This window comes from Jatropha curcas, chromosome 4 (genome assembly GCF_041381405.1).
Source record: "Jatropha curcas cultivar XTBG-Jc1 chromosome 4, XTBG_Jcur_1.0, whole genome shotgun sequence".
Lineage (NCBI taxonomy): Eukaryota > Viridiplantae > Streptophyta > Magnoliopsida > Malpighiales > Euphorbiaceae > Jatropha > Jatropha curcas.
This window is the reverse complement of record NC_143154.1, coordinates 1,717,521-1,853,186: the sequence shown is the minus strand read 5'-3', so window position 1 is coordinate 1,853,186 and position 135,666 is coordinate 1,717,521. Positions and strand designations below refer to the sequence as shown.

General features: G+C 29.7%; 9 protein-coding genes and 3 long non-coding RNA genes across 20 annotated transcripts; 5 read left to right on the top strand and 7 right to left on the bottom strand.

Annotated features, from left to right (window-relative positions):
- Positions 1-13,719: 13,719 nt before the first annotated feature.
- Positions 13,720-21,687, bottom strand: HK1 (histidine kinase 1). The gene is made up of 14 exons (XM_012210684.4): positions 21,565-21,687; positions 20,988-21,258; positions 20,356-20,598; positions 19,250-20,047; positions 18,875-19,122; positions 17,934-18,093; positions 17,414-17,540; positions 17,231-17,320; positions 16,706-16,900; positions 16,535-16,604; positions 16,323-16,365; positions 15,954-16,094; positions 14,479-15,606; positions 13,720-14,119 (listed from the first exon to the last, which is right to left on the bottom strand). Exons 1-14 carry the CDS (start codon positions 21,573-21,575, stop codon positions 13,904-13,906), a joined length of 3,741 nt encoding a protein of 1,246 aa, XP_012066074.2. The 5' UTR covers positions 21,576-21,687; the 3' UTR covers positions 13,720-13,903.
- Positions 21,688-30,222: 8,535 nt separating this feature from the next.
- Positions 30,223-35,241, bottom strand: LOC105629165 (protein EARLY-RESPONSIVE TO DEHYDRATION 7, chloroplastic). Its single transcript, XM_012210703.4, has 4 exons — positions 34,142-35,241; positions 33,686-33,852; positions 32,115-32,199; positions 30,223-30,554 (listed from the first exon to the last, which is right to left on the bottom strand). Exons 1-4 carry the CDS (start codon positions 35,098-35,100, stop codon positions 30,365-30,367), a joined length of 1,401 nt encoding a protein of 466 aa, XP_012066093.1. The 5' UTR covers positions 35,101-35,241; the 3' UTR covers positions 30,223-30,364.
- A 1,095-nt stretch (positions 35,242-36,336) lies between these two features.
- LOC105629427 (NAC domain-containing protein 37) lies at positions 36,337-37,390 on the bottom strand. Its single transcript, XM_012211020.3, has 2 exons — positions 36,915-37,390; positions 36,337-36,782 (listed from the first exon to the last, which is right to left on the bottom strand). The coding sequence occupies exons 1-2, from the start codon at positions 37,350-37,352 to the stop codon at positions 36,648-36,650; spliced, it is 573 nt and encodes a 190-aa protein (XP_012066410.1). The 5' UTR covers positions 37,353-37,390; the 3' UTR covers positions 36,337-36,647.
- Positions 37,391-39,370: 1,980 nt separating this feature from the next.
- On the bottom strand, positions 39,371-40,101 carry LOC149496641 (uncharacterized). The gene has a single exon (XM_089719894.1). The coding sequence runs from the start codon at positions 40,099-40,101 to the stop codon at positions 39,400-39,402; it is 702 nt and encodes a 233-aa protein (XP_089576020.1). The 3' UTR covers positions 39,371-39,399.
- Positions 40,102-42,968: 2,867 nt separating this feature from the next.
- On the top strand, positions 42,969-49,960 carry ATNUG2 (GTP-binding family protein). The gene is made up of 11 exons (XM_012210715.4): positions 42,969-43,128; positions 44,642-44,928; positions 45,103-45,236; positions 45,691-45,820; positions 45,959-46,119; positions 46,490-46,591; positions 46,695-46,799; positions 47,124-47,252; positions 47,348-47,589; positions 48,490-48,547; positions 49,218-49,960. The coding sequence occupies exons 2-11, from the start codon at positions 44,694-44,696 to the stop codon at positions 49,620-49,622; spliced, it is 1,701 nt and encodes a 566-aa protein (XP_012066105.1). The 5' UTR covers positions 42,969-43,128; positions 44,642-44,693; the 3' UTR covers positions 49,623-49,960.
- Positions 49,961-52,023: 2,063 nt separating this feature from the next.
- Positions 52,024-58,123, bottom strand: LOC105629188 (MLO-like protein 4). 5 transcript variants are annotated; one of them, XM_012210736.4, is made up of 15 exons: positions 57,648-58,117; positions 57,492-57,549; positions 57,166-57,395; positions 56,288-56,404; positions 56,132-56,192; positions 55,945-56,051; positions 55,088-55,162; positions 54,633-54,718; positions 54,178-54,227; positions 53,549-53,589; positions 53,272-53,457; positions 53,149-53,184; positions 52,722-52,789; positions 52,575-52,635; positions 52,024-52,493 (listed from the first exon to the last, which is right to left on the bottom strand). In XM_012210736.4, the coding sequence occupies exons 1-15, from the start codon at positions 57,762-57,764 to the stop codon at positions 52,194-52,196; spliced, it is 1,593 nt and encodes a 530-aa protein (XP_012066126.1). In that variant the 5' UTR covers positions 57,765-58,117; the 3' UTR covers positions 52,024-52,193. The 5 variants fall into 5 exon arrangements, 4 of the variants coding, with proteins under 4 accessions (XP_012066126.1, XP_089576385.1, XP_020532911.1 ...); XM_089720259.1 differs by having other exon boundaries at positions 57,166-57,333; positions 57,648-57,715; XR_002283719.3 differs by having other exon boundaries at positions 52,474-52,493; positions 52,722-52,840; positions 57,648-58,123.
- A 6,230-nt stretch (positions 58,124-64,353) lies between these two features.
- Positions 64,354-65,839, bottom strand: STR18 (sulfurtransferase 18). Of its 2 annotated transcripts, XM_037637760.2 has the most exons (6): positions 65,670-65,839; positions 65,463-65,543; positions 65,248-65,327; positions 65,076-65,146; positions 64,936-64,989; positions 64,354-64,600 (listed from the first exon to the last, which is right to left on the bottom strand). In XM_037637760.2, exons 1-6 carry the CDS (start codon positions 65,687-65,689, stop codon positions 64,502-64,504), a joined length of 405 nt encoding a protein of 134 aa, XP_037493688.1. In that variant the 5' UTR covers positions 65,690-65,839; the 3' UTR covers positions 64,354-64,501. The 2 variants fall into 2 exon arrangements, with proteins under 2 accessions (XP_037493688.1, XP_037493687.1); XM_037637759.2 differs by lacking the exon at positions 65,670-65,839 and having other exon boundaries at positions 65,463-65,663.
- Positions 65,840-67,319: 1,480 nt separating this feature from the next.
- RMR1 (receptor homology region transmembrane domain ring H2 motif protein 1) lies at positions 67,320-71,529 on the bottom strand. Its single transcript, XM_089720129.1, has 6 exons — positions 71,395-71,529; positions 71,027-71,257; positions 70,324-70,719; positions 70,090-70,187; positions 68,013-68,079; positions 67,320-67,686 (listed from the first exon to the last, which is right to left on the bottom strand). Exons 1-5 carry the CDS (start codon positions 71,513-71,515, stop codon positions 68,047-68,049), a joined length of 879 nt encoding a protein of 292 aa, XP_089576255.1. The 5' UTR covers positions 71,516-71,529; the 3' UTR covers positions 67,320-67,686; positions 68,013-68,046.
- Positions 71,530-71,651: 122 nt separating this feature from the next.
- Positions 71,652-81,477, top strand: LOC149496640 (S-adenosyl-L-methionine-dependent methyltransferases superfamily protein). 4 transcript variants are annotated; one of them, XM_089720128.1, is made up of 10 exons: positions 71,716-71,956; positions 72,166-72,310; positions 72,464-72,554; positions 77,848-78,045; positions 78,153-78,361; positions 78,500-78,631; positions 80,249-80,316; positions 80,401-80,462; positions 80,772-80,910; positions 81,314-81,477. In XM_089720128.1, exons 1-9 carry the CDS (start codon positions 71,844-71,846, stop codon positions 80,903-80,905), a joined length of 1,152 nt encoding a protein of 383 aa, XP_089576254.1. In that variant the 5' UTR covers positions 71,716-71,843; the 3' UTR covers positions 80,906-80,910; positions 81,314-81,477. The 4 variants fall into 4 exon arrangements, with proteins under 4 accessions (XP_089576252.1, XP_089576251.1, XP_089576254.1 ...); XM_089720127.1 differs by having other exon boundaries at positions 81,198-81,477; XM_089720126.1 differs by lacking the exons at positions 78,153-78,361; positions 78,500-78,631; positions 80,249-80,316; ... (1 more) ...; positions 80,772-80,910; positions 81,314-81,477 and adding an exon at positions 73,552-74,594 and having other exon boundaries at positions 71,652-71,956; positions 77,848-77,985.
- Positions 81,478-89,941: 8,464 nt separating this feature from the next.
- Positions 89,942-90,733, top strand: LOC149496639 (uncharacterized). Its single transcript, XR_016320602.1, has 2 exons — positions 89,942-90,099; positions 90,387-90,733. It is a non-coding gene; the product is annotated as an uncharacterized LOC149496639 (long non-coding RNA).
- A 7,869-nt stretch (positions 90,734-98,602) lies between these two features.
- Positions 98,603-99,568, top strand: LOC149496638 (uncharacterized). The gene is made up of 2 exons (XR_016320560.1): positions 98,603-99,000; positions 99,289-99,568. It is a non-coding gene; the product is annotated as an uncharacterized LOC149496638 (long non-coding RNA).
- Positions 99,569-107,500: 7,932 nt separating this feature from the next.
- Positions 107,501-108,466, top strand: LOC149496637 (uncharacterized). Its single transcript, XR_016320559.1, has 2 exons — positions 107,501-107,898; positions 108,187-108,466. It is a non-coding gene; the product is annotated as an uncharacterized LOC149496637 (long non-coding RNA).
- Positions 108,467-135,666: the final 27,200 nt, after the last annotated feature.

The window sequence follows — 135,666 nt, the reverse complement described above, 5'->3', positions numbered from 1 at the left end:
TGTACAGGGCACACAGTTGGGCCCATTTCATTTTGACACTAGTATCATGTCTTGTAAATATTAAGTACATTATTAATGTAAACAGCATCAGCATGATATTATATTCAATATACATTATGACATCAGCATGACAAGACATAAAGTCAACCAGTTTGTAGCGTCTCGGTTCGGTTCATTCGGGTTACGGGTGGACCGGGAAGGGATGTTACATAAATATTTCTAATACTCAAATTAATTGGTTCAACAAAATCTTCCTTGGAAGGTGTATGCCATTATTTTGGTAGAAGACGATGATCTAATCAAATAGCTTTTAGAAAAAATTGCAGTTCACAGGAAAAAAAAAAATTATTTCAGCCTGAAAGGCACCAAGAATAAAAGGAATTTTGAAGAGAGAACAAAGCTTGCATTCACATTTGACTGAAGAAACAAAAAAAGGTGAATTTTAAATTATATGAAATATGGATAAAAAAAATATGGAATTGCTATATATATATATATAAAAATATTTATGAATATAGATTTTATAGTAGCTGAATGACCATTTGGTTGATAAATGAGAAGACAACTCTCACACTTATAATTGATTGGATGTTGGCTTCACGGATATTTTATTTTTAAACTACTTAGTTCTGTGATTAATTAAAATCACAGATTTTGTATTGCTATTACTTTGTTGCATATTCATGTTATATTTAACCTACCTAGTTATATATTAGAAATAACCTAGTAGCTTATATAATATATGGTTGCTTGAAAATATTACTAGATGGACATGAGTTGAGATATTTGAGTAAATTAAAATTTATTATAATTATGAAAACTAAAAATTTGATGATTTTTGAGCAAACTTATTCACATCTAACAGCTCATAATGATGATTTTTCATTTGTAGATGGTATTAGTCCTCTGAAAAATCTGATAATAGAGCAAGGCTAACTTATCCTTAATCATAATTTAATGTCGTTATTGACCAAAAGAATGTGAGCACAATTCGAAGAAGGACAACCTTGCCGATGGAGAGAATTCTGGAAACCCATTGGAGGCGAGTTGTTTCTTCTTCGGTGGGTGGTCATGAGCAATTACTCAAATATATGGTAGAGTGTGAATATAAAACTGCGGACATTTAGAGTCCATAGAATTTCAAAGAGCTTCTTCGGTAACTTAATATTTTTCACAGCTTTTGGAGTTTAGGATGTGTTTCATCAAACATTAAATCTCCTAATATTTTAGATTTTGTATTTTGACACTCTTATCTTTTTTTTTTTCCAGCTTAAAATTTAGGTATTTACTTGCTATAATACTTCTTTATATTTGGTATTCTTATTATTTATTTAATTTTTCTTTCTCAATTTTCAAAACAATATATCATTTTAATTATTTTATTTCTATTATCTTAAAACAAGGATAAGAATATGTTGTCAAAGTTAAATAAAAATTAGAAAAAATAAATTTTTTGTCGTCTTCTCATTTTAATTTTATAAGAAATAATCTTTGTTATAGAAAAAAATTGAAATAAAAAATAAAAAATATGATAATAATTTAGAAAAGAAAAAAAAAAACACTTGTCACTATACATATATCATCTCCTTTTTTTATTAATTAGTCTCTTTCAGATCTATTGCCATAATTTAAAATTTTACGTTAATATTGTAATGTCTTTTTTGTCATTTTAATTTTAACAGTTAATCAAATATTTATTTTTATGAAACACATTTACTTTAAACCACTGCATAAATAGCTAACAATTAACAGCTAAGAGATATTAGAAGAGCTAACGACTATTAAAACAGCTAGAATTATCCGATCCGACCCTTATACTATTAGTGACTACGTTTGTGGTAGAATTAATGGTTATTCGTTTTTGTTGAATTTTGTTATTACCTTTTAACCGAATAATAGAATTTCATTTTATTAAATTTGCTTTTTATTCAATAGATTTTCCTTTTGTTTATTCCTAATATATTTAGAGGCTAAGTTTCTCCACCTGATCTCATCCAAAACAATCTACGTTCAATATGCAAATTATTCACGATAAAGACCATAACTTAATTTCGGCGCGAGATTAGTCCAGTCAGTGAACTTCAGACACCGAATGGTTAAAAAAAAAAAAACGATAACTTTATCCTTCCAACGCGAAACAAAATTTGAAAACCATTCGCAACTTCCCAATAAGTTAAAAAAAAAAAAAAAAAAAAAAAACTCTGCTATTGTAAAACTATATGTATACACCATCTAATAAAATGTGATTTCTTAAAAAAAATAATATAATTAACAACTGAAAAGAATAATGTCTTTTCATGTTTGTTTGCTTTATGTTTATAATTTTTTTTCGACGGAAAAAACTTGCATTTCATCTCATCAATAATTAAGAATTTTCCATCTCGATGTTGTTATTTTATATTTTAAATGCATAAATTCACCCCTTATATTTTACTAAAATTTTTTTGTCAAACTTCAAACTTTGTAGGTGACCTATTATACCCATAAGGTTACAAATTTGGTAATATTAAACATGTCTCTACACTAGTAATGACCATTATTTGGTATCTTTGGCTTTTATAGATAATATATTAATTGATATATGGTTAGGATAACTTTTCGAACAATAAAATTTACATTTTTCAATTATCCAAAAGTATTTAATTCATCTAATTTTACAAACTGAAGCGTTCAATAGAATAATTTTTCAAGTTAAAGTTGAACTATTCAATATAGGGATGATTTTATGCATTTGGCCCATGTGATATTAGATTGACCGTAGCACGCAGTCTAATTAACATATTAGCAAAAATTGACCAAACAAATTGATTTAATTCAATTTGATTTTGTTTAAACGTTGTTCGGCAAAATTATTTGTCTATTAGTTGTCCTAGTAGTTATCGGCTATTTTATTAGCGTTTCATCAAAATTTTTAATAATCCGCTTTATCAAACTCTAAATACTAGTATAAACATTACGCAAATAAACAATATAAATGACAGGCTTTTTCGCAAATGCACGAAATTGCAAACAAGTAATAAAGAGTGACTAGAGTATCGTTCCCACGAGAATTGTATACCAAGTATCAAAATTGTGTTAACCTACTATTATTTAAATGACAATAAGAAGAATAATTCTAAAATAAAAGAAATAAAATAAAGTGATTAAAAAGAACTCAAGCAAGTAATTGTTGAAAAGAAATCAAGGATTAAAAGCTACTAAGGATTTTTACTTCAAATAATTGTATCTGATTTATTTTATTAATTTGATAATCAATTTTAATTATTCAAGTAGGGGAAACAATCCTAAAATCATTAACAAGTTTTCCCGATGTATTGCTAGCTATTTTAACCGATCTAATTATCTATCTTCCAATAGCACAATCAAAATGAATTAAATCATTAAGTTTTATGGTTTGTTTATGAATTCATAACCTAAGGTCGTTAACTTATAAAAACCCTCCATGAGTCAAACCATATAGTTTCCGCATCAAGTTATTATTCTCATGTAATTTATTACATTTTTCATATCAAAAACATTTCTCCTGATAGTGAGACAGGGAAGAAACTCTTCCTTAAGTTCAATAATAAATTATATCATGAACAAGAAAAAGCAATATAATATTATAAATTGGCATCGAAATTAAGCGACATCAAATCCTCAGTCTATGAATTTAGTTCGACATAGTAAATAATTGAACCCAAATAAACTTGTAAATATTCTCATAATCAACATGAATATTGAAAATAAAAAAGGAAGAAAGTTTAGAAATAAAACTAGTCGACAATTGGCTTGTAACGCTTCCTTAAATCTTGATCTCCAACTTGATTGCTTGAAGTCTTGTAAATAGAAACGATTTGGAGAAAAGAATATGAAATTATGGATGTGATGTGAATCTCTTCTTTTAGTGTAGATATTTCTCTTCTTTTCGTAGGGTGTCTTTGAATCCGAGTAGTAAACTAGCTGGTCTAATTAGAAAGAAATATTATTAGAGTAGGAAACTGATTTTGTATTGTATTTCTTTCTAATTAGGAGTTTTCTTTGATCAAATAAGATTGGAACTCAAACAAGGTAAGTTTTATATTATTCTCATACAGTTCCATGCATAAGACATTACTTGAAGGAGCCTCATTTGCTGGTAATTATTGAGGCTTTAGGCTAACTAAAGTTGTTACTTAATGCAGAATTCTACTAGTTGATGTTCATCTTCTAGGAAGGTATGATTTTCTTTCAAAACCCTGTTTGGATAGCATTTGGTACATCTATTAATGATGCATTGCTTAATGCTCCCTAATTCAGGTATGAGGAAACCTTCAAGGCGTCATTCTTTTGAGAACATACTCGGGGTTAACTTGTACTGCAATTAAGAGCAACAAAGAAGGGTCTAGTTTGTCTATTCTTTGCTATGCAGGTTGAGCGATTTAGTTTAATTATAATAGAACAATATGATTAATAATCACATGTTATGTGCAATTTCGTTTTTAAAATTTTATTCTCATTTATAAAATATTGTTAAGAACGAATCTCCAAAATATATATATATATGAAATTGGTAGATATCCTATATAGACTAGAAATATGTATTATTAATTGAATGAATACATATCCCTAAACTTTGGCTAAAAAATCTTCTGGTCGTCCCTTCTTTCAAAGTGACATTATGGTCCTTCAAGTTGTAAATTTGGCATTAGTGCATACCCCTCCAGGGAGATGAGAACAGACGAATTTAAGATGTGTTGATGTGTCAAATAAAGTGCTGACGTGTCAAAAAAAGTACTGATGTTAAAATTATAATAAATTTTAGTTTACTCAAATATCTTAACTTAAACGAATGTTGTTGTCAATCTAGTAAGTTTTCAAGCAATCATAAATTATATAAGCTAGTAGGTTATCTCTAATATATAATATAACTAGGTAGGTTAAAAATCATATGAATATGCAATAGTAATAGCAATACAAAATATGTGATTTTAATTAATCACAGAATTAAGTAATTTAAAAATACAAAATCTGTAATTTTAATTAATCACATAATTAAAAATAATTATCCGTAAAGCCAACACCCAATCAACTGTAAGTGAGAGTTATCATTTCATCTATCAACCAAATGGTCATTCAGCTACTATAAAATCTAAGTTTTTAAATATTTTTTTTATATATAGCAATTCCATATGATTTAAAATTCACCTTTTTTTGTTTATTCAGTAAAATGTGAATGCAAGCTTTGTTCTCTCTTGTCTTTGGGTTCAAACAATATATATATATATATATATATATATATATATATATATATATATATATATATATATATATATTTTTTTTTTTTTTTTTTTTTTTTTTTTGTGGTCTGCAATTTTTTTTAAAAGGTGTTTGATTAGATCGTCATCCTCCACCAAAATAATATGCCGTGCACCTTCCAAGGAAGATTTTGTTGAACCAATTAATTGGAGAAGACCTGGTTCAACCTTCCATACTTTTTTCCCCTCGAATCCACGTATATATGTATTTTTGTTTAATAACAATTTAAGAAGATTACTAAAAAAATAAAAATCTAAAATGAGTTATCTTTTTTTATATATTTTCTAACTTTATTTTTGTTTTATCCATATCTCTATCTTCTATCCTATAATGTAATATGTAAAATATTATCTAATGATAAATGTAAAATTATCTAGAAAAAAATTAGAATTCAAATTCATGTACATAAAATATTTTTCTTCTAGTATTATTAATTTTTTTAAAAAATAAAATTACTGCTTACCATTTGAATTGTGTATATAAAATATCATACAAGAACAGTTTTACAAGTATAAAAAATAAATAAATTATTACAGACATAAATTTCTTTTTAATTAAGAAACTTGTAAAAATATATTAATTGCAAATTCTATATTCCAATTTACAAATTGAAGGTTATAAATTCATGATACATGGACCTTTACATTATATAAATTCTAAACCAAACAAATTTTATTCAAAAGCTAGATGAGTACATAGAAATTTGTTTTTAAAACTTGTAAAACATAATTTACGGCAAAATTAAGATTGATCAAGTTGAAATTTAAAGATTAATAAATTTTAAAATAATTATTTTATATATATAGACGTATAATTTGATATTTTTAAAAATTAAATAATATTTTTATGACTAAATAGACAATAAGGATTATTCTTAAAAAGTGTAAATGAATTTAAGATAACAATTAATTAGTTAAACTATAAAGTAGAAGTAATAAGGTACAATTTATATAGTTTAATTTATAATTTAATATTATATAAGGGTAGAGATTTATAGTCAAACATTGGAAATATATAATTTAATTTTTCAATTAAAAAATATTATATTAAAATTTTTATATATATGGAAAATAGATCTAGGTTTAAATACTAATTACAGTTTACCGTAAGTTTGACGCAAGGGACGAATTGCTATATAATGAGTTTCGAGTAAGTGAGTGAGTCTAATAGAACTAATTAGTAAGCTTTTACTACAAAAGAACTTTAACATTTTCAGAAATCTATTCCAAGCCAATAGGCCTATCCAATACACCAAGCTAGCTTGAAAATGTTAAACAAAAACCTGGTGATGACTAACACCATCGTTCTAGCAGTTCATCCAATAAATGATCATAAACTCCAATATCTGCATCAACCAAGATTGGAGATTTCTCTACAAGATTTGTTGGAGGAGAAACTGCATCTAAAAACACAATATCTGTATCGGTCAATGCAACTTCTCCCTCTGTAATTTGATTGGAATAAATGCTCTTGTAATCAGCCAAAACAAGATCTGAAGAATGGCAGCTAGAGTTAGGGTTTACAGAACTCAGATTGTTATGTCGCATCTTCTTTGAGTTGTCGTTCTCTTCTTCTTTCTCAGCAGGAGATTTTCTCTTCTTCCCATCAAGAAAAGGAACAGTTGCCGCCGTTCCTTGTTCAGAATTTTCTGCACGTTTGATTTTACAAATGACATAATCTCCCTTAAACTGCAAAAATCCATATGAACTATATTAGCATAAACATCAAACCCACTTACGAGATTTTAAAAATTAGGACAAAACTACGATCAGAAAACATTATAAACCAAAAGAAAATAAAAACCCTAAATTTACGATCAGAAATGAAAAAGATTACTTACCCGTTCATCTTTTAATGAGAACTCCAACATAGTCCAGTGGCCATTCGAGGAAGAAGCTTCTTTACCCTTTGCTTTAAAGACAAAATCTTTCTTCACATACGTAATATTACGGCAAGGGATGTCCTTAGAACTCCGGGCTGTCCAGGTTCCGGAAGGAGTTGTTCTCATACTTCTCTTTGCGCTCCTTGACTTCAACTTGGTGAAAACATAGAAGTAACCATTTACCGGCGTCTCGTTGCAGAAAATATTCCAAGGCTCATCGCTATAAAGGTCATCAAGGGTTTTTATAAATGCGTCTACAATAACGGGCAGCGTTTTGTGAAGCTTCTCTTGAAGATAAAAGCAAACAAGTTCTTCCTCTGTGGGACAGAAGCGATACCCAACCGGCAGCATAAATGGATTTCCCGCCATGGTTTTGCTCTCTCTCTTTCTTTCTTTCTCACAGCACCGACTTTCTTTCTTTCTCACAGCACCGACTGCAAACTATAATTCTTATTTTGAACCTTCAAAAATCTACTTTCCATATATATATATATATATATATACAATTAAAATAAAATAATAACTTTAGTATACAAAATTGTTTATAATTTTTAACGTCTTCTAAGTTCCAGATTATTTTTGTTAGAAAAAGGAAAAATTTGTTTTTCTATAAATAATACTTTTTTTTAGATTTCTTTTTATAAAAGAGGAAATTTTGTTTTCAACTATTAAATTTTTCAAAAGCAATTTAATCATTTTCGTTACTTAATAATTTTCGTAATTCAAATAAAATGTATTATATAAATTTTTACAATTTTATCAATATGTAAAGCATTTGATGGCCTTTAAATTGTAGCATTAATTATTGTAATATGCAAATCTTCTAGCTAGCTAGTTAAATTGTAGCACATGGTTTATAACTTAATTTTTTAATAGCAATTAAAAAGATTGTTAAATAAACAAAAAGCTGTAGTCACAAAAACATAAAAGGAAATTAAAAACAATAAAAAAAAAGTGGGGTTAATTAAATAACATCAAAAAGGTCTTTCTTGGATCACTTGTATAGGAACGGATTGTGTTACTGCTTAGATATGTTACTCGAATCCGAACTCAATTATAAATTAAGTATCTGAATCAAATTGAAAATTAAGTATCCGAACTCATTCTAAATCTGTTAATTTAGAAATTTAACTTTAATATCCAAATTCATCCCGAATCCAATTATAGTTACCATTTTAAATACCAGAACCCATTTAACATTAAAAGTATTTTTTTTATTTTCCAAAAATAAAAATATAAAATTATTATTTTGACTTAATAAAAATATAATGGAAATATTAAATATAATTTGTATTAATTATAACTAGAAAGATGTATGTATAATTTTTTTTTCAAAAAAATAATTGTTTTAAATATTTTTAGAATATTAATTAAACAGATGGCAGATATTTGAGTCCTTGAACCTGATACTGGTGATAAAAATACTATTTGAACTCATTTCAAACTCATTTATTCACTACCTAACCCGTAAAATCGGATCGGATACTCATGTCGGGTAAAATTGCGATCCTACTCTCCACCAACTCCTTTTTTCTCAAAGTTGAACATATGTGGATCTGTTAATGGCATAGTTTAGCTTGTGGAGAAGGACTCCTTGGAGACAATGTTGGTAGCTGGATCAAACTGCTCAGTTCTTAATGCAGAGTTTTTCTTGAGATGCCAGTTTCAAAATGGCAAGTTGCAGGATAAAATGATGGCTGTCAGAAGTTTCTTTTGAGAAAAAAAAAAAAATTAGTATGGCCTTAAAACCAGTTTCTTTAAGAAAAATGGGAAAACAAAATTTAGAACTCCAGTGGCCGGCTGATCCAAGCACCTCCTGCTGAAATGTACCATACCATAAGATGTTGGATTTATCACTTCCATTTTTTTTGCTTTCTAGATCATCTTTAAATCAATCTCCAATTTTTACCATTACAATTAGATGTTTATTGTTGTTTTCTGCTTTATAAAAATAATTGATTCTTGGCAATTTTAAGATCAAAATTTGTTATTTTCAATTATGAAAACATCAATTATATAAAGGAAAAATTACAACTTTGTCCCTATAAAATATCGAAATTAACTCGCATATCCTTATATTATGAAAAATACATTAATATATCCCTAAATTTTACTTCTATTAAACTACTTTATCTTTCCATCCATATTTTTTATTATTCTGTTAAATGCTTAAGAAAATGGCAAAAATATCCTAGAAGGATGCTTTCCTTCTTGTTGGCGAAAATACACAAAAAGCGATTATGCCTTCTTTTCCAGTCATTTTTTTATCAACCTTCAATGAACTCCGGTGATAGTAGCCATGAAACCCTCTCATCGACCTTCATTTCTCATTTCTAACATTAATTTTCCTTTTCTTTGGTTTAAAGCTGTGGAATGGAAGATGAAAATAATAGATAGTTGATCATGTTCCAGGAACGTACTCTCTCCGGCGACTTTAAGGGACTAAGGTAAGTTAAAATCGATCCCTCATCACCTTTTGAGTATTTTCCCTGTGTTTATTTGATGCTTTAGAAAGAAATAGCAAAATCACCGTTTAGTGAGGCAGTTGTTGAGCCTATTAAGGCCAAATGCCTCAAAGAAATTTTAAATTGATTGCATATCTTAAATCCCCATGAAATTTCGAGTATGGTGTGTGATTCGTTGCGTTTAGTTGCGTTTTAATTTTCTGAACACTATGTATGGTGGTAAGCACGGCGACACTCCGACAATTAATTTTTTCAAAATATTAAGATGCGTGAATTAATTTTAATATTTTATAGGGATAAAATCATAATTTTTCCTTTATCTCTCTCTTTTGACTAACCTTTTTGTTTTGACTTAATGTGGAAAAGTGGGGAAATAGGGCGAAAGGATAGGATAGTCAAATGGAAGCAAAATATCTATATATCTATCTATATCCATCTATCTATATAAATATATGAAAACTAAAGCAAAAAACTTATGTGGCATAATTCTAGAGTATTAAGACGTTTATATGGCATAATTCTAGAGTATTAAGATGTTTATGTGGCAAAATGCTAGCCTATATATTGAGTTGGAAATAATTTTTTTATATTTTAAAAATTATTTTTAATATAATTAATAGAGTTGGTAATTAATATCATTAACAATATTTTTGGTTTTTAAATAATTAATTAAATTAATAATGTCATTAATATTTTAAAAACTTTTCACTTTTTTTCTAAAATAATTAATAATATCATTCATATTTATTCTCTTTATCTTCCTTTTTCTACTGTTACAGAATTTATATAGATATCTATTTCAATATAAATGAAACATTAAAGAAAATCAAATCATACTTTCAACAAAAAGAAATCAATTATTTGCAAATAATATAAGATTATTTTTCATGACATTTTATTGATGTGAGAGCTTGATCAATGTAACGATGGTGATAGAATTACAGAATGTAATCAATTTTCGATGATCAACTAAAGTATGATTTTATAATTTATAATGAATTATCTATAACTATTAGCGTATTTGATTCATATAAAAGCATTTTATTTTTTGTTACTATAATTAAGTGTTTGTTTTAGTTCAGCATAATGCCACCTAAATCATAAAATTTGTTGTCCATAGTGCTTTTTCTAAATGAAATTAAAATTAAAATTTATTTTCTAATGTCATTAATCTATGAAATATTCAATAACAAAATGATGTTAATGTTTTACTTTGTGAAGGAAGATGATAGTACTTCTTAACCTATTCTAAATCAGGGCAAACTTTGATGAAATTTTTTAAAAATTTATAATGTCTATTGGATTTATGTCGAGATTTTAGATTATTTATTTAAAATAAATTCAATAACTGATATTTAAAAAGATTATTTTAAAATCTATTAAAATACTTATAAAAATTAGAAGTTTGAAACTTAATTATAGACTTGATTTATGTATATATATATGCCAATATATTGATCCTTTTGCAAGAATCTGTAAAAGAATTTTATTTTTTATTTTTTTTTTTTTTTTGTACATTGGTAAGTACAATATTGGATATTTGAATTCTTAAAAATAATTATTAATTATACTAAAAATAGCAATTTTGTTTCTAAATATTATACATCTACACGCAAAGCGCAGGAAGACGACTAGTAAATATATAATTTTTAAGATCTAAATGCTTATATGACAACATGTTAGAATATGAAAGTGATAACAGGACATTTTATTTTTTCAATTATAGTTAATATCTTTTATATTTAAATAAAATTAAATATTCTTTATGTAATAGTGGAGTTACAATTAAACTAATAAAATTTCATTATAATTAATATATAATAAATATAAAATTTTTATTAAATGTTTTTATTCTATAAAAAAAACTAATGGAGCTATAATAGAGCCATAGTTAATAAAAGTTAATTAAATAATATCATTAGATTAACAAATAGAATTAAAATATTAATTTCAATTTACTAAAATTTATTTCATTGAGATTAAATATTCTAATACTTCATTTAATTTGAATATATGAGACTTTAAAAGAAAAAAAGAATTAACTAAATATATCAATTGAATAACAATAATTTTCTTACAATAATTAATTCTACTAATTAATATTTCAATTCAATATTTGAGAATTTAAAAAAGGACCTATAATTTTACTTTCCATTATTTAATCAAAAGTGTATAAGCAAATTCTTTAAATTAAAGCAACTATATAAATTAAAACAATATTTTTGAAAATTATATTCAATTTAATTAAAAAAATAGAAAACTATACAATCTGCGCATCGCGCAGGTTCAGAACTAGTTTAAAAATATACTATTGTATTTTCCAAAATACAAAAATAAGCGAATTAATTTTGATATTTTATAGGAACAAAATCCTAATTTTCCCAAAATGAAATTATCGAATATTAGTCTTCTTTGATGGCACCTATGTGTGTTGCTTTGAAAACTTTTGTAATTGGTTTATTATCTTAGTTGGTTAGAATGTTATGCAATTAATGTGAAGGTTGTAGGTTAAAAACTTGCATGGGCCATTATTTTTATTTTATTTTAATTTATTGTTTAAATTGATTTTCAAAAATCCATGCCATTATTTTTATTTTATTTTGATTTATTGTTTAAAAATCAATTTAGAGTGAAATTGAAAGAGTATCCGCTGATTGCTAACTTCGTACATGTGGCCCACCTTTTAATGACATGTAATAAAAGACAAAAACAACTCAGATTCACGTGGAATCGATGCAAAATCTCAAAAATGCCCTTAAATTCCCATTGTTCACCTGTCTTTGCAAACCACCATTATTTATCAAATAATTATTTGTCAAAAATATAGATTTATAAAAAATTATTGGAATTTACATGAAGGAGATTAAAGAAAAAAGAAAGAAACTTAAATAAATAAAAGAAAAGAAATTTGAAAGAAAATTTAAGGAAAATAAATAAAGAAAAGGGAAATAAAAAGGAAAGAAAGAAAACGAAACGAAAAGAATAAGAAGAAAACGAAGAAAGGAAATAAGAAGAACAAAAATTTTTTAAAAAAAAAAAAAAGAAAGAAAAGCTCATCTCTCGCTCACCCCTCTCTCCCTGATCGCAAACAGCGATCCTCTTTCCCTGAACGATTCCGACCGCCGATCGACGCTCCGAGCAGCAGCAACCTCGACTCCGGCCATTCCTCAGATCATCGAAGCTCGTTCAACGAGGAATGAGGTTTTCTCCTTTGCGGCGCCACCGTCACTTACGGCAGCCCGTTTTCTTTGATTTCCGGCGAAATCAAACCTTTCCAACAAGAGGTTTGATCATGTAAGAATCTGAAACAAATGAATTTCTCCTTCTCAGATTGTGCTGGTCGTTAGTGGTTTGCAAAGACAAAGGCAATTTTGCCATAAAATAATTTCGAGGGTGAGCGATGGGAATTTAAAGGGATTTTTGAAATTTCAAATTCCATTCCACGTGGATTCCAGTTGTACTTATTTTTTTATTACACATCATTAAAAGCGAGACCCACGTATGCAAAGTCAACAATCCGGTGAAAAAAGCGGACAAAAAACACTTGATTACATTTTTTAAAACGTTTAAATATCCAATTGAAAATGTTTTTCCGGTCAGACTCATAAATAAAAAACATTAAAGAGTTCTAGCACTAAAATTACTGGTATCCCGAAGAATTTATATCTTCTTACTTTTTCTTTGTAGTATTTAAAAACTTGTGTCTTTTGGTAGACACAATTCTTTCACACGTGGATATTAAGCTAAGTAGTTAATATTTTTTTTAAAAAAGAATTGTTTATCATATTTAATATTAAAATAATTAATCATTTAACCTGTCTATGTTACGATTATCGTTACTTGAATCTTGAGGCACGTTACTGATATCAAGGCACGTTAGAGTATGAATGTATGAGCAAACACATTAACAGCTTATTTGGTTCGGTGAAATTCAATTAAATTTCATAATCTATATATTTGGTTTAGGATCCAATTCTATGGAATTAGTTATAACTGAAACCAAATTCTATCAAATTTGAAATGAATTCCATAAAACTAACATAACATTATGCAGCTTTCATCTCATTATAATGTGATCTATAGTAATAAAATAAGTTATAAAGCAAAAAAGCATTGATCTTTTATATCATATAGAAAATTGGGTAATACCTCTACATGCATACATACATACAACTTACATGTTATAACATACTTTTTGAGTGCAATCTTCCGACTGTACATCCAAAGATTACTTGAGACAACATTTTGTTAGCTTTTGCTTTAAAAGTGACAAATAAAGTTAGGTTGTAGGTTGAGTGAGTGAGAGAATGGTAGATACCATCAGCTTGTAATCAATTGGCTTTGTTAGGTAAGCATCCATGCCAACCTCCAAGCACTTGGCTTCATCAGATGACATTGCATGGGCTGTCAATGCAACAATAGGAATGTGTAATCCTGTTCGTGCTTCTGATTTTCGTATCGCCTTTGTCGCTTCGTAGCCATCCATTTTTGGCATCTGGTTTTTCATTTAGACAATAACTCAGAACTCACAAGAAAAAGAAAAACAACCTATAAAATATGAGCACTATGTCGAATCTATATGTTTAATGTTAAAACAAGCAATATGAAAGCATTTGTACTGAATTGCTTCATATATTTCTCTGAAGATAGAAGCATAATTCGGAAACCTAACCTTGTAATGGTGTAAGACTGATGTTTGGTATAAAAATGAAAATGTTCATTTACACTTCTAAAAACTATAATTAATGGAATCCAATGTAAGTAAACCAAGTTCTATTATTTGTAAATAAATTCCATATTAAAAATTCATTTATATCAAACAAGTGATTAATGTCCATGCTTCTAATTTCTTACCTGACAGTCCATTAGGATCAAGTCATATGGATGGGAATCACGAAGTTCAGATATTGAACCTTTGTTTCCATCTTGCAAGAGAGATTCTCTTTTACAATCTTTAGTGCTGAGTAGGCAATTTAGAGCATCCACTGCTTGCAATCCATCTCCCACAGCAATAACTGTCGCCCCCATTTTTTCCAACATGATGGTTGCAACTCTTTGGAGAACTGGAGTATCTTCTGCTAGAAGGATTCTTAGGCCCTCCAAAGCTTTCTGTTGATTCGCAGCTTTGCTCAAGTATGAATCAACTCTCCCTTTAGGACAAGTACTGCTTCCTGAACATTGATCTTTGGTGAATGAATTAGATGTTTCATCTTTTCTGTCATGTGAGTTGTTCTTGGTTCGATTTGTATCTTCCTTCAAATTATTTTCTTCTAGATCCACATCAGTTAATTCAATTAAGCACTTGCTAATTGTCTGATACTTTGATGCACTTGTGGTCCTGCATCTTTCCTTTTGTTTCTCTTCATTGTGAAATACATCTAGAGAATTCGAATTACCCATTTCCGCCATATCTGAATCTTCTGAACTAGCATTGTCAAACTGAGTGGAATCAATTTCAAGACATTCATGCATATCATTGGCATCCTTTGCTATACCTCTCGCAGCATTCAAACTTTTCTTTTGTTGTTCCTTGATAACAGTTTCCAAGATTTGAATCATTTTTGCCTTGTATAGAGGTTTATTGACCATCAGTATGTGCCCTTTCCTTCGGAGCTCCATCTTTATGGCATTGGAAGTATCATGATTTAGCATCCAAGCAAATGTAGCTTTTCCAGAGAACTTGTCAAGGAAGTTAAGTTGTTCCTTCCATATATCTGTACTCAAGTCAAGCAACCCTATATCTACAACAATGACAAATGTGGGGTCTGTAATGTCCTGTATATCAAGAACTTCTGCTTTCAATGGTTCATTCAGAGAACAATGAGTCTCAAATGCATTGTTATGTCTTCTTCTATGAAAGAGTTCCCGAAGAACTTGTGTAAGCTCATTCCACTCAGACACTCCTACAGAGGATAGTCCAATTTTATGCAACCATTGAGACATAATAACTCTACCCATGGAGCCATATAGAGCTAGCAGCACCTACATTACAATTACAAAATGTCAATGCAAGCATTGGATATTCACTTTGGTGAGTGGAATCAACCAAGAACCTTCAGAGTTCTTTGGCTATCTATATATAGTTATATTTAGAAAAAAAAAATTATTAGGGTTTGTTTGTGTGTTCTGCTTGTCCCAAAACACTTATGTTCACCATGTCTGCATATTCTCTTTTCCAATGATTTGATGGGGAATTATTGAAATTAAAATCAATTTTTCTTGATCAGTGCCAAAATGCCTTTATGATATGCACTGTTATTGTAGACAAAGCATTAAAAGAAAATGTAATGAGAAAATTTCAATTTTTCCAGATGGTAAACTTTACTTACTACAACATTATGTCTTGCAAAATCCACTTGGCAATGCTGCTCTGCACCATCAACTGCTGTATTGAGAAGCAAGTAGAGTCGCATTAGAGTTCCTGGTCCATTCTTCTTTACGACTTTTATTTCTCCACCCATCTTGTTAACCTGCCATCACGAAATGGAATCTATTATTGCACTGTCTTAATAAATTTAGTGTGAGATTTGAAACTCAATAAGATCTTAATCTCAAAAAATTTTAAACATGCACCTGTTTGTTTTAAAGTACAGACTTGCATGTTCATGAAATCAATGCCTGTGCTGTGTGCAACGGTGCTCAATGATGCATTCAATTTGCATGCAATAGAATCTTACATGGTTATGGAGTTAACTTACCAAGGTTCGGACAATGCAAAGTCCAAGACCAGTACCACCATGCCTAACAAGGAGAAACGTTAAGACTAGATTAGAATCTCTAGGAATTTTAGTTCTTGAATTTATGTATTGCTTAAGCTGTTTCTTTTAATTTGAGATGTAGTTATATGTCTATTTTGTCAGCAGTTTTATTTTTTCAATTGTTGATAGCTATGCATGTCTTCGCTACTCACAATCTAGTTGTCGAGGGATCAGCTTGCTCAAAGCTTTCAAATACTGATTCCCATTTGGTTGGATCAATTCCTGCAGAATATAGGAAAAATTTTGATATGAATTCTCCTCAGGGGAAAAAAAAAAAGAGCTTTCATAATGTGTATAGATTTTTTGACATTTTAGGTTCATACCGCAGCCCGTATCATCAATTTCAAACCAAAGGATCACTTTGTTTTCTTTCTTAGAAGCCTTCTTCATATGGTTCCCCTGCTGCCTCAATTTAGGCTTAATTGCACACCGTGTTTTCTTCTGATAAAGAGGAAACTTTGTGGTGTCACTGAAAGTACTTAAATTCTCACTCCAACCACGCAGAATAATATGACCAGCTGCAAGCCATTTAAACAAGAAAATTCTGAATACACAAGATACCTATATCCTTTAAATTTCATTTGATAAAAGTTGGAGCTGAATTATTAATTAATATTGGAGTTTGTTCGATGTAATTTCGATACTCCAATCAAGTACTCTAGATGCTAATCACAGGCTTTCATTCTTTTGAAAATCTCTAGTCTCAATTTAAGCAATCTATGTTTTGCTCTCAAAGTTGATTAGCATATAGGTGAAACATCCATGGAACTGACAAATTAACAACTATCGTCAACAAAAAATGATATTTGATCTACAATGGAAAAAACCAAAGAAAATATTGCCCTTACATGTTGTGAACTTGATAGAATTGCTTATGAGATTTGCAAATATTTGCACAACTCTGGCAGAGTCTCCTCGAACTAATTTTGGCATATCATCTATAAAATCAAAACTCATTAGTAGAAATGCATATCAGAAACAGAAAATATTGGTTGATAATCATATTTGTTGACATTTAAACTTGGTCATACCAGAAAGATCCAAAACAGCCTCCACATTGTGGTTAATGCACTGCACAGAGAACATGTCGATAAGTCCTTCAAGTTCTCGTCCCAGGTCAAACTCTGCATCTTCCAACACTAGCTTTCCAGATTCAACCTAATTTTTTTAAAAAACGAAAAACTATAAGATGATATTTGTCATAAGAATTTCAGTGTCAATTAAAGGTAAATGATTTAAGAACCAGTTGCTATTCGTGATCTTGTAAGTAATGTTGTAAAGGAACAAGTGAATAATGATGAAAACCTCCAGAAAAAAAAAAAAACATGACCTCTATTCGCAAAAAAAAAAAAAAAAAAAACATGACCTCTATTCACATGCGCCAGTAATTAATTTTAGGTTCTTAAAAAACTGCATACTGAACATTCGGAAACTTGTTGCAGCATTAAATGTTCTGGTTTGTTTAATAAACAGAAATTGTTTGATTACTTCTATAATTTATAAAACTGCTCACGAATCAGAAGGACTTGGTGGCTTTTGCTAACACCTCACCTTGCTCAGATCTAATATATTGTTAAGAAGTCGAAGTAGAGCGGTGGAACATTTTCTAATCTGAGTAACAGTTGAATATTGTTCATTTGTGAGACAATCATCAGAGATAAGAATATCCAGCAACCCAATCACAGCAGCCATAGGAGTCCTCAATTCATGACTGTAACACAAAACAGGAATAAATGTTTACTTTCCATTTTGGATTTGAAACGTAAATATAATGAAATCATCATCCGCGTTGATTTTACATAATAGCAATCTCAACTTCATTTAGTGTCAACAAAAGCCATTTACAGCCAGTTATCCAAGAAGGATCAACACAGGTAATGGTTCTTTATAGGAAATAACAGATGGTTGTGATTTCTATGCTGCATATGACATATCTGGTTAAGTCCGCAGGAGCATAGGTATGATTTAGAAGCCGAAAACTTTTTGGAGGATTTACTAAACCTAAAGTGGCACGAACTTGCTTTGGTCTTCTATTCCTTAGACACCTTTCCATGGAAACCGGGGAATTGAATAACTAGTTTGGATAGGCAGGGCTGCTAGTCCAGCGTCAGTCTTTATTCACAGGATGGATTATCAATTCGGTTCCATAGTTCGAAACATTTCCTTTGCTGTAGCAAGCAAGTCAATTGTTAGAGGTAAACTAAACTGCTTTCTTCTATGTGTTGAATTTCCTTTCTATTAAAATCTTTCTGTAACTTGTCCCGGGTCTTTTTTGAATCACTCTGGATCTGTAGAGTGAAGTCTCATATGTTTCTCCACTCATAGTTTTAGTCATTATTACATATCAATCACTTCAGTTATTCTAAAGGAAAGGAGACAAGGAGGAAAAAGACTTTTGGCCTTTTAATGAATCTAAAATTTTTGCATTGAACATTTGAGCTCAGAAAATATATGCCAACTACTAGTACTTCATAGATTTTGAAGAAAGTTACCTCATGTTTGCCAGAAATTGGCTTTTGTAGTTATTTGATGCCTCTGCCCTTCTCCTTGCATCAAGATGGCTTATCAACTCTGCTCTCAGTTTCATTTCTTTTGATACTCCATTTGTAAGTATTAATATGCACACACATCCAATGACTAGTATGCACACAGATGCAGAAATCAGTATAACCAAAGTTTTGAAGGCTCTTTCATCTACCTTCCCCATTATGTATCTTCTTGGAATGATAATAACCCCCACCTGCATAAAGAGTATTATCTTGCTAAATGTACAAAATATGTAAGCATAAATGAAAAACCAAAATCAAGAATGTTATTATTCTTCTATAAATAACACAAAGTAAAAGCTCGAATAGTTTAATGCTTACGATAGGCAGTCTCTTTAGATTTAGGAAAAATGAATCAATGTAATATTTTTGGTGGCCAAGCTTTGCATTTTCTACATGAACAATGTGTCCGGGAGGAATCTTGTTTCCGTAGACTCTCTCTAACCACTGAGCTCCCATTCGAATTATGTTATCCTCAGAATCAACAGCCATCATAAGCTTAGGTCCTCCTGTTGAATTTCTTAAGAGTGGAGCATTTGTTGAAGTAGCCAGCAAAAAGCCTTTTTGAGAGGTCAAATATATATGTCCACTATGTACTTCAACAAGTTCTCTCATCAACTGCCCTACGCTAGAAAGTGCAGTAGTAACGCCAACAACAGCCACTATGCTCTTATTTGAAGCATCCCACACAGGCAATGCTGCTGATAGCAATGGTGAATCAGTATACTTGCTTACTGCCACATGCCAGGAAGCTGCACCATCTGGTACTTGAGAAAAGCCTGCAATATTTATAAGATCATCTGGTGGAATTTCGCTTGCTTTTCCAATCTTTTCACCTGTTACAGGATCAAGTGGTTCCCGGAACCAAATAGCTGAAAGATTACCCTGAATGGACTGATCATTCCACCCTTGACGCGAGGACAACATATTTGCATCATAAGGCTCAGTGACACTTATTGAATAGTTTACTAGATTAGAGTAAATGTAAAACGTATTGTTACTCCTATGATCTCTATGAAAAGCCTGAACAAAGCCATTTCTGTAAGTTATAGTTATGGCATTGAGAGCTTTGCGACTTGCAAAAAGTGCCCATGTCACATCTTTCATCACTTGATACAGCTGAAAGGAACAACGAAAAAAACAAATTATAAAACACAAAAAAAAAAAAAAAAAAAAAAAAAAAAAAAAAAAAAATCCAGAAACCTTAATTTTAATCCTAGAAACACTAGAAGTACTTAATTAAACTTCGGTACTCCCCCCTATTTGGCTTGGCTGACTAGCCCTGGGAGAGGAGATGGGGCATTCAGCCTATTATCGGAGAATTCTTTATATGAAAGGGGTCAAGCCAACAAACAGGAGAATTCCCGTCTTTCTGGCTGAAGAGAAGAGGAAGGGGAGTCAGGATTTAGGGTAGTTTGCTAACAAACCTCAACTTGTTCTGCTTGAGTAGCTGGATTGCTGTACCGTCTGATTACGTACTCTGACAGCTTAACCTGTGCTGTTGTTATCTCAGAAGTAGAATTCAAAATATTCCACATTCGTAATATGGGACGTTGTAGAAGTTCATAACGAAGGCCATAAGCTAAGGTATCTAATGATCTTTTAGTATACTTCCTTGTGAAATGCCAAGTTAGAATAGTTAACAGCCCAATCAAAATAGCTAGCATGACCTGCATAAAGCCAGGAGGATTGAGTATTGTATTCATTAACTAAAAATTAATAGTTTTCTGGGTACTAAATTAGTTTTTCTATCTGAATGAATTGCAGTTACTCGCTGTAAGCACATAAAATTGAACCAATTGCATATGAAGCAACTAAAAATTCAAATTTTATTAATTACAGTTCTCCATCTTCTTTTATCTGTCATATGATACTGATATGCATACATACATATCATACTCATATATAAATAGAAAATCTCCATTAGCCCAACATGCTGTTGCCTTTACTGCTCCACTTATTCAACTATATTGAATTTCATAATGGTATAACAGAATTTCTAACCAACTAATACACCAGTACAAACACACAGAAACAGATATATAGAGAGAGTACTAACCATAATAGCTAGGCGAACTACAAAAACACTGTAGTAAGAAGAGAGACAATGAGTATTTGAATACTGAAACTCATCTCGTTCAACATCTCTATGGAAAATTCTTCTAACACGAGGAGGAGTGTTCTTTCTCCAAGAAGGAGCCAAACCAAGAATTTTATCAAACACCTTCCTTACAATAGAACAAGAACAATCCATTTTCGCCTTTATAGTAGGAGAACTTTCAGGACTTGGAGAATAGCTTCTATCGGCTTTTATTTCTGCCATTCTGAAACTAAAAAAAGTATATCATATCATTTAGCAAGAACTTATGCTGTTCTTGTTTTTATGTGTATAATAGACTGAATCAAAGACAGAGAAAGAGAGAGGGAGGAAGAGGGAGAGAGGGAGAGAAACAGATGCTAAATTCTATATGTGATATTTGAGTGGGTTTTTATATATTAATATGCTAGTTCATGTGTCATTCCCCACTTTTTCAAGGCAAAAAGCACAAGTTCTTGCCATTTTCAAAGTGGGGAAGGAAGAGTGATGTTTTATTCCACAATCCATAACCACAACAATCTTGCCACATATCTCTTACCCTTTATTCATTTGTCTTAACTAAATTTAGCAGTGACAAAAAGATTCAGACTTTGAGAAAAAGAAAATGGTGAAATCATTTGCTTTGACATTGCCAAGGCCACTCTTTATTGTCCTGGAAATTTTCTTGGCCAAAAAAGAGTTGCTGTTTGGGACTTGGAAATATACTGTGGTGGGCAGGTTTTGGACCCACAGTTTCTTGTATTTTTAACAGGTTTGAGAAATTGTCCTTAGAACAAACTTATCCTAGGATTGAGGTGGGAACTGTTCCTTAATCTAAGGGGAATGTTGAAGAGCCAAAACTAATTAATGTGACAACAAAGAGAATGAAAACCCAATACTTGAATTCATTCAAAAAAAAGAAAATGTTTTCAACCTTGAATTGGAAATATTTATGAACAATCTTTGAATTACTTTCAGGTTTGAATAAGCTATGAAATAGTTACCTTGTTACTATCATCATTACATGAAAGGTGTACTCTTAAGTTGATTTATCTGTTAGCTGTTTTAGTAGTGTTTTTACTTATTAAGTGTGTAATTAACTTTTCATAAAATGCTTTGCTAGTTCAAACGTACGCTGAAAGCTACTTAAACACAACCTAGGACGCCTAATGAATCGGAATAACAGAGGGTAGTCCTCTCATTTGAATAACATTTATCAAATCTTTTGTGGTGAAGAGAACTCTAGCTCGAGATCTCTCACTCAATACAAGTAGGAATACCAACCAGACTGTACTTGACTGGTAATTCAAATATTAGCTTTATTTATTCACCAAATGCATAATTCACCATTGTACTTCTGAAAATCTCATGTCACGTTTAAAATTTACTTTAATCTATTAAATACTTTATAAAACTATTTTATTATACGTTATAACTTGTAAAATTACATCAATTAATTAAGTACTTGATGATTAAAAATTGTGAAAATTGTTATTATAAAAATTGTACAAACCACATTAATATATTTTACATATAAAAATCAAAATACCCCTATTGTATAGCTCATAATGTTATTCTGGTTCATTGAGCCTCTCATGTATCTAAAAAAAACTGCAATAAGTCAGTCACAAAATTTGAAGTGTCACAAAGTTTTTATAAAATGTAGGATAATAAATTTATGTATTTCATGTTGTGATGCCATTCATGTAGGCATTGTAAATTAACTTTAGCCACTATCTTAATTGGATAAAAAAAAAAAAAAGATGTCTTGCCAACAATTTAGTGATAAATGATTATTTATTTATGTCCTATGATTCTATTTACAAAGGTTTTGTGTATTCTTGGTCCTAAGATGTGGTAAGATTTCTCCAAATTAATATTTACATACACAAAATCAGCATAGTGTTCCTCCCAAGAATGTTTGAGAGCCTATCTAATTTCCATTTATGTACCAAAAATTGGAAATGTGTAGTAATGCATTTTCATACCTACATTTGGCTACTATTTAATATGTCACGGCCAACTTCAACCACTAGAAAAATTGTCCACTTTGGATCAAGTCAATTTCATCCCATATTGAATTGACAAGACCCGCACGATTTTGTTCTCAAGTGAAAGAGAGAACTTCCCAGGTAGTCATTCTGTCTTAGGATTTTTGTTAAGCGAGCACGCTTAATTCTGAAATTTTTCCAACTCTCCAAGTCATTCCACTAAAAGGTGCATCTGATGATTAGTTTTCTATTTTCGATATATAATCTGATTTATTATTGTGTCCGCATTCCTCTACCCATAGCTAGCCTGTCATCCTAGAAGCTAGTCAGGAGCTTTGCTCTACTTGCCTTCTTTGGATCATTTTGCTGGGTCGTCACATAATAGATTATATTGAAATATTAGTTTAATAATCCAACTCAAAATTTTAGGTAAATCCAACATTTTAATTTCTTTTTTCGTTTTATTTTAATTAACGATGTATGTTTTCCAATCATACGTGTAATAACACATATATAAAGCTGAAATAAATATTTTTTTTTTAATATAAGAAAAAGAAAGTTACAATTTGGATTTATTTAGCATTCTATTTTTAGGAATTTTTGAATTATTTTTTCTTCATTTTCTTGTATTTTGATTAGAAGGTATCTTTTTAAGTTAAATATTGAAATATCTATTTTATTGGTTTTAATTATTACATTACTTCTAATTAAAAGATTTGACACTCCACGGTCTACTGTGAATGTTCACTATGATTCGAAAGACTAAAAGAAAAAAAAAAAAAAAAAAACTGAGCTGTAAAAAGGTAGTGTTATAATGCTTTTCTTATTTTTGTTGATCGGTTGCATGGTGTTTATGTTTAGAGAGAATTAATAGATCATGAAACATTATTTCTCTTAAAGTATAAACCAAATATGGCATGATCATGGTTCTATAATCGCTGGTTCCAATTATAAAAAAGTGGAACTAATTGAATTGCTTTTAGGCATTTTTTTTAAGATGATTTTGGAACCGCCGGTTTCGGTTTTATATCAATTTTGAACTGAAGTTAAATAATATATTTTAAACTTTTTAAAATATTTTTTTAAGATTTATAGCTTGGATAAATAATAATAATAATAATAATAATAATATCACTATTGAAAAATCTAAACCAATTTAATAAAAATTACTTTAAAAGACTATAATAAAACAAATAAATAAGTTGGAGTTTAAGAACACGTTTTTTTACGGGTTCAGACAGAAACCGTTGGTTTCGATTTCAGAAAATGAAAAACTGGAACCGAACCTTAAATTCACGGTTTTAATTACACCTTGGAACCAAAATCCTTGACTACAGTTTAATGTCGGTTTTGACTGGTTCAATTTCGATTCGCTTCCAGTTTGAAACAAACCATGGTCATCCCTACCAAATAGGTCTTGAAATTTTGTTTAGCCCCTCCTAACTTTATTTCCTAGTTCTTTCAGTAATCTTAAATATATAGTATTCCGAAGTAAGTTGGTGTGAATTTTGATGGTGTTATTAAAGGGAAAACAAAATAAAAAGAGGATCATCATGCTCATCATATACAGCTTATATAACTGGAATTCTGAAGAGTTTGGAGTCGAGTGGACTAACCACTTTGAAGAATGATGCATATGACTTTGAATTCCAGGGAAAAAATAAAAAAGACAATACCTTTTTCTTTCAACTGTGAAATATGAGAAGGGTCATTTTCATTTGTTATGATGGTCCTTTTGGAGAGTCGGTTTGGTGGAAATGATGTAGATTTGTGCTTCTATGACTTTGAAACTTGAAATCCCAAAAAGAGAGATTGAGAAGATGCATTTTTGTAAGCTATATGTATGGAATAGAATCATCTTCAACCAACAATGTAAAATGGGGTTAGAATAAAGTGTAGAAATGATAAAGATGAGATTTGTAGCCTTTGAGGGAGAACAATTTATTAGATTTATTTTAGATTTTGTTTACAGTAATGATTTCTCCTTTTTTTTACAAAAAAAAATATATATACGAATTTCATTCTTCAAATAATTTGTACTTTATATTTTAGGGCTTGTTTGATTCACATTTTTCTTTTTTTTGTGTAAACCTCTAGTATCTAAATTCTATCACTGGGGACCGCCTCATCCGACTCAGAGTTAAAGCTCTTTCAACAGAGACTGCCTAATTAAGGCTCTTCGCCCCTTTATACAGCTGTATTTAGTAGGGATCGAATCCAAAAATTCTTCCTACATATCTAATCTGCATTGCCAACTAAGCCACAACTTTTTTAATGTATGATAATAAATAATGAGTGTTGAGTCAAAATATAGTCACATATAAAATTACCAATATAGATATATTTTATAATAGATTTAAATTTACATCATCTATATATAAAAACTAATAATTTATTGTGGATTGTAATGTTTCTTTCTCTCAATCGATTGTCATCAACTCTATTATATAAAGGTGAAGGAATATATATTATGCATTACTTGAGATGAGATTTTTTTTTTTTTTTTTGTTCTAATCATAAAAATATTGGGAATATAGTCCTTAAAAAGGTTTTTTTACCATCCACTGATAGAATTGCTAGACGCTGGCTGGTTGAAACTTCTATCAATTATCAGCTTTTTATTAAAATCATATCGAATATGTTTGAATTTTATAAAATAGCTAAATCAAACGCTCTTTTAATTGCATATATCAAACTTTGTTGACATTAAAAATTTTATATATAGTTCCCATCTGCTAAAGTATTTTGATTTGATGTATAAAAAAAATTATTTGAATGTAAAACATCAAATTTGTAAATGAAATTTAGTTATACATAATCTTTGATTTATAAATGAATTAATTCACCAAATTGTTAAGTGGAATTTTACACTTATAAGGTTTTTTTATGTCACATCAAAGATGATGTTGCATGCATTAATTTCCATTCACTTTATTAAATTCATATCACCAATTTAATTAAAATAAATAAATAAATCATCTTTGTTGAAAGTAGTTTTTCATGTCAACTTGAACCACTATATGTGTGTGTATATATATATATATGGTTGGAGACTTGGATTGAGAATTAGAAAATGAATTAATAAAAAGTAATAGTTAGTGGTGGCTATTTTTTTTTTAATTCATTCAACGCTTTTATAAGCTGAAATAATACTATGAGTTATACAACAGGAGTAGCATTCTCTTGACTCACCAAATTAGTGAAAACAACTTTAATCAAGAGGACTCGAATTTGAGACCGCCCACTCCTAACGTAAATGAGAAGACCAACCAGACCACCACCTGATTAACAAGTAGTGGCGGACATTTTGTTATTGGGAGACATTATTGTAATAAACTTTATTTAGAAATCTTTAAAAAGTTCAAAGATCTAACGGCATGAAAAAGTTGAAATAAAATTCATATTTAGCACGTAATTCTCATGTAATTGTCTTTTACTTTCTAATAAAAAGAAAAAAAAAAAAAAAGAGATTGAAAGAGATTTATAAAACCAATTAGCTCATGGGTACGAATAAAAAAGAATGGATCGTTAGGCACTAAATTTTTATTGGATATTGATTTGGCTCACAATTAATTTTTCAGGTCAATTTAATGCATAAGTTTTGCATCAATTGATCTCATTTTCAATAAAAAAAATTAATTTAAAATATATTTTTTCTTTTTATTTTTCTTTTCCACCTTTGACAACATGATTAGACTTTTCTATTTTTGTCTTTTCGAATTTTTAAAATTTTTTATCATTTTAAGGATATTTAACTAATTTGTTATTGTTATAAAAAAAGAGATAAATTAATCACAAACTTAATTAGAATTTATCATAAATTTATCTAAAAGTTAATTTAATTCTAGACTAAATTAAATATTTTTTTTGGAGAAATCAAACTAGAAATTTTATTAAAAGAAATTGTATACAGATAGATCAATATATTTCTATATTTTGTATATAAAATCCAATAATAAACCAGTTATACAAATAATAAAAAAATATAATATTGACTTGAAGTATATGATCGAGTTGATAGAGTATAATATTTGTGTCATTGGATCGTTTGCTCCACTTAGTGGCTATTAATGATCATTGTTCGACTCCATAGTCTTTTTATAAGTCTTATCCGATCAACTTCAAATTTCTCCCTTCTATTAAAGAAAGACTGTATTTTTTTTTTATTTATAAAACGTCTAAATAACAAAATACTCCAGACAAAATCACCACAACAAATAACTCAGATATGAGAATAAAATTTCAAATATTTTGATAATAATAATTCAGATATATATACATTCAAAGATACAAATCTGAGGATTATTTAAAAAAAAAAAAAGAAAAAGTACCAAATTAAATATTTATCTAAAAGGAAATAATAAGCTAACTAAGCAAGTGAAAAAGAAAGGGTGGTGGTAGTATTATATATGTTTGAGGCAAGTGGAGGGTGGCTAATAGTACTCCATTATTGATTTAAGTTTGGCTATAGCTCATTTGTTATTTAAACAAAAAAAAAAAGAAAACATGCATGTGTGGCTTGACTTGGATTAGGTTGATCCTCTAGAACACTCCATTTGTGACTCACACTTCAACAATCCATCATCATTCAAAACTACCACTTAGAACAATAGGTGAGGTCACATTTTACCACTAAACCAACAATACTTAATGCCCAAAAATCTCTCCACTCCATCTCTACCTTATCACCATTGCCTTGCCAATTCCATAGCAAAGATTATCACCAACCCTTTTCTTTGTTTACACTTCACTAAACATCTAGTGGCACATTTTATTAGTTTTAGAGTGGAAGGATAATCTCTTCATGCAAATTCTGAATTTCATCTATTTTCTCATATACCTATTTAAATTAAACATCGATAATAAATATTGAGAAATATATCGAAAATTGTTTTTTATTTGAATTAGTATCTGTAGGTTGGGCATAGTTTGAAAAATTGAACCACCAAATTGAATTGAATTGAATTCGATCGATTTTTTTTTTTTTTTTGTTTTAATAAACAAAAATTTCAATTTGGTTTAATTTCATTAAACCCCAAAAAGTAAGTCTAAATCTATCAAAATCAAAATGAATCAAATTTAATCAATTTGGTTTTATACACTATTTAATTTCAGTTTAATCCATACATGTATGGTATGACCTTATTTTAATTATATAATTTAATTTTAACATAATTTGTTTGGCTTTTAATTAGATTAAAAGGTTTAAATTAGTCATTAGTATTTTTATTTATCAACCAATCATATGTGGTCCAGTTGGTGTTCCACTTTTGATTTCACCTATTAGATGAGTCTATAGGAAGGTTATCTCGATTTTGCAGCCGACAATGTTATCTTGCTCTATTGGCCCCAATGAATAAAAAAATATTTTTATTTATCACACTAAAAGAATGAACTTGTATCATTTCCTGAATGGAAGCTTTCCATGGATTCCTTGTGCCTATAAGACTTAGACTTGTACAAGTGTCAAAAAAGTTAGAGAAGCAAGATTAGTCAATCATATATATATATATATATATATATATAGTGAAGCACTTAATAAATAGGAATAAAGTAACATTTCTTAAATCAAAAAAGGGACTTTATGTCTAAGAGAAAGGCAAAAATTTTAGGTAAGATGATATTGGTACTAATTTATGAGTCATTACTTAGGTTATCTTGAACATAAAGGAATTAAAGAATCTCAACTAGTTAATTAACTCCTTTTTTTTCATAATAAATAATGCAAATTGAAAAGAACAAACTCCTTATCAGGATCAGACAAAGAATCAAATTGGGGATATATAAGATAAATAGGCACAAATCTTTTTTTTTTTTTTTTTTTTTGATAAATTGTATATAATATATATAGGGATGGATTACACACAACAAGAGCATTTGATTCGTCACTATGTGGCCATTGAGAGAGGTTGTGGTGCATATTTAAAGTGAGAATTTGAAGGAAGAAATTACATCCATAGCTTGTAAGTTGGTGGCTACACTTGGAAGATAAACACCATAGACGTATGTGCCATTTTTAATATATATGGTTTAGCTATTAGGGTCCACTAGCCACCTTTGGCTTTGGTTTGATAAACTAGCCATTTATATTATATGAGATAGACATTTAACCATTAAACAATTAGCTCAATTTCTTAAACTGCAATATAATTCTAAATTATGATTTTTTTTTTGTCAGGGGGTATTTTAGTAAATCTCTTTTAAAAATAGACTCATTGTCAAAATATGTTTATTTTTGTTATTTGGTACTTTAGAACGAAAACACAGATTGCCATAATAAAAGAAACCCACAAAAAGTAGTTTTTCTTTATTTTACTAAGCTGTTTTCTAAGATAAAAGTATTTTAATATAGAAAATAGAAAATTATAAATAAGAAATCAGAAAAAAAAAAAAATGCTGCTGGACAGAACAGCTGCTTGCCCAATAGGGTTGAAATTGTTTGTATTTCATTGGTAAATTTGGATATGATCTGCACTAGATGTTGACCTCACTGCACCATTCAGTAAGTGGCTGTCACATAAATGGTTGAGCTTCGTTGCCAAGAAAATAAAATTCCCACAAGGAGACTATGAATGCAATATCAGGTAGGGATATTTGTTGATGTTGATACAAGAATTAGAATAAAGGCAGTGATAATCTCACCTTTATATAAATATATTCTGAGGCCAAATGTACAAATTCACCTTTCTACTTTTCTATGAAAAATATTATCACATTCCCAAATTTATTATATCCGTAAAATTACGAATTTTAGTAATATGGCACAATTCCCAACATTAGCAGTAATGATTTTTAGAATTTTTGGTTTCTATATATAAAAATATTAATTAGATGTGTAAATGTATAATATTTTGATAATTTTAAAATTTTTTAATTATTTTATAATTTAAAATATGTAACGGATAAAAATAACAATTAAAAATTAACAGTGATGAATGTATGCTGAAAATGAATGGTCGAAACAAATAGAAGGATGTCTTTTCAAACAGTACTAGACAACATGTGCCTACTTTGTTTTCCGGGCATGCACATATAATATATTTATTCAAAAAGTTGGGAGGAAAAATCCTACAAAGAAAATGATGTTTAACCAATTCTATGGGTAATCACTTGAAAAAGAAGAAATATTGCTTTTAAAGGGTGCATGTTGTTGGTCATTTTACGTACAATAGTTTAGGAATTTCGTCCTTTGATCACAAATGAAAATGAAGGCCCAGAAAATGGCATTTGGTGAAAAATAAATAAATAAATAAATGATATCCATATATTTACAGAAATAATCATATGGTAAAAATGGGAGAATGTGGGTTTATAGATTACAGCAGCAGTTGTGAATGTTTTTAATGAAGGATTTCAATCTGTAGTTACTTACTTGGAATGCTTAGCCTTCATCTCAGCAGCAGCAGCTTTAACAGCAGACTTGGCCAGGCTGCTTGGTTTTAATGCACTTTTTGGGTTAAGTGCCTTCCGAAGCTTAAATGCAGCCCATGCCGTGCCAAATGCATGCCCAGCAGCACCAAGACCCTCATTTGTAGCCTCAGCTGCTTGTTCACCATATCTGCAAGAAAGGCATCCAATTTTGTAATTCAACAATTGAATGGTTGTGAACGTTGCGTTCCTTTATCTCCACAAACACATCGCACACCATTCAAATTGAAGCTATGTTAGGGGGGAAAAAACACAGTAAATAGAAGTCTGCTGCCGGTGCCAACCAAATTGAAGCTCTCCACAAACACATCAGATACCCATTCAATTGCAAACATTTTCTAAAGCATATATGCATGCAAGAATAACCTCCCTTTTTCCCATTCAGAGCTTAATTTTATTCCAGTGAAATCCACCCATGGGGGACTAGTTCAGTTGTCATAACAGATGTGTCGACCCGACAATCCTTCCAGCTATTTTGAGTTTCACAAATAGAAGACCGAAGATAAAAGTGAAATTATTCAGAAAATTTTATGGTCCTCAATAGTCTAATGCTGCAAAGCTATGGAAATATATCTGGCCTGTGAAGAGGAGGATCCATGGGACAAAAAATCGTGTCAAGCAAGGATTGAGATAGTTAATATTTGGCAGCTACTAAGAGTCTTAGAAGCCACATATGAGGCGATCAGATTAAACATTAAAACGTAATACCCTGTCCTAAGTAAAATCAAGGAAAAAGAAAGGCAAGTCTGTTTCAACCTGTATCTAAAAACAATGTTTATTACATAGCAACTTCAGACACTGTAATGTTAATGCTTTAGGCGAAGCTAGCATGTTCTTAGTTCACAGCTTAATCAACCATCTTACTCTCAATAATTTCTCAAAAAGGAAAGTGAGAAGGAAATGACTGACCTAAGCAATAACAGCTAAATGTATTATATTCAAAGATATGAAATTGCATTACAACTTGATCATTTGGAGATTTAAACATGATTAATCTACCACAATTCAAAATAAGTATCAAACACAATTATGCCTATTATGTCCCAAATCTAATATCAAATTTGATGCGGGGCCTGGAGAAATCAACCAACCACGCAAACAAGTTAAAAAATTGGTCTAGTAAGTGCAATTTGTAAGCCTTTTGACGCAAACTAATTCACATGAGACAAAAACTAGCCACCTTTCAGTATTTATTAATATTTGGCACATCAGTTTGAAACTATCTGCACTATGCACGAGCTAGGTAAAGTGTCAACTGGATATTTAAAGAAAACTATAAAGTTTCCTATTTCATGTCCAGCTGTAAGAATGCTGATGTGAACCACCAATCAGTACCAGCTAAATTATGAAAGCCAGGTTTAAAGGCCAAGGTTAAGTGGCTGTCAACAACATCCCCTAAAAGGTAAAAAGCTAGTGTGAACTGGCTCCAACCTCCCCAAGGCTCATATATATATGATGACGTGTATTTGTTCCTTCAAAGGTATTGGTAGAACGGATTGCCCCTACAAATATATCTACATGTTGTTCCGGACAATCTTATTTTTTGTATTTCTCCCTTTCCCTTACTTTTGTTCTCTTTGCTTTGTCTTCCCTTTCAATTTTTTCTGCCTCAGAAGGATGCATTTAGTACAAAACATTAATTATTTAACTTTGTTGGTTACCAACTGTGTCAGCATCAAGCTAACTATACCTGTGGTTGACAAGTTCAGTTGTCACAGTAGATGATGTAGCCATTACATTTTTTCCAGCTACTTCCACAGCATCACACACTTTGCCTATTTACAGGAAAATAAAAGAAGATTATAATGAAGAATATAGAAAGATAAAATACAGACAAAGGAACAACTAATATAAGTCCAGTCCATGAAGCATGCGAATAGAAACATTGATGTTTGATCAAAAGAAATCCAGTGCTGTATCAAGTTATTGACCAAACAAAAACACTTATTGCAGATTCAATATATGAAAAGAGAAAGGGAAAAGAAGAGCTGAAACAATATGCACATGAAAGAAACAGAAGAGGGAAACATAGAATCAAATACCAATTAATAATGACCACCATCTGACAACCAAGAGTTTTCACATACTCAATAGGCATATACATTTCAAGGATTGAAATAACTCCAGAATTATAAAGAACTAAAACAAGAAAACATTGTAGTGCTATGGCATATTTAAATATTAGCGTTCCTCCTGGTTCAGATCTCGTCCAGGGCTGTAACCACTGGGCTAAATATTTTTTTGGATGGCTCAAGCCCAAGTTCAGTGCAAAAATTTTTTGAGCCATTTAGCCTAAATGCTAAGCTCACAAATAGTTCTAGACAATATACTTGACTTATTTTTTAAGCTATTTGTTTACATATATTAAATTTATTAAATCTAATTTATCGACTTATCTTCTAACATATGTGTTGCCATAAAAGTGTTAAATTTGGACTCTTTCAAATAAATTTATAAACTAATTGCAAACATAACTTTCAAGAAATAAAGAAATTAAAAGATATAATAACCACGTACTGCAATTTAATATTACAAGAATTTGATATAACATAATGCTTTAAAAAACTCATACTAAGAATAGGTTTTAATAAAATTTTTCAGGCCAGGCTTATTCAAGCTCATAATTGAGCCCAATCCAAGTTCACAAAAGTTTAGCCCATAAATGTTGACCAATCCAGGCTTTTGGACTTCCCCAACCCAATTTACAGTCCTAAATCTCATCTGATGAACTTTCACCAGTGAGATTCCCACTTCTGCTATGTTTAATGTGGTTTAACTCAATAGTTGGCTCAAACATTAAGCATTTGACTTCGACTTCTAATAGGGGAAAAAAGAAAGTTGCCAAGAATATAGTTACATATCAGCTACATAAGTTCTTTAGCACTGGATTACTAATCAAAAATTTCCATTATTATCGAACTTCTTGGACCAATGAAATTAAGGTTTTAATATATTACTGCATCAATTACACATCCCTCGACCTCCAACGATGAGATAGGATGGCAAGGATCTCTTCTCTGTTAACTAGAGATCTTGAGTTCAAACCCTGGGTTTGGAGTCCCTTTAAAAACTCATGAGGGAGAGCTTTGCTCCGCTTCGAGCCATGGGTTTCGGATACTGGATGGTTGAAACACAAAAATTATACATCCTTCAAACATCACTTGAGGATGTAATTTGGCTAAAGATTAGAGTGAAAGCAAATCCAGTGCTATCTATTACTCAATGTGCAAAGTCAGATGAAGGGTTCACAATGGGACATACCAAATCCATCCAGGGATGCAAGCACAATCTCCCCTGGCAGAAGCCCAAAAAATTTCTTGCCTGCTTTTGAATTTGCAAGCTTGGTAGTGAAAATTCCAGACACTTTCACAACCCCAGATAGGACGCCATTGGCGACTTTCTCTGTCATTTTCGTCATCTTCTTAACTCTGCAGGATAATAAAATTAAACTATAAGTATGCATTTGTCTCAAATTGAGCAAACATATTGGTGCTAGTATGCTTCACAATCATCCATGGTAGAAGGAAAAGAACACCATAACTAAAATTGCCTCAAGGAAAATGAGTCAACTGCTGCGATATGGGAAACAAATATAGACAAAGAGAAAGACAACACACACCAGTCCAATCTGCCACAATTGAGCAGTAACAATATATAAATAAATAAATAAAACAGAGCATATACGCAATCAACAGTAAACTGCAACTTCTTTTATACCTTCTAATCCTCCTCATGGTGTCAGGACTAATCTCTGACTTGGATCGAGGACTCATCCTTCTCTTCATGACTTCATTCCCCCATTTCAACCTATCCATAGTCACATCCCCACACAACAATATCCCTTTAACCAAGTGCCCTGAACCAGCAGCAATCACCCTTGCTGTAGTGCTACTATATTCCTCCACATTGGGCGCTAATGTAGTCCAATAAGCAGCACACTTCCCCTCCATCATCTCTTTCTGCTCCTCATTCCGCAAATCCGCCGGTGAATTCTCCGTCACAGCCAACTCACGTAGTAATGCGTCGCCGTTAGCTTTCGTCTTCTCTGAAATTTTTTGCACAGTAAAAGAACTGTAAGCCTGTAAAATCCCATCAAACTCTTTCAACAAAGCCTCTTGCCCTTTAGATGCAATCGTCAAACCATAATTCAATAGGTTACTCGAATCATTAACTTTCTTATTTCTACTTTTCTTTTCCTCCTCATCACTGCTCGAATCAGACTCGTGATGCTCCTTTGGGAAACGTAGAGAGAAAAAGTAATGTGAATCGTCTAATTTTACTGCTGCCTCGTCTTTGCCCAGGGGCCATTGAATCTCATCAGCTACTCGAGCAAGAATGGCGACGATATTATCTCCTTGACGCAGGCGAACAATGCAGAGATCGCCACATGCAAGCTCGACACTGTAGTTTTTGTCAATGAGATTCAGAATGGCACCGGGAATTTTGATCAATACTTCCTCAACGGCCACAGGCGGAGCAGAGGGGCTATAGGGATAGTGTTGTACAGGTTCAGGAAAGAGATTTTCGACGAGGTCGTTCATGTCGATTGTAGGGTAGAGGTTGGATGAGGAGGATTGAGAATTAGGGTTTGAGAAGACATAAGAAGGAGATTCAGGGTTTGATTGGATCACTTCTGGATATAGGGATTTTTTGGGATTAGGGTTTTGAGAAGCCATTGTTGTTTTTATCGAAGAGAAACAGAGAGACAGATAACAGAAGGAAAGTGCTCTGGTTTTGATGGAAATGAAAGGGAACGGTTATGGCGGTTAGACTGTCGAAAGGTTATTGAAGATGGTGATGTCCGTGAAACAAACGCGCTAAGTGAATTGAAGTTGAAGGTTCCACGTGGGAACACGGCGCGTGTGAGACAAAATGGTTATTTATGTTTTATTTTTTTATCGGGAACTTTCCGCGCCAATGTTCCGGGTTTTAGTATTCCGTTTCGCCTGTTAACCCAAGTTATTAATTCGGACCCGGCCTTTCTTAATATTCCGGCGCCTATTCTTTGAAATGCAATACGTATATTCTGATGAACAAACTCCATTAATAAATATGTCAACCTCTTCCACTGATTGTTCATGGAAGAAGGAGAAATAGATAAAACTTTTGCAGGAAAAGAAATGGTGGAACCACACTTCAAGTTTAAGATTCTGATAGACATAAAATCAGGAACCATTATATATATATATATACACACTACAACGGAAACCAAGATCACTGTTCATAGAACAGTGATTTTGGTTTCCTTAGACAATTTTACCCCTCCATTATATTTAAATGGATAATACTATAAATTTAGTCTAAATTGATTACTAAGCTTACTTTCATAGTTTGTTGATGCATAATTATAATTTTCAATATACTTCATAAATTATCTAATTTACATCTTATTCAATTGGTTTTTTATTCTTTATATATAAATTTATTAATGACCATTAGTATATTTACCATTTTTCTTCTATTCTTTCGTAATCATGCAATTAGATAAAAAAAAACTCATTTTAGAAACTCTTAAATTTATATTATTCAACACTTTTTTTAATTTCTATTCACTCAAATGAATTGTTGAATAGGGAAAATAAAATTTATATATAACAAGTTGGGTTACAGATTTTTTTTTTTTTTTTTTTTTTTTTGAAATAGAATTACACTTAAGTTTGAAATTAAAAATAGCTCACCTTCAAAACTTAAGGACGCCCGCGATAGAATAATATCATCAAAAAAACAATTTTTTTTTATAGATTGTTTAATTATTTTATTAATTTTTATAAATTTAGAAAAATTTAATATTTTCAAGTGTCTAATCGCGAGTGAATAAGCTCACTCCAAACAATTCAACTTAGTCCAAAAATGATAGGTAAAAAAATTTGAAACCAAAATAGTACAAAATTCACAAAGAACAACTGTTGCTTCTCTGGAGATTGGAGAAAACACCATTATCTGCATATTCTGCATATAGTCAAGAACAAAATTCACTATAGTTATGGTCTCCAAAATTTCCATTCTCACAATAGGCATGTCAAGATTGTCTTGTCTCTCTAAGCTAGGATTAGGGTCTCCAAATCATGTAAAAACTTTAAAGCACCATTATCTGCATATTCTGGAGTTCTCTCTAAGCTATGGTTAGGGTTTCCAAAATTTTCATTCTCACAGTAGGCATAATCAAGATTGTCCTGTCTCTCTAAGCTATAGAATTAGGGTACCCAAATTTCTCATTCTCACATTAGGCACAGTAAAGATTGTCCCGTCGCATCTTCTTTGATTCGCCGTTTCCTTCTTCTTTCTCGGCAAAATAATTTCTCTTCTTTCCAAGTGCATGCTTGTTATAGATTCTACAAAGAACGTACTCTCCCTTACGCTGCAAAATCAATGAACTAAAATTAGTATTTCCATCAAACTAAAATTACAAAATTTTAGAAATAAGGGCTCAATTAATTATAAACAGAAAGAAACCCTAAAATTAAAGTTATAAATGAAAAGATTTACTCACCCCTTCATCTTTGGATGAGAACTCGGTCATTAACCAAAGGCCGTTTTGGTTTTTCTTGTCTGTTTCTTCAAATCTAAATTGTTTTTTCACATACAGAATATTACCGTCAGAATCAAGAATTGGTTTTCTGTTTTGGTTTCTCCAAGTTCCTGAGGGCGTTCTTCTATCTCTTCTCTTATCGGTCATCCCCTTCAACTTGGTGAAAACGTAGAAGAATCCAGTTAACTGGCTGTGAAAGATATTCCAGGGATCATCATCATAAAGTGTGTTTGGATGACCATCAATCGTCTTCACCACATCAAGGGTCAGCGTCTTCTCCAGCTTTGCTTTAAGATAATAGAAAACGAGTTCTTCATCTGTGGGATCGAAGCGAAACCCACATGGAAGCTCTGTCGCCTCCGCTAGCCCTGATGGCAAAATCAATGACCTTGCCGCCATTTTTCTCTCTCACTCTCTTAATCTTTAGGCCATCTCACTTTTAGTCTTTCTGAGGCGCTATCAAGATACTAAATTTTTACACCGAATTGAGCAGTTATACTTATATATAGGCTTGTTGGGTGTCATCTCAGGTTAATATTGTTATTTTTGTTTTACTCTTTTTGAGGCTTATCTTTCGCTCCTTCTTTTTTTTCTTTATGTTTAATAAATTTAAAATTAAAATTAAAATTAACATTTCATATTTATATTTCGGATTATATTATAAATTTGAAACAAATATTAGATAATTTCTAAAGTCAATAATCCAATGTAAACTATGTTAATTGAACCAAACTATATGTAAATACTATATAAATACTAGTTGTATACCCATGCTATATACCGTTTTAGTAACATACTTTTAAATTTTAAATTTTTTTTAATTAAAATATATGAAATTATTTGTTTAGAAATCACAAAAAATATTACTCGTTACTTTACTTTTTTACTGACTTGTTTACAGATTTGGAGATAAAAAAATACTTATCACTGAAATGAATTTTTCTATAATATTCAAATTATTTTTTTAATTGAATGATTACATTTTTTATATTATTTAAAATTAGTATTTATTGAGCTGAGCTTCCTTCTTTTCCATTTAGTCAGAATTATTTAAAATTAGTATTTATTGAGCTGAGCTTCCTTCTTTTCCATTTAGTCAGAAATTAATTATACTAAGTAAGTTAAGAAAAGAAAATAAATGTATAATATTATTTCAATTTTTTTTTAGTTAAATAATTGTTATTTCTTAAAATAAGTCATTTGTTTATTTAACTATTTATTCCTTATATTATTTGCAATTGATATTTACTAAGTAGTTTTCATTTTTCATTTAATCACAAATTAATTTTTGGATGAATATTTTGAATGAATAGGATAACCGTGATGCATACACATTCTTTTTCAAGCTTTTGAGTAATTTGTTTTATTCATTTAGTTAGAGACTAATTTTATTAAATAAGTTATTAAAATAAAATAATGAATAGAGATAATAATATTATACATATATGGTTTTAAAGTCTTTGAATAGTTTTTTTCTAGCCATTTAATAAGTTATCAAGAAAACAATTAATATTATTCAATTTTTAAATATCATGTTGAATGAATATAGATTCTCAAGGGCATAATCTAATTTATTAACTCTTATATGGCATCACCAAACTCAAGTAATCTTGCTTGGCACTCTCTAAGAAAAATCATGCCTACTTTATGTATATATATATATATATATATATATATATTGACTTTTTAAATATGTTTAAAGGTGGAATTTAGTTTAATTATAAATAAATATATATAAACTAACTCAAACTGAAACGAGTAGAATTGATAGATTTGAGTAGATTATTTTTTATGAACTATCTAATGTAAACCTATGATAATAAATTAAATTGAAAAAAAAAAGCCTAAAATATAAACTTTTTATAGAAAAACTGCACATAAAAGGTTTAATTATAAATTCTTTACTTTCAAAAATTTTATATTTTAGTATCTCAACGGAAAATATTTACAATCATATGTTTAAACCCTAAAAAAAAATTTTCATTTAGATATCTCCGGCTAACCGAAAATATAAATAGAACAGGATGTTGCACCAAGGTAATTTTTTTTATTTGTTGACGTGTATATTTTAACACCACCACTTTCAGTTTTCATTCTCTCTACACTTCCCCGACGAAATCGCAGCTCTGCAACAATTCTCAAGATTTCTTCGATACGATGTTCATCATCTCCAACACTGCCCATGGACTAGCACCAAAAGCGTGTGGTGGTGTGCGATGGCAACGTGATCGTGGTATGCACAATTTACTTCTTAGCAAAAAAGGTGTCACCGTCACGCTTGTGGAGAAATCGGTTGTCTCCGGCTTCCCATCAAACACCAACATGTATTTCCCTCTCGCTCTTATTCCAAATCAATCATCCATAACAATTCAAAGCAAAAAACTTACTTCAACATGTTAAAAATGGACGTGGTTGTACCAAGATCAGGCCATTAATGCCTCCGCCATTAAAGGAGAGTTCTTTGTCGGCCGAAGAGCTTTTCGATGGAGGTAAAATCGGGCCATATTTCGGATTGTGTGGAAAACCACATCCGTCGCTGATCGTGATTTTTCAGTTGTGAGACCAGTTCATTAAACGTCGGTCTTGGTGGTTTGAGCATTGTTGTTGTAAATGTTTCGTACTGCGGACCCAGACTGGTAAGAAGGCAGAATATTTTCTCACCATCGGGAACAGTTTTCCCAATTGCTGCTAAATTGTCACAGATTTCTTTAAACAATCGCAGATGTTCGGTGATCGACCGATTCTCTTCTTTGCGAAAATAGGTCAATTGCTGTCGGAGGGTAAATTCCCTCTCTTGTGAGTCTTGGGCATATGCATCTTTTAATGCCCTCCAGACGGCATGAACGGTGTCTAATCCGATTACAAGGCCAAGCGATTCCTCACTCAATGTTCCACAGATCCAACCGCGGAGTATTCGATCGGACTTTTGCCATGTTTTGAAATTATCGGAATATTGTGGTTGGTAATTTTCGGGAATTGGGTTGGGTGGTGAATTGAATTTCTGATCTTCAGGGAAGCTGTTATCAAGATGATCAGATAACTCCTGGCTTTCAGCTAAACTCAAAACTTGTTCTCTCCAAAGTGGATAATTTGTTTGTTTTAGTTTCAATGTGACGAAGTTGGCAACATTCAGAGTTGAAGAAGCCATGATAGGAAGATCGTCACTGCTCTGATACCAAGATAACAAAGTAGAAAAGAAAGAGTTTTAATAGAATATAATCTCTATTATATCAAACTTACAATATACACGCCACTTAAGGAAGAAATAGTGGAAAATATCACTAGTAAGTGAACAAATCACCCTAAGAATCTCAACCACAAGACCCATTCAAATAAATAATATTTACAGAATTCACCCTTATTACTCCATTACTCAAGCCTAGACACATCAGCCTTATTACTCCTGAGGGACATCCTTATAGCTCCCTAAACTAATATTAAATACTTCTCCACGATTATAGGTAAATGAGACACGTCTACTTTCGTCATCGAGGTCACCTAGATCACTAATGGTTCGAGGCAAAAAGATTATTAGAGAAGTTTTTTTCACTGAGGAAGAAGAAAGTATCAGATTCGTTTGGTAAAAATAGCTGAAAATACTCGAAAGAAAATTGAAAATTATAGAGGAAGAGAGAGAACTTTAGGATTAGGATACAGTTCAAGCAGTAGAGGAGCAAGATCCCTTTCTCAATATAGAGTTTCTGAATATCCATGGAAGAAGAAGAAACAGAGTTACAGGAACTCGCTAAGAAAAAGAAAGTAACGGAGAGATTGTTGAGTTGTCCACTAACAATAACTAATAACTGGTACAACTCAATATTCTTTTTCCATGTCGGCAAAATATCTTGGTATAACATCCTATCTTATTTGTATTTTTAGCTTGCCACGCGAATAGAGACATCCGATTGAAATTTTTTTAAGTTTAAATATCTGATTGTAAATATTTTCTATTTAAACATTAAAATAGAAATTTTTCAAAAGTTTAGTTGTTAAAAATCTATAATTAACCCCAAATGAAAAGAGAAATTATAGTTTTAGTATAGACACTTTGAATCCTTTGATTTCAGCTGTGATACAGAACCTTTCCATAATCTATACATTGACATTACCAAATGTGACTTTGAAAATGGAATAATGGATAAAAAAAAATCAATACTTGTGCACTCGATAAGCAATTTATATTTTTAATTTAAAAAATGATTGGCATTACATTGGGCGCACTCACACATATATATAATAAATATTTCAAAAACATTTAATCAATCGAGTAATTTTACAATTTAATAAATTTATATTTAATCATATAATTTATGTTTAATCATTTGAGAATTCATCTATTATGCAATCAGTTCAATTTTGAGGCAGCAAGTGCTTTTACAGCTGAGGAAGAATGAGGATAAGTGTGATAGGGTAGTGAGCAACAAGACTGCAAGGATCTTGTTATGTAAATTCTTCCCTCTTTCCTCAACTTTGATCTCACTATCTGGTTTTCTAATTTTAGAGATTTTGGTTTTTATAGTTAAAGAAGAAAAATTATTTTGGGATATTCTATTACAGTATAAAATAATTTTTGTGCGTGATATACATGCACTTGACCCAAGCTAAAATATGAATGTTTTGAACTAATTTGTTTAAGTTGCTGATAAATTTGACAACAAAGGTCATTTTTGTTCACTTTGAATGAAAGTTTGAAGTTCATGGCTCTAGGAATGACAATTTAACCCGACCGATTCGATTTTTGCGGATTTGAATAGTGTATAAACGGGTGGGACAAATCTTGATAGTGATTTTAAAACCCGTAGTGATTTTAGTACCATATCGGGTTCAGATAAGATTCGGGTACCTCATTACCATTTGATTTAAATCAAAATTTTTATGATAATTAGCATAATTAAACCCATGACCTCCTAGTAACATTTAAACTTCCTTACTACCAAGTTACTTAACATCCTTGTGAAAGAAATATACATAAAATATATATTACTTGTAACTATAGTTATTTACACTTTAAATATTGATTAATGAATAAAATATTTTTGGATAGTAATATAATCTTATTTAAAGTAAGTTTTAATTAAATACGTATATTAAATTATAATATCTTAATAATTTGAATTTATTTTCATAAAATGCATTAATATATATATAAAATATTATGTCTTATTAATTTAATTGAATTTTTTAGAGTTTGGTAATTATGAAATTTATTGAAAATAAAAAGTTATTATTTAAATAAAATGCTAATAATGTTATAATTAAAAATTTTTAAAGCTATTTATCAATGTCATTATTGAACTTCTAATGATAATTAGTATAATTAGATCTTAATTTAAAATATGATTTATGTGAAATATAAAATCTAGATATATGTTCAGTACACTAGAATATGACTAGTACCCATATTGTGTGCGTTGTGGTGGTCTCGTGAATTTTGCTGTGGATCTCATAAAGCTTCCTGTTACAATACTTAAACGGTTTATTGATTAGACTCCTTGTTAATGCTCGACGAGCCATTTATTAGATCATTTAATTATATTTTTCCTTATTAGTTATCATTAATAATTTAATTCTGTAATCTTATTAGACTGGTTTTTATTCTAAATTTCATTTATGTTAATTTAAAATAATAAATGCTTTATTTTTTAAAAAAATAATATTAGTCTTTGAATTAAGCATTTTTTTATCATTTTTTTAAAAATTATTTATACTTACAAATCCTATATTTTTAATTTTTTTTCAAAAATTTATTTCAAAATATTATATATAAAAATCCAGTCAAACCGCGTCCGTCCACCCTCCTTCAGTGAATCCATATCTTCATGGGTTCAATGACCCGTGTAGTTTTTATAACATTGGCTAGTATTATAATAATAATAATAATTCTCAAAAAACAAAAAAAACAAAAAACAATAAAAATAATTATTTTACCATCAACACGACGTAGTTTTGATCTATGAGGTTTAAAAGGATCCACAGATAAAACTACGTCGTTTCAGCTTAGGTTGCATTTTAACTTCTCTCAAAGTCAAGCGTCCTCGTCTCTCCCTACTCCCTGCGCCGCTCGTTCTCTCCTTCTTCAGCCACAGACCAGAGTCTTTCTTTATACCTTGTCGTCGCTTTCGTTCTTTGCCGTCGCCTCCGCAGCAGTCGTGCTCTTCAAGCGTACAAGTGCCAGGTTCGTTCTAGATTTTTTTTTTTAATTACTTTCTCAGTTTTTTTTTTTTTCGTTTTGCTTCGTCCCTTTTCCTCTTTCTTTTTTATATAAATACATGTAAACAGACAAATAGGAGGAATTGTTGAATTAATTTGTGGGTTCAGCCGAAAGATATATGTTTATTGTTTTATTTTTTCGTTTTTGGGTTTGTGCATGTTTTATTTGTTGAAAATATATAAATTAAAAGACAAAAGGATGGTGAATATAAGCCAATTCGTGGCTATATGAGTGAAATTTGACATGTTTGGTTTGTTAATTCAAAGTTTGGTTTGTTAATAATGATTAAGATTGTGTAGAGATACTGAGAATGGGATTATTTGCATATACTGAGAATGGTTTGTTAATAAAGTTTGGTTTTCTGCTGCTAAAGTTATATATAAGTTTGGTTTTCTGCTGCTGTTAATAGGCTGACTTGGATAGCTTGAACATGTAACTATTTTAGTCATATTGCTATACTTTGAATTTGCTAGTTTAATTTGCTCCAAGTAAACTGTTGCTTTTTTTTTTTTTTAATTTTTTCTAAACTGAGTTTACTAGTTTAATTTTCTACAAGTAAACTGTTGCTTTTTTTTTTTTTTTTTTTTTTCCTGAACTAAGTTTGCTAGTTTAATTGGCTCCAACTAAACCGTTATTTTTGGATAGGAAATTACTAAACTCATTGAATTTTAGATAGCAAATTTATCAAATTATTATAAAAATCAAAGTTCTTATTTATTTCAGATTCTTGATCATGTGCGGGGTCGAATGTTTTTTTGTGCAGAAGAAGATGATGTTGATTGTTTATCCTTGCAATCTTGGTTCTTGAATAAGTGGAGTTCAAGAATTATGTTTGTATTAAGAATATTATGTTTATGTAAAATTTCTTGTGTTTTTGTTGTAGGGTTGTTTTGTTTTAATGTACCTTTTAATTCAGTAATTTCTTTTTATTGAGATACTTTTTATTATGTTTTATATAGATTCAGTTCTTATTATACGATAATTTGTTATAGTTTAGTATTATTATATTTTAATTGATTTTTAGTTAGTTATTGTTATTATTCTTATTGAATTTTAATAGATGTTTGATTGTCAAATTGTTTAATTGAGATATTGGTTTGAATTATTTACTTAGGTTGAATTTCAATTATTTTATTTTAATATTACTGTTGTTTTACAAGATTACAGGTTAAATTGTTTTATTATTTTGAAGTTGAATTTTAATGCCTTATCATATATTTTTGGTTGCACTTCGGGTTTGGATCTGGGTTTCATGCGGGTAATTCTAAACGGATTTGAGACGGGTCTGAGTATTATTGGTTTATTCCTTAACGGATTCGGGTACTTAAAGTGATAACGGATTCGGGTGGTTTATTTCTAGTGGGTACCCACTCCGTTGCCATCCCTACTCCTCATCTCTCAATCCTTCCATTTCACGAATTGTCAAGTTTCAATCCAAAACGACACCAAAAATTTTAGCTCGTTTTGTATTTTGCAGCTTTTTTTTTTCCCCTTAAATTATACGAGTGGAGTTAACCAAGAAGAAGAAGATGGGGAAGAAGAAAGAGAGGAAAGTGAACGTGTCAGGAAAGCCGAAGCACTCACTGGACACAAACCGCAGTAATGGAGCTAGCAGTAGCTCAACTCGTAGCGCCGCTACCGTACGCCGCCTCAAGATGTACAATACGAGGCCCCAGCGCGATAGCAAGGGGACAATTTTGAAGCATGAATTGCAATCCAAGGAGCTGCCTAATACGCGAATACATCCTGATCGCCGCTGGTTTGGTAAGTTCGCTTTTGATTTTTTTTTGAATGAATCTTCCAAGTCTCTGTTTTACTTAGATTGAGTTGATTGGCCCAATTGCTTTTTATTATGCAGATATATCACTAAATAATTTTTCTTTAAATCTGTTAGAGAGGTAATTTGGGTTCAACCTTTATTGTGTGCTTTTGTTTTAGGAAACACACGAGTTGTAAATCAAAAGCAGCTTGAGTTTTTTCGTGAAGAGCTTCAAAGTCGGATGTCAAGTAACTATAATGTCATTCTGAAGGAGAGAAAGCTGCCACTGTCCCTTTTAAATGACCACCAGAAGGTACGAGTATTTAAATGAGTTTTAACTAGCTTTACCTTTTCTTAAGTGGCTTACATCTTTCATAGCTTGAACTGTCGATATCTTTCATGTTGATGTTTTTTATGTTAAAATTAAGCAATTTTCTGTTTTAGTTGATTATGGGGAATGCAAATCCAATTTTATATACTGCTGCACTTAGGAATTCATCCCTGCTCACGTAAAAGTTTTGCATTAGATGAATTGTTCATTATCTAGTTAATTGCTTGCTTTTAATTATCCATTGATGGACTGCCTTAAACATGAGCTCAATTTCCTTTCATATACATGCTTGCCTCAGATTTACTGTGTAATAGTTGAAACATGCTCTAGCAAGTTGATCTAGAGTTTTTTTTAGTGGCTTCATTTAAAAATTCTTATGCAATGCATGAGCTTTCTTTTAATTTGCTGTTCCATTTCATGTTTTTAATATGTTAAGCAAGCCAGAGTACATCTACTTGATACGGAGCCCTTTGAGGATGCATTTGGACCTAGAAGGAAGAGGAAGCGGCCAAAGCTTATGGCAGCAGATTATGAGTCTTTAGTTAAGAAAGCTGATGGTTCTCAGGGTAAATGAACTAGTTACTTTTCTTATCCTGTGGTAGGGATTTGGCTATCTATGTTATAATTTCATTTGAATGTAATAAGGGGGTTTACCTTTAATGTAGTGCTTAATGCACTTAATACTGTGTTTCGAAATCTTGCAGATGCTTTTGAGACCAAGAATGGTGCTTATGCGTCTGCAGAAGGAGGTGAAGGAGATGGTTTTAGGGAACTGGTTCGGCATACAATGTTTGAAAAGGGACAAAGTAAGCGTATATGGGGTGAACTATACAAAGTTATAGACTCATCAGATGTTGTTGTCCAGGTCATTCTACTTTTCCTTGGTCAAGCGAAATTGCATATATTTCCTTATTATTTGCTCAATCATGTAGGGAGATAAGAGTGGGAAAAATTGATTGAAAATTATTGCCTTTTTTTGGCTACTTTATGAATATGTGGCGTTCATTATAAAATTGGCTGATATGCTTTGTCTCCATTATTGATACGATATTTTCAGGCTTATGTAGATCCAAGTTATGGATATTCCTAAGAAAGTTCCCATTTCAGTTTTCATTTGCATATGCTTTATTGTCATTTGCCTAGGATCCTGTCTATTTCTCTTTCTGGATGAGTTGAAATAAATTCAGCTGGTTGGATAAAGATTCTCAAGTTTTTTCTAATGTTTTATATTACAGGTTTTAGATGCCAGGGATCCCCAAGGTACCAGGTGCTATCATTTGGAGAGGCATTTGAAAGAGCATTGCACACACAAACACATGATTCTTCTGTTGAATAAGGTTAGATGTATATTCTATGTTGAATCTTATCATGGTGAATTTTTCTTTCTTCTGCCTGTTCCCTGAGAAACTATTAGTGAAAAATTGGTACCCTTTTATCCAGTGTGACCTTGTTCCGGCTTGGGCTACAAAAGGGTGGTTAAGAATATTATCCAAGGAATATCCAACTCTAGCATTCCATGCAAGTATCAACAAGTCTTTTGGCAAGGTACTGTATGTCAAAATTAAATTTAGATCCACTAAAGTCTGCATGCTGCAATTGAACAATATTTAGCATGTTAACATATTCATTTTATCATTTGCTTTGAGATATTTTTGTTCCGAGATTTATTTTCAACTTTTAGACATAGTACTAGTTATGGAAAAAATATGGGGCAAAAAATATTTGATCTTTCTACCTTTGACGTTATAAACTTGTATCTTCTATTTGTGTAATTCGCTATATTTTATCAATTTCTCTCTTAGTCATTTTTGTTTAGTATTTTTGGATTCTCTATCCAAATTTTAGCAAACTGATTCTTATTAAATTCAGGGTTCTCTTCTATCTGTATTGAGACAATTTGCCCGCCTAAAAAGTGACAAGCAAGCAATATCAGTGGGATTTGTTGGGTATCCCAATGTTGGAAAATCGTCAGTTATCAACACACTACGCACTAAGAATGTAACATTTCCATTCATCTTTTATTGTTCTCATGAGCTTTTGATGTGAGCCATTTATGTAGTTCAGTTTAAGAATGTAACTTTCTTCTTTTTCAGGTGTGCAAGGTTGCCCCTATCCCAGGGGAGACTAAGGTCTGGCAATATATAACACTAACAAAACGGATCTTCTTGATTGACTGCCCTGGAGTTGTTTATCAGAACAGTGACTCTGAAACAGATATTGTATTAAAGGGTGTGGTACGTGTCACAAACTTGGAACATGCTGCTGAACACATAGGTGAAGTCCTGAAACGTGTCAAGAAGGAGCACCTTGAAAGAGCATATAAAATAAAAGATTGGTGAGTTACCATTCATAACCAATTGCTTTATTCTGCGTAAATCAAGTGAGTTAGTTCTTTTAAATCTAAATGTATTTTTAGAGCATTACCCTTGCCCTCATGTGATGTGCAGCCATAACTAGTCTGGTGCCCAATTTTGCAACTTCAATATATTGTTTTTTGATGATGCACAATATTTTGGTTTGACATCCTCTTTATCTCTCAAAATGAAGACGAGTTTATATAATTCAAATAATTAATTTTTGGGATCAGTACAAAAAAAAATGCTGTCTCACACTTTTTCACTTTAGGGTTTGTGATATATAAATACATATATTCTAGTTTTTAAGAAGGTGCTCTGCATGTTATTTCTACTCGTTGTTGATACTTGTAATTCACTACTATTTTTTAATAATAAATTTAGATTTAAATATAAGTATTCCTAATTGAATTTAAATATTATTCTTTAATAATATTTATCTTAATATATATAATATCAATATCTATCATTTAAGTATATTTGATTTATTATATTTTTACGTTTGTCAAAATGTAATATAAAATTCTTTATGTTTGTCCAAACCTTTATGTTAATATTAACGTAATTATATATAATATTATATGAGATACTAACTTATGTATGTGTGTATAGATTTATATATGTATATAATATTTTGTTTTCTAAATTTTTTATTAGAATGATTTTCTTGCTACACAATCAACTTCCTAATGTCTAACAGATGAAAGAATCTCTAGCTCCTTAAAAAATGAGACTTAAAGAATTTTTTTTCTTTTTATGAATTATTTTTTAATTGCTGGATATATCGTCCCAGCCCCCTTTTTTCCATTCAAGTGCACTCTTCCAATGGCATTTAATATTGAACTTCTTGGCCTAACCAAGTAATATCTAATTGTTGGCAGGGATGATGAGAATGACTTTTTGGTTCAGCTTTGCAGGTTAACAGGCAAACTTTTAAAGGTACCATCTTTTAAGTTTTAATCGTTAACATCAAGTTATGTACTTATAATGCAAGTTCTTCTTTAGAATCACAGAATTGAATGTTAAAATTGCAATTTAGCTTCGTGCTGTAGATAGATGAGCCTTGTTTTAGATAATGTTTAATTTTTTTTTTTCTTCTATAAAATCTTGAAGGTGTTATGAATTTTATGTTTACCGAATTTTATAATAAATCATATTCCAAAAAAAAAAAAAAACCTTTATAATAAATCTAAACACTCTATTAACACGGGGTAGCTTAAAAACCTCATGGTAGTTATTTCTTATATTTTAAGCATCAACTACAATTGTAACCAAGTCTTGGACCATATAGCCTTAATATTTACCCGTTACATAAAAAAAAAAAAGTACCGTCTCACTTGATAAATATGAACATTTTAATTGCTATCATTTATGCCTTATTTATAATTGTGACTGATACATTAGGCATAGGCCATACAATTTGCTAGAGTGATGGTGAGTATTTTTGGTCAACTGCTGATGATTAATAATTGATGGCTTTGCCAAACTAAATTCCACCTATTAGCTAAAGTAACTGGTTGCAGTATCTTTGAAATGTACTTTTTCATTCTTAGATTTGGAAAGGTGATTGCGCATACTTAGTGTTCGTTCTTGAATTTGTAAAATTCAGGGTGGCGAACCTGACTTGATGACTGCAGCAAAGATGGTCCTTCATGACTGGCAGAGAGGTAAGATACCTTTCTTCGTCCCACCTCCAAGGCAAGAAGACTTGTCCTCAGAGGAACCTACTTCATACAGTATAGATGAGGAGGCTGCAGGAGATAGTAATAAATCATCTGCTGCATTTAAGGCCATTGCAAATGTCATTTCATCCCAACAACAAAAAAGTGTTCCCGTCCAAAGGGATCTTTTTAGCAAGAACGAGTTGGAGGGTGATGGAGATGATCATCTTCCAGTTGATGATGGTGAGATGCCTGAACAGGCATCAGACATGGAGGATGAGGATGAGATTTCGGATGAGCTACCGATTAATGAAGATGAAATAGATAAGGATTTAGGAGCAACTGAATCATAATTTATATTTGCTACAGATCAGATAAAAATTTTGAGATCTCACATGGGTTACATAATATTTGTTTGATGAGTTGATTTGAAGTTTGTATTTTGCATTTTAAGTTGAATAGAAGTAAAAGTTACCTTGAGATGCATGGACAAGGAAAGGCACCTCAACTTTTTATCCCTTGAGAAGGGAAACGCAGGGTGTTTCGAATTGCATTAGAAAGCAAATGAACTTTTGTATTTAAGTTTGGTTGGGCAGGAAATTAACTTGCAAATGTTGCTAACTATATGTATATTTAGGGAAAAAAATGTTGAGGTCCCTAAGGTTTGATCTAATTAACTATTTTCTTTGTACTTTAGGAATTAATTTACTTATCCGTTTTCATTCTGTTGGACCATTCTTTCGTTAGTCAGGCAAATAAAGCATAATCAAAGGTGTGAGATAAAAATAAAAATACCCTTTTAGCAAATCATATAAGCAGATCAAGCCAACCAGACAATCAAAGTTAGGCGGAAGCGAACTATAAATAGATAGGTGAGAGGAGAGAGAATCATCTTCTCTCTATTCATTCGTGCTCCTGGAGCTGTTTGGATGATGCCAAAATGTTCCTCTAATCTTGATAAGCATGTTTTCGGTCTTGATTTAATCATTTAGCTCCCGTTTTTACGAACTAAAGAATTAAAGTTTTTGTTGTTTTTAATTCTTTGGATTGGGTTTTGTGATTCTGGATGCTATTCTCACTGTAGTATACTTGGGTACATGTTTCTTTTGGGATTTATATTTGATTCTTGCTTCAATTTTAGAATTTGATAAAGGAGTAATTTGAAGTTGGGTTTACAAATTGAGAATTTTCGATTTGCTATAATTAGTTACAATTCTCAGAAATTGACTTTAAATTAGATTTTCTTAATAAATTTGGATCAACTTGACCGTGGATCGGTTGAATTTGGCGAAGTTTCAATTTTCCGGCAACTTTCTCTTTCATCCTTTTTTTTTTTTCTCTCCTTTGTGTGTATATCAAGACAATAAAGCTGTTTATCTTTTATCTCTCTGTCTGTGTTATATTACATATAAAAAAAAGTTGAAAGCTTTACACCTGTTCTAGGAGTGATGATGATTTGCTTTTCTGGGTTCCTAGAGAGAGGTCTCAATACAAACAAACAAAAGCTTGAACAGAATTTATTTCTGTAGTTGTTCTCTTATGGCTTGGATTGTACAGTACTGGGTTCTCAATTAGGTAAGAATATGTTTAATTTTTTGCTGTGAAGTTTCAGGGTTATGTATTATTTGTATAGTTAAATAATAGAATGAAAGGTTTGCTCATGTTGCATGAAAAATGAAAATGAAAAATATTTTTCTTTTTGATTTCTTTGAGGAAAATGAAACTCAAATGTAGTAATTGTTTAATGCTTCTAACAGTTATAAATAATACTAGAACAATATATATAAGAAATAACATTTATATGACTTGATTGTAGAATAATTTTATTACAACTTGATCCTAGAACTTCATATGAAGACAAGGATCGATAAAAAAAAATTTTTTTCAAAAAATTCATAATTAACATTTTAATTTTCTCAAATATCTCAAAACAAATTTATCCAAATTATCAAAATATTTATAATTTTTAATATATGCTTAATTTAAATGCATATTGAATGAATACATAACTAATTAATTGTGATTTTTAGTAGTTAATTTTTCTCAATCATTGTTTACATAATAAAATCATGAAAAATTCTTAATGAACAAAGCTGTTGATAATTGTAAGAAATGTGATTAGGATGATTCTTGTAGGGGAATGAATTGTGGATTCAGATTGTCAAAGCTAAGTATATGGGTGGGAGGTCTAATATTAGCTATAAAAGTTAGCTAATAAAATAATAATTAACTCTTTGTTATACCAAGTCATAGCCTAGTGGTAAGTATATTATCAGGAGTGATCCAGAAAATTTAATTAATGAGAGCAATACGTGAAACTAATAATTTAGTATAGGGTAAAATGTGAAAATTTAGTGGAGTAAATTTAAATTAACATAATTATATACACTAAAATGTAAAAAATCATAAACTAAACTGTGAAAAACCAGTGGGGCAAGAGCCCCCGTTGCCCCCATTGTAGATCCACCCCTGTACATTACAATATGACAATAGATCCAATTTAAATCTCCTCTTCTCCAACACTAAAAAAAAAAAAAAACAATCTTTATATAGTAAGATAGTATTGCGTGTAGTGATTCTTTTAAAATTTGTTACTGTTTTTTTTTTTTTTTTTTTTCTCAATAGAACAAGGCATACGACTTGCAATAAATATATTTTTTTATTAAAAAAAACACAAATTATATATATATATATATTTTGATGGAATTGATAAATTATTAAAAATAATATAATACAATTATGGAGACTCAAAAATTAGAAAAAAATAATCTCTTTCCAAAGTTAAAATTTTAGTAGAGAAAAGGAAATTGGTGAATGTATAAAACATTAAAGAAAAGCCGAACCAACAAGAACGCTCGCGCATTTAGATTCAGAAGAGTCATTAGTCTAAGTAGGCTGCATTTACTAGAAGAACTTTAAGATTTTCAAACAAAATCTTCATCATCTTCTTTAATAGCATGATCATGATCACCATCACCATTAATGTCATGCTGAAAATAAAAATGGAGTGGAAGCATCTCATTCGTAGATATTTCATTACTATTAGATTGTAGAGTAGAGACTCTTGCTTGCTTCCCAGGCATTCCCCTGCTTGTACTTGCAATCGTAGGATTGGATCTAATCGGTGCACTATGTAAATTCTTCGCCCTTACTCTCCTTTTCCATCCATGTAGAGATTTCCTTACATTTTCAGAGACTATACTTTTCTTGAATCTTGCATCCATCTACAAATGTCGCAAACTCATAAACAAGAGGAAGAGAAAACAGAACAAGAAAATGAACGAGGAAGAGCTGAAAGAGTTTACCTGCCTAACAATTACATAGAGTGGGAATGTGATGAAGCTACACCAGAATTGAGTTATTACCCTGCATTTATTATGAGCAGTTAGAGCAAGTAATCTTCAATTCGAAGAGAATAGGGAATATGCAGAGAGAGACAAAGGCATGTATACCCAAATGTCAAGCGGATTCCAACGAAAAATTTGTTACTCATAAAACAAGATGTTCCTTTGACTTCCCACTGGCGTAGAAACTAAAATTAGCACCATGAACTCCAAAATGCAGAGTATACCTATGGAGTTATCAAGCACAATAGAATAGACTTCCAAGTGATAATAGCCACTTTCCTTGTATATATAATGCTCTTTCTCTTCTTTTTTCCCAAAAAAATATAAAAGAAAAGAAAAGAACGGCTTTTTAATCAAGCAAGTTAGAATATGACAAGTTAAATGCCAAGCAGATTAATCAAAATGGTTCTCCATCACAAAAAATGGCTAATATCGCCTTGCATAGAAATGTAGATTAGAGGTTCAATTCCTCAAAGATATTATCTAGTGTTTACAGTTACTTGCATTAACAAACGTGAAAGAAAAATCTCACCAGGGACCATAAGAACGTTGCCATTTCAAAAGCATTCTGGAAAAGAAATGCTCATTAAAAGATAAGATTTCAATTTTGTTATAGAAATTTTAAGGCAATAAAGAATACTATCGCTTCCCTCACCTGAAATGATATTAATTGTATTAACCACAAAAGAAGTTTAGGCTTCCCAAACCAAAAGAGCTCGTCCCTCAAGTTTAACTGATTGAACTGATATTGAAGAGTTCCTACCCCAGTATCTGTATCCATGATTTCAACAGCCAACTTGACCACTACTCGATGAAGTTTTGTACCGATTACCAATACTAACTTTTATTTTTCCAAGGAAAAGAAGAGCACATCAATATAGAATATTATTGAGCACATGAAGAAATCAACAGAGATATGTTTGAAGACTTACAATCGCCGGAAGAAATGAGAGCCAAAAGTAAACATAAGTTTCTGAACAAAATTCAGAAATTTCATGCTTTCAGAAATATGCAACAGATTTCACAATAGAGATAAAAGATCGATAAGATTTAATTTGAAATGCATTTTTTGAATGTTCCATGGATATTGAATGTCTTGTATGAGTTATTTTCTATAAAACCAACACAAAGAATGGGGCTTATACATGAACAATATAATCATGATCAAGATACTAAAATTTGCAGCAATAATATTCACCAAGGGCCTGAAAGAGAAGAAAAATGAAAAATTATAACATCATTGGCAATTATTTCTCCTAACTTTATTAATTTCCCATTCTTGATAATGGATATGTACCTCTAACACATATGTTGAAGCATAGTACCATTTCATTTAGCATGGAATTTATCTACTGTCTTGGATTCACTTGGAAATGAAACCAAAAAACACAAGGGTAGTTCCTAGCAAATGAGATATAAGATGGTGTCTGCTAGCTTTAACATAGCTCAAACAACAAATACATGCAGAAAGGTGAATCTGTTATGACCACGCACTGGTAGTTCCTTGAAAAAAAATCGAAGTTCTTTAGCAATTAGTTTATTTGGACCCACAGCAAATTACCATGGAAATCTAGAAAAATGCAACATATAGCATAGATCCAGAGAGGCAAGCTGCAAAACAAACACAAACAAGAGTAATCAATTTGGTTTGTTGGAAAAACAATGGCAAAATCTTGGAGGAGTTTTTCCAATACTAATTAATGTAATAGTATTTAGAAGGCATTCTACAGAAAGACAGTACTAGGCTTGCCAGAAACTACCAAGCCTCTAATTTTGAAGTGTTTAACGGAAAAAAATGTTGAAAGTCTTATTTTTTGGAACATAATACAATCAACTTTTGCCAGCAACCGACTTTGTTGGGCTGCATGGTTTTCGGTATAGCTCTCAGACAGTAAAGTTTGATCGATCTATGTGCTTATACTCGCACTACATTGATGTGCAAGATGAATAGTTATTGAAATTTTAAGGTACATTAATTCAAGGAATTGCTATTATGAAAGGTGTAAGATGAATTACCTAATGCCAACAATATCTCGAAATTCTTCCTCCATGCTTCGAAGCATAAAGTTATGAAAATCATATGTCAAAGGAAGATCATGTGTCTTCAAATATGAAAGAAAAAGAATTAGAAAAAGAAAAAGTTTGGTTAGTTACTAGATTAGGTATCACGATTTCAGTTTTCAAGTCGTGTTCTAGCTGCAAATTTATTAATGTAGTTCTATCATGCCTGGATTCTTGTGAAAGATGTAATCATTTGTATCAATTAAGATTTAGAAGCAAAAACAGGTCCTTTCTTCTACTCTTGTTAATCATTATCTTTACGGTTGAAAACATCTTGAGCTTATAAAATCTTGTCATTCACGTGATTTCCTTCCTGACAATTATTTGTGAAAATTGAAATATCATAAAATCAAATTTCCTAACTCAAAATATATAAGAGAAAAAAATCCATTATGTTAGAAAGCACATACAGTGATAAATCCATATCGCAAAGCCATATAATCAGCATAATTTACAGAACTCCAGAATTGACGGCTGAAACAAAGCTGCAAATTGGTATTTTATCATTCAAATATTTAAAACTTAAAGAATTAATTCAATGGAACAAGAAATAAAGGAGATAAAAGAAATATCTGTCAAGCTATATGCATATGGAATATGGATATGATCTGGCTAAAAAGCTTTGAAAAAAAAATATCATTACACAATGCAAATTATTGGTGGGACTTCACATAAGATCAATTAAATGGACAAAGTAATAATTCAAGACATAGAAACGCAGAGATGGGATAAACTTGAAACTAACAGATTAAAAAGCTAGTTGATACCAAATTAATCAAGAACACGTTAAATTTTTGAAGTGTGAATGGACTGGTTGTAATTGGGATCGACAGTGAAAGTGATAGTCTAGAATGAAGGTTTTTAGTCTCTCTTTTTTTTTTTTTTTTTTTTTTTTTTAAACGAGCCAATAAAAGACTGAACATTCTGCCATTTTCAGTTTTAAGCTTCAAGAAATGTCAGAGATTGAAAAGGAAGAAAAGGGCTTCATAGAGATTAAAAATGACAATATCCTTGTGATCATGGTTTTTAGAAAAACAGAACTAAAAATTAGTTTGAGCAAAAGCAGATAAGAACAATCAATTCACCTAATATCACAAAGTGAGAATCTACGTTTAGTTGAGCCGAGATTCATCACACCTTCACATCTTTGTTAAATGTATGATGAAGAAATTTTATATTTTTCACAGAACCTTGAAAAAGATCTATTTTATTAACTAGGCAAGTAAATACATATGATATCAAGCATGTTACATGTGAGGATATATACCAGCCAAACAAGAACTCCATGCTGACTCCATGGATGGGATGTACGGTGAGAAATGAAGGTAGCTAGTCTTGTCATTCTTCTATTGTGAAATTCAGCTTGCTCAGAATCTGGCATTCAACAAGTTGATACAATTTATAGCATGGTTTATTTATATATACACATCACTATGGACAGCAAAGTTCTGCACCTTGTGCACTCAGAATAGCCATGGCCTTAGCATTTTTTTCCCAAATATTCCAACCATAAATCTTCAAGAATTGAAAAGAAACGTTAGAGCTCTCTTCACTTTAAGTTTCAAAGGCATAATAACAGAAATTGTAATATAAGAGTGCTTAAGAAGAACCTTAATCATAGCCAGGGTAATGGCAATAAAGCTATATAATACATGGATAACCCCGAGAACAAACATCAATCTGTGAAGCTGCTCCAAACTTTCTTGTGAAGCAAATGGCTCATGACCCTGCAGAACATATAACAAGTTAACTGAAAGTTAATGCAAGTACAAAAGTTGATTTTTATTTAATTTTCTATAAGAAATCCTTGGTAAAAAGGGTTGGTTAAGCTGGAGGAATTATTAGATAAGACTGTCATATTGTCTTTTTCAAAACTCCCCCTATGATTTGCCAGGACCAATTCGTAAAATAACTTAAGAGATGAACTATTAGAATAGGAGCATGCTCCCTTCAATTAACATTAAGGTGGGAATGATGTGAGTCGGAAAGAGAATTGGGATCCCATATGTTTGTGAATAAGAACTAAAACCATCCTATGGATACATTTATCACAAACGTGGAACAGGAATTCATAATCCCTCATCCACATGCATCAGAGGGTTCCTACGAAGAAGAACGGGGATCAATTCATGAAAACAGCTTCTAATCTTAGACCAACTATATAAAATCACACTCAAACTTTACACAGAGTATCGGTTGACATCCTTAACTTTTAAATAACCCATTAAATCATACAAACTTACAAATCGCCATAATTGAACGTTTCAACTTGCAAAATTGCACCAGTAAATATCTGTTAGATAGTTGAAAAATAAATAAAAATTGAAGTGATGATGAAAGTTAAAATTAGCAACGGACTTTTTGTGTTAATTTTGCTTGGGAAATTAGCTTCTAACTTTTATGCTTGTGAGTGTAAGGTAAATATAAAAATAATACACCAGGTGCACTAACTAAGCTCTCAAAAGATAAACAGAGAAAGGGTTGTTACCTCAGGGCAATGACCATGGCGACGAACAAAGGTGTGTAAATCATGTCTAGCTGTTGAATCATTGGTATAACTAGCAGCTGAATCAAGACTGTGTTCTTCTAATTTGAACTCATCAATAATTGCACATGGGAAAAATCTGCTGCTCATATCTGATGATTTCACACAAATCTTGGCCACAAATACAACCCAGTGACCCATCAGCAATGACAAAAGCCCAAAAAGCATTAGCTCTGCTCACATATTCACAAAATCACACACATAGATTCACAATTTCAGATAATTTCTTTTATTAAATTGAAAAACAAACCAAAACCATATTTGCTTACCATCTTTGATCTTCTCCAAAGCTGAAAGTAGTGCTTTCCTCTTAGTCCTATCCAACCACTATTTACAAAAAAAAAAATTAAATAAGAGTAAAAGGTAAGAAAAAAAGAGCTTTAGATATGAACACGTAAAAATGAATTTCTTTCCAGATTTTCTACCTTTCCAAATCGTTCCAAAGAGAATTGAAAGAAGAACCCTAAAGAAACCATAAAAGTGATTACTGAAGCCAAAGCCCATGTCGGGGTAATGGCTAAAGATTTGCCTTCTTCCTCCATTTTCTAAAACAGAAAGAAATTTACAGATCCTAATTGAACTTTTAAGGATTCAATATATAGAAACCAGCAACCCCAACATTTAACACTCTCAGAGTCTCAAATCCCATCAGTCTTTTTCAATGCTTCTTATAAAATAGCTCGATTTAGGCCATGAATATCAACAGGTGGGGGTTTGGTTGCCATCTTCAATTAGAGACTGCATCTTCAGGGCATTTAAGAAACCAGGTCAATTCTGTTATGAACCAAACGGGCATAATGGGTCCCTTTGAAAAAACAACTCCATGATCATGTCATGCATATGTTGGGAAGGAACCAACCAACGTGAACGTGACTCTGTCTTCCGCTCTTCCATCTTTTCTCAGCAAGTTTTAATAGAGGTGATGGACGCTACGTAAGTATTGCATATATTCATTGTCTGGAGCTAGAAAATTTGTTATGTGGGACCATTTATTTAATTTAATTTTTAGCAGGGGCCAATTAAGTTAAAATTTTTAAAAATTTTCATTTAATATATATATATTTTTACTTTTTTTATTAATTTAATCTAATTTTATAAATATTTTTTAAAAGTTGGGTGGGTCCAATTGATCCTGCTATATATAATGTGGCCTTATCCCTGCATGTATTAATTATTAATGAGGAATTTTCTTTTCTTAATTGAAAAAACATGACTATATAGATCCTTGATTGAATCCATTCTCTTCTTTCATTTGAGTTTTGCAGAATCACAAGTGAATGATTAACCATTATCTCATTTTCTTAATTAATATAATTAATAAAAAAATCATAACAACTATTATCCTGTTTTCTTAATTTATTCATAATTAATATCAACAGCTTTTAATACTAATTATTAATATTATTACTTTATTACTTACTAGTCTTTTGTATGACGTGCGTTGCACGTTGATTATATTCATTATATACTCATTTTTATCTATATCATATTAAATGATAAGTTTTGTTTATATTAAAATGAATACAAGTGGTTAATTTATATTATATTTTATCATACAAACTACTTGCAATACTACTTATTATGTACTTAATTCTATTTTTATATAATAAAGTGATCTTAGAATAAAGTTCAACCAAATCCTTCTTTAGGCCATAATTTATAAAATGCAGATTTTTAAAACCCTAATAAGTGCTCAAACAGAAAATCAAGTCATTACTCAATCTCTAACTCCTTGCTCTCAACCCCAAATGAGCATCTATATACAATTATAATGAAGAATAATAATAGATTATTTTTATTGTTAGGTCAAAGAAAATAAATGAGAAGATGATCTAAATTGATAATGGAATCACTTTGACCACAATGGTAGTATTATTTACCTATTGTATCAGAGAAAGGAATATATGCACCTACATACAAATTCTTGAAACCCCAAAAAGTGATCCAAACAGAAATATATAGTTCTAGTTTTTTTTTTTCAGTTTTTTAAACATTATTTTCTTTTAAGTCAAACAAATTTAAGATATAAGAGAAAAAATATCAAAAAAATTAAAAATGTTTAACTATCAATAGGAGATATAAATCTCTTACTAAATTAAAACGATAGTAGTTACAAATTATTCAGTAACGAAAAAGAAAATAAAAAATTATTATTAAAAATAAAATTCTTTCAAAACTCATTTAACAAAAAAAAAAAAACCTTTCAATGTATATAGATATATAAATATATCAATAAAATATTTTTTAAATTAAAATTTCAATTGTTTACCATCCCATGTTTATTTATGTAAATTCTATTTGCAAATTTACTTTTTAAAAAATATAACCAATCAAATATGAGAAACATAAAGAACAAAAATATGAATAAAAATAATATACTTTTTTCCTTTTTTTTTATCTCTCTCCTAAATAAAATATTATATATATTATATTTGAAAGTTTATTTTTTAAGAATATATCCAATCATATCATATAAACATCAAGAAATTTTTTTTATCCACATCCTAAAAGAATCAAATATTTAATAAATAAAATGTAATAAATTTTCAAATGTCTCATTATCAACATATTCATTAAAATAAATTTAGTAAATATAAAATTTTAAAATGTTTAATTATATATATGTATTTATTTTAAAAAAAATTTTATCCATTAGAAGGTCTGATAGATCGAAATAATACTAAGGCTACACAACAATCAGGAATCTATGAGAGAAGGTTCTCGAACCGGGTTCCGCCCGAATAAAGCGCTCCGCCCGCCACCTCATCAAAGTTAAACGATTGTTCTTCCTCAGCCAAAAATCTCGCTAATTGATCTTTACGATGCTTCGGTAGACCATTGTGTAGGATGTCACCGGCTTTGACTCTTTACTCTCATACGGCAAGGAAGACCTCTACTATTTACCGATACCGAGTTGAGTGAATGAGCACATGAAGGAATGAGCCCTTTCTCGATATGGGTAATCCTTAGTATACTCAAAAACTCCGTTTGGTGGGTCTGAAGTCAAGACCAAAATCTCCTCTTTTCGGAAGAGCGTGAAAACTTGAAAACTATGGCCAGATCTTGGTAGGGAAATGGGGCCTTCCGATGGAGGATTTATTCAATCACATAGTTTGGGCTCCTAGAATATGACGCCCTTGGGGTTTTCTATTTGATTGTATCAAAAGGCCCAATGAATTGGGATTTCCCTATTGGGCCAAGTCATTTCGGGGCAAGTGGATCATTTATGATGAAGAGGACCGCTATCCTAAGCGTAATCTGAATTTCAAGCGGCTTGCTACATCTGTAGTCGAATGAAGAGGGCTTGCACTGGCTGGACGTAAAATATATCAGATATATAAATATACAGATATATCTGTAAAATATATCAGTAAAATATTATTTTTTAAAATTAAAATTTTCAATTGTTTACTATCACATGTCTAATTATGTAAATTATATTTGAAAATTTATTCATTAAAAAATATATCCAATCAAATCTTGCAAACATAAAGAACAAAAATATTAATAAAACCAATATATTTTTTTATATGATATGATTGGATATTTTTTAAAAAAAATAAATTTTCAAATATATATATATATATATATATTCATTAAAAAATAAATTTAGTAAAGATAAAACTTAAAATTTTAAAATGTTAAATTATTTATATGTATTTATTTAAAAAATAAAATTTTTTTGATTCATTAGGAGGCTTGATGGGCCAAAATAACAATGTGGGTCATATAATAATCAAATTGGTAAAAACACTTCTGGTCAAAAGGACTCGAACTCGAGACTTCTCACTTCTCACATAAGTGAGAAAAAAAATCAAACCATACAACTACTTGCAATACTACTTTTTATGTATTTAATTCTATTTTTATATAATAAAGTGATCTCAGAATAAAGTTCAACCAATTTCTAGACCTAATCCTTTAATCCATAATTTATAAATGCAGATTTTAAAATCCTAATAGGTGTCAAAAATAAAATCAAGTCACCACTCAATCTCCAACTCATGCCCTCAACCCTAAATTAATATTTATATACAACTATAATGAAAAATAATAATAAATTATTTTTTACTGCTAGGTAAAAGAAAAGAAATAAGAGGATGATTTGAATTAATAATGAAAATCGCCTTGGTTACTATAGCAATATTATTTACCCAGTGTATAAGAGAAAGAAATATATGCACATACACACAAATTCTTGAAACCCCAAAAGTGACCAAAACAGAACTATATAGTTTTAGTTTTTTTTCTAGTTTCTTAAACACTATTTTCTTTTAAATCAAACAAATTTAGGATATAAGAAAAAAAATATCAAGAAAATTAAAAATGCTTAATCATCAATAGACTATCTATTTTTTGCAAGGGGATACAAATCTCTTACTAAATTAAAATGATAGTAGTTAAAAATTATTTAGTAACGAAAAAGAAAATAAAAAATTATTATTAAGAATAAAATCCTTTCAAAACTTACCTACAAAAATAATTCAATAAATATAGATACATAAATATATCAATAAAATATTATATATATATATTAAATTATAATTTTCAACTGTTTATGAGGTTTAATTATGTAAATTTTATTTGAAAATTTACTTTTTAAAAATATATCTAATGAAATCTTACAAACATAAAGAAAAAAATAATAATAATAATAATATTTTTTTTTCTTTTTTTTATCTCTTAATAAAATATTATATATATTCCATGTAAAAATTTATTTGAAAAATATATCAATGTATATAAATATATAAAATATATCAATAAAATATTATATATTTTTTTAAAATTAAAATTTTGAACTGTTTATGAGGTTTAATTATGTAAATTTTATTTAAAAATTTACTTTTTAAAAAGTATATCCAATGAAATCTTACAAACATAAAGAAAAAATATTAATAAAAATAATATACTTTTTTTTTTGTCTTCTAAATAAAATATTGTATATATTGTATTTGAAAATTTATGTTTTAAAAATATTTCAATGTATATAGATATATAAATATATCAATAAAATATTATACTCCCTCCATTCCATTTTATTTGCTTGTTATTTCTTTTTTTATGTCCTATAATGTTTGCAAAATTTCTAAATTTATACATATAAATAATTATTTTTTCCATGATAATCTTCATGATCCTTATCAAATGATGAACTTTTATTAATATTTTCAATGAGTTAAAGGTCAAAAAGGACAAAATAACTTTTGATATGCGTGATTTGTCAAACTATGCAAATAAAATGGCACGGAGAGAGTATATATTTTTAAATTAAAATTTTTAACTGTTTATCAAGTTTAATTATGTAAATTTTATTTGAAAATTTACTTTTTAAAAAGTATATTCAATGAAATCTTACAAACATAAAGAAAAATATTAATAAAAATAATATTCTTTTTTTTATCACTCATAAATAAAATATTACATATATTCTATTTGAAAATTTATTTTTTAAAAAAATACATCCAATCAAATATATAAACATAAAAAAGAATATTAATAAAAAATATATTTTCTTTATTTTATTATATATATCCTAAGAATTAAACATCTAATAAATAAAATATAAAAATATTTTCAAATGTCTCATTGTAATATATATTTATTAAAAAATAAATTTAGTAAAGATAAAACCTAAATTTTTAAATGATTAATTATCTATATGCATTTATTTAAAAAATAAAATTTTTTAATTCATCAGGAGGCATAATGAGCCGAACAATAAGGAATAAACATTCACTCACCAAATTGGTGAAAACACAAGTGGTTGAGAAAAAGATTCGAACTCGAGACCTCTTACTCCTCACATAAGTGAGAAGACTATCAGACTACATATGATTGAATTAAAAATAATTTTTAGAAAAATGTATTCTAATAAAATGCAATTTTCTAATTGATTATGACTAAAGTTATTTTAGAATATTTTAAATTTCATTAAAAGCGCGGTCGAAAATCTTATTATTCTCCCTCTTTTCCACTTTGATATATAATATATTATATATAAAATAGATACATAGATATAGATAGATAGACAATGTTGGATGTCGCAATATGTATACTAGAATTTATACAAGTAAAACATCCCTCCCTTCAAGTGGCTTATAATTTTACCGATCGTCACCTTAGTCAACAATAATATAGCAAGATTTGCAAATGATAACGAGATTTATAATGTTGTAACTAATTTATTGTTTACATTGGGCCTAATGACCTCATTCTGAATCAGCCAACTAATTAATTGATGGAATCCAATAATCATCCCTCTCATCTAGTCATGTCTCTACTCGCATTTATATGCAAAACGCACAGGTCCATAAACTAATGAATTAAAATAACAGCTCAAATATGAAAATGGAAAAATATGAAAGATAACATGAGTTGGTGAGTGTGTAGCTGGTCAATTATTTATTTATTTTTAACAAAAGAAAAAAAAGAGACCATTAGGTGTGTTAGTTATTGTCCCGTCAGCTTGAACCACCGGTCAGGTATTGACGTCTCGATTTAAGATACCCATTAGGCATACCGACCCCTCAAACATTAAAGAGAGACTTTGCCTCCTTCCTACTAGGTGTCACTGGTCAGTTTGGTTCATATAACCGAAAAATTCAAGTAAATAATTTTTTTCAAAATCGACCTATATATAAAATTGAATCCAACTAATTTGATTTAGTTTTGATTGATTTAGCTTACTAAGACATTCTATAATTAAAGTGAAAATCAAAATTACTTAAACTCATAAATCAAACTAAATTAATTAACTCAGATAATCAAACTGAAAAACCTTATTCATTGATTCAGTTTTAACCAAGTCAAGCTAATTGAACCGATGAGATAAAAAATAGATGGACTGCCAAATACTTTAACGCAACTATTTTTTCCAGAACATGGGGTTTTCCAATGGGCTGAAAAAAAAAAAAATGCAAATTAGAAATTGATTTGTCTAAATCAAGTCTGTGGTTCCGTCCATGAATTAAATTAATAAAAATGAAAATTTTGATTAAAACGAATTTATTTTTAAACATATACCGAAAGAAAAAGAATAAAATAATTGTCCATTGCCAATACTTATAAAAATGATTTTTTTTTCATTTATTAATCCGATATTAATTCATATAAAAAAAAGAAAAAACATAGCAGGATTCTAAATATAAATTACAAAATACAGAATCTGGGCACAACTGTTTACATATGTTGAAATGATTTCTTTTCCTCTATGAAATACTTGGAAATAATATTTCTAAATTACATATATATTTTTTGTTTACTCTGTTTTTACAAATTAGAGCTCAATCTTTGGCTCCTCTTCCATCTCCACTGGTAATTCATTCTTCACCCAATCCAGATAACCTCCTCCCATGTTGCTCACATCCTTGAAACCCTATAATGTCATTCTCAACATATTATTTATACTTTCTCACTTTCTTTCACTTAATAAGAACCAAATTTAGTTTTAGGTTAATTTTTGAGACCAAAAAGGCTCTGGACATTGACTCAAAAAACAGGGCATAAAAGCAGAGAGGACTTAAACATTTATTGAAGGATTAACTAAACTTTTTTTCTGGTATAATCCCTCAGGCCCCTCGCCCGTAGAGCCTCCCAGCAAAGTGCGCTTCCCGTTATTTTATGTTATTTTTTACCACCTCAATCAACACTTTATTGGTAAAGGATTAACTAAACTTCCGTAAATCATAAATGCAATTTTCATGAACTTACAGCAGTTAATAGATCAGCAGTTGCATATAGAGATCTGACTCCACTCTGACAGCCCTATAGAGGAAAACAATTGGATACCATAAGGCTTTCTATTTGTTAATTGACAATTGATAAATTTACTTGAAAACTCGAATAATTACCACAACAAGATGATCTTCCTTTTTGCAAATAGCTGAAACCTCCTCCAAGAATTTAGGGTTTTTTACCCTCCCTGAAATCCAAGTCACATAATATTGTCTTGTTTAATTAATATTAATTTCTTAAACTAAAGAAATTAAACAACTAATTATTGTTAGAATGCTAAATGTATACCTTCTGGTGTGTTGAACATGTAAGGAATGTTAAATATCTTCTCTGCACGCACATGTCCTTTCTTGAATTCTTCCACAGTCCTATGCGTACAATGAACAAGAAAAGGAAAAAGATAAAAAGAAAAAGAAAAACCCAGAATTTAGTTTCCAAGAAACAGAATTCAAGACCCATATGATTAACGATCTTGAGGGAAATACAAAGAAAATAGCATGTACCTAACATCTAGATAGATATAGCCAGATTCATGCAAACCCTTGGCTGCCTTAACATCAATGGTTATAACTTCAGATTCTGAGCTGTAATATATCAAAAGAAAAAGAAATAACCCACAAGAGATTAAATTTAAAGAAAAACCCATATCAAATAACCCAAATAAAAGAAAACTTGGGATTTATTTATTTGTTGTTATAGAAAGAAAAGACCTTCTGTCCAAAGAACCCATGAAGATAGGTTGGCTTTTATATACCAAGAATAGTTAAAAATGTTGACTGTTGTACAAAGAGCCTCCTTCCAGATCTGGTGGCTGTTTGCTGGTTTTGGCTGAGAAAACTAGCTCCTAATATTCATATTCATGATAAAACTGTGTTTTATAATCAGCAGCAGTTGAATTTGTTTTCTCTGTGGGAGACTAGATAAGGACATAAATTAATACACGTAGTAATCCTACAAAGCAGGAAGCAATAACATAATGACACGTAATTATGACAACGGCACTAAATCGAGTCGGAGAGTGCAAAGCATATGCGGTACCGACATATATCGCTCTTGTTTAATTATCATATAAAAAAAAAAAAATACTCGGTAATGTTAATGTCCATTTGACATGTTAAGTTGACGTGTAAAAAAAAAAAAACATATACATTACTTAACATACCTTCTATTTTTAAAGGATCTCTCAGACAATATGAGCATTTATTTATCTATAATGATTTGTTGCACATTAATTCCGGACCCTGAAAAGGAAAAAAAGAAAAGAATGAAAAATGATTTAAAAATAATGTATTGGAAAAAGATTTTTAAAATTTAATATTTATAAATAGACATTTAGATATGTCATTATTTACACATTTTATTCCAAATACCACGAAAGCCACAATTTACATTAATATTTGAATGCTCTAAGAGCATGTAGATTTTTTTATTTAATTGTCACATCAGAAAAATAAAAAGATTTTTTAAAAAGTACTCTCAAATATTTTCAAATGCTAATGACTATTGGATTTTTCTTATTTAATTTTCACATCAGAAAAATGAAAAATTTTTTTTTTAAGAAATACTCTCACATGCTAGTGACTATTTCATATGTCAAATTGAGATGAAAATAAATAAATAAATAGACATTAATTTCTAGAGGGTTCTATTACTCTACAATGACTGATTGTAAATTGAATTGTCTGCTTATAAAAGAAAAAAAGAAGGATCAAAGGAAATTTAAAATTAGGACATTGGAGAGAAATTTTAAAAATTCAATGAGAATCGTTAATCATGATCCGAGTCATCACTCGTTATCTTCCAATGCTTCCATAACGTGTGGAGAAAGGATCACCGGTGGATGGATAATGTGCTGTGTCATAAACTCGTTATCTACCAATATCCTGTGTAATAAAGAGCGATGAATTGGTGGATAGTGTGCCAACTCCCATATCACCATTTCTTTTCACTTAGTTTTTTCCCCCGTAACATGATATGAAAAGCAAATACATACAACGTGCTAACTAGCAAGATTATTATATTCAAACGCTAAAATTTGTAAAATTAAATTATTTAAATATTTATTGAATAATTAAAAAATCTAAAAATTATTATTTCGAAAGTTATACTAACTGCATATCATATATAAAACCTTAAAAACTCAAAAGACCATTATTAATGTGAAAATGTGTTAACAAAATTAACAAAATAGGTTCCGCAAACTTTGAGGTGCCACAAAGTTTTCTTAAGCCTACTCTCTCAATCCAGTTAAAAGTTAGACCTCCATGTCAGATATTAAGCTATTCAATAAACAACAAAGATCCCCATTTACGGATTGAACTATTGGGAATTTGGGATACAAATGGAGAATTTATGGAAGGTGAGAAAAACTTGTGATGTGTAGCTTAGCCATTGAATGAAAGGAGCATATTACTACACAAAATACAATTATATACAATTTCACTTTTGAACACTCAATTCTGTAGAAAGTAAGAAATCATCATAAAGTACATGTATTTAAACACCATCTGCAACTTTTCTTTAATTTAGAACACAACAATGAAAACCACCTAGCTTTAGCTTGAAGCAGCGAAGAAGCTTTCAAGGAACTGCTCCCACTGTAAGTTCACAACATGTCAAAATATGCAGCAGCAGTATTTGGGATGGCCATTGAAGACTCTGTAGAGGCATTAGTTTGAAGGACAAAGTTCAAATGCAGTTATTAACCATCCCTTATAAACAAAAGGCCTGCAAATGAAATAAGGAAAAGAAGAAACTAAGTTAGCCATGGCTGGTAAATGGGTTGAAGGTCAAGCAATGCCTTTAAAATGTGATATAATAGAGAGTAATCAATTCCCAAAGATAAAAATTAAACAATCATTATCAAGTATGGTTGGTGATCAATTGCCAATTTCAATATGAACAATTATTTGCGAATTTTGGGTTCTCTCCCTGCCTGCCCCTTCCTTCCTCCTCCAGAAAATTTAAAGAAAAATTAATTTGAATCAACAATCCACTTCTAAACTTTAGCTGATAAGTGGGCGCAGATTTGTTTCTTATGATAATCGGCATACCTGATTAAAAAATCTAGTCCACCTCCTGTTTAATTTACTGATTCTGAAGCCAGATTCTCCTCTTGAACTGCATAAAGAAGACAGCAAATGTTCAGTCTTTTGTTTAGATAAGACAATTATTATTAATAAAGAAAGAAATGAGTGTTTGCTATAACGGACAAGAAATCTCCTATAACTTAAAAACAAGGAGAAAACATAAAGCTTAAGCTAAAACTGAATGCCTTCCAATCAAATTGGATAACCTTTAAAGGATGCCTATAAGAGCTTCAGAAGGCACAATTCCAAAAACATTGGCAATTTTCCCGCCACAAAACCCTCTAGAGGTTAAACCAACAAAATTTCCAATGACTCTAAGCACACTCACTGCTCCTCACAAATGCTAAAAAGGCAATTCCGTATAGCCCAAGCCAGTTCACACTTAACAAAGCAAAAATTGGTGAGGATAAGTCCCCAGATGTGAGTTGGACAACAAAGAATTGACCTTATTTTGCTTACTGGCAAATCAATCTGTCTGGAATCAAGTTAAATATTGGCAAATTTTACTTTGTTCAGCTCAATATTGGCAAAACAATTAGATAAATTCATTATCCATGTCATGTAAGATCTGCCAATCTCAACATTTCTGGTTCTCTTATTATTTTCCTCCTGTTTGTCACTAGAAAAATATTGAAGAACATGGCATAATGTCCAAAGTTACTGTTTGTAATCTAGCATCTTATTCACTCATCTCTTAGATATTGAATAACATCCTCTCTCCCCATTCTATCAACTTATTACCAATAACTGGTATAAGGATCTCATCACAAGCACATGAAACAAGATTGTATTACATATTTGCTCTTCTAACTCGAGACAAATTCTTTCTGATTAAGAGTCTTGAAAATACAAATAGATAAATGTAATGTACTATGTGAATTACATTAAATAACATTCTTTCTAGTGGCTATCACTTCTTATGTTCCTACCAATAGCTCAGCATGCCCTTCTCATGCAGCTACAGAGAATGCTACCCCACAAAAAGTTTCCACCAGTAGAAAACAAGGTTCTGGGAAGAGAAGATCTAGAACCTTTTTTCACCGAGTCAACTCTACCCTTTCAAATGACTCATATCATATCTACCTATCTCAAATGCCCTTTTATACACTTACAAACACCAAGCAAGTGATTTCCATTTCTAGACAACACTATTTGACAGACGCTCAGTGACATAATCACAGTATGCCCCCAGACTCTCTATATAGGTACATCAATTGTACTTAATTTACTCACTTCTACACTCCAAATCACCTTTAACTGCAACAAAGACTATCTTTTCCTAACATAATTCACATGTGAGAAGACGAAGCAAAATGAGAAAGTAGCTTCACAAACAGTCTGTCAGATTTTTTGCAGAAGTCTTGAAGGAAATAACTATATAGAGAAATACTTAACAGTTCAATTTAATAAAAACATGGGTCTAGTTGGGCAGCTTGACTTAAAGATTGTGAAGTTTCTCATAGTCTACAGCATAAAGTAGCACAGAATGAATTTGATCATAACCCCCTCCACATGCACATAGAGAGATCTTTCTTTATGACTATCAATATAAAGTCATTTGATACAATTTCAAGCGATTAGGCATGGAAATATTTCCAGTTTTTGGCATCAAACATTGGTGAAGCACATATATGGCTGAATTTAATTTAATGCCAACAGGCACCATTTGACAATTCCACAAGTTAGTTCCAAGATGATGCTAGTTCAGTATTTGACAAATCCAGATTCAAAGCTTCAGGAATCAGTAAGATAATATACATGCATCACTTAAGTAGGAAAAAAACAACTGCTGTCTTGTTTTATCCCGTACACAGAAAACAATTACCAACAAACCATCAATTAACCCCACTGCAATAAATGTTCAATCTCCCCCCCCCCCCCCCCCCCCCCCAACAAAATAAAAAAAAAAACTATATATATATATATATATATATAAAAAATTCCTTCCACTGAGAAATATTCAATACCACTCTACCCCCAAAAAATATAAAATACTTCCTCCATAGTACATTAAAATCTAAGGTGGCCTTTGTGTACTGACCTCAGAAAATAAAAATTTGGATTTCATATCAAACTTGCATACTGGGCAGAATGTCCCCCACTTAGTCAGCCATGAGCCAACACAGATAGAATGAAATTCTGCAAGTAAATTTATGATTATCACCAGAAAGTAAATTGCATTTTTATATGGATGAAGTAACAGAAGGTAGACAGGCACAAAAGTGATCTATAGTTTATCATAACACTCTTATTTAGCAAAAGAACAGAGTCATACCATGTTGGCAAGGGAGAACTTTAAGAATTTCCCCATCTTTGTAATCCTCAAGGCAAATGGCACAAGTTTCCCCACTGTGACTGTGATTCAAATGAGCAGAATGAAATGTGAAACAGGGAAGGCCTTCCAGTGTCCGCATATCCACACTTTTGCCATGCAAATTCGTTCGCTGCCAATATATCCAATGTCTAGGGACGATGAAGGCTATTATGATGAAAGCTACTATAACAAGAAGAGAGAGGAATGATATAGCTAAAACAGTCCAAGCCCTATCACTATGAGACAAGTAAATGCAACATTCGCCTTCTTCCCCTCGAGCATGCTCCTTTAAAATTTCACCAGCTGTCTTTGAAACAAAAACAGCAGGCACCTTGATACCCTCAGGGTTCATCATCACTGCACGCAAGAGACAGCAAATTCCATAATAACCAAAGCAGCCAAAATTATTTACTCCCCCCAAAAACTATCCGTAATAAACTCCCAACACATAAAATTAGCCGAATTCCTAAAAAACTCTATATGTTGATGCAGATACTCCTTCAATGAGGGGGAAAAAATAACGCTTCTCTTCAATTAAATTCATAATTAATCTGCGGAAACATATTTAATTGGTGCAAATATAACCTAAAAATTTAGGAATTAAAAAAAAAAGAAAAGAAAAGAAAATAAAAAATGGGAAGTGGAAGAGCTATGGTAACTCAACTGTACACCAAATTCCTCTTATCTCTATCATCATAGATAATTGCAGCATTAAAGCCCCTATTTTGTGCATTTCGAACTTTATCCTCAAAAGGGCATTCGCCTCTTACAATTAAAGCAATTCTTACTTGCTCAGTTTCATTGAGCTTAAAACGATTCCGTAGCGAAGAACAAGCATCCAAAGGATTCGCCACGTGCAAAGCTCCACATATACCAGACCGATTGACTCCAACAGCTGAACAAAGAAACATATATGAAAAAAAAAAAGTTGAAAACAAAGAAAAAACAATACTTTCAGTTCCAATTTTCATTTTCTTCCGTCATCAAAAACTTTCTGAGCATCCAAACAGTGTTAGAGTTGAAGAAAGTTACCGAATTTGGCGGGAAGGTCTGGAAAGGAAAAGAAGAATGGTTTTAGAACTACAGTAGATGAAGTTAATTGTATAGAGCAACAAAAAAATAGCAATAGATATCCACATAAAGGTTTTCTCATATTTACTGAATTTCTTTCTTATTTTCCCTCTCTCTAAAATGGAAAAGATTTCTTGCTTTTGCTGGTTCGAATTCGAACGTCGGGTTTCAGAGGAGCAGTTGAGAAGTGGAAGACGCCGAGACGGTATTTTGAGGCGATGCTTAAAAACAAAAAAACGGTGCGTTTGAAGAGTAAAAAGACATGTCGTTTGAGATATCATCTTCTTACCAAAAACGACAGTGGCGTTTTATGTAGTAAACAGTTAATAAACGTCGCCGCCGACACTCGACCTACCACCATCCCAGTTAGAAAGGCAGGGCTGTGCAGTGGGAAGGAAGGTTTGTGTAAGATGGACGAAATTTCGAAATTACCATTGCCAGAAGCTTTTCTTGATTTTCTCCATGAGAATGGGCTTGACCCTTCTATTTATACTGTCAGCGATAAAATCCCTCGATATATAAGGTACTGCAAACAATTCAAATATCAAACAGTTCTATTTTTCATTTTCTTGCCAGACAACCGTTTCTGATTCCTACAACTTTTGCTTGTATATAGCTTTTGTTACATGTTTCATGTTGCTTGCGCTACGAAACTGAAATTTATTAGGTCTATCTAGAGAAAGTTTTGTTCTTTTGTTAATTTTAGTTATTAATTTAATTTTCTTGGGGAAGATTGAAGCCTGGAAGTGAAGATGATCGTGAACCGATTGGGGCAGAGATAAATTGTAAGCTTGAGAGAGTGGGTTGGCTTCCTGGATTTTATTCTCTTCCGCCTCAAATTCGGATTGCTAATTCAAGAGCATACAGAGAAGGAAAGGTAACAAACCAGACTGAATAAATTAGTAAATTATTGGAAAATCCTTAAAGTTGGATTATTGATTATATATCTTTATCTAACTATTGTGTTTTTGGACTGTGTTTATCAAGATTGTTTTATTGGTGTTGTTATTTGCTTTGTATGGTCACTCAGATGTATGGAATTGACGCGGCTTCAGGGGCTGCTGTTTTAGCCTTGAATGTCTCAGGGGGAGATCATATTCTTGATCTCTGTGCTGCTCCTGGTAAGCGATAATGTATGCTCTTCTTGTGGTTACTTGGTCTGGTAGATTTAATAAATGACCCTTTATTGTTTCGAAAAGAATGTGCACTCTAGCAACCCTAGTTTAAAGCAGCAGGAAGCATGATTAGGAAGGATGTAGATAAAAGCCTATGTGCAAAGCAATTACTCACTTTGAAAGCTTTAAATGCTTAACTATGTCTAGGATTGATCTAAACAAAAGTTTAAAAATGACCATGGTTGTGCTTAATATGCACCTCCATTCAAAACTGAGAAAGAGTGGTTTATTCAAGAATTTGTGTACACCAGTTGGTTAACATTCTGAAGTTGCTTCTTATCGTAGAAAGTTAATTATCTATGTGAATTGGCTAGCATGATACATGGATTCTTTAGATGATTTTCGAAGATAGAATATATAGCTTGTGCATAACAGTATTTACCTCAAAAATTAATTGTACAGAAATCATTCTTAATGTGGTATTAGGGCCATGTAAACCAGAAGTTCTTTGTCATTTGCCTGAGATGTCCTATTGGTCTAGTCACCTAAAACCTAGGTCACCCATATGGGTGATAATCTGTTCTCACTGCTAGCTGCCGGTCAGCCTTCAACCAAAATTCGGTGAAAAGAGGACCAGACACGGTTGTTATGTGCCACTTTTGTTCAGATGCCATCAACACACATGCCAGCATGTGAAGCTTTTTCTGGCTACCATATTTTCTTCTGCTTTTTGCTATGTGGTCAATTTGGGGAGGGGATTCTATCCTAGTAAGCTACAGTCTGTTTGATATTTTTTTTTTAGGAGTGCTCTCTCCTATTTTGCTTCTGCATTGTTTTGGTACTGTTCTGTGGTGCTGCCGCAATTTTTGTTTTATTTGGTCTGCTCTGCTTTGGTTATTGAGAACTTCACAGCTTTTTGATTGGCTTTGTGTTGATAGTTTTGGCTACACCATGTGTTTGTCATCTTACTGCCTCAATGTTTTGTGCCATGATAAAATGACAGGAAGCAACTCTGTAATGTCAAATGTTATTTCAGTGATGACAAAAATCACAGAAGACATGTTAAATGGTGCAAATTTTCTGGACTGGAGTAAAACTATTCGTGTGTATTTGCGGAGTATTAACAGGGATGATCACTTAACTTGTGATCCACCTAAAGATGATACGAACCAAGCTTGGTTACGAGAAGATGCTCGACTACTTTTACAGATTCGAAACTCTATTGACAGTGAATTAATAGGTTTAATAAATCACTGTGACTTTGTTAAAGAACTAATGGACTATCTTGAGTTTTTGTATTCTGCTAAAGGGAATAATTTTCATACATATGGCATATGGAAGGCCTTTAGTCGCTTAGAAAAAGGGGATAAAACACTTATTGCTTACTTTATGGAGTTCGAACAAGTCTATGAAGAGCTTAATGTTCTACTTCCCTTTAGCACAAATGTTAAGGTCCAACAATCTCAACGTGAACAAATGGCAGTCATGAGCTTCCTTGCTGGCCTTTCTCCAAAGTTTGATGCTGCTAGGACTCAAGTCCTTTCTAGTTCAGAGTTACCCTCCTTACATGAGACCTTTACCAAGATTCTTCGTACTGAAACACCTCAGTTGGTCCAACCTATTCCTAATAGTGCCCTTGTTAGTTGGAATGAGGTTGGATGTCAAAATAGTAGAAGTGGTGACTTAGCTTATAAGAAAGGGAGAAGTGGAAACCGTGATGAAAATTATGTTAGTCGGGATTCTGGAGATGTCATTTGCTATTATTGCCATAAGCCTGGCCACAACAAATATTCATGCAGAAAACTTCAACATAAAAATCAATGCACCCAAGTAGCAAATATTGCATCTTGTAATGGTAGAGTAACATCCTCTGAGAAAAATATCTTAATTTCCGCTGATGAGTTCGCGCAGTTCTCTCAAAACAAGGCATCATTGAAATCCACCACTCCTATCGGCGTAGTTGCCGATTTAGTTAAATCTACTACATGCCTTGTGTCTACCTCATCCAAATGAATCGTTGATTCAGATTGTACAATCACATGATAGGTAATCTCAATCTCTTGTATTCTTTTCAGTCTCATTAACTTTTATTGTTACTTTAGCTAAGTTTTTTTCTCATGTGTATTAGATTAATAGATCCCACTTCATCTATCCCCTTACTTCTGTTACTTTTTTGTTACTCTTGTTTTATATTTGCCTAAGTTTTCTTGTAATCACTCTATCTTAGTAAAATTGTAAGAGTTCTAAATTGTTGTGGAAGCTTCTATCTTTCTAATTGTGTATTTCAGGATCTTACGACGAAGCGGATTATTGGAGCTCGTGAGTCTAGCGGTCTTTTATGTCCTTGATGGCCAAGTATTGTTGTCTTTTGCTTGTGCTAGTGCTTTGAACCTCTTTGAAGCGCATTGTCATTTGGGACATCCTTCATTATATGTTTTTAAGAAGTTATGTCCATAATCTTAGTCTTATTAGTTTTAGATTGTAAGTCATGTTAGTTTCCCAAATATCATCATTTGCCCGCAATGTCTCTTGTCAATAAACAAGCTTCATTCCTCTTTGATTTCATTCATCCAGATGTTTGGGGTCCATGCCCTATCCTTTCTTAGTCTGGTATAAGTAATTATAACTTTCTTGATGATTACTCTTGTGTTGATTAGATATTTTTAATGAAGACTTGTTGAGAATTATTTCTATTTTATGTACCTTTTGTGCTGAGGTTTAAACACAATTTAATGTTTATGTTCATATTATGCAAAGTGATAATGCTAAGGAATATCTGTTCGACACTTTTCAATCGTACATGTCACAACATGGTATCCGTTAGTCATCTTGTGTTAATACTCCATCCCAAAATGGAGTGCTAAAAGAAAGAATGAACAATTTAGGCTTGATGCAATTCCACAACTTGTTTTTTAATTAACCGCATGCCATCATCTGTTCTAAATGGTGAAATTCCTTATACTAGCTTGTGTCGTTCTAAACCCTTATTTCCTTTTGAACCTCGTAGCTTTGATAGTACTTGCTGTATGCTTAATCTTTGTCCACAAGTTACCAAAATGGATACCAAGTCTCTTTGATGTATTTTCCTCAGGTATTCTCGTTTTCAAAAAGGGTCCATGTATTTTTCTCCATCCTTTAACCATCACCTGTGTCTGCTAATGTAACCTTTTTTTGAATCTAGTACGTTTTTTCCTCCCTCTTCTTGGTTTACATTCTCCAACAAATATCCCGTTCTCATAAATCTCCTTTGTCTGCACCTGTTTGTCTCCTCTTCTTCATCTCTACTCTAGGAGATTAGAAACTCTTAACTCAGGTCCTCCACTTGCAACTTCACCAGAAGATCTAATCCTGCCATTACTCCTCAATTTGACCTCCATCTTTCTATTGCTCTTCACAAAGGTAACAACCAATGTACTTATCCTATTTCTTCATTTGTCTTTTATGATCAACTATCTCCTTCATCTCATTGCTTCGTAAGTTCCTTAGATTCCATATGCATTCCTAAAACTATTGTTGATGCGTTATCTCAACTTGGTTGGCATGCCACAATGGAAGAGGAATGGTGGCTTTAGATACTAATTATACTTGGGAACTGGTGCATCTACCTCCAGACAAGATAGCTATTGGATGTAAATAGATTTTTACAGTGGAAGTGAATCTTGATAGATTTGTAGCTTGTTTCAAAGCTTGCCTTATTGCTGAAGGTTATATGCTCAAATTTATAGGGTTCACTACTCAGATACGTTTTCTCCTGTTGCCAAATTAGCTCGCTTGTTTGTTTCTTTGGCAGCTACTTTTGATTGGCCTTAGCACGAGTTGGATATCAAAAGTGCTTTCCTTTAAGGTGATCTTTAGGAGGAAGTTTATTTAGAGCAACCACTTATTTTGTTGCTTAGGGAAGTTGGGCTATGTTAGCAAGTTTTAGAAATCCCTTTGTGGCTTGAAAGCAAAGTCCTCGAGCTTGGTTTTGAAGGTTTTGTGAGGTAGTACAACAATTTGGTATCAAAAGAGTAAGTTTGATCATTTGGTGTTTTACAAAAATTTTGAGGCTGGTCTAATCTTGCTTATTGTATATGTTGATATTATCATTAATATAACAAGAGCTACCTTGTCTAGCTAGTATTTTCTGGTAATAGAGTTTTCAAGATGTAAGAAAGGTATCTTCTTGTCTTAGTACATATCCCTAATTCTGCCAATACATCAAGGACCTTAGTCATGCAAATGCGCCAATGATTCCTAGTGTTCAACTTCCATCTGTAGATGGTGAACTATTTGAAGATCCTCAGATGGATAAGAAATTGGTAGGCAAACTGAATTATCTTTCAATAAACTATCCAAACACTGCATATTGCTGTTAATGTCACAAGCCAGTTTGTGTCTTCTCCTACTTTTGGCCATTGGGGAAGCTTTAGAACAAATATTATGTTACTTGAAGGATGCAACAAGGCATGGTCTCTTGTATAGCAATCATGGACATTTAAATATTTAGTGTTTTCCGAATACAAATTGAGCAGGATCAAAGGTTGATAGAAGGTTAATTATTAGGCTGTTGTGGGGGTTGTTTCATTTCAAAGTAAGAAGCAAAGTGTGGTCACTTATTCGAGTGCTGAATCAAAATACCAAGCTATGGCACAATCTGTATGTGAGGTAATTTGGATACATCTGTATGTTAGACGAAGTTGGTTTGAACTTTGAAGATCTCATAACCTACTAAGTTGTGGCGTGATAATCAAGCTACTCTTCATATTGCATCTAATCAAGTATTTAATGAGTGAACTAAACATATTGAGTTTGTCTGTCGCTTCGTTCATGAAAAGTTACAACAGATATTATCTCGACAAGGGTATGTCAAGACAAGACAGGAGAGCAACTCGAAGATATTTCACAAAAGCTCTGAGTACAGATCAGGTTGATTACATTTAATAAATTGGGCATAATTGACATCTATGCTCAAACTTGATAGAAAGTCAACTATTTATGTAAATGGGCATGATTATAGGTATTTATTTGATGATCTCATAAAATAGAAAACCTAAGTTGTATTAATATTGTATTTACCTCAGAAATCATTCTTAACACTTCTTTGCTATTGTAATACAGCAAAAAGCAAAAAGAACAATAACAAGGGATACTTTGTCAAGCTAATCAAATGTAGCTTGTAATCAGTTTTCAGAATCTGGTCTCTAAGCTAATTTTCCAAATCATGACTTTTGAATGTGCTTATTATTGGTTATGTACATTTGATTATCTTATAAATTATTTGCCAAGGTTATTTGTAATAAGATTATTTTGTCTTCAGGTGCTAAACTTTGCATGATATCGGAACTTCTTGGTGATTCGGGATCCATAACAGGAGTTGATATTGCAAGGCACCGCTTAGCAGCTTGTAGAACATTGCTGCAGAAATATGCGCTGGGTGATAGGTGTCGTTTGTTTGTTGCTGATGGAACGACATTTTCCCTTCTTCCTGTAAGGGAACATTCAGATTGTAGATCAAGTAAACAATTTGGAAGTAGTTTTGTAAATTCACTTTAAGCTTCAACTTTAATCTGCTTGACTTTTTGGAACTTGATTTCAATTTTACCTGTTTTTGATGTATTATAGACACATTTAGGGAGTGGACTTCTAGGAGACCATGGAAAGAAAGGAGAAGAGCAATTAAGGCAAGGGAACATTCTGCTTCATTGGCTACAGGAAGTGATTGTCCTGAACTAGTTTTTTATGGGCGGAATTCTGGAGTAGTTGGGCTTAGCAAAAATGAATTATATAAAATTGTGTGTAGTAATGAAGTTTTAAGCTCTGGCTATGATAAGGTGAATTGTGCTTTAGCTTGTTTACATTTTCTTTTCTTAAGAGTTTTGTACCTTTTGTAATTCTTTGATCTTTATGATTCTCTGTTGATTAGATTTGCTGAATGGTATAAGCTAATTACTGGTTAAAACTTGATTCAGGTTCTTGTAGATGCTGAGTGCACCCATGACGGATCAGTAAGACATATCCAAAAATTTGAGCACTGGGGTTGGGAAACCCTTCATCAACGTGTGCTGAATGCGGAGAGAACTGACAGTTTGACCAATCTTCAGGTAACTGATTTATTATTTTATATCATATGCTAGTCATTTTTCACATGCATTGCACCTAATTCTTGGACATACTTAACATAAGATATTTATTTTATTGTGTATTTGTGGTCATATCCCATTCAATAATACTTCTACTGTTAAAATCTTTTAACCAATTGATAAAGTTCAATTGTAGCTGATGGGATGGATCTTACCCTGTAATACAAATAGTGACACTTAGAATTGGTGAGTTTTTAATTATCATTTTGCTGGTGGACCTCATATGAAGATGAAATAAATAATGGCCCATTATAGAAAGAGAGGTGGAGTGAAGAAATGAACTGCTTTCCTACCTCCAAATTAGATCACAAAAGTGAAAAAATTGTAAAGGAGTATTTAAACTGAAGCCATTAATATTTGTTATACTGATAATTACAAGAAGAAATTCCTTGTAAAGTTCATACCTTTACTGATATGCCACCAAATTTGACTATAAGGATCTTTTCTCAGTATGATAATGTTAAATAATTGTTGTGGTTCCTTGAATGTTTAAACATTCATGCTTTTGCATAATGTACCGGTATAGGTACCACAAAATTGCTACAGTTTTTTCATTGAATTTCTTTGTACTGTAGAAGCAGCAATTTATGCTGCAGTTGCCACTTGAACATATATGAATGTCCTAACAATTTTAAGTTATGTTCTTGCATGACAATAGGAAACAATAATAACTATAACAATAACTGAGCATTGATTCCAAACTAGTTGGACGGTAGGCAAAATGGCTCTATATTTATTATATCTTCCATAGAACTAATTTGGAGCAATGAATCCTCTATTAACTCCTTCAGTCTTCTAATGGTGGAGAAAGGACATTGTGTATTAGCAGATTTTCTTTCCTTCTCTCTCTTCTTTGTGTGTGTGTGTGTGTGTGTGTGTGTGTGTGTGTTGGAGCGGAGGGATGTGTCTAGCTCTAGTAGTTGGAAGATAGGTGTTTGCATTGAGAGTTTAGGTTTGAAATGTAGTTCTCTCCAATTTTTACAAACATATGGTTTTGTATGAACACTTATCCGACTATATGCATGCACACTTATCCGACTATATGCATGCACACACAATCAATTGGAATTTTTTTTAACGCTTATGTCAGACTTAATGAGTTGTTTATTTTAGCTATCAATTTGCCACGGATGTCATATAAATGCAAAATAAATTGTCCAGTGATAGACAATGGTGGATTTAAGTGGAGAAAGTATTTTCTTTCATTCCATGAAATAAGACTAGGAGAGTAATAAGAAACAAGTGACTATTGAAACTTTCAACTTATGGATAAGTACCAGATTCTGTCACAATGTAGATTGGATGGATTATGGATGAACTGATCAAGTAGAAAGAGGTGTAGAATCATACTTAGTTTAATGAAAGATTCATCTATTATGTAATGGTCTCTTTTGGTTACTGTACTTGTATCCCCTTCATTATCCAATAATTGTTGCTTGGTGACTGTTGTTTGAACATTCCATTTTAATTCTTCTGCATGCATCTTTTGGTTCAAGCTCATGCTTTATTTTCCATTCAAAGCACATCCTCAACCTTTTAGGCGACTTGAATTTTGATTATTGAATATATTTGTTGCAGTTAAAACTTCTAACAAATGGTTTTAGGCTGTTAAGAGTGGCCGGCTTGCTAGTCTACAGCACTTGCAGGTGTGTGTTGAATGGGTAAATCCCATGTCTTGCCAGTGTACAGATAGTATTCGCATTATCTGAATATACCTTTTTGATTGTCAGTTTGACAGTTTCTCAGAATGAAGATGTGGTAAATCATTTTCTCAAAGAAAATCCTTCTGCAGGTAGGTTTCTCTGTTCTCTGATGATTAGGAGTCATGGTCACATTGTTTATTTTGCTTGTATAAGTCTCAAATCTTTGATTCTTCTTTTCAAGAGAAATATGAGAATAACCTAAATGAGGAACAATCGTGAGAAGTATATTTAAACCTGTCGTTATCAATGTCTAAACATATTGTTTGCTTCAATGAACCAAAAGAAACAGAAAAAAGGCAGTATCTATATTAAGCTTATTGTTACAACAAAAGGGGCCATACGTATCAACTTTCCCTTGTGTTGTGTTGCATGTGTTGATGGTCCCATTTATGTTACAGAGTTGCAGGAGATAGATGCTGCAAAGAATTGGCCATGTAGAAGTGGGAAGATTCCCAAGACCTTGCGCTTTGATCCCGTGACTTCACAAACTAGTGGACTTTTTGTAGCAAAATTTACAAAATTAGCCATTTAATTCAGGTTAGTAGTTCCTCAGACAATGAATCTGCCTATTAATGATCTTTTATTTTTGTTGATAACCTAGGTGATATAGCATTCCTTGAATCATACTCAATAATCAAAAGGCAACTATTATATTGCGACTCATAGAATAATTCTATCGCATTTAGGATGGCTGAGAATTGAGCCTCATTTGAGTCCATAACACCCACAGATCTAAAAAACAAACATAAAACATTACCTGAAGCAGCCTCATGTGCTGGTAATTATTTAGGCTTTAGGCTAACTAAAGTTGTTGCTTAATGCAGAATTCTACTGGTTGATGTTCATCTTTTGGGAAGATACGATTTTCTGTCAAAACCCTGTTTTGGATAGCAGTTGGTATATCTATTAATGATGCATTGTTTAATGCTCCCTAATTCAGGTGCATGTGAGGAAACCTTCAAGGCGTCATTCTTTTGAGAACAAACTCGGGTTAACTTGTACTGCAATCAAGTGCAACAAAGAAGGATAAAGTTTGTCTATTTTTTGCTATGCAGGTTGAGAGATTTTATTTTAATTATAATAGAACAATATGATTAATAATCACATGTTATGTGCAATTTCTTTTTTAAAATTTTATTCTCATTTATAAATATTGGTTAAATCTTGTTAAGTACGATTCTCCAAATATATATATATATATATATATATTCTCCAAAAATATTCCTCTTCTTCAATTATCTTTGTCTCTCCCCTGCTCTATTTCTCATATACCTTTACTAATGCACAAAATTTCTGCAACTTCCTCAATTTCAGTTCCTTTGCTTTCTCAATAAACACCAACGATTGCCACCTTTTTGGTGGAGGCAAAAGAATAGATGGAAAGTTGCTGGAGTTGAGCTTCCAAAAGCAACTCTCTCTCTTGCTAACAAATCAAGTCTCTCTAAAATTTCAAATAAAAATTTGTATTATATAATTTATCCATCAAATTCTGTGATTTTCACCTAATACATGTGTTTGTATACTTTCAATTTTTCTCTGCAATCTAGATGTTTCTTCTTTAAAGTTGGGTTTGATGAATTTGAGTTTTGGAAAAACCGGATTTGGACCGAACTTCCATTTGGAGATGAGGAATCATGGCAATACTTCTTCAAATACTCTCTCTATTCTCTTTATTTAGAGATTATTTTTTTTTGATGTATTTTTTATACAAAGAATTTTACTTTCAATATTAATTTTGGGATGCAAGCCAAGTTAAAAAGACTAAAATGTTCTTGGAATGTATGTGTTTGTTTTAAAATTAAAGCTCAACAATCAAGGAAAGTAGTAGACACAAATATTCTCAGCATTTAATGTACGCATTTAATGTACGCGTGTTTCAAGTGACAAGTTATCAACAACTCACTCCGTTTCGTTTTATAGTAACATCCGTCATTTTTATAAATATGGCCACAAAATTCAAGTTATAATACTAAAAGTCAAAATAATGCCACATAAATTTAAAGTTAGCCTTATTTGTATGTTTGATGAATATATGTCAACTTTTATCATTATAAATTTGGCTACAACTGTTAATATAAAAAACGAATATATGTTATATTCAATTAAGTTTTGAAAAACGATTTCTTTTTAAAAATGTGGGTGTTTTGATTATTGAAAAAAAATAGGAAAAATAGAGTTTGGTTAGAAACCGTTCTCTTATTAATCATGCACTTTTAAAAATAATTTTTTTTCAAATCCTTGTTATGGTTGTATTCTTTTGTAAGTCACTTTGTGGATTTTTGTTAATAGTAGTTGTAAACTGTTGTAAACCATTTTGAGGCCTTGTTATTATTAGTGGTGCACTTTTTCAATAGTTTTTGTTTTCTGTGTTAGGTAACAGTTGTGAACTTTTATAAGCCACTTTGTGACTTTGTTATTATTAGTTGTGCACTTATCTAAGCCATTTTGTGGCCTTGTTATTATTATTTCTGCACTTTTTTAAATCCTTATAATGGTTGTACTCTTTTATAACATATTTTATGACTTTATTATTATTGGTTGTGCATTTTTCAAAATGTGAAAAAGTTTAAATTCTATTTCATTTTGACCACAACGTGTTGAATTTCATTTAAATTTGGATAAAACAAATTTTGTTTTTAATTGAAAAACTATTTAAGTTTAAACAAGTTAGAGCCAAAATTGAAGTCTTCCCTCCTTTATTTTCGCAGAAAATTTTAGAAATTTATGGCATTCAATAAATAAGTTAAAAAATTTTGCCTTCAATTTGGCTCCAAATTTTTTTTTGTTTTTAGAAACATATTATATAAAACGTTTCCATTCTAATAAAGTGTGAGAGAATTAATAAAGAAGGTATGAAATGAAGCCCAAAGGATTTAAGTAGGCAATAAACATACTTTTTGATACTGACTTTTGTGTCGGTTATTGTTTCCACAATTAATGAAGAAATGAATGGCATTTTAGAGAGAAAATTTCATTTAACTAACTTTCTTAATCTAAGATTTTTTTTTTCTCTAAATAAAGAGAATAAAGGGAATAATTTCATATCAAATGGATGTTATGTATTTGATTTGAATTTAAGGTTATGCATAAAGATTTATATCGATTTTTTTTTGTTAATGATCTCATATCAATTTTGATGAAAATGTAGAAGGAAATATCTTTTTGATGAAAGGAGAGAAAAAAAATAAAAAATACTTTCAATATTAAGGGCATATTTAAGGTTTGAGTATTCAAAAGGTAACTATAATCAAGTTCGGGATGAGTTCGAAGAGTGAATTTTTAAACGGATTCTGATACCTAATTTATAATTAGGTTCAGATTCAAATAATGCATTTTAAGCGGGTATCCAATCCTTTGCCATCCCGGTGAAGACCAAGTGATCCGGGAAAGACTTTTTTGATGTTATTTAAGTGCCACTTCTTTTATTGTTTTTAATTTCTTTTCATGTTTTTGTGACTAAAACTTTTTCTTTATTTATCACTCTTTTTAATTACTATAAAAAAACAAGTTATAAACCATGTAATTTAACTAGCTAGCTAGAAGATTTTCATATTACAATAATTAATTAATGCTACAATCTAGGGCCATCAAATATGCTTACGTGTTGATAAAATTGTAAAAATTTATATGATACATGTTATTTGAATTACAAAAATTAATTACTTAAGTAACGAAAATGATTAAATTGCCTTTAAAAAATTTAATAGTTGAAAATAAAATTTCCTTTTTTTTTATTAAAAGAAATCTAAAAAGAGTATTATTTAAGTATTATTTATCAAAAAACAAAATTTTCGTTTCCTACGAAAAAACAATCAGAAAACTTACACACCTTAAAAATGATAAATACTATTTTCTATAAAAACAAATTCTAAATTTTAAATCATGCGCTATAAAATATGACTCACATATCGATAAAGTCTTTTACTACATATCGATAAAAAATTTTATTATAATTAAAGAATTTTTAACATTTTCATGAATCTATCTGAAGTCAATAGACTTCTCCGATATACCAAAGCTAGCTTGTAATGTTAAACAAAAACTTGGATAAACAATACAACTGAGAGAGCTTTCATAAGTGATGGTGACGTCTACCACCGTACAAAGTCGTATTCGTTGTTTTGATCTAGCAGTGGCAATGGTTGATCCAATAAATGATCAAAAAGTAAATCATTATGAACTGGAGCTTTCTCTGCCACTTGGTGCTGCAAAATCAGATGTGAAGGGGAAGCAAGGTTTATAATTATGAGCCATTGGATGTGAATAAACTTGCTCAAAAATCATTAAATTTGTCTATGTCAAAATTATAATAAATTTTAGTTTACTCAAATATCTCAACTTATAAGAATGTTGTTGTCCATCTAGTAATATTTTCAAGCAATCATAAATTATATAAGCTAATAGGTTATCTCTAATATATAATATAACTAGGTAGGTTAAAAATCATATGAATATGCAACAGTAATAGCAATACAAAATATGTGATTTTAATTAATCACAGAATTAAGTAGTTTTAAAAATACAAAATCTATGATTTTAATTAATCACATAATTAAAAATAAATTATCTGTAAAATCAACACTCAATCAACTATAAGTGAGAGTTGTCGTTTTATCTATCAACCAAGTGGTCATTCAGCTACCATAAAATATAAGTTTATAAATATTTTTTTTCATATATAGCAATTCCATATGATTTAAAATTCACCTTTTTGTTTCTTCAGTAAAATGTGAATGCAAGCTTTGTTCTCTCTTCAGAATTCCTTTTGCTCCTATTACCTTTGGGTTTAAACAATATTTATTTCTGTGGTCTGCAAAATTTTTTCTAAATGGTGTTTGATTAGATCGTCATCTTCCACCAAAAAAATATGCCAAACACCTTCCAAGGAGGATTTTGTTGAACCAATTAATTTGAGTAGAGCTGGTTCAACCTTCCATGCTTTTTCCCCTCAAATCCACATACATATGTACTTTTTTTAATAACAATTTAAGAAGAATACTAAAAAAAATTAAAATCTAAAAAGATTTATCTTTATCTATATATTTTCTATCCTATAACGTATTATATAAAATATTATCTACTGATAAATATAAAATTATCTAAAAAAAATTAGAATTCAAATTCATGGACATAAAATTTTTCTTCTAGTGTTATTAATTTTTAAAAAAATAAAATTACTCCTTGTCATTTGAATTCTGTATAAAAAATATCATATAAGAGCAGTTTTATAAGTATAAAGAATAAATAAATTATTACAGGCATGAATTTCTTTTTAATTAAGAAATTTGTAAAATATATTAATTGCAGATTCTATATTCCAATTTATAAATTGAAGGTTATAAATTCAAGATACATGGACCTTTACATTATATAAATTATAAACCAAACAAATTTTATTCAAAAGCTAGATGAGTACATAAAAATTTATTTTTAAAACTTGTAAAACATAATTTACGGCGAAAATAAAATTGATCAAGTTGAAACTTAAAGATTAATGAATTTTAAATAATTATTTTATATATAAAGACGTGTAATTTGATATTTTTAAAAATTAAATAAATATTTTTATGACTAAATAGACAATATAGATTCTTTTTTAAAAATGTAAATGAATTTAAGATAACAATTAATTAGTTAAAGTACAGAGTAGAAATAATAAAGTACATTTATATAATTTAATTTATAATTTAATATTATATAAGGGTAGAGATTTATAAGTCAAACATTGGAAATATATTATTTAATTTTTTAATTAAAAAATATTGTATTAAAAATTTTATATATATGGAAAATAGATTTTTGAAAGTTTAAATACGAATTACAGTTTGTCTCGTAGGATTCACAATTGTTATATAATGGGTTTTGAGCAAGTGAGTGACTTATATAATGGGTTTTGAGTAAGTGAGTGACTGTAGTAGAAGTAATTAGGAAGTGAGTGAGTGGTGGTGTGAGAAAGAAAGAAAGAAAGTCGGTGCTGTGAGAAAGAAAGAAAGAAAGAAAGAACGAAAGAAAGAAAGAGAGAGAGCAAAACCATGGCGGGAAGTCCATTTATGCTGTCGGTTGGGTATCGCTTCTGTCCCACGGAGGAAGATCTCGTTTGCTTTTATCTTCAAGAGAAGCTTCACAAAACGCTGCCCGTTATTGCAGATGCATTTATAAAAACCCTTGATGACCTGTATAGCGATGAGCCTTGGAATATTTTCTGCAACGAGGCGCCGGTAAATGGTTACTTCTATGTTTTTACCAAGTTGAAGACAAGGAGCGCAAACAGAAGTAAGAGAACAACTCCTTCTGGTACCTGGACAGGCCGGAATTCTAAGGACATCCCTTGCCGTAATATTACGTATGTGAGGAAATATTTTGTCTTTGATGCAAAGGGTGAAGCAGCTTCTTCCTCGAATGGCCACTGGACTATGTACGAGTTCTCGTTAAAAGATGAAAGGGTAAGTAATTTTTTTCATTTCTGATCGTAAATTTAGGGGTTTTATTTTCTTTTGGTTTTATAGTCCTTTATGATAGTAAATTTAGGGTTTTTATTTTCTTTTGGTTTATAATCTTTTCTGATAGTAAATTTAGGGTTTTTATTTTCTTGTGGTTTATAATCTTTTTTGATAGTAAATTTAGGGTTTTTATTTTCTTTTGGTTTATAATCTGTCTAAAATCTGTTAAGTGGGTTTGATGTTTCTAAAATCTGTTCGTATTAATTTTTGCAGTTTAAGGGAGATTATGTCCTTTGTAAAATCAAATGTGAAGATAAGTCTGAACAAGGAACGGCCGCAACTGTTACTTTTCTTGATGGGAAGAAGAGAAAATCTTCTGTTGAGAAAGAAGAAGAGAACGACAACTCAAAGAAGATGCGACAGGACAATCTGAGTTCTGTAAACCCTAACCCTAGCTGGCATCTTTCGAATGAGGTTTTGGTTGATTGCGAGAGCAGTTTTTCCAATCGAATTGCAGAGATAGAAGCTCCAATAAATGATACAGATATTGGGTTTTTAGATGTAGCTTCTCCTCCATCAAATCTGATAGAGAAATCTCCAATCTTGGTTGATACAGATATTGATGTTTATGATTACTTATTGGATGAACTGCTAGAACAATGGTGTTAGTCATCACCAGGTTTTTGTTAAACATTTTCAGGCTAGTTTGGGTGTATTGGGTAGGCCAATTGGCTTGGGGTAGTAGATTCCTGAAAATGTTAAACTTTTCCCGGCTCTTTTGTAGTAAAATTTTTTTGTTGATTATACAAAAAACAACACTATTTGAATTTGTTGCTTACTCTTTTATGTTTACATATTGTTCTGAAAAGAATTTTAGACAGCACTTCTAATGAGAAGTTCATATTAATAAACTTGACTACTTAACTTAATCGCTGTATTTGTAAAGAATATGGCATGATGAGCGGTATTGATGGCACCTGAATAATTTCCACTGTTTAGTTGTATGTCATTGTTAAACCAAACAAGCGTTAAATACTACTTTACGATTTTCTAAAAAAAAAAAAAAAAAAAAGAAAACTGAATACAATTAATTTATTTAATCATTTTGGCCTTGCCTATGTGTTAACTGAGGAAAAGGAGAGCAACAAGAAAAATAAGGCTGAAAATAACTGTTGTTTTCATATCAGTGTACAGCTACGCATATATTGTGCTATATACAGTTATATGTATTAATAGATGATCAGGCTGATGGTTTAGGTAGACTTTCGTTGATTTGTATTAATAGATATAAGTTTGTTAGTACCTATGAGACTTACACAGTTATATGTATTTATGAGAGAATTTCGGTTGTCTTGATATTTTATATGTACTTAAAAAATGTATAAATTAAAAAATAGAAACAGGGCAAAATTAAAATATTCAAAATTATGGAATTTTTTCAACTAGATAAATAGAAACGGATTTAAAAATGGAACTGAGACGGATTTTGTAATACTTTATAATATTTTGTAAAATGTGGTTATTTTTTTTTATTAAAATTAATGGTTTCCAAAATCATAACTCAAGCTGTCAATATTTTTTAATATTTTCAAATACTTTATAAAAGATGAATGTTTTTTTTTTTTTTATAAAAGTTGCAGGGTTATAAAATAATATTGTTCTTGTTACCAATAATTTATAATATTTCTAATATTTTCTATAGGTTTTTTTATTATAAATTTTAGTGATTTATAAAATAATAGATGTCATTACCAATATTTTGTAACATTTTTATTTTTATTTTTTTTTTTGTGAAATGACTGTTCACGCAATAATAGGGCATGTTATCAATATTTTATAATATTCTTAAACATTTTACGTAAAAAATGCCTGCTTTTTTGTAAAATGAATATTTACAAGAGAATAGATCCAAAAATTTCAATATTTTGTAAAATTTTCTAACATTTTACAAAAAAGTAGTTACTTTTTTTTTTTTTTTTTTGAAACTCAAGTAATACCAAGTAAATTTTTCTTGATTTTCCTAAAAGGCATGATAGGAAGAACCCAGTCTTCGTATCGTTCATTAATCGCTAGCCAAACAACATGAACAACAATCTCCAAGGCAGGTCCAACATCATGAGTTGATAGCCATTAAATTATTAATTAATTATCTAACGGCAATTTCAATAACATTTTACTTTCCAAAGATAATTTTTATTTTAGAATAAGGCTTGATTTGGCTCTCTGAACTTAGACGCAAAGTACAATTGGATTAAAAATTAACTTTTTATATAATTTGTCCCTTGAACTTGCACGAAAAGAACAAAATGCGCAGTTTTTTAAGAATTTTTTTTATAGTTTTAACTGATAAATATTACTTTCACATTTAAAATTACAAAATAAAAATATTTAAAAATATAATAATAGTTATAAGAATTTACATTATTTGATTTAAAAATAATTTAACAAATATTTCATTTAAAAAAAATTATAGAACTAGAAAAGGATTTGGTTATATTGAAATATTTTGTTAGAGATTGTTTATTATTATTTGTTTGATTATTTTTAATTTATATTTGATTTAGATCAAATACTTAAGAAAAAGTTACGATTTTATCCCTATAAAAAATTAAAATTAACTCGCATATCCTTGTATTTTGAAAAATACATTATATATTCCTAAATTTTGCTTCCGTTTTACTATCCTAACCTTCCGTCTATATTTTGTATTGTTCCGTTAAAATACTTAAAGAAAAGGCAAAAATTATCCTAACCTTCCGTCTATATTTTGTATTGTTCCGTTAAAATGCTTAAAGAAAAGGCAAAAATACCCTAGGAGGATGTTTTCTTTCTTCTTGTTGGCGAAAATACACAAAAAAGTATATTTCTGATCGACCTTCAATGTTTATTTTGCTTGTATAAGTCTCAAATCTTTGATTCTTCTTTTCAAGAGAAATATGAGAATAACCTAAATGAGGAACAATCGTGAGAAGTATATTTAAACCTGTCGTTATCAATGTCTAAACATATTGTTTGCTTCAATGAACCAAAAGAAACAGAAAAAAGGCAGTATCTATATTAAGCTTATTGTTACAACAAAAGGGGCCATACGTATCAACTTTCCCTTGTGTTGTGTTGCACGTGTTGATGGTCCCATTTATGTTACAGAGTTGCAGGAGATAGATGCTGCAAAGAATTGGCCATGTAGAAGTGGGAAGATTCCCAAGACCTTGCGCTTTGATCCCGTGACTTCACAAACTAGTGGACTTTTTGTAGCAAAATTTACAAAATTAGCCATTTAATTCAGGTTAGTAGTTCCTCAGACAATGAATCTGCCTATTAATGATCTTTTATTTTTGTTGATAACCTAGGTGATATAGCATTCCTTGAATCAAACTCAATAATCAAAAGACAACTATTATATTGCGACTCATAGAATAATTCTATCGCATTTAGGATGGCTGAGAATTGAGCCTCATTTGAATCCATAACACCCACAGATCTAAAAAACAAACATAAAACATTACCTGAAGCAGCCTCATGTGCTGGTAATTATTTAGGCTTTAGGCTAACTAAAGTTGTTGCTTAATGCAGAATTCTACTGGTTGATGTTCATCTTTTGGGAAGATACGATTTTCTGTCAAAACCCTGTTTTGGATAGCAGTTGGTATATCTATTAATGATGCATTGTTTAATGCTCCCTAATTCAGGTGCATGTGAGGAAACCTTCAAGGCGTCATTCTTTTGAGAACATACTCGGGTTAACTTGTACTGCAATCAAGTGCAACAAAGAAGGATAAAGTTTGTCTATTTTTTGCTATGCAGGTTGAGAGATTTTATTTTAATTATAATAGAACAATATGATTAATAATCACATGTTATGTGCAATTTCTTTTTTAAAATTTTATTCTCATTTATAAATATTGGTTAAATCTTGTTAAGTACGATTCTCCAAATATATATATATATATATATATATATTCTCCAAAAATATTCCTCTTCTTCAATTATCTTTGTCTCTCGTCTGCTCTATTTCTCATATACCTTTACTAATGCACAAAATTTCTGCAACTTCCTCAATTTCAGTTCCTTTGCTTTCTCAATAAACACCAACGATTGCCACCTTTTTGGTGGAGGCAAAAGAATAGATGGAAAGTTGCTGCAGTTGAGCTTCCAAAAAGAACTTTCTCTCTCTTGCTAACAAATCAAGTCTCTCTAAAATTTCAAATAAAAATTTGTATTATATAATTTATCCATCAAATTCTGTGACTTTCACCTAATACATGTGTTTGTGTATTTTCAATTTTTTTTCTGCAAACTAGATGTTTCTTCTTTAAAGTTGGGTTTGATGAATTTGAGTTTTGGAAAAACCCGATTTGGACTGAACTTCCATTCGGAGATGAGAAATCATGGCAATACTTTAAATATTAACTTTGGAATGCAAGCCAAGTAAAAAAAAAAAGACTAGAATGCCTTTGGAGTGTATGTGTTTATTTTAAAATTGAAGCTCAACAATCAAAGAAAGTGGTAGACATAAATATTCTCAGCATTTAATATATATGTGTTTCAAGTGACAAGTTATCAACAACTCTTTCATTTCATTTTATAGTAACAATGGTCATTTTTATAAATTTGGCCACAAAATTAAAGTTGTAATATTAAAAGTTAAAATAATGCCACATGAATTTAAAGTTAGCCTTAATTATTTGTATGTTTGATGAATATATATCCACTTTTATCGTTGTAAATTTAGCTACAACCGTTAATGTCAAAAACATATATATGTTATATTCAATTAAGTTTTGGAAACGGCCACGTTTTCTTTTTAAAAGTGTGGGTGTGTTTTGATTATTGAAAAAAATAGAAAAATTAGAGTTTGGTTAGAAACCATTCTCTTATTAATCATGCACTTTTAAAAATACAATAATTTTTTTTTTAAATCCTGTGTTATGGTTGTACTTTTTTATAAGTCACTTTGTAGAGTTTTGTTAATAGTAGTTGTAAACTATTGTAAAACATTTTGAGGCCTTGTTATTAGTGGTGCATTTTTTTCAATACTTACTGTTTTCTATATTAGGTAACATTTATGAACTTCTATAAGCCACTTTGTGGTGTTGTTATTGTTAGTTGTGCACTTATCTAAGCCATTTTGTGGCCTTAGTTTTATTAGTTCTGCATTTTTTCAAATCTTTATAATGATTGTACTCTTATAACCCACTTGATGACTTTATTATTATTAGTTATGCACTTTTCAAAATGTGAAGTTGTTTAAAATCTATTTCATTTTGACCGCAACGTGTTGCATTTCAGCACCACTTTCTGAATTTCATTTAAATTTGGATAAACCAAATTTTGTTTTTAATTTTGAATGTCAATTGAAAAACTATTTAAGTTTAAACAAGTTAGAGCCAAAATTTAAATTGTTTTTAGGCACATAGTATGTAAAACGTTTCCATTTTGATAAAGTGTGATGGATTTAATAAAGAGGTTTGAAGTTAAGCCCAAAGGATTTAAGTAGGCAATAAATATACTTTTGGTACTACTTTTTGTGTCAGTTAGTTATTGTATCCATAATTAATGAAGAAATGAAAGGCATTTTAAGGAGAAAATTTCATTTAACTAACTTTCTTAATCCAAGAGTTTTTTCTAAATAAAGAGAATATAGGGAGTAATTTCATATTTGATTTGAATTTAAGGTTAGGCATAAAGTTTTATATCTGATTTTTTTTGTTAATGATCTCATATCAAGTGGATTTTGATGAAAATGTAGAAGGAAATATCTTTTTAATGAAAAGAGAGAAAAAAAAAATACTTTCAATATTAAAAGAGTATTTAAACCAGTTCAAGAATTTAAAATGGTAACTATAATCAGGTTTGTAATGAGTTCGAGTACTAAGAGTGAATTTTTAAACGGATTTCAATACCTAATTTATAATTGAGTTCAGATTTGTGTAATGCATTTTAAGTCCATCCCAGTGAAGACCAATCCAGGAAGGACTTTTTTATGTTATTTAAGTGCCACTTTTTTTATTGTTTTTAATTTCTTTTTATGTTTTTGTGACCACAACTTTTTGTTTATTTATCAATCTTTTTAATTACTATAAAAAAATAAGTTATAAACCATGTGCTACAATTTAACTAGCTAGCTAGAAGATTTTCATCTTACAATAATTAATTAATGCTACAATTTAAAGGCCATCAAATATGCTTAAGTATTGATGAAATTGTAAAAATTTATATGATAATGTTATTTGAATTACAAAAATTAATTACTTAAGTAGCGAAAATGATTAAATTACCTTTAAAGAATTTAATAGTTGAAAATAAAATTTCCTTTTTTATGAAAGGAAATCTAAAAAGATTATTATTTAAGTATTATTTATCGAAAAATAAAACTTTCGTTTTCTAAGAAAAAACAATCTGAAAACTCAGAGACATTAAAAATCATAAATACTGTTTTCTATAAAAACAAATTCTAAATTTTAAACCATGCGCTATAAAATATGACTTACATATCAATGAAGGCTTTTACTATATATTGATAAAAAATTTTATACAATTAAAGAACTTTTAACATTTTCAGGAATCTACACTAGATTAACAGGCTTCCCCAATATATCAAAACTAGTCTGTAAATGTTAAACAAAAATTTGGCCAAACAATACAAATGAGAGAGATGCCATAAGTGATGGTGACGTCTACCACTGTACAACTGTGGCAATGGTTGATCCAATAAACCATCAGTATGAACTGGAGCTTTCTCTGCCACTGGATGCTCCAAAATCAGATGTGAAGGGGGAAGCAAGGATTATAATTATGAGCCATTGGATGTGAATAAACTTGCTCAAAAATCATCAAATTTGTGGATGTCAAAATTATATTAAATTTTAGTTTACTCAAATATCTAAACTTATACGAATGTTGTTGTCCATCTAGTAATATTTTCAAGCAATCATAAATTATATAAGCTAATAGGTTATCTCTAATATATAATATAACTAGGTAGGTTAAAAATCATATGAATATGCAATAATAATAGCAATACAAAATATGGGATTTTAATTAATCACATAATTAAGTAGTTTTAAAAATACAAAATCTATGATTTTGATTAATCACATAATTAAAAATAAATTATCCGTAAAACCAACACTTAATCAACTATAAGTGAGAGTTATCGTTTCATCTATCAACCAAATGGTCATTCAGCTACTATAAAATCTAAGTTTATAAATATTTTTTTTCATATATAGCAATTCCATATGATTTAAAATTCACCTTTTTTGTTTCTTCAGTAAAATGTGAATGTAAGCTTTGTTCTCTCTTCAGAATTCCTTTTACTCCTATTACCTTTGGGTTCAAACAATATTTTTTTCTGTGGTCTGCAATTTTTTCTAAATGGTGTTTGATTAGATCGTCATCTTCCACCAAAAAAATATGCCAAACACCTTCCAAGGAAGATTTTGTTGAACCAACTAATTTGAGTAGAGCTGGTTCAACCTTCCATACTTTTTCCCCTCAAATCCACATATACATGTACTTTTTTTTATAACAATTTAAGAAGAATACTAAAAAAAATAAAAATCTAAAAAGATTTATCTTTATCTATATATTTTCTATCCTATAACGTATTATATAAAATATTATCTAATGACAAATATAAAATTATCTAAAAAAAAATTAGAATTCAAATTCATGGACATAAAATTTTTCTTCTAGTGTTATTAATTTTTAAAAAAATAAAATTATTGCTTATCATTTGAATTGTGTATATAAAATATCATATAAGAGCAGTTTTATAAGTATAAAGGATAAATAAATTATTACAGCCATGAATTTCTTTTTAATTAAGAAACTTGTAAAATATATTAATTGCAGATTCTATATTCCAATTTAGAAATTGAAGGTTATAAATTCATGATACATGGACCTTTACATTATATAAATTATAAACCAAACAAATTTTATTCAAAAGCTAGATGAGTACATAAAAATTTATTTTTAAAACTTGTAAGACATAATTTACGGCGAAAATAAAATTGATCAAGTTGAAACTTAAAGATCAATGAATTTTAAATAATTATTTTATATATAAAGACGTGTAATTTGATATTTTTAAAAATTAAATAAACATTTTTATGACTAAATAGACAATATGGATTATTTTTTAAAAATGTAAATGAATTTAAGACAACAATTAATTAGTTAAACTGCAAAGTAGAAATAATAAAGTACATTTATATAATTTAATTTATAATTTAATATTATATAAGGGTAGAGATTTATAAGTCAAACGTTGGAAATATATTATTTAATTTTTTAATTAAAAAATATTGTATTAAAAATTTTATATATATGGAAAATAGATTTTTGAAGGTTAAATATGAATTACAGTTTGCGCTAGGATTCACGCAAGGGATGGATTGCTATATAATGGGTTTCGAGTAAGTGAGTGACTTCAGTAGAAGTAATTAGTAAGTGAGTGAGTGGTGTTGTGAGAAATAAAGAAAGAAAGTCGGTGCTGTGAGAAAGAAAGAAAGAAAGAAAGAAAGAACGAAAGAAAGAAAGAGAGAGAGCAAAACCATGGCGGGAAGTCCATTTATGCTGTCGGTTGGGTATCGCTTCTGTCCCACAGAGGAAGATCTCGTTTGCTTTTATCTTCAAGAGAAGCTTCACAAAACGCTGCCCGTTATTGCAGATGCATTTATAAAAACCCTTGATGACCTGTATAGCGATGAGCCTTGGAATATTTTCTGCAACGAGGCGCCGGTAAATGGTTACTTCTATGTTTTTACCAAGTTGAAGACAAGGAGCGCAAACAGAAGTAAGAGAACAACTCCTTCTGGTACCTGGACAGGCCGGAATTCTAAGGACATCCCTTGCCATAATATTACGTATGTGAGGAAATATTTTGTCTTTGATGCAAAGGGTGAAGCAGCTTCTTCCTCGAATGGCCACTGGACTATGTACGAGTTCTCGTTAAAAGATGAAAGGGTAAGTAATTTTTTCATTTCTGATAGGAAATTTAGGGTTTTTATTTTCTTTTGGTTTTATAATCTTTTATGATAGTAAATTTAGTGTTTTTATTTTCTTTTGGTTTATAATCTTTTCTGATAGTAAATTTAGGGTTTTTATTTTCTTGTGGTTTATAATCTTTTTTGATAGTAAATTTAGGGTTTTTATTTTCTTTTGGTTTATAATATGTCTAAAATCTGTTAAGTGGGTTTGATGTTTCTAAAATCTGTTCGTATTAATTTTTGCAGTTTAAGGGAGATTATGTCCTTTGTAAAATCAAATGTGAAGATAAGTCTCAACAAGGAACGGCCGCAACTGTTACTTTTCTAGATGGGAAGAAGAGAAAATCTTCTGTTGAGAAAGAAGAAGAGAACGACAACTCAAAGAAGATGCGACAGGACAATCTGAGTTCTGTAAACCCTAACCCTAGCTGGCATCTTTCAAATGTGGTTTTGGTTGATTGCGAGAGCAGTTTTTCCAATCAAATTGCAGAGATAGAAGCTCCAATAAATGATACAGATATTGGGTTTTTAGATGTAGCTTCTCCTCCATCAAATCTGATAGAGAAATCTCCAATCTTGGTTGATACAGATATTGATGTTTATGATTACTTATTGGATGAACTGCTAGAACAATGGTGTTAGTCATCACCAGGTTTTTGTTAAACATTTTCAGGCTAGTTTGGGTGTATTGGGTAGGCCAATTGGCTTGGGGTAGTAGATTCCTGAAAATGTTAAACTTTTCCCGGCTCTTTTGTAGTAAAATTTTTTTGTTGATTATACAAAAAACAACACTATTTGAATTTGTTGCTTACTCTTTTATGTTTACATATTGTTCTGAAAAGAATTTTAGACAGCACTTCTAATGAGAAGTTCATATTAATAAACTTGACTACTTAACTTAATCGCTGTATTTGTAAAGAATATGGCATGATGAGCGGTATTGATGGCACCTGAATAATTTCCACTGTTTAGTTGTATGTCATTGTTAAACCAAACAAGCGTTAAATACTACTTTACGATTTTCTAAAAAAAAAAAAAAAAAAAGAAAACTGAATACAATTAATTTATTTAATCATTTTGGCCTTGCCTATCTGTTAACTGAGGAAAAGGAGAGCAACAAGAAAAATAAGACTGAAAATAACTGTTGTTTTCATATCAGTGTACAGCTACGCATATATTGTGCTATATACAGTTATATGTATTAATAGATGATCAGGCTGATGATTTAGGTAGACTTTCGTTGATTTGTATTAATAGATATAAGTTTGTTAGTACCTATGAGACTTACACAGTTATATGTATTTATGAGAGAATTTCGGTTGTCTTGATATTTTATATGTACTTAAAAAATGTATAAATTAAAAAATAGAAACAGGGCAAAATTAAAATATTCAAAATTATGGAATTTTTTCAACTAGATAAATAGAAACGGATTTAAAAACGGAACTGAGACGGATTTTGTAATACTTTATAATATTTTGTAAAATGTGGTTATTTTTTTTATTAAAATTAATGGTTTCCAAAATCATAACTCAAGCTGTCAATATTTTTTAATATTTTCAAATACTTTATAAAAGATGAATGTTTTTTTATTTTATAAAGTTGCAGGATTATAAAATAATATTGTTCTTGTTACCAATGATTTATAATACTTTCTAATATTTTCTATAGGTTTTTTATTATAAATTTTAGTGATTTATAAAATAATAGATGTCATTACCAATATTTTGTAACATTTTTATTTTTATTTTTTTTTTTGTGAAATGACTGTTCACGCAATAATAGGGCATGTTATCAATATTTTATAATATTCTTAAACATTTTACGTAAAAAATGCCTGCTTTTTTGTAAAATGAATATTTACAAGAGAATAGATCCAAAAATTTCAATATTTTGTAAAATTTTCTAACATTTTACAAAAAAGTAGTTACTTTTTTTTTTTTTTTTTTGAAACTCAAGTAATACCAAGTAAATTTTTCTTGATTTTCCTAAAAGGCATGATAGGAAGAACCCAGTCTTCGTATCGTTCATTAATCGCTAGCCAAACAACATGAACAACAATCTCCAAGGCAGGTCCAACATCATGAGTTGATAGCCATTAAATTATTAATTAATTATCTAACGGCAATTTCAATAACATTTTACTTTCCAAAGATAATTTTTATTTTAGAATAAGGCTTGATTTGGCTCTCTGAACTTAGACACAAAGTACAATTGGATTAAAAATTAACTTTTTATATAATTTGTCCCTTGAATTTGCACGAAAAGAACAAAATGCGCAGTTTTTTAAGAATTTTTTTTTATAGTTTTAACTGATAAATATTACTTTCACATTTAAAATTACAAAATAAAAATATTTAAAAATATAATAATAGTTATAAGAATTTACATTATTTGATTTAAAAATAATTTAACAAATATTTCATTTAAAAAAAATTATAGAACTAGAAAAGGATTTGGTTATATTGAAATATTTTGTTAGAGATTGTTTATTATTATTTGTTTGATTATTTTTAATTTATATTTGATTTAGATCAAATACTTAAGAAAAAGTTACGATTTTATCCCTATAAAAAATTAAAATTAACTCGCATATCCTTGTATTTTGAAAAATATATTATATATTCCTAAATTTTGCTTCCGTTTTACTATCCTAACCTTCTGTCTATATTTTGTATTGTTCCGTTAAAATGCTTAAAGAAAAGGCAAAAATACCCTAGGAGGATGTTTTCTTTCTTCTTGTTGGCGAAAATACACAAAAAAGTATATTTCTGATCGACCTTCAATGTTTATTTTGCTTGTATAAGTCTCAAATCTTTGATTCTTCTTTTCAAGAGAAATATGAGAATAACCTAAATGAGGAACAATCGTGAGAAGTATATTTAAACCTGTCGTTATCAATGTCTAAACATATTGTTTGCTTCAATGAACCAAAAGAAACAGAAAAAAGGCAGTATCTATATTAAGCTTATTGTTACAACAAAAGGGGCCATACGTATCAACTTTCCCTTGTGTTGTGTTGCATGTGTTGATGGTCCCATTTATGTTACAGAGTTGCAGGAGATAGATGCTGCAAAGAATTGGCCATGTAGAAGTGGGAAGATTCCCAAGACCTTGCGCTTTGATCCCGTGACTTCACAAACTAGTGGACTTTTTGTAGCAAAATTTACAAAATTAGCCATTTAATTCAGGTTAGTAGTTCCTCAGACAATGAATCTGCCTATTAATGATCTTTTATTTTTGTTGATAACCTAGGTGATATAGCATTCCTTGAATCAAACTCAATAATCAAAAGGCAACTATTATATTGCTGACTCATAGAATAATTCTATCGCATTTAGGATGGCTGAGAATTGAGCCTCATTTGAGTCCATAACACCCACAGATCTAAAAAACAAACATAAAACATTACCTGAAGCAGCCTCATGTGCTGGTAATTATTTAGGCTTTAGGCTAACTAAAGTTGTTGCTTAATGCAGAATTCTACTGGTTGATGTTCATCTTTTGGGAAGATACGATTTTCTGTCAAAACCCTGTTTTGGATAGCAGTTGGTATATCTATTAATGATGCATTGTTTAATGCTCCCTAATTCAGGTGCATGTGAGGAAACCTTCAAGGCGTCATTCTTTTGAGAACAAACTCGGGTTAACTTGTACTGCAATCAAGTGCAACAAAGAAGGATAAAGTTTGTCTATTTTTTGCTATGCAGGTTGAGAGATTTTATTTTAATTATAATAGAACAATATGATTAATAATCACATGTTATGTGCAATTTCTTTTTTAAAATTTTATTCTCATTTATAAATATTGGTTAAATCTTGTTAAGTACGATTCTCCAAATATATATATATATATATATATATTCTCCAAAAATATTCCTCTTCTTCAATTATCTTTGTCTCTCCCCTGCTCTATTTCTCATATACCTTTACTAATGCACAAAATTTCTGCAACTTCCTCAATTTCAGTTCCTTTGCTTTCTCAATAAACACCAACGATTGCCACCTTTTTGGTGGAGGCAAAAGAATAGATGGAAAGTTGCTGCAGTTGAGCTTCCAAAAAGAACTTTCTCTCTCTTGCTAACAAATCAAGTCTCTCTAAAATTTCAAATAAAAATTTGTATTATATAATTTATCCATCAAATTCTGTGACTTTCACCTAATACATGTGTTTGTGTATTTTCAATTTTTTTTCTGCAAACTAGATGTTTCTTCTTTAAAGTTGGGTTTGATGAATTTGAGTTTTGGAAAAACCCGATTTGGACTGAACTTCCATTCGGAGATGAGAAATCATGGCAATACTTTAAATATTAACTTTGGAATGCAAGCCAAGTAAAAAAAAAAAGACTAGAATGCCTTTGGAGTGTATGTGTTTATTTTAAAATTGAAGCTCAACAATCAAAGAAAGTGGTAGACATAAATATTCTCAGCATTTAATATATGTATGTTTCAAGTGACAAGTTATCAACAACTCTTTCATTTCATTTTATAGTAACAATGGTCATTTTTATAAATTTGGCCACAAAATTAAAGTTGTAATATTAAAAGTTAAAATAATGCCACATGAATTTAAAGTTAGCCTTAATTATTTGTATGTTTGATGAATATATATCCACTTTTATCGTTGTAAATTTAGCTACAACCGTTAATGTCAAAAACAAATATATGTTATATTCAATTAAGTTTTGGAAACGGCCACGTTTTCTTTTTAAAAGTGTGGGTGTGTTTTGATTATTGAAAAAAATAGAAAAATTAGAGTTTGGTTAGAAACCATTCTCTTATTAATCATGCACTTTTAAAAATACAATAATTTTTTTTTTAAATCCGTGTTATGGTTGTACTTTTTTATAAGTCACTTTGTAGAGTTTTGTTAATAGTAGTTGTAAACTATTGTAAAACATTTTGAGGCCTTGTTATTAGTGGTGCATTTTTTTCAATACTTACTGTTTTCTATATTAGGTAACATTTATGAACTTCTATAAGCAACTTTGTGGTGTTGTTATTGTTAGTTGTGCACTTATCTAAGCCATTTTGTGGCCTTAGTTTTATTAGTTCTGCATTTTTTCAAATCTTTATAATGATCGTACTCTTATAACCCACTTGATGACTTTATTATTATTAGTTATGCACTTTTCAAAATGTGAAGTTGTTTAAAATCTATTTCATTTTGACCGCAACGTGTTGCATTTCAGCACCACTTTCTGAATTTCATTTAAATTTGGATAAACCAAATTTTGTTTTTAATTTTGAATGTCAATTGAAAAACTATTTAAGTTTAAACAAGTTAGAGCCAAAATTTAAATTGTTTTTAGGCACATAGTATGTAAAACGTTTCCATTTTGATAAAGTGTGATGGATTTAATAAAGAGGTTTGAAGTTAAGCCCAAAGGATTTAAGTAGGCAATAAATATACTTTTGGTACTACTTTTTGTGTCAGTTAGTTATTGTATCCATAATTAATGAAGAAATGAAAGGCATTTTAAGGAGAAAATTTCATTTAACTAACTTTCTTAATCCAAGAGTTTTTTCTAAATAAAGAGAATATAGGGAGTAATTTCATATTTGATTTGAATTTAAGGTTAGGCATAAAGTTTTATATCTGATTTTTTTTGTTAATGATCTCATATCAAGTGGATTTTGATGAAAATGTAGAAGGAAATATCTTTTTAATGAAAAGAGAGAAAAAAAAAATACTTTCAATATTAAAAGAGTATTTAAACCAGTTCAAGAATTTAAAATGGTAACTATAATCAGGTTTGTAATGAGTTCGAGTACTAAGAGTGAATTTTTAAACGGATTTCAATACCTAATTTATAATTGAGTTCAGATTTGTGTAATGCATTTTAAGTCCATCCCAGTGAAGACCAATCCAGGAAGGACTTTTTTATGTTATTTAAGTGCCACTTTTTTTATTGTTTTTAATTTCTTTTTATGTTTTTGTGACCACAACTTTTTGTTTATTTATCAATCTTTTTAATTACTATAAAAAAATAAGTTATAAACCATGTGCTACAATTTAACTAGCTAGCTAGAAGATTTTCATCTTACAATAATTAATTAATGCTACAATTTAAAGGCCATCAAATATGCTTAAGTATTGATGAAATTGTAAAAATTTATATGATAATGTTATTTGAATTACAAAAATTAATTACTTAAGTAGCGAAAATGATTAAATTACCTTTAAAGAATTTAATAGTTGAAAATAAAATTTCCTTTTTTATGAAAGGAAATCTAAAAAGATTATTATTTAAGTATTATTTATCGAAAAATAAAACTTTCGTTTTCTAAGAAAAAACAATCTGAAAACTCAGAGACATTAAAAATCATAAATACTGTTTTCTATAAAAACAAATTCTAAATTTTAAACCATGCGCTATAAAATATGACTTACATATCAATGAAGGCTTTTACTATATATTGATAAAAAATTTTATACAATTAAAGAACTTTTAACATTTTCAGGAATCTACACTAGATTAACAGGCTTCCCCAATATATCAAAACTAGTCTGTAAATGTTAAACAAAAATTTGGCCAAACAATACAAATGAGAGAGATGCCATAAGTGATGGTGACGTCTACCACTGTACAACTGTGGCAATGGTTGATCCAATAAACCATCAGTATGAACTGGAGCTTTCTCTGCCACTGGATGCTCCAAAATCAGATGTGAAGGGGGAAGCAAGGATTATAATTATGAGCCATTGGATGTGAATAAACTTGCTCAAAAATCATCAAATTTGTGGATGTCAAAATTATATTAAATTTTAGTTTACTCAAATATCTAAACTTATACGAATGTTGTTGTCCATCTAGTAATATTTTCAAGCAATCATAAATTATATAAGCTAATAGGTTATCTCTAATATATAATATAACTAGGTAGGTTAAAAATCATATGAATATGCAATAATAATAGCAATACAAAATATGGGATTTTAATTAATCACATAATTAAGTAGTTTTAAAAATACAAAATCTATGATTTTGATTAATCACATAATTAAAAATAAATTATCCGTAAAACCAACACTTAATCAACTATAAGTGAGAGTTATCGTTTCATCTATCAACCAAATGGTCATTCAGCTACTATAAAATCTAAGTTTATAAATATTTTTTTTCATATATAGCAATTCCATATGATTTAAAATTCACCTTTTTTGTTTCTTCAGTAAAATGTGAATGTAAGCTTTGTTCTCTCTTCAGAATTCCTTTTACTCCTATTACCTTTGGGTTCAAACAATATTTTTTTCTGTGGTCTGCAATTTTTTCTAAATGGTGTTTGATTAGATCGTCATCTTCCACCAAAAAAATATGCCAAACACCTTCCAAGGAAGATTTTGTTGAACCAACTAATTTGAGTAGAGCTGGTTCAACCTTCCATACTTTTTCCCCTCAAATCCACATATACATGTACTTTTTTTTATAACAATTTAAGAAGAATACTAAAAAAAATAAAAATCTAAAAAGATTTATCTTTATCTATATATTTTCTATCCTATAACGTATTATATAAAATATTATCTAATGACAAATATAAAATTATCTAAAAAAAAATTAGAATTCAAATTCATGGACATAAAATTTTTCTTCTAGTGTTATTAATTTTTAAAAAAATAAAATTATTGCTTATCATTTGAATTGTGTATATAAAATATCATATAAGAGCAGTTTTATAAGTATAAAGGATAAATAAATTATTACAGCCATGAATTTCTTTTTAATTAAGAAACTTGTAAAATATATTAATTGCAGATTCTATATTCCAATTTAGAAATTGAAGGTTATAAATTCATGATACATGGACCTTTACATTATATAAATTATAAACCAAACAAATTTTATTCAAAAGCTAGATGAGTACATAAAAATTTATTTTTAAAACTTGTAAGACATAATTTACGGCGAAAATAAAATTGATCAAGTTGAAACTTAAAGATCAATGAATTTTAAATAATTATTTTATATATAAAGACGTGTAATTTGATATTTTTAAAAATTAAATAAACATTTTTATGACTAAATAGACAATATGGATTATTTTTTAAAAATGTAAATGAATTTAAGACAACAATTAATTAGTTAAACTGCAAAGTAGAAATAATAAAGTACATTTATATAATTTAATTTATAATTTAATATTATATAAGGGTAGAGATTTATAAGTCAAACGTTGGAAATATATTATTTAATTTTTTAATTAAAAAATATTGTATTAAAAATTTTATATATATGGAAAATAGATTTTTGAAGGTTAAATATGAATTACAGTTTGCGCTAGGATTCACGCAAGGGATGGATTGCTATATAATGGGTTTCGAGTAAGTGAGTGACTTCAGTAGAAGTAATTAGTAAGTGAGTGAGTGGTGTTGTGAGAAATAAAGAAAGAAAGTCGGTGCTGTGAGAAAGAAAGAAAGAAAGAAAGAAAGAACGAAAGAAAGAAAGAGAGAGAGCAAAACCATGGCGGGAAGTCCATTTATGCTGTCGGTTGGGTATCGCTTCTGTCCCACAGAGGAAGATCTCGTTTGCTTTTATCTTCAAGAGAAGCTTCACAAAACGCTGCCCGTTATTGCAGATGCATTTATAAAAACCCTTGATGACCTGTATAGCGATGAGCCTTGGAATATTTTCTGCAACGAGGCGCCGGTAAATGGTTACTTCTATGTTTTTACCAAGTTGAAGACAAGGAGCGCAAACAGAAGTAAGAGAACAACTCCTTCTGGTACCTGGACAGGCCGGAATTCTAAGGACATCCCTTGCCATAATATTACGTATGTGAGGAAATATTTTGTCTTTGATGCAAAGGGTGAAGCAGCTTCTTCCTCGAATGGCCACTGGACTATGTACGAGTTCTCGTTAAAAGATGAAAGGGTAAGTAATTTTTTCATTTCTGATAGGAAATTTAGGGTTTTTATTTTCTTTTGGTTTTATAATCTTTTATGATAGTAAATTTAGTGTTTTTATTTTCTTTTGGTTTATAATCTTTTCTGATAGTAAATTTAGGGTTTTTATTTTCTTGTGGTTTATAATCTTTTTTGATAGTAAATTTAGGGTTTTTATTTTCTTTTGGTTTATAATATGTCTAAAATCTGTTAAGTGGGTTTGATGTTTCTAAAATCTGTTCGTATTAATTTTTGCAGTTTAAGGGAGATTATGTCCTTTGTAAAATCAAATGTGAAGATAAGTCTCAACAAGGAACGGCCGCAACTGTTACTTTTCTAGATGGGAAGAAGAGAAAATCTTCTGTTGAGAAAGAAGAAGAGAACGACAACTCAAAGAAGATGCGACAGGACAATCTGAGTTCTGTAAACCCTAACCCTAGCTGGCATCTTTCAAATGTGGTTTTGGTTGATTGCGAGAGCAGTTTTTCCAATCAAATTGCAGAGATAGAAGCTCCAATAAATGATACAGATATTGGGTTTTTAGATGTAGCTTCTCCTCCATCAAATCTGATAGAGAAATCTCCAATCTTGGTTGATACAGATATTGATGTTTATGATTACTTATTGGATGAACTGCTAGAACAATGGTGTTAGTCATCACCAGGTTTTTGTTAAACATTTTCAGGCTAGTTTGGGTGTATTGGGTAGGCCAATTGGCTTGGGGTAGTAGATTCCTGAAAATGTTAAACTTTTCCCGGCTCTTTTGTAGTAAAATTTTTTTGTTGATTATACAAAAAACAACACTATTTGAATTTGTTGCTTACTCTTTTATGTTTACATATTGTTCTGAAAAGAATTTTAGACAGCACTTCTAATGAGAAGTTCATATTAATAAACTTGACTACTTAACTTAATCGCTGTATTTGTAAAGAATATGGCATGATGAGCGGTATTGATGGCACCTGAATAATTTCCACTGTTTAGTTGTATGTCATTGTTAAACCAAACAAGCGTTAAATACTACTTTACGATTTTCTAAAAAAAAAAAAAAAAAAAGAAAACTGAATACAATTAATTTATTTAATCATTTTGGCCTTGCCTATCTGTTAACTGAGGAAAAGGAGAGCAACAAGAAAAATAAGACTGAAAATAACTGTTGTTTTCATATCAGTGTACAGCTACGCATATATTGTGCTATATACAGTTATATGTATTAATAGATGATCAGGCTGATGATTTAGGTAGACTTTCGTTGATTTGTATTAATAGATATAAGTTTGTTAGTACCTATGAGACTTACACAGTTATATGTATTTATGAGAGAATTTCGGTTGTCTTGATATTTTATATGTACTTAAAAAATGTATAAATTAAAAAATAGAAACAGGGCAAAATTAAAATATTCAAAATTATGGAATTTTTTCAACTAGATAAATAGAAACGGATTTAAAAACGGAACTGAGACGGATTTTGTAATACTTTATAATATTTTGTAAAATGTGGTTATTTTTTTTATTAAAATTAATGGTTTCCAAAATCATAACTCAAGCTGTCAATATTTTTTAATATTTTCAAATACTTTATAAAAGATGAATGTTTTTTTATTTTATAAAGTTGCAGGATTATAAAATAATATTGTTCTTGTTACCAATGATTTATAATACTTTCTAATATTTTCTATAGGTTTTTTATTATAAATTTTAGTGATTTATAAAATAATAGATGTCATTACCAATATTTTGTAACATTTTTATTTTTATTTTTTTTTTGTGAAATGACTGTTCACGCAATAATAGGGCATGTTATCAATATTTTATAATATTCTTAAACATTTTACGTAAAAAATGCCTGCTTTTTTGTAAAATGAATATTTACAAGAGAATAGATCCAAAAATTTCAATATTTTGTAAAATTTTCTAACATTTTACAAAAAAGTAGTTACTTTTTTTTTTTTTTTTTTGAAACTCAAGTAATACCAAGTAAATTTTTCTTGATTTTCCTAAAAGGCATGATAGGAAGAACCCAGTCTTCGTATCGTTCATTAATCGCTAGCCAAACAACATGAACAACAATCTCCAAGGCAGGTCCAACATCATGAGTTGATAGCCATTAAATTATTAATTAATTATCTAACGGCAATTTCAATAACATTTTACTTTCCAAAGATAATTTTTATTTTAGAATAAGGCTTGATTTGGCTCTCTGAACTTAGACACAAAGTACAATTGGATTAAAAATTAACTTTTTATATAATTTGTCCCTTGAATTTGCACGAAAAGAACAAAATGCGCAGTTTTTTAAGAATTTTTTTTTATAGTTTTAACTGATAAATATTACTTTCACATTTAAAATTACAAAATAAAAATATTTAAAAATATAATAATAGTTATAAGAATTTACATTATTTGATTTAAAAATAATTTAACAAATATTTCATTTAAAAAAAATTATAGAACTAGAAAAGGATTTGGTTATATTGAAATATTTTGTTAGAGATTGTTTATTATTATTTGTTTGATTATTTTTAATTTATATTTGATTTAGATCAAATACTTAAGAAAAAGTTACGATTTTATCCCTATAAAAAATTAAAATTAACTCGCATATCCTTGTATTTTGAAAAATATATTATATATTCCTAAATTTTGCTTCCGTTTTACTATCCTAACCTTCTGTCTATATTTTGTATTGTTCCGTTAAAATGCTTAAAGAAAAGGCAAAAATACCCTAGGAGGATGTTTTCTTTCTTCTTGTTGGCGAAAATACACAAAAAAGTATATTTCTGATCGACCTTCAATGTTTATTTTGCTTGTATAAGTCTCAAATCTTTGATTCTTCTTTTCAAGAGAAATATGAGAATAACCTAAATGAGGAACAATCGTGAGAAGTATATTTAAACCTGTCGTTATCAATGTCTAAACATATTGTTTGCTTCAATGAACCAAAAGAAACAGAAAAAAGGCAGTATCTATATTAAGCTTATTGTTACAACAAAAGGGGCCATACGTATCAACTTTCCCTTGTGTTGTGTTGCATGTGTTGATGGTCCCATTTATGTTACAGAGTTGCAGGAGATAGATGCTGCAAAGAATTGGCCATGTAGAAGTGGGAAGATTCCCAAGACCTTGCGCTTTGATCCCGTGACTTCACAAACTAGTGGACTTTTTGTAGCAAAATTTACAAAATTAGCCATTTAATTCAGGTTAGTAGTTCCTCAGACAATGAATCTGCCTATTAATGATCTTTTATTTTTGTTGATAACCTAGGTGATATAGCATTCCTTGAATCAAACTCAATAATCAAAAGGCAACTATTATATTGCTGACTCATAGAATAATTCTATCGCATTTAGGATGGCTGAGAATTGAGCCTCATTTGAGTCCATAACACCCACAGATCTAAAAAACAAACATAAAACATTACCTGAAGCAGCCTCATGTGCTGGTAATTATTTAGGCTTTAGGCTAACTAAAGTTGTTGCTTAATGCAGAATTCTACTGGTTGATGTTCATCTTTTGGGAAGATACGATTTTCTGTCAAAACCCTGTTTTGGATAGCAGTTGGTATATCTATTAATGATGCATTGTTTAATGCTCCCTAATTCAGGTGCATGTGAGGAAACCTTCAAGGCGTCATTCTTTTGAGAACAAACTCGGGTTAACTTGTACTGCAATCAAGTGCAACAAAGAAGGATAAAGTTTGTCTATTTTTTGCTATGCAGGTTGAGAGATTTTATTTTAATTATAATAGAACAATATGATTAATAATCACATGTTATGTGCAATTTCTTTTTTAAAATTTTATTCTCATTTATAAATATTGGTTAAATCTTGTTAAGTACGATTCTCCAAATATATATATATATATATATATATTCTCCAAAAATATTCCTCTTCTTCAATTATCTTTGTCTCTCCCCTGCTCTATTTCTCATATACCTTTACTAATGCACAAAATTTCTGCAACTTCCTCAATTTCAGTTCCTTTGCTTTCTCAATAAACACCAACGATTGCCACCTTTTTGGTGGAGGCAAAAGAATAGATGGAAAGTTGCTGCAGTTGAGCTTCCAAAAAGAACTTTCTCTCTCTTGCTAACAAATCAAGTCTCTCTAAAATTTCAAATAAAAATTTGTATTATATAATTTATCCATCAAATTCTGTGACTTTCACCTAATACATGTGTTTGTGTATTTTCAATTTTTTTTCTGCAAACTAGATGTTTCTTCTTTAAAGTTGGGTTTGATGAATTTGAGTTTTGGAAAAACCCGATTTGGACTGAACTTCCATTCGGAGATGAGAAATCATGGCAATACTTTAAATATTAACTTTGGAATGCAAGCCAAGTAAAAAAAAAAAGACTAGAATGCCTTTGGAGTGTATGTGTTTATTTTAAAATTGAAGCTCAACAATCAAAGAAAGTGGTAGACATAAATATTCTCAGCATTTAATATATGTATGTTTCAAGTGACAAGTTATCAACAACTCTTTCATTTCATTTTATAGTAACAATGGTCATTTTTATAAATTTGGCCACAAAATTAAAGTTGTAATATTAAAAGTTAAAATAATGCCACATGAATTTAAAGTTAGCCTTAATTATTTGTATGTTTGATGAATATATATCCACTTTTATCGTTGTAAATTTAGCTACAACCGTTAATGTCAAAAACAAATATATGTTATATTCAATTAAGTTTTGGAAACGGCCACGTTTTCTTTTTAAAAGTGTGGGTGTGTTTTGATTATTGAAAAAAATAGAAAAATTAGAGTTTGGTTAGAAACCATTCTCTTATTAATCATGCACTTTTAAAAATACAATAATTTTTTTTTTAAATCCGTGTTATGGTTGTACTTTTTTATAAGTCACTTTGTAGAGTTTTGTTAATAGTAGTTGTAAACTATTGTAAAACATTTTGAGGCCTTGTTATTAGTGGTGCATTTTTTTCAATACTTACTGTTTTCTATATTAGGTAACATTTATGAACTTCTATAAGCAACTTTGTGGTGTTGTTATTGTTAGTTGTGCACTTATCTAAGCCATTTTGTGGCCTTAGTTTTATTAGTTCTGCATTTTTTCAAATCTTTATAATGATCGTACTCTTATAACCCACTTGATGACTTTATTATTATTAGTTATGCACTTTTCAAAATGTGAAGTTGTTTAAAATCTATTTCATTTTGACCGCAACGTGTTGCATTTCAGCACCACTTTCTGAATTTCATTTAAATTTGGATAAACCAAATTTTGTTTTTAATTTTGAATGTCAATTGAAAAACTATTTAAGTTTAAACAAGTTAGAGCCAAAATTTAAATTGTTTTTAGGCACATAGTATGTAAAACGTTTCCATTTTGATAAAGTGTGATGGATTTAATAAAGAGGTTTGAAGTTAAGCCCAAAGGATTTAAGTAGGCAATAAATATACTTTTGGTACTACTTTTTGTGTCAGTTAGTTATTGTATCCATAATTAATGAAGAAATGAAAGGCATTTTAAGGAGAAAATTTCATTTAACTAACTTTCTTAATCCAAGAGTTTTTTCTAAATAAAGAGAATATAGGGAGTAATTTCATATTTGATTTGAATTTAAGGTTAGGCATAAAGTTTTATATCTGATTTTTTTTGTTAATGATCTCATATCAAGTGGATTTTGATGAAAATGTAGAAGGAAATATCTTTTTAATGAAAAGAGAGAAAAAAAAAATACTTTCAATATTAAAAGAGTATTTAAACCAGTTCAAGAATTTAAAATGGTAACTATAATCAGGTTTGTAATGAGTTCGAGTACTAAGAGTGAATTTTTAAACGGATTTCAATACCTAATTTATAATTGAGTTCAGATTTGTGTAATGCATTTTAAGTCCATCCCAGTGAAGACCAATCCAGGAAGGACTTTTTTATGTTATTTAAGTGCCACTTTTTTTATTGTTTTTAATTTCTTTTTATGTTTTTGTGACCACAACTTTTTGTTTATTTATCAATCTTTTTAATTACTATAAAAAAATAAGTTATAAACCATGTGCTACAATTTAACTAGCTAGCTAGAAGATTTTCATCTTACAATAATTAATTAATGCTACAATTTAAAGGCCATCAAATATGCTTAAGTATTGATGAAATTGTAAAAATTTATATGATAATGTTATTTGAATTACAAAAATTAATTACTTAAGTAGCGAAAATGATTAAATTACCTTTAAAGAATTTAATAGTTGAAAATAAAATTTCCTTTTTTATGAAAGGAAATCTAAAAAGATTATTATTTAAGTATTATTTATCGAAAAATAAAACTTTCGTTTTCTAAGAAAAAACAATCTGAAAACTCAGAGACATTAAAAATCATAAATACTGTTTTCTATAAAAACAAATTCTAAATTTTAAACCATGCGCTATAAAATATGACTTACATATCAATGAAGGCTTTTACTATATATTGATAAAAAATTTTATACAATTAAAGAACTTTTAACATTTTCAGGAATCTACACTAGATTAACAGGCTTCCCCAATATATCAAAACTAGTCTGTAAATGTTAAACAAAAATTTGGCCAAACAATACAAATGAGAGAGATGCCATAAGTGATGGTGACGTCTACCACTGTACAACTGTGGCAATGGTTGATCCAATAAACCATCAGTATGAACTGGAGCTTTCTCTGCCACTGGATGCTCCAAAATCAGATGTGAAGGGGGAAGCAAGGATTATAATTATGAGCCATTGGATGTGAATAAACTTGCTCAAAAATCATCAAATTTGTGGATGTCAAAATTATATTAAATTTTAGTTTACTCAAATATCTAAACTTATACGAATGTTGTTGTCCATCTAGTAATATTTTCAAGCAATCATAAATTATATAAGCTAATAGGTTATCTCTAATATATAATATAACTAGGTAGGTTAAAAATCATATGAATATGCAATAATAATAGCAATACAAAATATGGGATTTTAATTAATCACATAATTAAGTAGTTTTAAAAATACAAAATCTATGATTTTGATTAATCACATAATTAAAAATAAATTATCCGTAAAACCAACACTTAATCAACTATAAGTGAGAGTTATCGTTTCATCTATCAACCAAATGGTCATTCAGCTACTATAAAATCTAAGTTTATAAATATTTTTTTTCATATATAGCAATTCCATATGATTTAAAATTCACCTTTTTTGTTTCTTCAGTAAAATGTGAATGTAAGCTTTGTTCTCTCTTCAGAATTCCTTTTACTCCTATTACCTTTGGGTTCAAACAATATTTTTTTCTGTGGTCTGCAATTTTTTCTAAATGGTGTTTGATTAGATCGTCATCTTCCACCAAAAAAATATGCCAAACACCTTCCAAGGAAGATTTTGTTGAACCAACTAATTTGAGTAGAGCTGGTTCAACCTTCCATACTTTTTCCCCTCAAATCCACATATACATGTACTTTTTTTTATAACAATTTAAGAAGAATACTAAAAAAAATAAAAATCTAAAAAGATTTCTTATCTATATATTTTCTATCCTATAACGTATTATATAAAATATTATCTAATGACAAATATAAAATTATCTAAAAAAAAATTAGAATTCAAATTCATGGACATAAAATTTTTCTTCTAGTGTTATTAATTTTTAAAAAAATAAAATTATTGCTTATCATTTGAATTGTGTATATAAAATATCATATAAGAGCAGTTTTATAAGTATAAAGGATAAATAAATTATTACAGCCATGAATTTCTTTTTAATTAAGAAACTTGTAAAATATATTAATTGCAGATTCTATATTCCAATTTAGAAATTGAAGGTTATAAATTCATGATACATGGACCTTTACATTATATAAATTATAAACCAAACAAATTTTATTCAAAAGCTAGATGAGTACATAAAAATTTATTTTTAAAACTTGTAAGACATAATTTACGGCGAAAATAAAATTGATCAAGTTGAAACTTAAAGATCAATGAATTTTAAATAATTATTTTATATATAAAGACGTGTAATTTGATATTTTTAAAAATTAAATAAACATTTTTATGACTAAATAGACAATATGGATTATTTTTTAAAAATGTAAATGAATTTAAGACAACAATTAATTAGTTAAACTGCAAAGTAGAAATAATAAAGTACATTTATATAATTTAATTTATAATTTAATATTATATAAGGGTAGAGATTTATAAGTCAAACGTTGGAAATATATTATTTAATTTTTTAATTAAAAAATATTGTATTAAAAATTTTATATATATGGAAAATAGATTTTTGAAGGTTAAATATGAATTACAGTTTGCGCTAGGATTCACGCAAGGGATGGATTGCTATATAATGGGTTTCGAGTAAGTGAGTGACTTCAGTAGAAGTAATTAGTAAGTGAGTGAGTGGTGTTGTGAGAAATAAAGAAAGAAAGTCGGTGCTGTGAGAAAGAAAGAAAGAAAGAAAGAAAGAACGAAAGAAAGAAAGAGAGAGAGCAAAACCATGGCGGGAAGTCCATTTATGCTGTCGGTTGGGTATCGCTTCTGTCCCACAGAGGAAGATCTCGTTTGCTTTTATCTTCAAGAGAAGCTTCACAAAACGCTGCCCGTTATTGCAGATGCATTTATAAAAACCCTTGATGACCTGTATAGCGATGAGCCTTGGAATATTTTCTGCAACGAGGCGCCGGTAAATGGTTACTTCTATGTTTTTACCAAGTTGAAGACAAGGAGCGCAAACAGAAGTAAGAGAACAACTCCTTCTGGTACCTGGACAGGCCGGAATTCTAAGGACATCCCTTGCCGTAATATTACGTATGTGAGGAAATATTTTGTCTTTGATGCAAAGGGTGAAGCAGCTTCTTCCTCGAATGGCCACTGGACTATGTACGAGTTCTCGTTAAAAGATGAAAGGGTAAGTAATTTTTTCATTTCTGATAGGAAATTTAGGGTTTTTATTTTCTTTTGGTTTTATAATCTTTTATGATAGTAAATTTAGTGTTTTTATTTTCTTTTGGTTTATAATCTTTTCTGATAGTAAATTTAGGGTTTTTATTTTCTTGTGGTTTATAATCTTTTTTGATAGTAAATTTAGGGTTTTTATTTTCTTTTGGTTTATAATATGTCTAAAATCTGTTAAGTGGGTTTGATGTTTCTAAAATCTGTTCGTATTAATTTTTGCAGTTTAAGGGAGATTATGTCCTTTGTAAAATCAAATGTGAAGATAAGTCTCAACAAGGAACGGCCGCAACTGTTACTTTTCTAGATGGGAAGAAGAGAAAATCTTCTGTTGAGAAAGAAGAAGAGAACGACAACTCAAAGAAGATGCGACAGGACAATCTGAGTTCTGTAAACCCTAACCCTAGCTGGCATCTTTCAAATGTGGTTTTGGTTGATTACGAGAGCAGTTTTTCCAATCAAATTGCAGAGATAGAAGCTCCAATAAATGATACAGATATTGGGTTTTTAGATGTAGCTTCTCCTCCATCAAATCTGATAGAGAAATCTCCAATCTTGGTTGACACAGACATTGATGTTTATGATTACTTATTGGATGAACTGCTAGAACAATGGTGTTAGTCATCACCAGGTTTTTGTTAAACATTTTCAGGCTAGTTTGGGTGTATTGGGTAGGCCAATTGGCTTGGGGTAGATTCCTGAAAATGTTAAACTTTTCCCGGCTCTTTTGTAGTAAAATTTTTTTGTTGATTATACAAAAAACAACACTATTTGAATTTGTTGCTTACTCTTTTATGTTTACATATTGTTCTGAAAAGAATTTTAGACAGCACTTCTAATGAGAAGTTCATATTAATAAACTTGACTACTTAACTTAATCGCTGTATTTGTAAAGAATATGGCATGATGAGCGGTATTGATGGCACCTGAATAATTTCCACTGTTTAGTTGTATGTCATTGTTAAACCAAACAAGCGTTAAATACTACTTTACGATTTTCTAAAAAAAAAAAAAAAAAAAAGAAAACTGAATACAATTAATTTATTTAATCATTTTGGCCTTGCCTATCTGTTAACTGAGGAAAAGGAGAGCAACAAGAAAAATAAGGCTGAAAATAACTGTTGTTTTCATATCAGTGTACAGCTACGCATATATTGTGCTATATACAGTTATATGTATTAATAGATGATCAGGCTGATGGTTTAGGTAGACTTTCGTTGATTTGTATTAATAGATATAAGTTTGTTAGTACCTATGAGACTTACACAGTTATATGTATTTATGAGAGAATTTCGGTTGTCTTGATATTTTATATGTATTTAAAAAATGTATAAATTAAAAAATAGAAACAGGGCAAAATTAAAATATTCAAAATTATGGAATTTTTTCAACTAGATAAATAGAAACGGATTTAAAAACGGAACTGAGACGGATTTTGTAATACTTTATAATATTTTGTAAAATGTGGTTATTTTTTTTTATTAAAATTAATGGTTTCCAAAATCATAACTCAAGCTGTCAATATTTTTTAATATTTTCAAATACTTTATAAAAGATGAATGTTTTTTTATTTTATAAAGTTGCAGGATTATAAAATAATATTGTTCTTGTTACCAATGATTTATAATACTTTCTAATATTTTCTATAGGTTTTTTATTATAAATTTTAGTGATTTATAAAATAATAGATGTCGTTACCAATATTTTGTAATATTTTTATTTTTATTTTTTTTATGAAATGACTGTTCACGCAATAATAGGGCATATTTTCAATATTTTATAATATTCTTAAACGTTTTACGTAAAAAATGCCTGTTTTTTTGTAAAATGAATATTTACAAGAGAATAGATCCAAAAATGTCAATATTTTGTAAAATTTTCTAACATTTTACAAGAAAGAAGTTCCTTTTTTTTTTTTTTTGAAACTCAAGTAATACCAAGTAAATTTTTCTTGATTTTCCTAAAAGGCATGATAGGACGAACCCAGTCTTCATATCGTTCATTAACCGCTAGCCAAACGACATGAACAACAATCTCCAAGGCAGGTCCAACATCATGAGTTGATAGCCATTAAATTATTAATTTTCGATAACATTTTTACTTTCCAAAGATGATTTTTATTTTACAATAAGGCTCGATTGACGTACAACATATAATTAGTTCAAAAATTAACTTTTTATATAATTTGTCCTTTGAATTTGTATGAAAAGAACAAAATGCACAGTTTTTAAGAATTTTTTTTATAGTTTTAACTAATAAATATTACTTTAACATTTAAAATTACAAAATAAAAATATTTAAAAATATAATAATAATTATAAAAATTTACATTATAACAAATATTTCATTTAAAAAAATTATAGAACTGGAAAAGGATTTGGTTATACTGAAATATTTTGTTAGAAGATTTTTTATTATTATTTGTTTGATTATTTTTAATTTATATTTGATTTAGATCAAATATTTAAGAAAAAAATTATGATTTTATCTCTATAAAATATTAAAATTAACTCGCATATCCTTGTATTTTAGAAAATACATTATATATTTCTAAATTTTGCTTCCGTTTTACTATCCCAACCTTCTGTCTATATTTTCTATTTTTCCGTTAAAATGCTTAAAGAAAAGGCAAAAATACCCTATGAGGATGTTTACTTTCTTCTTGTTGGCGAAAATACACAAAAAAAGTATATTTCTGATCGACCTTCAATGAACTCCAATAACAGTAGCTATGAAAGCCCTCTCCTCAACCTCCATTTATCATTTCTACCATTAATTTCCTTTTTCTTTATTTAAAGTTGTTGAATGCAAAACGAAAACAATACACAGTTCATATTCCAGCAAAGTATTTTCTTTCTGGCAACTTTAAGAGATTGATGTGAATTAAAATCGATTCCTCATTGCCTTTTGAGTATTTTTTTTCCCCTCTATTTATTGAGGCTTTAAACAGAAGTAGTAAAACCACCATTCATCGAGGCCGTTGTTGAGCCTATTATGGCCAAACGGCTCAAAGACATTTTAAATTGATTGCATATCTTGAATCCCTATGAAATTTCGAGTATTTTGGCTTATGATTCGTTGGGTTTAGTTGAGTTTTAATTTTCCGATCACCATACAAGTCGGCGGTTGTGACAACACTCCAACAATTAATTTTAAAAAAAATACGAGGATATGTAAGTTAATTTTGATATTTTATAGGGATAAAATCATAATTTTTTATTTATCTCTCTCCTTTGACTAATCTTTTTTCATTGACTTAGCGTGGAAAAGTGGAAAAATTGGATGGAAGGATAATTAATTAATTAATTAATTTTTAATTAATTCCCTATCACCATACAAGTTGGCAGTTGCGACAACACTCCAACAATTAATTTTTTAAAAAAATATAAGGATACGTAAGTTAATTTTGATATTTTATAGGGGCAAAATTATAATTTTTTCTTTATCTCTCTCCTTTGACTAATCTTTTTGCATTGACTTAGAGTGGAAAAATTGGACGGAAGGATAAAATAGTTAGACGAACCAAAATTAGGGATATATAATATATGTTTCAAAATATAAGGATTAGCCAGTTAATTTTAATATTTTATAGGGACAAAATCATAATTTTTCAATATTTAATTACTTTTTAATCATATTTCATTTATATCAAATAATTTATTTTTTGGGACAAAAATTGGCAATTCTGTACTTCTGGTGTAAGTTTTGTACAAAAAAAAATTGATTTTTGTACAAATTAGTTAATGTTTGGACAAATTGTAGGTTGCATCCATGTTCAGAGTGCAAATTTAAGCTTATTCTTTTTATTTTTAACTTCTTCTCTCTCTCCTATCTCCGATCCAAGCCAGCCAAACAAAAATTATTTTTAACCTTTTCCATAGATAACTCTTCTTAGATTTTTTTTTTAAAAAGTATTCTTCTTAAATTGCAATTAAACAAAAATACATATCTATGTGGATTTGAGGGGAAAAAGGATAGAAGGTTGACCCTAACTCTGCTCAAATATTTATAATACTCAAATTAATTGGTTCAACAAAATCTTCCTTGGAAGGTGTATGCCATTATTTTGGTAGAAGACCATGATCTAATCAAATAGCTTTTAGAAAAAATTGCAGTTCACAGGAAAAAAAAAAAAAATTATTTCAGCACCAAGAATAAAAGGAATTTTGAAGAGAGAGCAAAGCTTGCATTCACATTTGACTGAAGAAACAAAAAAAAGGTGAATTTTAAATTATATGAAATATGGATAAAAAATATGGAATTGCTATATATATATATATATATAAAATTTATGAATATAGATTTTATAGTAGCTGAATGACCATTTGGTTCATAAATGAGACGACAACTCTCACACTTATAATTGATTGGGTGTTGGCTTCATGGATATTTTATTTTTAAACTACTTAATTCTGTGATTAATTAAAATCACAGATTTTGTATTGTTATTACTTTGTTGCATATTCATGTTATATTTAACCTACCTAGTTATATATTAGAAATAACCTAGTAGCTTATATAATATACGGTTGCTTGAAAATATTACTAGATGGACATGAGTTGAGATATTTGAGTAAATTAAAATTTATTATAATTATGAAAACTAAAAATTTGATGATTTTTTAGCAAACTTATTCACATCTAACAGCTCATAATGATGATTTTTCATTTGTAGATGGTATTAGTCCTCTGAAAAATCTGATAATAGAGCAAGGCCAACTTATCCTCAATCATGATTTAATGTCGTTATTGACCAAAAGAATGTGAGCACAATTCGAAGAAGGACAACCTTGCCTATGGAGAGAATTCTGGAAACCCATTGGAGGCGAGTTGTTTCTTCTTCAATGGGTGGTCATGAGCAATTACTCAAGTATGTGGCAGAGTGTGAATATAAAACTGCGGACATTTAGAGTCCATAGCATTTCAAAGAGCTTCTTCGGTAACTCAATATTTTTCACAGCTTTTGGAGTTTAGGATGTGTTTCATCTCAAACGTTAAATCTCCTAATATTTTAGATTTTGTATTTTGACACTCTTATCTATTTTTTTTCCAGCTTAAAATTTAGGTATTTACTTGCTATAATACTTCTTTATATTTGGTATTCTTATTATTTATTTAATTTTTCTTTCTCAATTTTCAAAACAATATATCATTTTAATTATTTTATTTCTATTATCTTAAAACAAGGATAAGAATATGTTGTCAAAGTTAAATAAAAATTAGAAAAAATAAATTTTTTGTCGTCTTCTCATTTTAATTTTATAAGAAATAATCTTTGTTATAGAAAAAAATTGAAATAAAAAATAAAAAATATGATAATAATTTAGAAAAGAAAAAAAAACACTTGTCACTATACATATATCATCTCCTTTTTTTATTAATTAGTCTCTTTCAGATCTATTGCCATAATTTAAAATTTTAAGTTAATATTGTAATGTCTTTTTTGTCATTTTAATTTTAACAGTTAATCAAATATCTATTTTTATGAAACACATTTACTTTAAACCACTGCATAAATAGCTAACAGTTAACAGCTAAGAGATATTAGAAGAGCTAACGACTATTAAAACAGCTAGTATTATCCGATCCGACCCTTAGACTATTAGTGACTACGTTTGTGGTAGAATTAATGGTTATTCGTTTTTGTTGAATTTTGTTATTACCTTTTAACCGAATAATAGAATTTCATTTTATTAAATTTGCTTTTTATTCAATAGATTTTCCTTTTGTTTATTCCTAATATATTTAGAGGCTAAGTTTCTCCACCTGATCTCATCCAAAACAATCTACGTTCAATATGCAAATTATTCATAAAGACCATAACTTAATTTCGGCGCGAGATTAGTCCAGTCAGTGAACTTCAGACACCGAATAGTTAAAAAAAAAAAACGATAACTTTATCCTTCCAAAGCGAAACAAAAATTGAAAACCATTCGCAACTTCCCAATAAGTTAAAAAAAAAAAAAAAAAAAACTCTGCTATTGTAAAACTATATGTATACACCATCTAATAAAATGTGATTTCTTAAAAAAAATAATATAATTAACAACTGAAAAGAATAATGTCTTTTCATGTTTGTTTGCTTTATGTTTATAATTTTTTTTTCGACGGAAAAAACTTGCATTTCATCTCATCAATAATTAAGAATTTTCCATCTCGATGTTGTTATTTTATATTTTAAATGCATAAATTCACCCCTTATATTTTACTAAAATTTTTTTGTCAAACTTCAAACTTTGTAGGTGACCTATTGTACCCATAAGGTTACAAATTTGGTAATATTAAACATGTCTCTACACTAGTAATGACCATTATTTGGTATCTTTGGCTTTTATAGATAATATATTAATTGATATATGGTTAGGATAACTTTTTGAACAATAAAATTTACATTTTTCAATTATCCAAAAGTATTTAATTCATCTAATTTTACAAACTGAAGCATTCAATAGAATAATTTTTCAAGTTAAAGTTGAACTATTCAATATAGGGATGATTTTATGCATTTGGCCCATGTGATATTAGATTGACCAGTCTAATTAACATATTAGCAAAATATGTTAATTAACGCCGCTGCCCCTTTTCCCTTCAACCTCCATTAACGCCTATGCTCGAGCTCCTGCTGCCACCGGCTCCTCGTCCGGATGCAGCAAGCTCGCTGACGAGCTTGAGTTTCGAAAAACAAAAATCAAAACAGAAACACAAAATTTTATCTTTTCTTGCTCCTCTACTGATCTTCAAAACAAAAAACAAAAAAAAAAATATATATATATATATTTTAATGCCCATTAAAAACCACAGTTTCAAAAACAAAGGTTGTATCAGGTACTGCACTTTTGTGCTGCTGGCCTTCAAAAACTCTTGAAGCTCTTGTAACCATGTACCAATCAAACAATCAAAGTAGATTATAGATACACGATTGAAACATGACAAAATAGCCACCATCATACAGTTTCGTATGGCTCTGATACCAATTGATGGGAGCGGGTATAAAGCGAAAACAACCCTTATCGAAACCATATAAGGCAAACTAAAAACATTATCGAACAAATCAATAAACTGGCCTCTTGAAGCGCAAAATCGCTCACCGGTCTTCTTTCCAGATATCTTGGAGTCACCCACGATCTTCTGCAGTAATCCCTAACTATCTCTCTTTTGGAACTCTCTGAGTGGCAGAGAATAGAATAACGTGCGTATCTTTATTCTTAGGGTTTTGCAATCTTATATTAAAAAACCTCTCTTCGATAAGAAGATATTTTTTTAATATAAAATAAATTAAATAAAAAATTATTTAATTAAAATAATTATCAATTATTTTAAAACTAAATAATTTATCTATTATTTAATACACCCTTAACTTTCCAAATAATTAGGGCACTACAGGGACCGCAGGAATAAAATAAATCAGACTACTAATTATAATAAGAACCTATATAGACCAACATATTCTTATTATAATTAATCATGAATTATTCCACTAAAAACTCATGACTGAACTCCTTATTTATTTTACAATTCCACAACATAATAAAATAATGTTCCCCCACGTTAAGATTACAGATGCTGTTATTTAAATAACTTACTGACAATTTATTTAAATCACAATATAACTTTAAGATTGTCGCCCAACTTATTTCATGTGTCGGATTCAATATCCACCTGCAGGGTTTACACTATGAAACCTTATAAGCTTACTTAAAGTGCATCATCAATCTCTAAACTGAGACATGGATTCTATCATTAATTAATATTTCACAAACACAAAATATCTTTGCCCAATTCACCGAGAATATTATTCCAATAATGAAATTCACCCTTTAATGAATCAAAGCACAAGACAATCAATGTTTGCTCATATTAAAATAAATCAAGATTAAGAACAATAAACATTATTTCTAATGTCCTAGAGAATATGTTTAACAGTCAGTACTAAACATTCATTCTCTACTTGGTTCAATTAAATACATACAAAATGTACTAATCACAATTATTGTTCATATGCTAATAACATTTATTTAATGCAAATTTCCAATTAAATACAAAGAAATAATTGTCAATAGAAAATCATTCATAGCTATACTGTTACATATGCATGGTTAATAGTATATCTCTATCAGGTACATCTATTAATGATGCATTGCTTAATGCTCCCTAATTCAGGTATGAGGAAACCTTCAAGGCGTCATTCTTTTGAGAACATACTCGGGTTAACTTGTACTGCAATTAAGAGCAACAAAGAAGGGTCTAGTTTGTCTATTCTTTGCTATGCAGGTTGAGCGATTTAGTTTAATTATAATAGAACAATATAATTAATAATCACATGTTATGTGCAATTTCTTTTTTAAAATTTTATTCTCATTTATAAAATATTGTTAAGAACGAATCTCCAAAATATATATATATATATATATATATATATATATATATATATATATATGAAATTGGTAGATATCCTATATAGACTAGAAATATGTATTATTAATTGAATGAATACATATCCCTAAACTTTGGCTAAAAAATCTTCTGGTCGTCCCTTCTTTCAAAGTGACATTATGGTCCTTAAAGTTGTAAATTTGGCATTAGTGCATACCCCTCCAGGGAGATGAGAACAGACGAATTTAAGATGTGCTGATGTGTCAAATAAAGTGTTGATGTGTCAAAAAAAGTACTGATGTTAAAATTATAATAAATTTTAGTTTACTCAAATATCTCAACTTAAACGAATGTTGTTGTCCATCTAGTAAGTTTTCAAGCAATCATAAATTATATAAGCTAGTAGGTTATCTCTAATATATAATATAACTATATAGGTAAAAAATCATATGAATATTCAATAGTAATAGCAATACAAAATATGTGATTTTAGTTAATCACAGAATTAAGTAGTTTTACAAATACAAAATATGTGATTTTGATTAATCACATAATTAAAGATAAATTATGCGTAAATCCAACACCCAATCAACTATAAGTGAGAGTTATCGTTTTATCTATCAACCAAATGGTCATTCAGCTACTATAAAATCTAAGTTCATAAATAATTTTTTTTTTTTCATATATAGCAATTCCATATGATCCATATTTCATATGATTTAAAATTTCTTCAGTAAAATGTGAATGCAGCTTTGTTTTCTCTTCAGAATTCCTTTTATTTCTATTACGTTTGGATTGAAACAATTTTTTTTTTGTGTGGTCTGCAATTTTTTCTAAAAGGTGTTTGATTGGATCATCATCTTCCATCAAAATAATATGCCAAACACCTTCTAAGGAAGATTTTGTTGAACCAATTAATTTGAGTAGAGCTGGTTCAACCTTTCATACTTTTTCCCCTCAAATTCACATATATATGTATTTTTGTTCAATAGCAATTTAAGAAGAATACTAAAAAAAAAAAAAAAAAAAAAAAAATTTACAAAGAGTTATCTTTGGAAAAGGTTAAAAACAATTTTTGTTAGGCTGGCTTGGATTGGAGATAGGAGATAGAGAAAGTTAAAAATAAAAAGAATAATGCTAAAGCTAAACTTGGGCACAATATACAATTTGCCTAAAAATTAATTTTTTTATTCAATTTATTCCTTAAATTTACATCAAAAGTACAAAATATCCAATTTTTATGCATAATTAAGCCTTATTCCAAAATAAAATTATCTTTGAAAGTAAAAATGTAATCGAAATTGCCTTCGATAATTAATTAATAATTTAATTAAATAATTTAATGGCTATCAGATGATGATGTTGGACCTGCCTTGGAGATTGATGCTAACGATGTTTGCCAAGCGGTTGATGAAGGATGTGAAGACTGGGTTCTTCCTATCATGCCTTTTTGGAAAATCAAGAAATGTAGGTTCCCTGAACCAATAATTTCAATTTAATGAATCAATAGTTTGACGTTTTGTTTTAGAATCAATTATAAATCAGTCGATTTTATGAAAGCTTGAACATTAATATTATAAATTCACTTTTATATATATATATATATATATATATGTAATAAACACTTTGACCAGCATTTTGAAATTTAACAGGCCATCGTTTAGTTTGTACTTAAATAATCAAATATGCTCTCAAAATACAACGATTAAGTAGTCAAGTTTATTAATATGAACTTCTTAGATGAATCTGACAATAAAAATCAGTAAGACGGTTGTTTATTAGAATTGCCAGTCTAAAATTCTTTCGGAACAATATGTAAACATAAAAGAGTAAGCAACAAATTCAAATAGTGGCAACAAAAAATTTTACTACAAAGAATCAGCCAAAGTTTAACATTTTCAGAAATTTATTCCAAACCAATAGGCTTACCCAGTACCCCCCAAACTACCCTAAAAATATTAAACAAAAATCTGATGATGACTAACAACATTGTTTTAGCCACCAAAAACAATTTGTGAATTATTGTACTGAGTAACTACACCAGGTAAATTTCCAGATAAGTAGAGAAGTCGCAAATGGTCTCACTTAAAATCCACTTGCCTAGACAAAATATACTTAGAAGTAAATAAATAAGAGAGAACACCAAAATTTAACGAGGTTCGGCCAATTTTGCCTACGTCCTCGGACGCTACCAAATTTATATTTCACTAAAAAATATATAAATTGAGAGAGTAAAGAAACTTGTCTAACCCACTAAATATTGGAAGAAAAATCGGGAGATTTTAAAATTGAAGGAGGTAAGCTCCTTATATAGAGGAGAGGCCACCCTCTCCCTTGCCATTTTCCCGATGTGGGATTTGAGCCACTAAACCAACACCAAGATTGGAGATTTCACTACAAGATTTGTTGGAGGAGAAATGAGAGAGCTTCCATAAGTGATAGTGATGTCAACCACCGTACAAAGTCAACTTTCGTCGTCTTGATCTAGCAGTGGCAATGGTTGATCCAATAAATGATCAAAAAGTAAACCATCAGAATAAACCGAAGCTTTCTCTACCACTGGATGCTCCAAAATCAGATGTGAAGGGGGAAGCAAGGGTTATAATTATGAGCACTTGGATGTGAATAAATGATCAATTTTGTCCATGCCAAAATTATAATAAATTTTAGTTTACTCAAATATCTCGACTTATACGATATGAATGTTGTTGTCCATCTAGTAATATTTTCAAGCGATCATAAATTATATAAGCTAATAGGTTATCTCTATTATATAATATAAATAGGTAGGTTAAAAATCATATGAATATGCAATAGTAATAGCAATGCAAAATACGTGATTTTAATTAATCACAGAATTGAATAGTTTTAAAAATACAAAATCTGTGATTTTGATTAATCACATAGTTAAAAATAAATTCCATATGATCCATATTTCATATGATTTAAAATTGCTCCAGTAAAATGTGAATGCAGCTTTGTTTTCTCTGCAGAATTCCTTTTATTCCTATTACCTTTGGGTTGAAAAAAATTTTTTTTTTTCTGTGGTCTGTAATTTTTTCTAAAAGGTGTTTGATTGGATCATCATCTTCCACCAAAATAATATGCCCAACACCTTCCAAGGAAGATTTTGTTGAACCAATTAATTTGAGTAGAGCTGGTTAAACCTTTCATACTTTTTCCCCTCAAATTCACATACATATGTATTTTTGTTTAATAACAACTTAAGAAGAATATTAAAAAATAAAATCTAAAAAGAGTTATGTTTATCTATATATATTCTAACTTTATCTTTTTTTTTTCCATCCGTATCTATTTTCTATCCTATAACATATTATATAAAATACTATCTAATGATAAATATAAAATTATTTTAAAAAAAAAAATTAGAATTCAAATTCATGCACATAAAATTTTTCTTCTAGTGTTATTATTTTTTTAAAAAATAAAATTACTGCTTATCATTTGAATTGTGCATATAAAATATCACATAAGAACAGTTTTATAAGTATAAGGAATAGATAAATTATTACAGGCATAAATTTCATTTTAATGAAATAATTGGATCCCGTGACTTCACAAACTAGTGGACTTTTTGTTGCAAAATTTACAAAATTAGCCATTTAATTCAGGTTAGTAGTTCCTCGGACAATGAATCTCTCTTTTTATTTATTTATTTATTTATTTTTTAATTTTTATGGTGCCATTTCTATCTAATACTTCGCCTATTTGTTGCTAATTATTTTTTTTTTTATCAGCAAAAAAGAATTTTTTTAAGAATTAGCTAGAAATAAACATATGTTTAGGAAAAACTCAACTAACCAAGTTACCATACCCAAGCCATTAGGCGTTCCCCCATACACCCTATTCTATTCTGGAAATTAAGTAAAACTTAAATTCATACCCAATAGATAACCCAAAATAAAAGAGTAAATATCAGCGATCCCTTTTTCATGAGAGGAGAAAAAAAAAATACTGATCAATAAAAAAATACAAGTATATCAGATACAATTTTATATCCATGCCGAAAAAGATATTGTAGCTGCTATTTCCTTTCTTTGCCAAGGAATCTGCTAATGAGTCCCTTCCCTTCTTTATATGACATAATTGAACCTGAGATAAAACATTATTTAAAGTATCAAATCTGTCAAATTTTCTCACTATTCCCATGATCTTTTATTTTTGTTGATAACTAATGTGATAGCATTCCTTGAATCAGGTTCAACAATCAAAAGGCAATTATTATATTACGACTCATAGAATATATTCTATCGCATTTAGGATGACTGAGAATTCAGCCTCATCTGAGTCCATAACACCGGCATATCCAAAAAACAAACATAAGACATTACCTGAAGCAGCCTCACTTGCTGGTAATTATTGAGGTTTTAGGCCAACTAAAGTTGTTGCTTAATGCAGAATTCTACTGGTCGATGTTTATCTTCTGGGAAGATATGCTTTTCTGTCAAAACCCTGTTTTGGATAGCATTTGTTATATCTATTCATGATGCATTGTTTAATGCTCCCTCATTCAGGTGTGAGGAAACCTTCAAGGCGTCATTCTTTTGAGAACATACTCGGGTTAACTTGTACTGCAATCAAGTGCAACAAAGAAGGATCAAGTTTTGTCTGTTTTTTGCCATGCAGGTTGGGAGATTTTAGTTTAATTATAATAGAACAATATGATTAATAATCACATGTTATGTGCAATTTCTTTTTTAAAATTTTATTCTCATTTATAAAATATTGGTTAAATATTGTTAAGTTCGATTCTCCAAAATCAATATATATATATTATGAAATTGGTGGATATTCTATTTAGACTCGAAATATATATTCTTAATTGACCGAATATATATCCTAAATTTTGGCTAAAAAATCCTGTGGTGGTCACTTCTTTCAAAGTGACATTATGGTCCTTAAAGTTGTAAATTTGCCATTAGTGCATACCCCTACAAGCAGATGAGAACATACGAATTTAAATCACGCTGTCGAAAAAAGTGCTGACGTGTTAAAATTATACGGTAAAAAGAAGACTTTGTTTTCATTTTTTTTTTCTTTATTTACTTGTATTTCTATTGTTATATTACTTTCAGTGGGCCTTTCAAGTTTCAACGTTGGCTCAACATTCGCTTCTCCTCTTCCTCTTCCACTTCCTCAATCATCTTTGTCTCTCCTCTGCTCTATTTTTCATATACCTTCACTAATGCACAAAATTTCTGCAAATTCCTCAATTTCAGTTCCTTCGCTTTCTCAATAAACTGAAGCACCAACGATTGCCACCTTTTTGCTAGAGGCAAAAGAATAGATGGAAAGTTGCTGCAGTAGATCTTCCAAAAACAACTTTTTCTCTCTAGCTAACAAATCAAGTCTCTGAAATTTCAAGCAAAAATTTGTATTATATAATTTATCCATCAAATTCTGTGATTTTCACCTAATACATGTGTTTGTATATTTTCAATTTTTTTCTGCAATCTGGATGTTTCTTCTTTAAAGTTAGGATTGATGAATTTGAGTTTTGGAAAAACCTGATTTGGACCAGACTTCCATATGTAGATGAGGAATCATAGCAATACTTCTTCAAATACTCATTCTATTTTCTTTATTTAGAGAAATTTTTCTTTTTAAATATATTTTTTATATAGAGAATTTTACTTTAATTATTAACTTTGAGATGCAAGCCAAGTTAAAAAGACTAATATACCCTTGGAATATATGTATTTGTTTTAAGATTAAAGCTCAATAATCAAGAAAAGTAGGAGACACAAATATTCTCAGCATTCAATATATGAGTGTTTCAAGGGACAAGTTATCAACAACTTACTCTTTCATTTTGTTTGATAGTAACAGCAGTCATTTTTATAAATTTCGCCATAAAATTAAAATTGTAATACTAAAAGTCAAAATAATGCCAAATAAATTTAAAGTTAGCCTCACTTGTATGTTTGATGAATATATATTCACTTTTATCATTGTAAATTTGGCTACAACTGTTAATGTAAAGAATATATGTTACATTCAATTAAGTTTTGAAAACGGCTACGTTTTCTTTTTAAAAGTCTGGGTGTGTTTTGATTATTGAAAAAAAATATGGAAATTAGAGTTTGGTTAGAAACAATTCTTTTATTAATCATACAGTTTTAAAAATATAATAATTTACTTTTTTTTTTCAAATTCTTGTTATAGATATACTCTTTTGTAAGTCAACTTGCAGACTTTTGTTAATAGTAGTTGGAAATCATTTTGAAGCTTTGTTATTATTAGTGATGCACTTTTTCAATGGTTATTATTTTCCTTTCAAATCCACATACATATGTATTTTTGTTTACTAACAATTTAAGAAGAATACTAAAAAAAAAAAATCTAAAAATAGTTATGTTTATCTATATATATTCTAACTTCATCTTCTTTTTTTTTTTATCCGCATCTATTTTCTATCCTAATAACATATTATATAAAATACTATTTAATGATAAATATAAAATTATCTAGAAAAAAATTAGAATTCAAATTCATGCACATAAACTTTTTCTTCTACTGTTATTAATTTTTTTAAAAATAAAATTACTACTTATCATTTGAATTGTGTATGTAAAATACCATAGAAGAGCAGTTTTACAAGTATAAAGAATTGATAAATTATTACAGGCATAAATTTCATTTTAATTAAGAAACTTGTAAAAATGTATTAATTGCAAATTCTATATTCCAATTTTCAATTGAAGGCTATAAATTCATAATACATGGACCTTTACATTATATAAATTCTAAACCAAACAAATTTTATTCAAAAGCAAGATGAGTACATAAAAATTTATTTTTAAAACATGTAAAATATAATTAAGGGTGAAAATAAGATTGATCAAGTTGAAACTTAAAGATTAATGAATTTTAAAATAATTATTTTTTATATATAGAAGTGTAATTTAATGTTTTTAGAAATTAAGTAAATATTTTTATGACTAAATAGACAATGTGGATTATTTAAAAAAAATGTAAATGAATTTAAAAGAACAATTAATTAATTAAGCTACAAAGTAGAAGTAATAAGGTAGAGTTTATGTAGTTTAATTTATAATTTAATATTATATAAGGGTAGAGATTTATAAGTCAAACATTGGAACTATATAATTTAATTTTTTAATTAGAAAATATTATATTAAAAATTTCTTATATATGGAAAATAGATTTTTGAAGGTTTAAATACGAATTACAATTTGCGAATGAGTCTAGTAGAAGTAATTAGTAAGTGAGTGAGTCGGTGGTGGGAGAAAGAAAGAAAGTCGGTGCTGTGAGAAAGAAAGAAAGAAAGAAAGAAAGCGAGCGAGAGAGCAAAACCATGGCGGAAAATCCATTTATGCTGTCGGTTGGGTATCGCTTCTGTCCCACAGAGGAAGAACTCGTTTGCTTTTATCTTCAAGAGAAGCTTCACAAAACGCTGCCCGTTATTGCAGATGCAGTTATAAAAACCCTTGATGACCTTTATAGCGATGAGCCTTGGAATATTTTCTGCAACGAGACGCCGGAAAATGGTTACTTCTATGTTTTTACCAAGTTGAAGACAAGGAGCGCAAACAGAAGTAAGAGAACAACTCCTTCTGGAACCTGGACAGGCCGGAGTTCTAAGGACATCCCTTGCCGTAATATTACGTATGTGAGGAAATATTTTGTCTTTGAAGCAAAGGGTGAAGGTGGTTCTTCCTCGAATGGCCACTGGACTATGCACGAGTTCTCGTTAAAAGATGAAGGGGTAAGTAATTTTTTTCATTTCTGATCGTAAATTTAAGGGTCTTATTTTCTTTTGGTTTATAATATTTTCTGATAGTAAATTTAGGGTTTTTATTTTCTTTTGGTTTATAATCTTTCTAAAATCTGTTATATGTGGGTCTGATGTTTCTAAAATCTGATCGCAGTTCGTATTGACTTTTGCAGTTTAAGGGAGATTATGTCCTTTGTAAAATCAAACGTGAAGACAAGTCTGAACAAGGAACGGCTGCAACTGTTCCTTTTCTTGATGGGAAGAAGAGAAAATCTTCTGTTGAGAAAGAAGAAGAGAACGACAACTCAAAGAAGATGCGACAGGACAATCTGAGTCCTGTAAACTCTAACTCTAGCTGGCATCTTTCAAATGAGGGTTTGGTTGATTACAATAGCAGTTTTTCCAATAAAATTGCAGAGATAGAAGCTCCAATAAATGAGACAGATATTGGGTTTTATGATAATTTGTTGGATGAACTGCTAGAACGATGGTGTTAGTCATCACCAGTTTTTTGTTTAACATTTTCAGGCTAGTTTGGGTGTATCGGGGAGGCCTATTGGCTTTGGGTTGATTCCTAAAAATGTTAAACATTTCATGGTTTTATTTGTAGTAAAAATTTTTTTTGTTGCTAATACAAAAAACATCAGTATTTGAATTTGTTGCTTACTCTTTTATGTTTACATATTGTTCTCAAAGAATTTTAGACAGCAATTCTAATGAGAAGTTCATATTAATAAACTTTGACTACTGAACTTAATCATTGTATTTGCAAAGAATATGGCATGATGAGCGGTAGTGATGGCTTGTTAAATTGGTAAATTTCAAGATGTTTTACTTGTGTATACTGTGATTTCTTATTATTGAAATAATGTGATAAGATGTTTTTTATTTTAGCAAATAGATGGAATCTGACCTTCTAGAATGGACATTGAATTCTTGTCATTTTAATTTAATATGAATTTGATTTGCAACTCTAGCAACTTAATAAACAATAATAAATAATGATGATGAATTTTTAACGGGTAATTATGAAGTCCAGCTCTTTTGCTACATTTCGCCTTCAGGAACATGAGGATGAAAATATTAATGCTTGAATTTAGAAGATATTAGAGAAACAAATGAAAGAGCTCGAGATGTGATATCAACAAGAGTTGCAGCAAAGGATTTCATTATATTGAAATATTTTGTTAGAAAATTTTTTATTTTTTATTTTTTTGATTATTTTTAATTTATATTTGATTTAGATCAAATATTGTAAGTAAAAATTACGATTTTATCCCTATAAAATATTAAAATTAACTTGCATATTCTTGTATTTTGGAAAATATATTATATATTATATATTCCTAAATTTTGCTTCCGTTAGACTGTCCCATCCTTCCGTCTATATTTTGTATTTTTTCGTTAAATGCTTAAAGAAAAGGCAATAATACCCTAGGAGGACGCTTTCCTTCTTCTTATCGGCGGAAATACACAAAAAAGTGACTGTGCCTCCTTTTCGATCGATTTCCTTTTATTTATTCCTAATAAATTTTAGAGGCTAAGTGGGTATTTGCTCCACCTGATCTCATCCAAAACAATCTACGTTCAATAAGCAAATTATTCACCACAAAGACCATAACTTTATTCCCACGCTAGATTAGTCCAGTCGTGAACTTTAGACACTTAATGGTTAAAAAAAAAAAAGACGATTACTTTATTTTTCCAAAGCGAAACAAAAATTGAAAACCATTCACAACTTTCCAATAAGTTAAAAAAAAAAAATTCTGCTATTATAAAATCCCCAATGCAGACATTTTATCAAAAACTATATGTATACACCATCTAATAAAATGTGATTTCTTAAAAATTAATATAATTAACAACCGAAAAGAATCACGTTTTTTCATGTTTGTTTGCTTTATGTTTATAATTTTTTTTTGACGGAAAAAAACTTGCATTTCATCTCATCAATAATTAAGAATTTTCCATCTCGATGTTGTTATTTTATGTCTTAAATGCATAAATTCACCCTTATATTTTACTAAAAAAATCTTATGAAACTTCAAACTTTGTAAGTGATCTATTATATCCACAAAGTTACGAATTCGGTAATATTATACATCTCTCTATACTAGCAAAGACCATTATTTGGTATCTTTCGCTTTTATACATAATATAATAAGTGTTATGTGCTTAGGATAACTTTTCGAACAATAATTTTCATATTTTTCAATTATCCAATAAGTATTTGATCGATTTAATTTTACAAACGGGAGCGTTCAATAGAATAATTTTTTAAGTTAAAGTTGAAGTATTTAATATAGGGATGATTTTATGCATTTGGCCTATGTGATATTAGATTGACCGTAGCACGCAGTCTAATTAACATATTAGCAAAAATTGACCACATCGAATTGATTTAATTCAATTTAATTTTGTTTAAACCTTGTCGGCAAAATTATTTGTCTATTAGTTGTCCTAGTAGTTATTGGCTATTTCATTATCGTTTCGTCAAAATTTTAATAATCTGCTTTATCAAATTCTAAACACTAGTATAAACATTACATTACCAAACAATATAAATGATAGGCTTTTTTCCGTAAGTGTACGAAATCGTAAACAAGTAATAAAGAGTGACTAGAGTATCATTCTCATGAGAATTGTATACCAAGTTCTAAAATTGTGTTAACTTACTATTATTTAAACGACAATAAGAAAAATAATTCTAAAAATAAAAAAAATAAAATAAAGTAATTAAAAAGAACTCAAGCAAGTAATTATTGAAAAGAAATCAAGGATTAAAAGCTACTAAGGATTTTTACTTCACTTAATTATATCCGACTTATTTTATTAGTTTGATAATCAATTTTAATTGTTCAAGTAGGAGAAATAACCCTAAAATCATTAACAAGTTCTCCCGATGTATTGCTAGCTATTTTAACCCGATCTAATTATCTATTTTCCAATAGCACAATTAAACATGAATTAAATCATAAAGTTTTATGGTTTGTTTATGAATTCATAACCTAAGATCGTTAACTTATAAAAACCTCAGATGAGTCAAACCATATAGCTTTCACATCAAGTTATTATTCTCATATAATTTATTACCTTTTTCATATCAAAAATCCTTCTCCCAATAGTGATTAATGAAATAAATCAATCAAGTGGAGAAACTCTGTTTGGAAGTATTAAGTTCAATAATAAATTATATCATGAACAAATCTAATATTATAAATTGAAATCGAAATTAAGCTACATCAAATCTCCAGTATATGAATTTAGTTCGATATAGTAAATAAATTAAACCCAAATTAACTTGTAAATATTCTCGTAATCAACATGAATATTAAACCCAAAAACTAATCGACAGTTAGCTTGTAGCACTTCCTTGAATCTTGATCTCCAACTTAATTGCTTGAAGTCTTGTAAAGATAAATGATATAGAGAAAATAATATGGAATAATGGATGTGAAGTGATTCTCGTCTTTTAGTGTAGAAATTTCTTTTTATATATGCTTCGTAGGGTGTCTTTGAATCCGATTATGAAATTAACTAGCCTAATTAGAAAAAAATATATATTATTTGAGTATAAAACTAATTTTGTATTATATTTCTTCCAATTAGGAGTTTTCTTTAACCAAATAAGGCTGGAACGTAAACAAAGTAAGTTTTATATTATTCTCATACAGCTCCATGCACAAGAAACACACAGGCTTCAAATCTACACGGGCTAAATAATTAAATTCGGCCTACTCCAATTTTCAGCATTTTTGGAGACACGGTCGTGTATTTTACTAACTTGGCCATGTTGAGCTTTTATCTCCATATTTCAGTTCCAATATTCTTTGATGCAAATTTTGGCTATTTTCCTATTAAATACCCTTCAAATCAAGTTTATCGCGAATCAATGAAACTTAAATTAAAAACAGAAATAAATCTAAATAAAAACTAACTAAAGTAATTAAAAACATTAAAAATCTTAATAAAAACTATATTAAAAATACTATAAAAATAAGACATACCAATAAATAATAGAAATAGTGTTCTTAACTAAGTCAAAATACTATAAACTACACGAAAAGTTGTTGTTGAATACGCAAAAATTCAATTCAAATGATTTTTTAAAAATCATAAAAAATCAGATTGGTTATAACTTTAGTGTTTAAACTTTCTAATTTTTGCTATTTTGGTATATAACAATAAATATTTACAATTTAATGTTCAAATTTTTTAAAATTTACGATTTGCTAACTTAGATGAAGTAGGATCCACTTTTACCCTATTAGCAGCCAATATAGACATCCAACATAGCAAATCACATTAAAGTTATAAAGACAAAAAATAAATTGATCCCTGAATTATAATCAAATTAACAAGTAAAGATTTCTATTTTTAAAAACTAATATAAAATCTTTAATTTATAATTTCGTTAACATGTTGGTCCTTCTTTACCCACCGGTATCTAATTTCAGTTTCTTCATTATTCATTTCAACAGAAAAGAAGTCTTAATTGGATGTTAATTTCATCCCCCATAAGCATTAAAGTAGACTAAGCTCCTTTTCCATTACTTTTTCTCACTACTAGCAAACTATAAACAATCATAATTTTGATCAAGCAAAAGCTTAATTATCCCTAACAACATAAAAAGTAATGTGACGAACAATCTTCAGTTAGAAAAAAGAAATGCAAAAACATTTTCGTTCTATAGAATCTCAGCTTCATGAAAGGAAATGTTTTTATAAATTATAAATTTCAAATGAAAGTGGACAATTAACTATTGAATTTGATAATAATAAATATATAATAAAATTTAAATATTTAAAATACGATTTTGATTCCATTATTTATCTTTAATTTTGTATTTTAAGCATAATCAGCAAGAACAAAGCTGACGATAAAAGGAGACACCTCCTCTATCCAAACGTTTCTCCTAACAAATAAGGAAAAACTAACTTTGATAGCTCATGAGCTACCCGATTAATACTATGATAAACATGAACACATCTGATTAATATCAACAAAAGATCTAGCAATTAAATCCAAAATCATAAGACGAGTTCCAGAGTCTGTATTCGGATAAAGTCTAGCATGGAAATGCCGAACCAAGAACATTGAATTAGATTCCAGAATAACACAACTAATTCTTATTTCAGTCGCCTTCTATAACCCCAAAATGGCAGCCTCAATATGATTATTGAATATATATTTAAGACAACAATTTAAAATTTGTATTAGTAAATCTACGATACATATAAAAGTGGAAATAATGGAAAATAATAAAAAAATTTTATGGATTAAAAAAAATAAAGAAATCTTATACTAATAATTGAAATTAAAATATCTTCCTTAATTGAATAGAATATATTAAAGTCAATTTGTTAAGAAGACATGTTGAAGCGGATAATTTATCTCTGGTCTGTGGAGCGCAGTCTGAAATCTCATTTCATATTTTTTTATAAGAGAAAATAATATTTGGATCCTAAGTTTTGACTTAATTAATATTTGAGGACCTTAATTTTTAAAAATCAACTTCTAGGTGTCTAAATTTTGATTCCGTCCACAGAAAGGTTTTTCCATCCAAATTCAATGCTTTTTCGGTTTTTCCCACCAAATGTATGTGGAATTCCGAAAATGCCCTCTTGGTTCGATCCTCATTTTTTGAATTGACCTTTTGGCTTCTTCGAATACAACAGCCATTATTGTCGCCACAAGCACAACTGGAAATCCTTTCCGAACTTTTCTACTCTACACTGTATGGCAGGTAAAAAAAATATGCTTCTCCATGCAATTCTAACGAGTCCTTCAACAACCCAGATGCCTCTTTCGATGTTGTTGTCTTCAGCCACTTCCTTGCATGCTTAAATGCAACCTTCCGAATCTGCAACGGTGAAAGATCAGTTACTGAGGAATATCCGGTGTATTCA

Excerpts from the sequence above, each read along its gene's own strand:
- LOC149496640 (XM_089720126.1), top strand. The coding sequence starts at position 71,652 with ATGCTTAAAAACAAAAAAACGGTGCGTTTGAAGAGTAAAAAGACATGT. Across the intron at positions 72,311-72,463 it reads GAGCATACAGAGAAGGAAAG|ATGTATGGAATTGACGCGGC; the intron begins GTAACAAACCAG and ends ATGGTCACTCAG. Across the intron at positions 72,555-73,551 it reads TGATCTCTGTGCTGCTCCTG|GAAGCAACTCTGTAATGTCA; the intron begins GTAAGCGATAAT and ends ATAAAATGACAG.
- LOC105629165 (XM_012210703.4), bottom strand. The coding sequence starts at position 35,100 with ATGGCTTCTCAAAACCCTAATCCCAAAAAATCCCTATATCCAGAAGTG. Across the intron at positions 33,853-34,141 it reads ACCATGAGGAGGATTAGAAG|AGTTAAGAAGATGACGAAAA; the intron begins GTATAAAAGAAG and ends ATTATCCTGCAG. Across the intron at positions 30,555-32,114 it reads ACTGAACTTGTCAACCACAG|ATATGGTGAACAAGCAGCTG; the intron begins GTATAGTTAGCT and ends CCTTTCTTGCAG.
- LOC105629427 (XM_012211020.3), bottom strand. The coding sequence starts at position 37,352 with ATGGCGGCAAGGTCATTGATTTTGCCATCAGGGCTAGCGGAGGCGACA. Across the intron at positions 36,783-36,914 it reads TCTCATCCAAAGATGAAGGG|CGTAAGGGAGAGTACGTTCT; the intron begins GTGAGTAAATCT and ends TTGATTTTGCAG.
- LOC105629188 (XM_012210736.4), bottom strand. The coding sequence starts at position 57,764 with ATGGAGGAAGAAGGCAAATCTTTAGCCATTACCCCGACATGGGCTTTG. Across the intron at positions 55,163-55,944 it reads ATGGAGTTCTTGTTTGGCTG|CTTTGTTTCAGCCGTCAATT; the intron begins GTATATATCCTC and ends ACCAATTTGCAG. Across the intron at positions 53,185-53,271 it reads TACAATTAATATCATTTCAG|AATGCTTTTGAAATGGCAAC; the intron begins GTGAGGGAAGCG and ends TTTCTTTTCCAG.
- HK1 (XM_012210684.4), bottom strand. Across the intron at positions 20,599-20,987 it reads TAGTTCGCCTAGCTATTATG|GTCATGCTAGCTATTTTGAT; the intron begins GTTAGTACTCTC and ends GGCTTTATGCAG. Across the intron at positions 15,607-15,953 it reads TTGCAAGACATAATGTTGTA|GTGCTGCTAGCTCTATATGG; the intron begins GTAAGTAAAGTT and ends ATTGTAATGTAG.
- RMR1 (XM_089720129.1), bottom strand. The coding sequence starts at position 71,515 with ATGAGAAAACCTTTATGTGGATATCTATTGCTATTTTTTTGTTGCTCT. Across the intron at positions 70,188-70,323 it reads AGTTCTCCCTTGCCAACATG|AATTTCATTCTATCTGTGTT; the intron begins GTATGACTCTGT and ends ATTTACTTGCAG. Across the intron at positions 68,080-70,089 it reads CCAAATTTTTATTTTCTGAG|TTCAAGAGGAGAATCTGGCT; the intron begins GTCAGTACACAA and ends TTCTTTATGCAG.
- LOC149496641 (XM_089719894.1), bottom strand. The coding sequence starts at position 40,101 with ATGGCTTCTTCAACTCTGAATGTTGCCAACTTCGTCACATTGAAACTA.
- STR18 (XM_037637759.2), bottom strand. The coding sequence starts at position 65,605 with ATGGGTTTTTCTTTAAATTTAATCTCTTGTGGGTTATTTCTTTTTCTT. Across the intron at positions 65,147-65,247 it reads CATGTTCAACACACCAGAAG|GGAGGGTAAAAAACCCTAAA; the intron begins GTATACATTTAG and ends CTTGGATTTCAG. Across the intron at positions 64,990-65,075 it reads AGGAAGATCATCTTGTTGTG|GGCTGTCAGAGTGGAGTCAG; the intron begins GTAATTATTCGA and ends TTTCCTCTATAG.
- ATNUG2 (XM_012210715.4), top strand. The coding sequence starts at position 44,694 with ATGGGGAAGAAGAAAGAGAGGAAAGTGAACGTGTCAGGAAAGCCGAAG. Across the intron at positions 45,821-45,958 it reads GAAAGCTGATGGTTCTCAGG|ATGCTTTTGAGACCAAGAAT; the intron begins GTAAATGAACTA and ends GAAATCTTGCAG. Across the intron at positions 46,592-46,694 it reads TGATTCTTCTGTTGAATAAG|TGTGACCTTGTTCCGGCTTG; the intron begins GTTAGATGTATA and ends CCTTTTATCCAG.